This window comes from Panthera leo, chromosome C2, assembly GCF_018350215.1.
Source record: "Panthera leo isolate Ple1 chromosome C2, P.leo_Ple1_pat1.1, whole genome shotgun sequence".
NCBI lineage: Eukaryota > Metazoa > Chordata > Mammalia > Carnivora > Felidae > Panthera > Panthera leo.
Genome location: NC_056687.1, coordinates 45,950,402 through 46,065,000, shown reverse-complemented (window position 1 = coordinate 46,065,000; position 114,599 = coordinate 45,950,402). Strand labels below are relative to the sequence as shown.

The window sequence follows — 114,599 nt, the reverse complement described above, 5'->3', positions numbered from 1 at the left end:
CTAGGTATTTTATGCTTCTTGGTGCAATTGTGAATGTGATCAGTTTCTTGTCTTTTTGTTGCTTCACTATTAGTGTACAAGAATGCAACTGATTTCTGTACATTGATTTTGTATCCCACGACTTTGCTGAATTCATGTATCAGTTCTAGTAGAATTCTAGTAGAATTCATGTATCAGTTCTAGACTCTTTGGTGGGGTCTGTCAGGTTTTCCTTGTATAATATCATGTCATCTGTAAAAAGTGAGAGCTTAACTTCATCTTTGCCAATTTTGATGCCTTTGATTTCCTTTTGTTGTCTGATTGCTGATGCTAGAATTTCGAAGACTATGTTAAACAACAGCAGTGAGAGTGGACATCCCTGTCATGTTCCTGATCTCAGGGGGAAAGCTCTCAGTTTTTCCCCATTGAGGATGATATTAGCTGTGGGCTTTTCATAAATGGCTTTTATGATGTTTAAGTATGTTCCTTCTATCGCGACTTCCTTGAGGGTTTTTATTAAGGAAGGATGTTGAATTTTGTCAAATGCTTTTTCTTCATTGATTGACAGGATCATATGGTTCTTTTGTTTTATTTTATTAATGTGATGTATCACATTGATTTGTGAATGTAGAACCAACCCTGCATCCCAGGAATGAATCCCACTGGATTATGGTGAATAATTCTTTTTATACGCTGTTGAATTCACTTTGCTAGTCTCTTATTGAGAATTTTTGCATCCATATTCATCAGGGATATTGGCCTGTAGTTCTCTCTCTCTCTCTCTCTCTCTCTCTCTCTCTTTTTATTTTTTATTTATTTTTTTTTTGCTGGGTCTCTGTCTGGTTTAGGAATCAAAGTAATGCTGGCTTCATAGAATGAGTCTGGAAGTTTTCCTTCCCTTTCTATTTTTTTGGAACAGCTTGAGAAGGCTAGGTATTATCTCTGCTGTAAATGTCTGGTAGAATTCCCCAGGGAAGCCATCTGGTCCTGGACTCTTATTTGTTAGGAGATTTTTGATAACTGATTCAATTTCTTCACTGGTTATGGGTCTGTTCAAGTTTTCTATTTCTTTCTGTTTCAGTTTTGGAAGTGTGTGGGCGCTTAGGAATTTGTCCATTTCTTCAGGTTGCCCAATTTGTTGGCAATAATTTTTTATAGTATTTCCTGATAATTGTTTGTATGTCTGAGGTATTGGTTGTAATAATTTCATTTTCACTCATGATTTTATCTATTTGGGTCATCTCCCTTTTCTTTTTGAGAAGCATGGCTAGAGGTTTATCAATTTTGTTTATTTTTTCAAAAAACCAACTCTTGGTTTCATTGATCTGCTCTACAGTGTTTTTTTTTTTGATTCTATATTGTTTATTTCTGCTCTGATATTTATTATTTCTCTTCTTCTGCTGGGTTTGGGGTGTCTTTGCTGTTCTGCTTCTAGTTCCTTTAGGTGTGCTATTAGATTTTGTATTTGGAATCTTTCTTGTTTCTTGAGATAGGTCTGGATTGCAATGAATTTTCCTCTCAGGACTGCCTTCACTGCATCCCAAAGCATTTGGATTGTATTTTCATTTTCATTTGTTTCCATATATTTTTTAATTTCTTCTCTAATTGCCTGGTTGACCCATTCATTCTTTAGTAGGGTGTTCTTTAACCTCCATGCTTTTGGAGGTTTTCCAGACTTTTCTCTGTGGTTGATTTCAAGTTTCCTAGCAATGTGGCCTGAAAGTATGCCTGGTATGATCTCAATTCTTGTATACTTATGAAGGGCTGTTTTGTGACCCAGTATGTGATCTATCTTGGAGAATGTTCCATGTGCACTCGAGAAAAAAGTATATTCTGTGGCTTTGGGATGTGGAGTTCTAAATATATCTGTCAAATCCATCTGATCCAATGTATCATTCAGGGCCCTTGTTTCTTTATTGATAATGTGTCTAGATGATCTGTGCATTTCTGTAAGTGGAGTATTAAAGTCCCCTGCAATGACCACATTCTTCTCAATAAGGTTGCTTATGTTTGTGATTAATTGCTTTATGTATTTGGGGGCTTCCGTATTCAGTGCATAGACATTTATAATTGTTAGCTCTGCCTGATGGATTGACCCTGTAATTATTATATAATGCCCATCCTCATCTCTTGTTACAGCCTTTGATATAAAGTCTAGTTTGTCTGATATAAGTATGGCTACTCCAACTTTCTTTTGACTTCCAGTAGCATGATAGATAGTTCTCCATCCCCTGACTTTCAATCTGAACGTGTCCTCAGGTCTAAAATGAGTCCCTTATAGACAGCAAATAGATGGGTCTTGTGTTTTTGTCCATTCTGATACCCTATGTCTTCTGGTTGGAGCATTTAGTCTATTTACATTCAGTGTTATTATTGAAAGATATGAGTTGAGATTCATTGTGATGTCTGTAGGTTTCATGCTTGTAGTGATGTCTCTGAGACTGTGGTCCTTGTAACATTTCACTCACAGGATCCCCCTTAGGCTCTCTTGTAGGGCTGGTTTAGTGGTAATGAATTCCTTCAGTTTTTGTTTGTTTGGGAAAACCTTTATCTCTCCTGTTCTGAATAACAGACTTTCTGGATAAAGGATTCTTCACTGCATATTTTTTTCTGTTCATCACATTGAAGATTTCCTGCCATTCCTTTCTGGCCTGCCAAGTTTCAGTAGATAGGTCTGCCATTGGTCTTATGGGTCTCCCTTTGTAAGTTAGAGCCTGTTTATTCCTAGGTGCTTTCAGAATTTTCTCTTTATCCTTGTATTTTGCTCATTTCACTATGATATGTCATGCAGAAGATCGATTCAAGTTATGTCTGAAGGGAGTTCTCTGTGCCTCTTGGATTTCAATGCCTTTTTCCTTCCCCAGATCAGGGAAGTTCTCAGCTATGATTTGTTCAAGGACACCTTCAGCCACTTTCTCTCTCTCTTCCTCTTCTGGAATTCCTATGATATGGATATTGTTCTGTTTGATTGCATCACTTAGTTCTCTTATTCTCCCCTCATACCCCTGGATTTTTTTATCTCTCTTTTTTCAGCTTCCTCTTTTTCCATAACTTTATCTTCTACTTCACCTCTTCTCTCTTCTGCCTCTTCAATCTGTGCTATGGCCACCTCCATTTTATTTTGCACCTCATTTATAGCATTTTTTAGCTCCTTATGACTATTTCTTAGTCTCTTGATCTCTGTAGCAATAGATTCTCTGCTGTCCTCTATGCTTTTTTCAAGCCCAGCGATTAATATTATGACTATTATTCTAAATTCTTGTTCTGTTATATTGCTTAAATCGTTTTTGATCAATTCGTTAGCTGTTGCTACTTCCTGGAGTTTTTTTTTGAGGAGAGTTCTTCCATTTCGTCATTTTGGGTAGTCCCTTCAGTGGCTCCAAACTGCAGGGCACTTCCCCTGTGCTGTCCGGAGTAACTTGTGTTGGTGGGTGGGGCTGCAGTCAGACCCAATGTCTGTCCCCAGCCCACTGCTGGGGCCACAGTCAGACTGGTGTGTACCTTATCTTCCCCTCTTCCAGGGGCAGTACTCACTCTGGAGTGGGGTGGCCCCTGTCTGGGCTACTTGCACACTGCCAGGCTTGTGGTGCTGCTTCGATGGGCTCTTGCCAAGGGTGTATTAGCCGGGGTGGATCCACAAGTTGCACAGGGGCAGGAGGGGCAGGCTTAGCTCATTTTGCAGTTGGTGGTCCCCTGGGAGAGGGGCCCTGCAGCACCAGGAGGGAGGCAGGCCCATCAGAGGGATGGATCCACAGAAACACAACACTGGGCCTTTTTGTGGTGCAAGCAAGTTTGGTGATGGAGAACTGGTTCCCTTTAGAATTTCGGCTGGGGGAGAATAGTACTTTCCAGGGCCTTTGTTTCCCTGCTGAGCTGAGCTCTGTCTTCTGGGGCTCAGCAACTCTCCCTCCCGGTGTCCTCTCACCCTCCCCTCTGTCTGAGAGCAGAGCTGTTGACTTTTAATATTCCAGATATTAAGTCCTGCTGGCTGTCAGAACTCACACAGTCCGGCCCCTCTGCTTTTGCAAGCCAGACTTGGGGGCTCTGCCTTGCCAAGCGGGCTGCCCCTCCACCACTCTGGTTCCCTCCTGCCAGTCCGTATAGTGTGCACCTCCTCTCTGCCCTTCCTACCCTCTTCCATGGTGCTCTTGTCTACTCTTGGCTCTGGAGAGTCCGTTCTGCTAGTCTTCTGGCAGTTTTCTGGGTTATTTAGGCAGACGTGGGTAGAATCTAAGAGATCAGCAGAACAAGGTGGCCCAGCATCCTCTTACACTGCCATCTTTCCCTCTGTCCATCTGTGTATAGAAAGTTCTAGTCATGCTCGCCATATATACACATAATCTGGTAGCAATGGCAATCCATTAGAAGTTATTGAAGAAGGATATTATTTAATCAGACTTCTGTGTATAAAGAATACTCTGACAGCAATGTTTTGGAAGTAAGAGAATATCAACAGGATGTGAGAAAAGAAACAAGACTGTAGCAAATGACAGATATGAGTAGTTTTAGCGTGAGAACCTCAGTGGTATCAGTAGACTGTGTATAGAATCACTGGTGAGGGAGGAAGGGCATGGGTGTCCTGAAATGGGATGACTCATACGTTTTGGGCTTTGTTCACTCATACGCAACTGTGACTCTACTGTGGATTAAATGTGATATGAGTCTTCTGTCTGCATGACTGTAATGGCTGTCAAAGACATGATATTCAAATTCCTTTCAGAAGTGTTAAATTATTACAGGGCTTAATGAATTTATGAAGCCACATTGAAAATATAAAAACGTGTAAAATAATTTGTTTTTCTCTTTAGTTTAGTATGACATGAACACTTGGTTAGAATTCTTTCTATTTTTGAATAATAGACATACATATTTAAGAAAGTGAATTGTATGCCTACCTTAGTCATTAAAATGCTAATGCAATTATACCTACAAAAGACTTTGATAGCTAATCAACACTTAATAACATCTAATCTGTAATTTTGTGTCATTTTAATGAGAGGAGAGTAGATATTATTATGACTTCTAAGTATTTCTCTTTAACATTTTTCTCAGTGAATCTATGACTTTCTTATTTCTTAAGCTGTAGATAATTGGATTTAAGAAAGGAATTATGATAGTATAAAATACAGAGTCCATCATACCCTGATCATCTGATTGTGCAGATACAGGGTGCACATACATTAAGACAAGAGGGCCATGGTACAAAGAGACAGATAAGAGATGGGATCCACAGGTGGAGAACGCTTTTCTTATGCCTTGTAGTGACTTCTTTTTTAAGATTGTAAAGAGTACTAGTGTATAGGAGACAAGAACTATCAGAATGGTGAACATCTGTATTGACCTAGCAAAAATGAATACCATCAGAAAATTAATAGAAGGGTCAGTACAAGAAATCTTAAACAATGGCATAATGTCACAGTAAAAGTGATGTACTATGATAGAATCACAGAAGGTTAATCTGAATAACAAAGCATTATGAATTATGGCATGAAGAAGGCCACCTGAAAATGACCAAACTAACAGCCGGATGCATAGTGTATTGGACATAATCACTGGGTAAAGTAATGGTTTGCATATGGCCACATAGCGATCATAAGCCATTGTTGCCAGCAGAAAACATTCCGTGGTTATACTGATTGCCAAGGAAAAAAACTGTATCATGCATTCAGAAAGAGATATCATTTTGCTCTTGGCAAAGAAGTTGACCAGCATCTTGGGGGTCACTGTGGATAATATCTAAGCATCCACAAATGCCAAACTTCCAAGGAAAAAGTACATGGGGATGTGAAGCTGAGGGTCATTCCATATGAGAGCAATCAGACCAAGGTTCCCCACAATGGTGAGAAGATAGATAACCAAGAACACCAGGAATAGGGGGATTTGCCACTGTGGTTCATATGTGAGTCCGGAGAATTAACTCTGTCAGCAATGTTGCATTTTCCTTTCCCATGTCCTCACTGGGTGTTGCCTGAAATGAAATGGAGTAAGTTTTTTAAATGTCAATAAGAATTTATATGTGAAAATATGGGGAGGAGATTTGAGATACAGTTGTGCACATCAGAATCCCCTCTTAATTTTATTACATATTTAGTGGAATCTATTTTGGAGCTAAGGAAAATAGTACAATTATTTAAATATTAAAATGCAGCAATAAACAGATTTTGGAAAATGGAAGACATTATACATATGTGCTAAATTTATGGTACAGGATTCATTATGAAACAGAAATTCTGTGTCTTGAATGTCTTGAAAGGGAAAGAAGCTTGAAGGGCCAGGTTAGTAAAGTTAATTAAATAGCTTATGAAAGATCTTGAATATTATTTATCAGGGGATAAACATGCACTGAAAACAAGAGGAAGGAATAGCACTCTAAGACTCTCTTTTAAAGTGAATATATGGTAGTATAAAAAATAGGCTGAAGGGAGTAGAAACTGGGCTCAGGAATACCAGGCAACAAGAAGTTACTACTGTCTAGCTGTTCTCAAATCAGAGTACACATCAGAAATGTCTGGGGAAACTTTTGTGTAAAATATAGATTTGAAACTTTACTGTAGAAATTAATTTAGTGTGTCAAGAACTAAAGCTAATAATCTGTATTTTAAACTTGCTCCATGGTGATCTACATACATGTGACTTGGCTAGTCCACTAGCAAATTGACATTGAAATTAACAAGAAGATTAAGACATGGATGCCGAAGAATTCAGGATGTAGAGGCAGTTACTACCTCTGTGATATATTGGAGCTGAAGGGGTCTTCAGTGAGGAATAAAGAAGTACCTGGGTAACTGGGTAGATTTTCCTCAAAACTGATTAAGAACTAGAAGGCAGTGGCCAGTTTGTGGACGTCTAGGTGATATATACTTTGTAGTATGAGTTACAAGAGCTTAATGGAAATAATGACTTGGAAATCATTGGAGTAGGTGGAGGCACACTTACGTATGATCTATCTATTAGAGAATACACCAAGTGTCAAGAGAAGGGCAAGAGACTAAACTGACAAAAGTATGGTAAAGTGGCACTGAAGATGTGTGCCATTTTCAGAAGCCAGTCCAATCCTCTTTTCTCCCACATAATCTTGGTGACAGGCAAAGTCTACCACCCACTCTAGGAGCCAAAAGTTGTGCCACTAACAACTAGAGTGAGGGCACCTGATGTAAGTTTGGCAAATCTAACTTCCCCACACTGGTTTAAAATTTGGAGTGCGGGAGTAAAAGGGACAAGGACAAAAGAGAATTTGGGTTGCTAAGGCAGCCAAGCTATAAAATGAAGGTTCCAGAGGTTCCTGTGTGGTTCAGTTGGTTAAGTATCTGACTTCATCCCAGGTCATGATCTTGTGGTTCGTGACTTCGAATCCTGTGTCCACCTCTGTGCTGACAGCTCAGAGCCTGCAGCCTGCTTCAGATTCTATGTCTCCCTTTCTCTCTGCCCCTCCCCCTCTCGTGCTCTGTCTCTCTCTCAAGAGTAAATAAACATTAAAAAAATTTAACAAAAAAAAATAAAATGAAGATTCCAGCAAATACATCCTACACCCACACCAATGACCTACCCTGTCAGTGTGAACAGTGGCATTCCCATACAGCCGGTGTGACAACAACCCTCGTGGATACAGTGTTGGGACATGGTTTTGGCTGTTCACAGATTGCCTTCCTTCCTTCTTTGCTATCTATTTTTTTCAAGCTGGTTCCTTCAATCTCCCTCACATTTCTATGTTAGAGAAAATCCATTCAAAAACACCATTTCTTGTTGAAGCTAATAGTTCTGACTGACAGCAATGAAAGATGGGCAGAGACTGGGAAACGATACTGAGCAGAATGATCAAGAAGAGAAGGGAAACAGGGCAGATGAGTGTCATGAACATAAGGAAAGGAAGATATTCAAGAAGGACAAAGAAAGTTATGGTGCCAGTCAATAAAATAAATGCTCTAGTAGGACAAGGAGTGAACAGATGTGATGCAGCATGGAAGCTAAGAGATTTTCAGTGGCTTTAGTGAGAGCCATTTCTGTTATGTGATGCAGTGGAGGCCAGAGAATAATGAGAAGTGAATGGGAAACAAGTTACACAACAGTGAACTGGGAAACAAAGTTGAGCCCTCCAGGAATGTGGAGGACAGTTATTGTATGTCTGCTGTGGTAGACAAATACAAAATATGTTTCCTATATATCATTTAATAAAAGTGTTCAGAAGAGAGAAGCAGAGAGGATGTCATCACAAAGAGGAAGAAGACAGTAGAAGGAGAAATTTGGGTGGGTGGAGATCACAAGATGCACAAAGAGTAATACACAGAGAATAATAGACATGTTGATGAATAAGTGTGGGAAAGACAAAGAAGGATTCAGAATATATCAGAGAAAGTTAATGGACAACAAAAGGGAAAAGCTCAGAATTAGGGAATACATATTTATCTTAACCTTTGTTTTACTTTAAGTTGTCAACTTTCAGGCTCCTGCGTGGCTGTCCGTTAAACGTCTGACTCTTGATTTCAGCTCAGGTCATGATCTCATGGTTTGTGAGATCAAGCCCAACATTGGACTGTATGCTGACAGAGCAGAGCCTGCTTGAGATTCTCTCTCTACCTCACTCTCTCAAAATAAATAAATAAACTTAAAAAAAATAATAAAGTTGTCAATTTGGGGAAACTTGTTTTATTCAAATTTCCTTGTTTAATTTTCTATGGAATATGTGTAAGCAAGAGATTTTCATTTTAAATTTTACTTCGCAAATTTTGTGCTGTTCATAAATACACTAGCACTGCCTGAAAGTTCTTTTCATATTTAAAAGTGCCTTTACATTTGTTATTACAGTGATTAGAACTGACTTTTTCTAGAAATCCTTCTGGGTTTTACTTGAGAGTATTTTTTTTTTTGCCACCAGTTATTTAGCAGAATAAAACTGAGCCAAAGAGTGGAGTGGAATACAAGTGATGTAAGTAACCAAAGCCAATAATTGCAGTTTTTAAATGTACATTTATTTGAAAGAACTTCTTCCATGCAATCCCAAATCACTAACGAACTGAAGATACTCAAATTCAGTTTATGTGTGGGTACTTAATAAGCTATAAATACTAGAAAGAGCATGAAGGAGCACTTACTGCCTATTTCCTCCTACATAAATAGTCAATGAAATTCTTGTCAGAAGTTGGATAAAGGATAGAGGTAATATGCAAGTGACTTACTTTAAAAGTTTTATCAGAAAGTGTGATCAATTAAACATAAGGGAGGTTTTAATCAGAGTAACCAGAAGATTTCTTATGTAGGAATTGTTATGAAATTATTTTTTTAAGATTATTTATTTATTTGAGTAAGAGAGAGAGACTGAGGGAGGGACATACAGAGAAGGAAGGAGAGAATCTCAAGTGGGCTCTGCACTGTCAGTAAGGCGCCTGATGTCTGGCTGAAACACACGAATGGTGAGATCATGACCTGAGCCAAAACCAAGAGTCAGACACTTAACTGATTGAGCCACCCAGGTGTCCCTGAAATGATTTTTTTTAAGGGAGAGTGCGTGAGCAGAGGTGAGGGGCAGGGGGAGAAAGAGAGAATCCTAGGTAGGCTCCATGCTCAGCATGGAGCCCAATGTGGGACTTGATCACACAGCCCTGGAGTCATGACCTGAGCCAAAATCAAGAGTCAGACACTCAACCTGCTGAGCCATCCAGGTGCCCCTGTTATGAAGTGATACCTAAGTGCAGTTTAAATTGTTTAACATTTTAGTTCACCAATACCTATAAGTTATTATAGATATGTTGAGAGAAATAAAACATTGTTAAAGTGAATAATTAAGTCTCACAGCTATTTTGCTTATCTAGATTATAATCATTAAAATTAACTATATAAATTATTCACTAGCAGTTTTCTATTACTCACCTGGATTTTTTGGCATCTTGTAAACCCACAGGTTTCTACCACAGGTGACACTTCTAACAGGTTTATGCAAACTTCAGTTGCTCTATAAATTTTGATGTGCTGACTGCTTTAATTAGTGTGATCTTCTCTGAGCTAATCAACCATATATGATTTTATTGAGGCCAAAGTTTGGATTCCTTTTGGGAGCCAATCTCAAATACAGTTGTCAACCTTCATGCAAACTACAGTTGATGGAATTTATACCTTTCATCAACTCTTCTATTCTCATGCTTTAGAACTAGAGCATCATCTTTCCTGGGTCTCAAACCTTATAGATAGCAGATCATGGGACTTCTCAGCCTTCATATTCACACGAGCCAACATTTTATAAGAAATGTCTTCACATATACATATTTCACTTACAGATTGATATATCTTATTGGCTCTGTACTCTGAAAAACTATGGCTGTTAGAACCACTAGATGTACATTTAGTGACTTCTTCATATGAGAAAGAGGGAAATATAACTCAATTGTCAGCTATGGACCTCAAATAACTCTGTTTTAAAAGGTAACTAGTAAGAAGAGGTTTATTTACATATTACATCATGAGTATTATCTTGTATATACAATTAATTTGAGAAAGATTGTTCAAAGACGAGCCAGCATGACATTAAATTTGAAGTCTGGAATTGTGATGTCTCCAGCTTTGCTTTTCTTTTTCAAGATTTCCTTGGCTATTCAGGGTTGTTTGTGGTTCCATACAAATTTTAGGATTGTTTGTTCTACCTCTGTGAAAAATGCTAGTGGTATTTTGATAGGGAGTGCATTAAATATGTATATTACTTTGGGTGCCATAAACATTTTAACAATATTTGTTCTTCCTATCCAGGAGGATGGAATGTTTTTCCATTTCTTTGTGTCTTCTTCAGTTTCTTTCATAAGTGTTCCATAGTTTACTAAAGTACAGATCTTTTACCTCTTTAGTTAGGCTTTTTCCTAGGTATCTTATGGTTTTTGGTGCAATTGTAAATGGGATTGATTCCTTGATTTCTCTTTCTGCTCCTTCATTATTGGTGCATAGAAATTCAACAGATTTCTGTATATTGATTTTGTATCCTGTGATCTTGATTATTGATTTCTTGTATTATTGTATTTTTGTATCTTGTATTATTGTATGTTGATTTTGTATCCTGTGACCTTACTGAATTTGTGTGTCAGTTCTAGCAATTTTTGGTGGAATATTTTGGGTTTTCTACATAGAGGATCATGTCTTCTGAAAAGAGTGAAAGTTTGACTTATTCCTTGCTGATTTAGATGCCTTTTATTTCTTTTTCTTTTGTTTTCTTATTGTCTTTTTCTCTGTTTTTGATTGCTGAGGCTAGGACTTCTATGTTAAATTACAGTGGTGACAGTGGGTGTTCCTGACCTTAGAAGAAAAGCTCTCTGTTTTTTCTCCATTAAGGATGATATTAGCTTGGGTTTTTCATTTATGGACTTTGTGATGTTGATGTATGTTCCTTCTATTGTTACTTTGTTGAGCTTTTTTTTTTTTTTTTTATCAAGATTGTATGCTGTACTTTGCCAAATGCTTTTTCTGCAGCTATTGAAAGGATCATAGATTCTTATCCTTTCTTTTATTAATGTGGTATATCATATTGATTGATCATGATAATGAACCACCCCTTTAACCCAGGAATAAATCCCACTTGATGGTAGGGAGTGATTCTTCTAATGATCTGTTGGACTCAGTTTGCTAGCATTTTTGCTGAGAATTTTTGCATCTATGTTCATCAGGGATATTGGCCTGTAACTCTCTTTTTTAGTGAAGTCTTTGTCTCACTTTGGAATCAGGATAATGCTGGCATCATAGAATGAGTTTGGAAGTTTTCCTTCCATTTCTACTTTCTAGAATAGTTTGATAAGAATAGGTATTAATTCTTCTTTAAATGTTTGGTAGAATGCCCCCGTGAAGCTATCTGGCCCTGGACTTTTGTTTGTTGGGAGATTTTTTATTACTGATTTGGTTCCTTTGCTGATTATTGGTCTGTTCAAGTTTTCTATTTCTTCCTGTTTTAGTTTTGGTGCTTATATGTTTCCAAGAATTTATCCATTTCTTCCAGATTTCCCAATTTGTTGGCATATAATTTTTCATGATATTCTCTTATAATTGTTTGTATTTCTGTGGTATTGGTTGCGATTTCCCCTCTCTCATTAGCGATTTTACTTATTTGGGTCCTTTCTCTTTTTGATAAATCTGGCTAGGAGGTTATCAATTTTATTAGTTCTTTCAGAGAATTGACTCCTGGTTTCATTGATCTGGTCTACTGAGGTTTTTTGTTGTTTCTATATCATTTATTTCTGCTCTAATCTTTATTACTTCCTTTCTTCTGGAAAGAAGGCTGACTTTAGGCTTCCATTTGTTCTTTTTCTAGCTCTGTTAGGTATAAAGTTAGGTTGTTTATTTGAGATTTTCTTGCTTTTTGAGGTAGACCTGAATTGTTATATCTATATACTTCCCTCTTAGGGCCACTTTTGCTGCATCCCAAAGATTTTGGACCATAGTCTTTTCATTTTCATTTGTTTCCATGTACTTTTTAAATTTATTATTTAATTTCCTTGTTGACCCATTCACTCTTTAGTGGGATGTTCTTTAGCCTCCATGAATTTGTGTTCTTTCCAAATTTTCACTTCTGATTGACTTCAAGTTTTATAGTTTTGTGGTCTGAAAAGATGCATGGTAGGATTTCAATTTTTTTGTACTTGTTGAGGCCTGATTTAAAACCCAGTATGTGATCTATTCTGGAGTATGTTCCATGTACATTTGAAAAGAATGTGTTTTCTGCTGCTAAATTTAGAATGAAATGTTCTGAATATATCTGTTAAGTCCATCTGGTCTAGTGTGTCATTCAAAACCATTGTTTCCTTGTTGAATTTGTGCCTAGATGATCTGTCCATTGCTATAAGTGGGGGTATTAAAGTCCCTTACTATTATTGTATTATTATCAATGAGCTCCTTTATGTTTGTTATTAATTGTTTTATATATTTGGGTGCTCTCAAGTTGGGGACATAAATAATTACAATTGTTAGATTTTCTTGTTGGATAGATCCTTTTATTATGATGTAGTGCCCTTCTTCATCTCTTGTTACAGTTTTTGGTTTAAAATCTAGTTTGTCTGATATAAGTATGCTACTCTGGCTTTCTTTTGTATTTGTATGGTAAATATTTCTCCATTCCCTCACTTTTTTTTGTCTAAAATGAGTCTCTTATAGGCAGCATATACATAAGTCTTGTTTTTTTATTCATTCTTACATTCTATGTCTTTTGATTGGAGAATTTAGTCTGTTTACTTTCGGAGTGATTATTGATAGATATGAATTCAGTGCCATTTTATTACTTGTTTGTCATGGTTTTGGAAGATTTTCTTATTTCTTTTCTAGTCTTTGTCACTTTAAAAAAAATTTTTTTCTTAATGTTTATTATTTTTGAGAGAGAGAGAGAGAGAGAGATCCAGAGAGCAAGCAGGGAAGGGGCAGAGAGAGAGGGAGACACAGAATTGGAAGCAGGCTCCAGGCTCTGAGCTGTCAGCACAGAGCCCGACACAGGGCTTGAACTCACAGACAGCAAGATCATGATCTGAGCTGAAGTTGGCTGCTTAACCAACTGAGCCACCCAGGCACCCCTCTAGTCTTTGTCACTTTTGATATTTCTGTCCCACTCAAAGAGTATCTAATATTTATTGCAGGGTTGGTTTAGTGGTCATGAAACCCTTTAGTTTTTGTTTGGGAAATTCTTTATCTCTCATTCTATTTTGAGTGATAGCCTTGTTGGATAGAGTATTCTTGGCTGCATATTTTTCCCATTCAACATGTTGAATATATTATACCACTCCCTTCTGGCCTGCCAAATTTCTGTGGAGATCTGCTGCCAACCTTATTTGTCTTACTTTATAAGTTTGGGACTTCTTTTGTCTTGCTGCTTTTTGGATTTTTTCTTTATCTCTTTATTTTGCAAATTTAATATTTGCAAATTTGATATTTCTTGATGTTGGCCTGCTTTAGCTGATTTTGAATGGAGTTCTCTGTCCTCCTGGGTTTGAGTATCTGTTTTCTCCCCCAGATTAGGGTTGTTTTGGTATAATTTGCTCAAATAAACCTTCTGCCCCCTTTCCCTCTTTTTCTGGGATTCCTATGATATGAATGTTATTACTGAATTCCCTAAATCTGTTTTTGTGATCCAGGATTTTCTTTTCCCTCTTTTGTGCAGTTTCATCATTTTCCATGATTTTATCTTCTATATCACTTATTTGTTCTTCTGCTTCTTCCATGCTGTGGCCATAACTTCCAGTAGGTTTCAAGATTTCATTATTCCATTTTTCACTTTGGCCTGGTTAGTTTTTAGCTCTTCTGTCTTTGTGGTAAGAGACTCCCAGCTGTCTTCTATGCTTTTCTCAAGTACAGTTAGTATCCTTATGATTGTGGCTTTAAATTCTGGATCAGGCATATTACTTATATCTTTTTCCATTAGATACCTGGCCATGACCTTTTCTTATTCTTTCTTTTGGGATGAATTCTATCTTGGCATTTTGTCTAGGTCTTTGTCTGTGTGTTAGGAAAGACTGTTATATATTTCCTGCTCCTGAGAGTAATGGCTTTATGAAGAAGAAGTCATATACTATAGTGTTTCTGGTGTATGCTTTGTGTATTCTGCGGCTGTGTTTTGGATGCTCTTTCCCTCAGGTCACTCTTATGCAGAATTTTTCCTTGCCTATAGTGGGGAGTGTCCAGATTTTGGCCAGAGTGTGGTGAGTTTTAGCTAGGTGTGCTCTGGTTTCCTCTTTAAAATAGACCTGATTTTATTTCTACTGGTGCTGAAGTTTTGCAGAACTCTATGGTCAGTAGACATGGTGTGTTTGGGCATTTGTGCTGGTCCTCTGGGGGAGGGCACCACTGCTCTGTGTGCCAGGGACACTTGCCCGAGAAAAGCAATACTGGCAGAGCACAGGGGTTGAGCCTTTGTGTAAGTGGTTTAGGCTACCAATGTTAGCACTGTGCTGTTTACTGAATTAGTTTATACTGAGGGGTGGGGAAGAGAAATGGTGTCAGCCAACTCCCTCGTACCCAGAGAGGGAAGTTCATGCTTGCTGCTGTCCAGTGAGCCCTCCCAGAAGAGCAAACAATCTCCTCTCCTGTGTTCCGGATCACTGCTTTCACACTGTGTTAGGGTCTTCTGCTCACCTAGCAGCACAGTGCACCTTGGGCTCTATCGTAGGCAGGCTCACTGTATTAAACCCCCAAACTTTATGTGCCTGGCATGGTGTGGACCCACTCTGGTTCTCTGGGGGAGGGTCTTGCCATGCTGGGACTGATGCAGGTTTGACCCAGGAGGGCAGTCACACCAAAGCACAGGAGTCTAGGTTTTGGGGGAAAGCACAGCAAATAGTCTGTGTCCAGGTTAACCACCCTCAGTAAGTGTCTCTGTGCAGAGAGGTGGAAGAGGGAAACAGCACCCCCGCCAGGTCTTTTGTCTCTGGAGAGACAGTGCCACCTATCCCAGATGCACTATAACAAGGGGGAATACCTCTCCCAGCTTATCCTAGGGGATCCTCAGATTGCACCACCCACCCTCAAACTGTATGCCCACCTTCTCCATCGGACTGCTGTGGAGCCCTCAGGGCTCCACACTAGCCACACTGAGGACGTCTAAAACTTCAGTCTTTGAGCCCTGCTGGTTATAAAACCCATGCAAATCATCTCCTCTCATTTTCCCAGTCATTGGCTTTGGGGAAGTATTTTCCTTGTGTTTCCCTGTGAACTCCTCAATCTCTCTCCCTCTCTCTCTTTCCCTCTCTCTCCTCTGTCCATGACCAGGCTTCCCTCTCCTCTGCAGCACTCATGATCTCTCTCTCCCCTAACCCATGTCTCTGCACTTCCTACCTTTGATGATATGGCCTCTTCTCTCCCTCTAGTTGTGCAGTTTGTTCTGTCAGTCCTCAGATCAATTTCTTGTGTAGTCAGAGTGATTTGATTTTTATCTAGCTGTGTTTGAGGGTCAAGGCAATTTTAGGGTTCTCCTACTACTCCACTATCTTAGTCCCCACAGTTGGTGTTTGTTTTTAACTAACTCCTAAGTGTGTTGATTCCTTGAATACAGTCTAGGATAATGTCAGCAACTTCTCAATAGGTATTACAAAGTGATGAGGAAAAAACATATATACATGTACATTGAAGGAGGAACTATGAATTATTTTAAAGTAAGAAAATCAATATGTTTATAGTAAAGGGTATTTATATTATTATTATTAATATTAATTATTATTATTTTAAAGATAATCACATTTAGCCATGTTCCAGACAACTGGATGAACTTAGCATTGTGATCTCATCCTTTACATCTAAATATTCTACAAATAATACTATGTAACTTCATAGTTTACTTTTTAAAACTTTGCAGAACATTTTGTCTAAAATGTGGAATTTGCAGAGATGTATGTTTTAGGTCTTTCCCTACATGACACTGAAATGACGAAAATGATGTACAAAAATGAAAAATTTTGTAACAGAAGTGAGAATAGGGACACATCAGTGGACAGGAGACTTTTTAAATTTAAATTTTAATTTTAATTCCAGTGTAGCTAACATACAGTGTTATAATTCTCTCAGGTGTACAATATAATGATTCACCAATTCTATGTATTACTCAGTCTTCATCAAGATGAGTGTACTCTTAATACTCTTCACCTATTTCATGGATCCCCCTACCTACCTCCCTTCTGGTAACCCTCTGTTTGCTCACTAAAGTAAGAGTCTGTTTTTTGGTTTATCTCTTTTTCTCCCCTTTGTTTCTTAAATTCCACATATGAGTGAAATCATATGGTATTTATTTGTCTTTCCCTGATTGACTTATTTTGCTTAGCATTATACTTTCTAGACCCATTCATATTTTGTAAATGGCAAAATTTCATTCTTTTTATGGCTGAATAATATTCATATATGTATATATATAGCCACATCTTCTTTATCCATTCATTTATCTATGCACACTTGACTGCTTCCATAATTTGCCTGTTGTAAAATAATGCTGCAATAAACATAGATGTTCATGTATCTTTTCAAATTAATCATTTTGTATTCTTTGGATAAATACCCAGTAGTGCAATTACTACATTGTAGAGTATTTCTGTTTTTAATCATTTGAGGAACTTCCATACTGTTTTCCACAGCGACAGCAAGAATTTGCATCCCACCAACAACACACAGGGTTCCTTTTTGTTCACATCCTTGCCAACACTTGCTGTTTGTTATGTTTTTTTTAACTATTATTGTTATTTTAACCATTTTGACAGGTGTGAGGTGATATCTCATTGTGGTTTTGATTTACATTTCCCTGATGTTTAGTGATGTTGAGCATCTTTTTATGTGTCTGTTTTTCATCTATATGTCTTCTTTGGAGAAATGTTTTGTCAGGACATTTTGGTCATTTTCTGAAAGGCATAAATTAGTTGACATTTTAATGAAAGACACATCAGATCGATGGAATCTGTAGATGAGACATGTACAAGAGAATGTTGCTAGAAAGTCTGAGTTTCTGAGACCCCCAAAGCCTGTCCACACCTACCCAATCTAGAGGAGAACCAGACAGTGTATACACCACACTCATATACTCATGGATTGATGCCAACCTTTTCATTAAAAAAGAACCAATTTGTGAAATAAATCTTTATGATAGCAGAAGAAATACTCACCAATTGCTTTTATTGTAATACAGTCTTTGGGTCATAATATCATGTGAATGAACACAAGTGTAGATAATTTACAGAAAAAAATCAGAACAGTGGGAATGTTATACAGTAACAAACTACAGATTAATGCAATAACATGGATTCTCTAGTGGAAAGTAATAACAATATCTGGACTCTGATGTATTCACTTCCTTTCCTGGGCCTTAGAGTTACCCTCAGAGAAACAAAAAGAGGGCAGATGACCTGGTCTAATTTTGTGATCTGCACCTCCAGAAATACATAGTAATATTTGTTTCAAATGCTTACATGTTTTGTATTTTTAAACAAGCGTCTAATTAAAGGGCTCCTCCTGGTCCCCAGGAGCTAATCTTAATGATAAGAAGAATAAGAATAATTTACTTTAGGTGTATGATACTTGTGATTGTCTTGAAAGAAACAGGAAGTTGAGCTGGCTTGCAGCAGACACCCCAGGCCCAGTAATCTCTTGGGGCTCATTACAGGATTGGAAATGAGTGATGCACTCTCACTCCATTTGAAGTATTTTTGCTGCCAGATTCATTTCAAATGTATATATATATTTCCTAAGTACTTACATAGGACCTCATGTGTGTAAGCCACTGTACTGACACTGCAAACGATTGGAAAAGTACTAAGACTTCTAAATTATAATCTAAAAGAGCTTGTAAGCTAAAACCAAGTATTACACAAGGCCATTTGTGACCTAAAAGAATAAATAAAATATGTAATACATCAAACAAATGAACATTCCTGTCTTCTTTTGGTAATCTAGGAATGCATCAAGGAAGCTGTAACATTTAAGATAGATCTTAAAGAAGTGACACTATTTCAATTGTAAGTGAAGATGGGTGCACTTGGGGAAGCATCCTCTGTGGAGAGACCTGTATAAACAAAAGTATGTACCTAAGAAGGTGTCCAGAAGGCTTTCAGTAACTCATTGTGGTGATAACACTGAATCTATCAGAAGAATTTGGAGGACAAGACTTCAGAGTTAAATCAAGATTTTTTTAGAGATAAACCTCAAATAATGCAGGGAGAACAAATGCAGAACAAATGTATGTGTGTACACACATACATATTTAAGATGTTTATTTGTAAAAAAATTGTTTATTTGTACTCCCACCTAAAGTCATTAACACTAGGGCAATTATAACTGAAAAAAAATGTTTAAAACTAATCAACACATAGCAAATAAATAATCTGAAGAGCAAATATACAATCTATATGATATGTATATAGATATCCTTCTATATCATTCATTTCATACATATGCATATATGAATAGACTTATGCATATGTGTTATACAGCTCTAGAAATGTGTACCATTTATAATAATCTGGTAGATAGCAAAATCCATGAAAAGTTATTGAAGTGGGATATTACTTAGTCAGATCTGTTTCTTAAAAATAATCTAACAGCATTGTTTGAGAAGTAAGAGTATCAGCAGGATATAGGAACAATAACAATTTTATAGCAAATGATGGAAGTGAGTAGTTTTACTCTGAGGACCTTATTTATATAAGTAGAACTGTGTATATTATCAATGGTGAGAGATGAAAGGCAGAAGTGAACCTAAATCTGATCACTCATTATGCTTTTCTGTCTCTGTTCACTCAAACACAACCCTGACTCCACTGTGGAGTAACGGGATATGAGTCTTCAGGCTGCATAGCTGTATGGCTGTCAAATATATCATATTCAAATTCTTTTTAGAGCAGTTACCATATTTTGCAGCACTTAATGCATTTATGAAGCCGCATTGAAACATGCAAACGTAAAAATTTTTGTTTTCCTTTTCAATTATTCTTATGTCATGAACACTTGATTAAAATTCCTTCTATGTTTTTACATATACACATTTATTTTTACTCTCACCATAAGTCATTTAAACATTAGGGCAATTATAACTGCAAAAGGTAAACACTAATCAACACATAGCAATATGTAATCTGTATAAGTTTGTGTCATTTTAATGAGAAGAGAACAGATATTAATGTGTGTCCTAAGAATTTCTCTTTAATATTTTTCTCAATGAATCTATGACTTTCTTATTTCTCAAGCTATAGATAATTGGATTTAATAAAGGAATTATGATAGTATAAAATAGAGAGTCCATCATATCTTGACCATCTGATTGTGCAGATACAGGGCGCATATACATTAAGACAAGAGGGCCGTAGTACAAAGAGACAGATAAGAGATGGGCTCCACAGGTGGAGAAGGCTTTTCTTATCCCTTGTAGTGACTTCTTTTTTAAGATTGAAAAGAGAACTAGTGTATAGGAGACAAGAACTATCAGAATGGTGAACATCTGTATTGACCCAGCAAAAATAAATACTATCAGAAAATTAATAGAAGGGTCAGTACAAGAAATCTTAAACAATGGCATAATGTCACAGTAAAAGTGATGTACTATGATGGAATCACAGAAGGTTAATCTGAATAACAAAGCATTGTGAATTATGGCATGAAGAAGGCCACCTGAAAATGACAAAACTAACAGCCGGATGCATAGTGTATTGGACATAATCACTGGGTAAAGTAATGGTTTGCATATGGCCACATAGCGATCATAAGCCATTGTTGCCAGCAGAAAACATTCTGTGGTTATACTGATTGCCAAGGAAAAAAACTGTATCATGCATTCAGGAAGAGATATCATTTTGCTCTTGGCAAAGAAGTTGACCAGCATCTTGGGGGTCACTGTGGATGATATCCAAGCATCCACAAATGCCAAACTTCCAAGGAAAAAGTACATGGGGATGTGAAGCTGAGGGTCATTCCATATGAGAGCAATCAGACCAAGGTTCCCCACAATGGTGAGAAGATAGATAACCAAGAACACCAGGAATAGGGAGATTTGCCACTGTGGTTCATATGTGAGTCCTGTGAGAATTAACTCTGTCAGTAGTGTTGCATTATCTTTTTCCATGTCCTCACTGGGTGTTACCTGAAATGAAATGGAATAAGTTTTTTAAATGTCAATAAGAATTTATATGTGAAAATATAGGAAGGAGATTTGAGATACAGTTATGCACATCAGAATGTCCTCTCAATTTTATGTGTTACCTAGGTAATAGATAGGATCTATTTCAGGGGCATGGAAATAAATGGAATTATTTCATATTTTTAAATGTGCAGCAAAGAACAGATTTGAAAAATGAAAGAATTGTAACATGTCCTAAATTTATGGGATAGAAAGGGTATGATATGGAAATTCTATGTTTGGGATGTGGATATATGGTGAAGGGAAAAGAAGATTGAAGCGCCTTGGTAATGAAATGAATTGAATTGCATATGAAGGATCTTGAACGTTATCCATCACGGAATAAGAATACACTAAAACTTAAGAGGAGGGAGTGGCACTGAAATATTATTTTTTAATTGAATATATGGTAGTGTAGAAAATAGACTGCAGAGTGGGGTAATTGGGGTCAGGAGTACTAGTCAGTAGAGGTTACTACTATTTAGTGTTCTTAAACCAGATTACACATTGGAATTGTCAGAGGAATGTTTTGTTCAAAATATAGATCTGAGATATTACTGTAGACATTGATTTAGTGGGTCAATAATTAAAGCTAATAATCTGTATTCTGTTTACTCCATGAGTGATTCAAATACATGTGGCATGCCTAGTACATGTGTGCAGTGACATTGAGATTGATGGGAAGATGAAGAGACAGATAGAAAAGAGTTCAGAATGTAGATGCAGTACTTCTCTGATACATTGAAGGTGAATGGGTAGTCAATGAAGAATAGAGGAGTCACTTGATGACTGTGTAGATTCCCATCAAAAATTGATTGAGAACTCAGAGGCGGTGGCCCATCTGTGGACATCCCATTGATATATTCTTTGTAGTATGAATCTACTACAAATAATGACTTGGAAGTCCTTGGGGTAGTTGAAGGCATACTTATCTATGATCTATCCCTTGGAGAAAACGTCAAGTATGAAGAGATGGTGAGAAACTAAACTGACAGAGTATATTAAAGTGGCAGTGAAGATGTATGCCATTTTCAGATAGCCAATCTGATCCTCTTTTCTCCCACTAGGTATTGGTGGCCTGCAAAGTCTATCACCCACTCTAGGAGCCAAAAGAGCTGCAAACTGACTTTCCTATCCCTCTAACAACTAGAGTGAGGGCACCTGATGCAAGTGTGGCAAATCTAACTTCCCCACACTGGATTTGGAATTTGAAGTGAGGCATTAAAAGGGACAAGGACAAAAAAAAAAAAAAAGGACATGGACAAAAGAGAATTTGGGTTGCTAAGGCAACCAAGCTATAATATGAAGGTTCCAGCAAATGCATCCTGCACCCACACCAATGACCCACCCTGTCAGTGTGAACAGTGGCATTCCCATACAGCCGGTGTGACAACAACCCTCGTGGATACAGTGTTGGGACATGATTTTGGCTGTTCACAGATTGCCTTCCTTCCTTCTTTGCTATCTATTTTTTTCAAGCTGGTTCCTTCAATCTCCCTCACATTTCTATGTTAGAGAAAATCCATTCAAAAACACCATTTCTTGTTGAAGCTAATAGTTCTGACTGACAGCAATGAAAGATGGGCAGAGACTGGGAAACGATACTGAGCAGAATGATCAAGAAGAGAAGGGAAACAGGGCAGATGAGTGTCATGAACATAAGGAAAGGAAGATATTCAAGAAGGACAAAGAAAGTTATGGTGCCAGTCACTAAAATAAATGCTCTAGTAGGACAAGGAGTGAACAGATGTGATGCAGCATGGAAGCTAAGAGATTTTCAGTGGCTTTAGTGAGAGCCATTTCTGTTATGTGATGCAGTGGAGGCCAGAGAATAATGAGAAGTGAATGGGAAACAAGTTACACAACAGTGAACCGGAAAACAAAGTTGAGCCCTCCAGGAATGTGGAGGACAGTTATTGTTTGTCTGCTGTGGTAGACAAATACAAAATATGTTTCCTATATATCATTTAATAAAAGTGTTCAGAAGAGAGAAACAGAGAGGGAGGCATTAAGAAGAGAAAAAAGCAGAAGCAGAAGGAGAAATTTGGGTGGGTGGAGATCACAAGATGCACAAAGAGCAATTGGCTGAGAATAACAGACACAACAATGGAAAAGTGTGGGAAAGACAAGCAAAAAAGATTAAGAATATATCAGAGAAAGTTTATGGACAACACAAAGGGAAAGGCTTAGAGTTTGGAGGTAAATGTTTATGTTAAACCTGGTTTTCATGTAATGTCAGCATTGGGAATCTTTTCTTTCTTTTTTTGTTCAAATTTCCACAATTTACTTTTCTGTAGAATGTGTGTGGGCCAGAATTTTTCATTTAAAATTTTACTTCACACACTTTGTGCTGTTCATAAATATATTAGCACTGCATGAATTTTTTTAAATATTTAAAAGTTGCTTTAGATTTGTTATTAAAGTGATTTGAGATGACTCTTTAGAGATCCCGCTGGTTTTACTTGAGAGCAGCTTTTCTTTACCAGTTTTTTTAGCAGAATGAAATTGACCCAAAGAGTGGAGTGGAATGCAGGTGATAGAAATAACCAAAGGCAATAATTGCACCTGTTAAATGTGTTTTATTCAGAAAATACTTCCAGACAATTCCAAATACTAAATAATTGAAAATTCTCAAATTCTCTTTGTCTGTGGGTACTTACTAAGCTATATATAAATGCTTTAAAGAGCGGTGATGGAACACTTATTGCCTATTTCCTGCTACATGTATATAAATAGTCAATGAAATTCTTGTCAGAAGTGGGAGAAAGGATGGAGATAATATGCAAAAGATTTACCTAAAAGTTTTAATCAGAACATGTAGTCAGTTAAACATGATAGAGTTTTAAATCAGAATAACCAGAAAGATTGCTTATGTGGGTAGGAATCATTATGAAATCATTTTAAGCTGTTTAAAATTTTAGTTCACCAGTACTTACAAAGTCATCATAGGTGTGTTAAGAGGTAGTAAAGCGTTGTTAAAGGGAGCAATTCAGTCACATAGCTATTTTGCTTATCTAGATTATTACCACCAACATAAAATATATAACTTATTCACTATTTGTTTTCTCTTTCTTATTGGCTTTATGACCTCTTATAAACCCAATGTACAATTGTTATAAATCTAACAGTATTTCAATTTTATATACAAATAATAATGAATATGACATAAATTATTTCTTACCCATATCTTGTAAGAAATTGAGGAAATCTCTTCAAAGTGTTAGGCTTTCTAAAATAGAAAAAAAATACACTAGCACTGGAATGACAAAACATAAGTAGCAACATTGATTCACTTTGAAGACATCATTTAGCAAGCTTATATGAAGTTGTTTCAAATACAAGAGTCAACCAATGGTATGACTATGTGCTTTTGCCAGAAGAAGGAGTGAAGAACATGAATTCCCCTAATAACACCCAAGGATTCCCTTTAGGACAAAACTAAGCTGTTCTTCTGGGTATTGTAGTTTTGAACATGTGGTATGAAGTCCTGCTGCCCTGTAGGGGATTCACACTTTGACATCATACATCAAGTCATCACAGATATTGCAGTTTATGGCCCTATTTTCCACCATTAATGACACTCTGACATAATTATTGAAACTTCAGTTTTTCTACAAATTTTGATGTTCTGAGTGCTTTTATTCATCTGATCTTAGCTGATCATACATGATTTTAATGAGGCCAAAGTTCTGGAGTCCCTTCAGGAGCCAACCCCAAATACAGTTGTCTTTCCCATGCCAACCACAACTGACATTCTAGACCTGCACCTAACTTCCCACTGTAATTTGTAAGCAGATGAGAAACCCTACTTGGCAAAGGGCAAGGGAATAACAAAGGGAAAACAAAACAAAGGACTACATTGGGAGGTGGTATATATCAGTGTTTCTCAAACATTAATGTCTGTGAAGCTCCTGGAGATTTTATTAAATTGCAGATTCTCCTTCAATAGGTCAGGAAAGATGCCTGAGAGTCTTCATGTCTAACAAGCTGATGACCTGGACATTTGCATTTTTATGGTCTTCCTTCATTAGACGGTCTAGATGATCTCAGAGCTAGATCTTTGGATGAACAAAAAAACCAAAAGTGGCAAATGTAGCTGGATGGAGCCAGATGGGACAAAAAAGGCCAGCATGGTTTGGCTCACACAGGGTCTGGAGGTTAGTCAGGCAATTGTTCTTTAACTCACTTTTATTTTTTTTATTTTTTTAACATTTATTTATTTTTGAGACAGAGACAGAGCATGAATGGGGGGAGGGTCAGAGAGAGAGGGAGACACAGAGTCTGAAGCAGGCTCCAGGCTCCGATCTGTCAGCACAGAGCCCGACGCGGGGCTCGAACTCACGGACTGTGAGATCATGACCTGAGCCAGAGTCGGACGCTTAACCAACTGAGCCACCCAGGCGCCCCTGTTCTTTATCTCACTTTTAAGGACATCTAGTTAGATATTTTGAGCAAGGTGATAAGATGTTCATGTTTGCCTTTCAGCATTAGGAGGGAAATGAAAATGAATGTTCATTCAGAAAATAATGACATTATACATGTCAAAATATGACAATGAAGAAATAACAATATTTTGATTTGATGTGTGAAGAGTAGAAAAAAATGCTTAACCTCCACATGGGACTTGATTGGCAGCTAGGGGGAAAGCAAAGGGTCTATATTTTGGTAGAGTCATTAATCAGTTATCCTTTGTCCTTAGAATTTGTGAAAGCCAAAAAAGAGGAGAAATAAACTACATAGATGAAAAGAAGAGCCTCAGCAGGAGGGTGGGTAAGCAATAGGAACATGTTACACTTCACACAACCCAAACTTGAGTTAAATTTAATTCCCCCTTCAACTCTGTATACTTATCTCTCACCTCATTTTGTGCCAGATCTATGAGTACAAAAGTCTGCATGGCTGTTTTTCCATTATGAGTAGTCTCGATTTTAGTTATTTTCAATGGTGGGTCATGGTACCTCACTATGGTCATCATTTTCATTTCCCCAGTGATGAATTATATTAAATGTATTTTTGTGTCTCTATATGACATTTATTGAAGTGTCCAAGTATTTTCTCTTTTTTTAAATTGAGGTGTATATTTCTTATTCAGTTCTGAGATTCTTTGTATATTCTGGATACATAGCTCTTATCAGATGTATGATTTGCAAATATTCACTCAAGGATCTTGATCTTCTTTCCCTTCCATAAGATATCACACATGTTTCTTATACTGATTGGACCTAGTGAGCAAAGTCAGCAACTACTGTAGACTTATTGGTAGGCATTTGCATACCAGGAGTTCAGAAATAAATTCAACAAAATTCAGGGCTCATTTATCTGAGTGAAATTTCTAGAGGTCCAATTGGTGGGTCATGTGGAGATATATCTTCTAAGGTAAAAGATAAATTGTTGCATCTCTCCCTCCTGCAGCCAAAAATAAAGTACAAGAGCTAGTGGGACCCTGTGTATTTTGGAGGCAATGTCTTCTTCATTTGGGTATATTATTTCAACCCATTTACCAAGTGTCCAGAAAAGCTGTTAGTTGTTTTTTTTTTTTTAACTTTTATTTATTAATGAGAGACAGAGAGAGACAGCATGAGCATGGGAGGGGCAGAGAGAGGGGAAGACACAGAATCTTAAGCAGGCTCTAGGCTCTTAGCCGTTAGCACAGAGCCCGACACAGGGCTTAAACTCACAAACTGCGAGATCATGACCTGAGCCGAAGTCAGACACTTAACCGGCTGAGCCACCCAGGTGCCCCCAAAAAGCTGTTACTTTTAAGTGTGACTCTGAATAGAAGAATTTGCAAAGGTGTGAGAGGCTATGCAAGCTCCTCTGCCACTTGGGTCATATGATCCAGCAAAACCAATGGTGGTTGAAGTTCCAGTGGCAGATAAGGATGCTCTTTGGAGCCTTAGGCAGGTCTGTATATGTAAATTGCAGCACAGGCCTTTAGGTTTGGAGCTAAGCCATGCCATCACTACAGACAACTCTTCCCCATTTGAGAAACAGCTATTGGTCTGCTACTAGGCCTTAGTAGAGATTGAACGCTTAACCATGGGCCACCAAATTCCCATGAGACCAGAGCTGCCCTTCCTGAACTGGGTGTTGTCTGACACACCAAGCCATTAATATGAGAGTACATGGCCACACATGACATGGTATATACATGATGTAGCCTTCCCAGGCCTCCCAGTAAGTTACATGAAGAGGTGGTCCAAATGCCCATGTTTCCCACACCTTACAGGCTAGCTTCTCTATTCTAGCCATACTTTTGGCCTTACAGAGGGTTCTCACAGTAGACAGAGGGATGACCTGGATCTGGTTTACTGCTAGTTCTGCAGGATATACAGACACCATTTGAAAGTAGACAATTGTAGCACTACTGATAGTCTCTGGGACATCTCTGAAGGACAGTAATTAAGGAAAATCCTCTCAATGGGCAGAAGTTTGAGCATTTACCTGATTGTTCATTTACCTGCTAGGAATCTTAGCCATGTATTTGGCTATGTAATGATGCAAGGGCTTTGAGAAATGGTTTGGGTGAATGGTCAGGGACATTGAACGATTATGACTGGAAAATGACAAGGAAATTTGTGGAAAGGGTATTTGGATAGATCCCTCTAAATGAACAAAACACATGAATATATTTGTGTTCCGTATAAATGCTCAACAAAGAGAGAGCTCTACAGTGGAAGATTTTAATCAGGTGGGTAGGATGACCCATTCAATAGATACCAGTCAACATATTTCTCCTGCCAACTCTGTAATTACCAAATGAGCTCATGAAAAAGGGGGCTATGGTGGCACAAATTGAGGTTATATGTGGGCTCCACAATAGGTAATTTTATTTATCATGGCTGACCCAGCTATGGACATTGTTGAGTGCTCAGTCTGCCAGCAGCATAGATTAACACTGAGTCTCTTTATTGGGGTAATCAGGCACCTACCTCATGGCAGGTTGATTACATTGGCCTAATTACAATAATGGATTGGGAAGTGTTTGTTTTTAGTAGAATAGATACTTATTCTGGATGCAGATTTTCTGTCTTGCATGCGATGCTTCTACCAACACTCTGTGAATTTATAGAATTCCTAATCTACTGTCATGGTAATTCACCAACACTGCTTCTAATCGAGCACTTCATTTCACTGTAAATAAAATGTGGCCCCTTGATAATAGTATTCACTTTTCTTACCATTTCCCAGCCAACCTGATACAGGTAGTTTGCTAGAACAATGGAATTATCTTTTGAAACTCAGTTACTGCACCACCTAGACGGCATGACCAGCGGGGCTTGGCGTTGTTCTCCAGAAGGCTGTATATTTTCTGAATCAGTGTCCAATATTCAGTACTGTTTCTCCTCTAGCTAGAAGTCATGAATCTACAAATCAGGTAGTAGAAATGGAAGTGGCACCACTCACTATTACCTCTAATGATAAACTAGCATGCTTTTTACTTCTTGTACCCATGCTTTTTTTCTCGTCTGTTCTAATTGCCTTACAGCCAAAGGAAGGAATGCTTTCACCAGCACACAATGATTCTGCTGAGCAGGAAGTTAAGACTGGAATTAGGCTACTTTATGCTCTTCCTTCCGTTAAACCATCATGCAATGAAGGGAGTTACTCTGCTAGGTGATGAGACTACCAAGGAGAAATTGGACTACTTCTCCACAATGGAAATGAGAACAAGTATATCTGAAATTCACATTACTTAGGACATCTCTTAGTAGTGCTATTCCTTATAATTAAGGTCAATGGAAAACTGCCAACAAACCAATCCAAACAGGATTTCTGTTGGCCAGACACTTAAGGAAGGAAGGTAAAGAAGGATGACCAGGTAAAAAAAAAACTGACCAGCTGAGGTGCTTGCTATAGAAAAAGGGATTATAGAATAGGTAGTGGAGGAAGTAATAATAAATACCAGCTATTCCCACATGACTTTTTACAGAAATGAGGACTGTAATTGCCATAAGTATTTACTCCTCAGTTTGGTAAGAATATATTTGTGTGTGTTTATTTATACAGACCCATATATTTCTGTATGTATATATGTATGTGTATATAAATAGCAAATATCTTCATTTTCTTTCTGCTCATATTCTCTTATTATGTAATATAAAATGTATTCAATTTATTGAATAGTAATTAATTATAATTAATTGGACATCATAGTGTTTAAGTTACCAGATATCAAGGAGAAGAGTAAACATCACGCAGAGACTTCACCCTCTTTTCTGGGGAAAGGGTTAGTGCATTTTCAGTTTTATACAGCACAGTTGTATCATGCTAGGTGGAATTGTGACCTTGATATCATCTTTACTTGGAGTTAAGTATGGTTAAGGAATTGTGGATGAGTGTTAAGTTGACAGTGGGTGGATGTATGATGGTTCATTGTATGTGTCACCTTGACTCGTCCATAGGATGTCCAGATGTCTGGTTAAATATTATTTCTGGTTGTATCTGTGAGGGTGTGTCCAGTAGAGATTACATCAGTGAACTGAATAAAGTAGATGTCCCTCCCTGATGCTGGTGGGGCTGAATAAAAGAAAACAGCAGAATAAGGTTGAATTCACTGTGCCTGACTAGTTGATTTGTGAAATTGATGCACTTGGTGCTTTTGGTTCTGAGACCTTCAGACTTGATGGATTGAATTTATAACCTTCCATCAGCTCTCCTTGTCTCAGGTAGAGAATTCCATTAACTTAGAAATATACCATTGTCTTTCCTGGGTCTCTACCTTGCAGACTACAAATCGTGGGATGTGTTATCCTCCATAATTATGTGAGCCAATGTCTTATAATAAATATCTTCAGATATATGATATCAGTATAGATAAATACATCTTACTGTTTCTGATGCTGATTGGCTATCATTATTGGTAAGCGTGTTTTCAAAAAAAAGAAATAAAAACACCCACAATACTTCATCTTTTGGAGCAGATGCTCCATTGAAATCTGCATCCATCTGCCCAGACAGGAAGGAAAGTACAAAACTGACAGTGCTAAAAATATGAAGATTTTTAGAATACTTGCATAGTGCTGTTTAAGCAGGAAATGGGGGATGTAAAAAAACTGCATTTTGACATATCTTGATTTAAAATTTATATATATATATATATATATATATATATATATATATATATAATTTATTGTCAAATTGGTTTCCATACAACACCCAGTGCTGCCCTCCTCGATGGCCACCACCCACTTTTAAAATTTTTACTTCACTGATTATTTAAAAGAGTAGTTAGCTATCTAATGTGGTCCCAATCCAACAGCATAAACTTGCTGAAGTCGAAACTGGTGATGAAGCCCATCAGTCTTTGTTCCACAAACCCTCCAAGTGATCTGAGGCTCACTGAAGTCTGAGAACCATGATTTTAAAAGAAAAACAACAGCAACAAAAAGAAATCCTAGACTAGAGAGGTGTTCACACCTACCTAATATATTTACTAATATTCTACCCTATGTAGTCTATAACCCAGAGTAGGACATATTGTTCTATATTTGATTGGTGTTTGTTTTTACATAACTCCCAAATGTGTTGACTTTTTTTAACATTTCAAAAAATTGTTCCTTTTTGTTTAAACATAAAACACACTTATAGAATGCAGTTAACTTAAAACTTATTATTTAGCATCTTCCTAAACCAGTTATCTTTAAATATATCTTCAAGAAATAAAAGGAAACAAACATATTTCACAGGTATTCTCAGACTCTTTTCTGTCACCTCATGTGAAATTGATAGTTACAGACAGTAGTTTGCTTAAGTTAGGCAAATAATTTAATTGATCACCATGAATAAGTATTACTCTTTTACTTCATTAAATTTCTTTTCTGAACCATTAATCAATACCCTTCAGAGGAATGTTAATAGTCAGTCAAAAAGGAGAGAGAGAGAGAGAGAGACATCTCAAATTGATATAATTGTCAGTGTTTCAGATGATCAGAAATTTTCATTTATAAGAGTAAATACTGTTTTTAAGAACCTACCATAGTAAAAAGAGCAGTTCACTGAAAGCTAATTTGTGAAATTCTTTGTAAACTTTTTGGAAGTTTTAAATTATAAATATAAAATAGCAGTTTAGATATTTTAAAAAATGTGTATTCTGGACCACATGCTAGTTACAGTTGTTACACAGCATCAATACCTATGATATATCTTACAAGAATGAAACTACCATATTCAAATAAAAGAGAAAAAAATTCTGCTTCATTTAAGAATACTAAAGAAGCAAGAAAGAAGCAAGCTTTCTTTTAAAAACAAAATATAAATGTCTATGTGAATGCAGCCACACATTTCTTTTTTTTTTTTCAATTTTTAATTTTAGAGACAGAGATCCCACAACCTTGGAATCATGACCTGAGCTGAAATCAAGAGTCAGATGCTCAACCGACTGAGCCACCCAGGTGCCCCCCCTTTTTTAAACATATTTCTCCATTTAGAAAGCTATCATCATAAATAGGATATAGCACATTTTTAAGTTGTGTTTTACTTCAATTTTGCTGCACACCCAAGTTACATCTCAGTTTTCAGAGTGTTTCTTCTGATCAATCCTAAGAACAACACAATCATTTAAAGGTTGTAGACTACAACAACAAGGATCTTTGTTAAAAAAATAAATTTATCTTTTAAATCAAATTTGGAAATTATAATAGTTAAGGAAATAGGGGAAAAATGAATGAATAGCAGGCTGGAAGAAGCAGGGGAACAAATTAATGACCTAGAAGACAGAGTAATGGAAAATAATTAAGCTTAACAAGAGAGAAAAAAAAGAATTATGCACAATGAGAATAAACTTAAGGAACTCAGTGACTCCATCAAACATAATAACATTTGCATTATTAAAGTCCTAGAAGAAGAAGAAGAAGAAGAAGAAGAAGAAGAAGAAGAAGGAGGAGGAGGAGGGGGAGGGGGAGGAGCAGGGGGGGAGGAGGAGAGAGAAAAGGGGAAAGAGAACTTATTTGAAGAAATAGTAACTGAAACCTTCTCTGATCTGGGAAGGAAACATATCCAAATCAATGAGCATAGAGAACCCCCAACAAAATCAACAAAAGCAGATCCACATGAAGGCATATTGTAATTAAAATGGCAAAATGTAGTGATAAAGAAAAAAATATTAAAAGCAGAAATACAAAAGAAGAGAGTTACATACAAAGAAAACACCATAAGGCCATCATGTAATTTTTCAGCAGAAACTTTTGAAGCCAGGAAGAAGTGGCATGATATATTCAGTGTGCTGAGTGGGGAAAATCTGCAGCCAATAATACCCTATCAGTAAGGCTTTCATTCAGAATACAAGGAGACAAATAAAAACTAAAGAAGTTCATGACCAGGTAAGCCAGCCCAGCAAAAAATATTAAACAGAACTCTTTGAGTGAGAAGGAAAGACCAAAATGACAATATGAAGGTAGGAAATATAAAAGCAGTAAAAAAAAAAAAAAAAAAAGAATGTTTCTGTTAAAAGTCATTCAAGGAACCCACAAAATAAAAGAATGTAAAATCAGACACCTAAAATGTGGGGAGAAGTAAAGAATGGGTTCAAACTTAATATAGACTGCTATATGTAGGAGATGTTACATACCAACCCAATAGTAACCACAAGTCAAAAACCACTAATAAATATACAAAGAATAAAGAGAAATAAATCCAATATTATCGCTGAAGAAAACCAGCAAACTGTGAAAGAGAGAAAGATAAGAAAGAATCAGAGAAAATCTTCCAGAACAACCACAAAACAAATAATAAATGGTACTGAATTCATATCTATCAATAATTACCTTGAATGTAAATGGACCAACTGTTCCAATTGAAACATATGGTGACAGAATGCATAAAAAAACAAGACCTGGGCCACCCGGGTGGTTCAGTCAAACATCTGACTTTAGCTCAGGTCACAATCTCCTGGTTTGTGGGTTCAGGCCCTGCATCAGGTTCTGCGCTGGCAGTCTCTCCTTCTTTCTCTCTGCCCCTCTCCCATGCTCCTCTCTCTCTGTCTTCCCCTCTCTCCCTTACACACACTCACTCTCTCTCTAAATAAACTTAAAAAAATAAAAATTAAAAAATTAAAAAATTAAAAACAAGACCCATCTATATTCTGTATGCAAGAGACTCATTTTAGGCCTAAAGACACCTGAAGATTAAAAGTGAGGGGATGGAGAAATTTTTATCATGCAGATGGATGTCAAAAGAAAGCTGGAGTAGCAATACTTACATCAGAAAAAATTGACTTTAAAACAAAGATTGTAAGAAGATACAAAAAAGAACACCATACAATAATAGAAGGGACAATCCAACAAGAAGACATAACAATTGCAAATATTTATGCACCCAACATGGAGGTGCCCAATACAAAAAACAGTTAATAATAAACATTAAGGAACTAATCAATAATACTACAATAATAATAGGGGACTTTAACACCCCACTTACATCAATGGACAGATCATCTGAACAGAAAGTAAAAAAGGAAACAATGGCTTCAAACAACACACTGGACCACATGGACTTAACACATATATTCAGAACATTCCATCCTAAAGCAGCACAATACACATTCTTTTCTTTTATTTCAGTTTCTTGATTTATTTTGAGAGAGAGAGCAAGCAGGAGAAAGGCAGAGGGAGAGAGTGAATCCAAAGCAGGCTCCATGCTGTCAGCACAGAGCTCAACATAGAGCTTGATCCCACTAACCATGAGACCATGACTGAGCCAAAACCAAGTCAGATGCTCAACCAACTGAGCCATCCAGGTGCCCCAGAATACGCATTCTTTTAAGTGCACATGGAACATTTTACAGACTCACATATTAGGCCACAAAATAAGCCTCAATAATTAAAAAAATTGATATCATACTATGTGTCTTTTCTAACCACAATGCTATGAAAGTAGAAGTCAACCACAAGAAAAAATCTGGAAATACCACAAATACATGGAGGTTAAATAACATGCTACTAAACAATGACTGGGTTAACCAGGAAATAAATAAATTATAAAGTACATGGAAGCAAATGAAAATGAAAACACAACCATTCAAAACCTTTGGAATGCAGCAAATCCATTCTAAGAGAGTTTATAGCAATACAGACCTACTTCAAGAAGCAAGAAAAATCTCAAATAAACCACCTAATCTTACACCTACAGGTGCTAAAAAATACAACAAAAGATAAAATTAAAAACCAGCAGAAGGAAAGAAATAATAAAGATTAGAAGATAAAGAAATGATATAGAAACAAAATGAACAAACAAAAAACACCTAGCAGAACAGATTAATGAAACCAAGAGCTGGTTCTTTGAAAAAGCAATAAAATTGATAAATCTCTAGCCAGACTTATCAAGAAAAAAACAGAAAGGACCAAAATAAATAAATCACAAATGAGAGAGAAAAAATAAGAAACACCACAGAAATACAATTGTAAGAGAATATTATGAAAAATTATATGCCAACAAATTGGACAACCTAGAGGAAATGGATAGATTCCTGGAGGCATATAACCTACCAAAACTGAAGTAGGAAGAACTAGAAAAGTTGAACAGACTGATTATCATTAATGAAATTGAATCAGTAATCAAAACACTTCCAACAAACAAAAGTCCAGGACCAGAGAGCTTTACATGCGAATTCTACCAGACATAAAGAAGAGTTAATACCTATTCTTCTCAAACTGTACCAAAATATAGAAAATGAAGGAATACTTCTAAAGTCATTCTATGAATTGAATAAATTGATTTGAATTGATCACCATGAACAAATATTACTCCTTTATTCCATTTAATTTCTTTTCTGAACCATTTATCAATACCATTCAGAGGAATGTTAACATTCAGTCAAAAAAAGAGAGACCCCTCAAATTGAAATAAATGTCAGTGTTCTACATGATCTATGAGGCCAGCATTACCCTGATACCAAAACCAGATAAAGACACCACAAAAAAAAAAAAAAAAAAAAAAAAAAGAGAGAGAGAGAGAGAGAGAGAGAGAGAACTACAGGCCAATATCTCTAACTGATGAACATAGATGTTAAAATCCTCAATAAAATACTAGCAAACCAAGTAAAACAATACATTAACAAAGTCATTCACCATGATCAAGTGACATTTAATCCTGGTTTGAAAGGATTGTTCAATATTCCCGAATCAATCAATGTGATACATCGCATCTAATAAGGAAAAGGTTAAGAATTATATGTTCTTTCAATAGACATAGAAAAGAATTTGACAAACTGCAATATCCATTCATGATAAAAACCCTCAACAAAGTAAGTTTAGAGGGAACATGCCTCAACATAATAAAGGACATCTATGAAAATCCCACTGCTAACATCATCCTCAGTGGTAAAACCTGAGAGCTTTTCCTCTATGGTCAGGAATAAGAAAAGGATATCCACTCTCACCATTTTTATTAAACATAGTACTGAAAGTCCTAGCCATGCAATCAAACAATAACAACAAAATAAAAGGCATCCAAGTTGGTAAGAAGTAAAAAATTCACTATTTATAGATGACATTATTCTACATATAGGAAATCCAAAAGACTCCACCAAAAACCTGCTAGAACTGATAAATTTAGTAAAGTTGCAGGATACAAAATCAGTGTAAAGAAATATGTTTCATTTCTATATACCAATAATGAAGCATCAGAAAGAAATTGAGAAAATAATCCCATTTACAACTGCACCCAGAATAACCTACCTAGGAATAAATTTAGGCAAAGAGATGAAAAAAAAAATATATATATATATATAGTCTGAAAACTATAAAACACTGATGAAAGACATTGAAGAAGACACAAAGAAATGGAAAGATATTCCATTGTCTATGCTACCCAAAGTAATCTACACATTTAATGCAATCACCATCAAAATACCAACAACATTTCTCACAGAACTAGAAGAAACAATTCTAAAATTTGTATGGAACCACAAAAGACCCTGGATAGCCAGAGCAATTTTGAAAAAGAAAAGCAAAGCTGGAGGCATCACAGTTCTGGCCTTCAATTTATATTACAAAGCTGTAGTCATCAAAACAGTATGATACAAAAATGGAACAGAATAGAAAATCAATGGAACAGAATAGAAAATCTAGAAATAAAACCACAATTAGGGGTGCATGGTAGCTCAGTTGGTTAAGCATCTGACTCTTGATTTTGGCTCAGGCCATGATCTCACCATCATGAGATTGAGCTCCGCACCGTCGGGCTCTGCGCTGGCTGTGGAACCTGCTTTAGATTCTCTCTCTCCCTTTCCCTCTGCCTCTCCCCTGTTTGCAGGTGTAATATTTCTCTCTCTCTCTCTCTCTCTCTCTCTCTCTCTCTCTCAAAAAATAAATAAATAAAAACCACAATTACATGGTCAATTAATCTTCAACAAAGGAGGCAAGAATATGCAATGGGAAAAAGACAGTCTCTTCAACAGATGAAGTTGAGAAACTGGAAAGCAACATGCAAAAGAATGAAACTGGATCACTTTCTTATACCATACATAAAAATACATTCAAAATGGATGAAAGACCTAAATGTGAGACCTGAAACCATAAAATTCCTAGAAGAAAACACAGGCAGACACTGGCCATACCAACTTTTTTCTAGATATGTCCCCAGAGGCAAGGAAACAAAAGCAAGAATAAACTATAGAGACTACATCAAAATGAAAATCTTCTGCATAGCAGAGAAAACAGTCAACAAAACTAAAAGGCAGTCTGTGGAATGGGAGAAGATTATTTGCAAATGATATATGTGATAAAGGATTAGTACCCAAAATATATAATGAACTTGCACAACTCAACACCCCCAAAACAAATAATCTGATTAAAATATGAGAAGATGTGAACAACCATTTCTCCAGACATACAGATGCTCATCACCACTTATCATAAAGGAAATGTATATCAAAACCACAATGAGATACCACCTCACTCCTGTCAGAATGGCTAACATAAAAAACACAGGAAACAATAGGTGTTGCTGAGGATGTGGAGAAAAAGTAACTCTTACACTGTTGGGAACAATGCGAACTGGTGTAGCCACTGTGAAAAACAGTATGGAGGATTCTCAAAAAGTTAAAATAGAAATCCCCTATGATCCATCAATTGCACTACTGGGTATTTACCCAAAGAATACAAAAACACTAATTCAAAGGGACACATGCACCCCTATGTTTATAGCAACATTATTTATAATAACCAAGATATGGAAGCAGCGCAAGTGTCTATTGACTGATAAATGGATAAAGAAGTTGTAGTGTACACATAATATATATATATGTAATATGTAATATATAATATATATAATACATATATTACACACAATGGAATATGATTCAGCCATAAATAAGAATGAAATCTTGCTTTTCAGTGAGATGGATGGAGCTAGAGAGTATTATGCTAAGAGAAATAAATCAATCAGAGGAAGACAAATACCATATGATTTCACTCATATGTGGAATTTAAGAAACAAAACAAACAAGCAAAGGGGGAAAAAAAAGAGTGAGAGGTACAAACCAAGAAACAGACTCTTAACTATAAAGAACAATCGGATGGTTTCCAGAAGAGGGGGTGTTGGGGGATGGGGGACATAGGTGATGAAGATTAAGGAGTGCAGTTTAATGATGTGCACTGGCTGATTAAAATAAAACTGTAAAAAAATAAAAATAAATAAATAAAATAAAAGATCTTATAAAAAATAAGTAATTACATTGGTGGCCTAAAAGAATAAATAAAATATGCATTGTTTCAAACAAGTGAGCATTTCTGTCTTCTTGGATGTAATCTGGAAATGCACCAAGGAACTGTAATATTAAGAATGACCTTGAAGAAAGGACACCATTTCAACTGTATGTGAACATGGGCACACTTGAGGAAGGATTCTCTGTAGAGAGACCATATGAACAAAAACATATATTAGGAGGAAGTATACGGAAGGCTTTTAGTAACTTAGAAGTTCAATAGAATTGTCAGGAAAGAGACTTCAGAATCAAATCAAGATTTTATTGGGAAGTACCTCAAATACTGCCATGGTCACAAATGCAGAATAATATATAGAGAGAGGTATACATGTTTATATACCAACTGTATATCATGTCATCTGTATATACATGTGAACATAAAACATATACATATGCATATATAGAGTTCTATATATGTATGCTATATATACACATAAACTGGTAGATATGACCATCCTTGAAAAGTTATTCAAGAGGCATATTACTGAGTCAGACTTCTGCTTATGAAGAATAATCTGACAGCATTGTTTGGGAAATAAGAGGATATCAACAGGATGTATGAGAAGTAATAAGACTATGACAAAAGGCAGATGTGAGTAGTTTTAGTGTGTGAGCCTCAGTGGTTTCAATAGGGTTGTATATGGAATTAGTGGTGAGAGAGGAAGGGTAGACTGAAATTGGATCACTCATTATACTTTTTTGCCTGTGTTCACTCAAACACAACACTGACTCCACTATGGAGTGAAATGTGATATGAAAATTTGGGCTACACAGCTGTATGACTGTCAAAGATATTATATTTAAATTATTTTCAGAGAAATTACACTATTACAGTGCTTAATGCATTTCTGAAGCCACATTGAAAACATACAAACATACAAAATATTTTTTTTCTTAATTATTATAGTATGACAGGAATACCTGATTAAAATTCTTTCTATATTTTGAATAAAATACACACATATTTAGATGGTCATTAGTATTCTCACCTTAAGTCATTTGAATGCTAAGGCAATTATAACTGCAAAAAACTTTAAACACCAATCAACACATAGCAACATCTAGTCTGCACAATTTTGTGGAATTTTAATGGAAGAAGGACAGATACTAGTATGAGTACTAAGCATTTCTCTTTAACATTTTACTCAATGACTCTATGACTTTCTTATTTCTCAGGCTATAGATAATTGGATTTAACACAGGAATTATGACAGTATAAAATAGAGAGTCCATCATATCTTGATCATCTGCCTGTGCAGATCCAGGGCGCACGTACATGAAGAGAAGGGGGCCATAGTATAAAGATACGGATAAAAGATGGGCTCCACAAGTAGAGAAAGCTTTCCGTATGCCTTGTAGAGACTTCTTTTTTAAGATTGTAAAAAGAACTAGTGTGTAAGAGACAAGAACAGTCAAAATGGTGAATACTTGTATTGACCCAGAGAAAATAAATACCATCAGAAAATTAATAGAAGGGTCAGTACAAGAAATCTTAAACAATGGCATAATGTCACAGTAAAAGTGATGTACTATGATGGAATCACAGAAGGTTAATCTGAATAACAAAGCATTGTGAATTATGGCATGAAGAAGGCCACCTGAAAATGACAAAACTAACAGCCGGATGCATAGTGTATTGGACATAATCACTGGGTAAAGTAATGGTTTGCATATGGCCACATAGCGATCATAAGCCATTGTTGCCAGCAGAAAACATTCTGTGGTTACACTGATTGCAAAGGAAAAAAATTGTACCATGCATTCAGAGAGAGAGATCATCTTACTCTTGGCAAAGAAGTTGACCAGCATCTTGGGGGTCACTGTGGATGATATCCAAGCATCCACAAATGCCAAACTTCCAAGGAAAAAGTACATGGGGATGTGAAGCTGAGGTTCATTCCATATGAGGGCAATCAGACCAAGGTTCCCCACAATGGTGAGAAGATAGATAACCAAGAACACCAGGAATAGGGGGATTTGCCACTGTGGTTCATATGTGAGTCCTGTGAGAATTAACTCTGTCAGCAATGTTGCATTTTCCTTTCCCATGTCCTCACTGGGTGTTGCCTGAAATGAAATGGAATAAGTTTTTTAAATGTCAGTAAGAATTTATATGTGAAAATATAGGGAGGAGATTTGAGATACAATTATGCATATCATAATGTCCTCTCAATTTTATGTGTTACCTATGTAATAAATGGAATCTGTTTTGGGGACTAGGAAATAAATGCAGTTACTCACATTTTTTAAATGTGGCATGGTTAACAGAATTGGGAAAATGAAAGGCATTGCACATATGTGCTAAATTTATGGGATAGGATTGCATATGAAAAGCAAAGTCTATATCTGGGATGTGGATATTGGGTGAAGGGAAAGAAGCTTGAAGAGCCTGGGATATAAAATGAATTGAATAGCCCAGGAAGGACCTTGAACATTATTCATCATTGAATAACCATTCACTGAAAATGTAAGAGAAGGGAGTGGCGTTGTAAGATTCTTTTTTTAGTGAATATATGGTAGTGTGGAAAATAGACTGTAGGGAGAAGAAATTGAGGTCAGGAATACTAGTCAGGAAGATGTTACTGCTATCCACTGGTTCTCAACCCAGTTTACACATTGGAATTCTCTGAGCAACTTTTTGTGCAGAATATAGATCGTGAAGTTTTATTTTAGAATTAGATTTAGTGAGTCAAGAATGAAATCTAATAATCTGCATTTTAGACTTGCTCCTCAAGTGATTCAAATACATATGATATGGCTAGTTCATGGGTGAAATCACATTGATAATGATGGGGAAGATGAAGAGAGAGATGGAAAAGAGTTTAGAATGTAGAAACACTACTTCTGTGACATATTGGAGGTGAAGGGGTGGTCACTGAAGAATAGAGGAGTCACTCGGTGACTAAATAGATTCGTGTACCCAAAGAAAATGAAAACACTAATTTGAAAAGGTACATGCACCACTATATTTATTGCATCATTCATTATTTAGAATGGCCAAGATATGGAAGCAACCTAAGTGTCCATCTATAGACAAATGAATAAGCAAGATGTGGTGTGATACACACACACACACACACACACACACACACGCACACAATGGATATGCACAATGGATATATATGTATATATTAATATCATATCTGTATCTATATCTACCTATGTATGTATGTATCTATCTATCTATCTATACACACACACACACAATGGAATATTACCAGTCCTAAAAATAGGATAAGATCAGGCCATTTGATACAACAGGAATGGACCCAGAGACTATTACACTAAGTGAAATAAGTCATACTGAGAAAGACAAATATCATATTATTTCACTCATATTGGAGTTTAAAATAACGAATAAACAAAGAGAAGAATAAGACCTATAAATATAGAGAACAACTTGTTTGCCAGAGGAGTGGGGGAGTGGGCAAAATGGGTGAGTGGGCTTCCAGGTATGGAATGAGTAAGTCAGGAAATAAGTCACAGCATAAGGAATATAGTCAATGATTGTAATAGCAATGTATGGTGACAGATGGTAGCTATGCTTGTGGTGAACATAGCACAAGGTATAAACTTTTCCAATTACTGTTTTACACCTGAAACTAATGTAACATTGTGTGTTAACTATACTCAAATTTTAAAAAAATCATGAAATTAGGATGCATTGCCAGTGTGTAGAGAGAATGTCCTCTGAATAGCGAGGTAATAAATACTTTGTTCTATGAATCTACTACAAATAATGACTTGAAAGTCATTGGGGTAGCTGAAGGCATACCTATGTATGCATCTATCCGTTGGAGAATACACAAAGTGAAGAGAAGGGTGAGGAACTAAACTGACAAAGTACACTAAGGTGGTTATAGAGGATATATATCATTTTTAGATAGCAATCTGATCCTCTTTCTGCTGCATAATCTTAGTGGCAGGCAAAGTTTACGATCCACCCTAGGAGCCAAAGGAGCTACAACTGACTTTCCTGTCCCCCTAACAACTAGAGTGAGGGGACATGAGATGTGGATGTGACAACTGAAAACCACCAACACTGGATTTGGAATTTGGAATGAGGGAGAAAAGGGACAAGGAAAAGAGAATTTGAGTTGCTAAGGCAGCCAAGGCACAATATGAAGACTCCAGCAAACGCATCATGCACTCACACCAATGACGCTGGCAGTGGCATTTCCACATAGCAAGGGAACACAGCCCTCATGGAGCCAGTGGTGGCACACGATTTTTGTTGCTGACAGACTGCCTTGCTTCTTCTGTTGCTGCCCATTTTTTTCCTTCTGATTCCTTCTATCTCCCTAGCATTTCTATGTTAGAGAAAATCCATTCATAAACATCATTTCTTGTTGAAACTAATTGCTCTGACTGACAGATGAAAGTCAGGGAGAGACCAGGAAAGGATACTGAGCAGAATGATCAAGAAGAGAAGGGAAACAGGACAGATGTGTGTCATGAGCATAAAGAGAGGAAGATATTTAGGAAGGACAAAGAAAGTTATGGTACCAATTGCTAAAATACATGCTGTATTAGGACAAGGTGTGAACAGATATAATTGAGAATGGAAATTAAGAGATTTTTAGTGGCTTTAGCACAAAATTTCCATTATGTGATGCAGTGGAAGACAGAGACTAATGAAAAGTGAATGGGAAACAAATTGCACAGCAGTGAACAGGGAAATTAAATTGAACATCCCAACAATGTGGAGGACAGTTGTTGTATGTATGCTGTGGGTGAACAAATAGAACATTTTTTCCCTGATATTGTCTTAATAAAAGTTTTCAAAAGAGAGAAATGGAGAGGAAGGCATTAAGAAGAGAAAGGAGGTAAAAGTAGGAGAAGGAGCAATTTTGGCTGGTGAAAAGATCAGGAGATGGAAGAAAAGCATTAAGTAGAGAATACTAGATGGATGGGTCAGTGTGGGAAAGACCACAAAGAAGGAGGAGGAAGGACATATCAGAGATAAGCAATGGACAACAAAAAAGGAAAGGGTCAGAGTTTATCTTAAGCTTGGTTTTCATGTAAAGTTGTCGGCATGTCAATCTTTTCTTTTTCTCTTAAAATTTCCAAATTTATTTTCCTATGGAGTATGTGTATGCAAGAGATTTTAAGTTTAACTTTATAAACTTTGTGCTATTCATATATATACTAACACTGTCTAAAAGTTCTGTTCATATTAAAAGTGCTTTCTAATTTTTATTGCAGGAATTAGAACTTATTTTTTCTAGAAATCCTGCTGGTTTTACTTGAGAGCACTTTTTCTCCACCATTTATTTTCAGCACAATAAAACTGAGTCAAAAACCAGAGTGAAATACAAGTGACATAGATAACCAAAACCAATGGTTGCAATTGTTGAATGCATATGTATTTGAAAAGAGCTTATTTCCATGTAATCTCAAATCATTAAATTATTGAAAATTCTGAAGTTCAACTTGTGTGTGGTACTTATCAAGCCGTAAAAGCTGGAGCTGCAAAGGGACACTTACTGCCTATTTCCTGCTACATATATAAAAAATAATCAATGAAATTATTGCCAGAAGTGGGAGAAAGGATAGAGTTAATATGCAAGTGACTTTAAAAGTATTAATCAGAAAATGTGATCACTTAAACAAATGGAGCTTTTAATCAGAATAACCAGATCCATTTCTTATGTAGGAATCATTAAGACCTGATACTTAAATGCAGTTTAAATTGTTTCACATTTTAGTTCACCACACTTATCTTCTAAAGCCATTATAGCTATGTTAAGAGACAATAAAGCATTGTTAAAGGGAGTAATTCAGCCTCACAGTTATTTTGCTTATCTAGATTATGGCCATCAAAATAAAATATACAATTTACACACTATTTTTTTCCATTATTTACCTGGCTTTTTGGCACCTGTAAACCCAATGTGAAATTTTTATAAATGTAATAGTATATCAACTTTGTATAGAAAAGAATAATGAATATTATAGAAATCATTTCTCTCTTACCCATATCTTATAAGAATTTGAGGAAATTGCTTCAAATTGTTAGGCTTTCTAAAGTAGATAAAAATATAGTAGCAATGGAATGACCATAACATAGGTAGCAACTCTTTGTACACTGATTCACTTTGGAGGCTTCACAAGCTCAGGAAAATGTTGCTTATACCAGTTTGTTTTGAATATGAGTTGGCCAATTGTCATAAAACTATGTGCTTTTGCCAAAAAAAGGAAGGCGTGAAGAACTAAAATTCCCCTAACAGTGCCCAAGGATTCCCCTCAGGACAAAAGTAAGGTGCTCTTTTGAGCATTGTAGATTTGAATTTGTGTGAAAAGTACAGGTATCCCATAGGGCAACACGTTCTGTAGAATACAGGCTCTGAAATCGTAAACATCAGGTCATGGTATACATTTCTAGTTTTAACAGTTGAAATTGCACTTTATGACACTACTGTCTCCCACAAATGACACTTCTGACATGTTTACACAAACTTCAGTTTGTCTATGTATTTTGATGCTCTGAGTACTTTGATTAATATGGTCTTCTCTAAGCTAAGCATACATGATTTTATTGAGACCAAAGTTCTAGATTCCTTTCAAGAGCCAACCCCAAGGAAAGTTCCTCCTCAAACAATCTACAGCTCACAACCCAGACCTACACCTAACTCCACATTTTAAGATGAAGTATGATCAGAAATCTTAGGCAAAGTTCAGGGGAGGTCAAAGGCAGAACAAAGATGATGAACCACAGTGAGAGGTGCCATAGATCAGTGCTTCTCAAGCTTTAATGCTTGTGAATCTCCTGGAGACCTTTTAAAATATAGATTCTGTACCAGTAAGTCTGAGTGGGGTCTAAGGGTCTTCATTTCTAACATGGTTATTGTTGCCTGTGGACATATGTCATCCACAAGGCCTTCATCATTGGAAGGCCTAGATTATCAGAGCGCCTAGGTCATGGGAGAAGCACAACGTGGCACATTACAAATGGAGAAGCTAGGAGTAACCAAATGAGGCAAGGAAGGCCAGCGTGGGTGGGATCACACATGCCCATAGAGGCTAGTTCAGAGACTTTGTTTTTACCCCAATTTAAAAGACATGAAGTTACTTGAACATGGTGGTAACGTACTCAGGTTTGCTTTTGTGCATTAGCAATGTTGTCAGTGAACTTTCATTCAGAAAAATAAAATTTAATTTGCTTATTTGTGACATTTTTACTTGACCTTTGAAGAGGAGGAAAAAATGTTCAACCTACACATGAGACTTGATTGGTAAGATAAGGAAAAGCAGACAGCATCTTTTTTGGCAGACCAATTAATCAGTTATCTCACTTGCTTATAATTTGGCCTGTGAAGGCCAAAATAGAGAAAAATAAAACAGCTTTAACATAAAGCAAGCTTGACTTACATTTACTGACTCCTTCAATTCTGTATAATTATCTCTTAATTCACTCTGCTACCTATCTGTGAGTACAGAAGATCTGTAATGCTACTTCCAGTAAGAGTTGTTTTTTCAATTTTAGTCATTTATACAAGTGGGTTGTGGTATCCCTTTGTGGTTTTCACATGTATTTCCCTGATGACACATGATATAAAGTATCTTTTGTGTCCTTTTTTGGTATCTTTTTATCTTGTTTGTGTCTATTGTTTGTGTCTGATAAGCTGTCACACTGGCTCATTGCACAGATGACATTATGATGTTCAATCCCAGTGAACAAGAAGTAGCAACTATGCTATGCTTCTTGATAAGACAGGTGCATGACAGAGGGTGAGAAACTGACAAAAATTAAGAGGCCTATTTCAGTGAAATTCCTAGGGAGCCAGTGATACAGGGCATGTGGACATACCCCGTCCAAGGTGAAGGAGAAGTTGTTGCATAAGTCCCCTCTTACAACCAAAGGAGAGTCACAACACCTAGTGAGCCCCTGTGGGTTTGGGACAGAGTATAATCCTCATTTTGGTGTGCTACACTGGCCCATTTGCCAAGTGACCAGATAAAATGCTAGTTTTGAGCAGGCTCAGAACAGGAAAAATCTTTGTCATAAGTGTTGGTTGCTGTAGAAGCTGCTCTGTCGCTGTGCCGTGTGATTCAGCAGATCCAATGGTGCTTTAAGTGGCAGATCAGGCAGGGAGGCTGTTTGGAGCCTTTGGTAGACTTCTGTAGTGAGCCTCATGTGTAGCCCTTAGAATTTTGGGGCAAAGCCCTGCCATCCTTGGTGGATAACTACTCTTCTTTTAAGAAACAGCCGTTGGCCTGCTATAGGCTCTTAGTTTAGACTGGATGCTTAACTATGGGCCACTAATTTAATATGCATCCAAAGTCGCCCTTACAAGCTGGATGTTCTTTGATCCACCAGGACATTAAGTTAGGCATTCACAGGCTCATTCTATTGTGAGATGGAACTGGTATATACATATGTGTGTATATATACATATATATATATATATATGTATGTATATATATACGTATATATGTGTGTGTGTGTGTGTATATATATATATATATATATATGTATATGTATATACCAGTTCCATCTCACAATAGAATGAGCCTGTGAATGTATATATACACATACATATATGTAGGGGTCAGAGCAGGCCCTGAAGGCAACAGCAGTTACATGAAGAAGTGGCCTAGCAGTAGGCTGCTACACTAGCCTCTCTCCCAGGATGCACCTATGGGGAATTCTCTAGGATCAGTTGACAGAGGAAGAAACAAAATTGGGGCCTAGTTTATAGATTGTTCTGCACAAAATGCAGACATCATCCAAAAGTGGACAGCTACAACACTACAACCCTTCTCTGAGACATTCCTGAAGTACAGAGGTGAATGGAAAGTGGCAGAATATGATGCAGTGCACCTGGTTGTTCACTTTGGAGGACAAATGTCCAGATGTATGATTGTATTCCAATTCATGAGCTATGACTAAGGAAATTTGTAGAAGAGGTATGTGAACAGATCTCTCTGCAAGGGTGAAAAACATAAAGATATCTGTGTCTCATAAGAACAATCATTAAAGGGTGACTTCAGCAGATAAAGATTTAAATAATAAAGTGGATAGAATAACCTATTTTGGACAATAGTCAGCTTTTTTCTTCAAACATTTTTTTGTTATCATCCAATGGGCTCATGAATAAAGTGACCCAATGGCAAGGAAGGACGATATGCATGTGTACACATCATGGACTTCCATTTACTAAGGACATCTTGGCGATAGCCATTGCTGAGTGCTCAGTCTACCAGGAACTAAAACATGAGTCTCTTATATACCACTGTTTACTAGAGTGATCAGCCAGCTGCCTGGTGGCAGGTTGATTACATTGGACAGTTTCAATCATAGAAAGGAAGTGTTTTGCTCTTACTATAATAGACATTTACTAGATATAGATTCCGCCCACCCCCATGAATTTGGTTCTACCAAAACCGTTGTCTTGGACTTAACAGAATTCCTTACCCATGTCATAGTATTATACACAACATTTCTTCTGACCAAGGAATTTACTTCACAAAGAAGTGCAGCAATGGGCCTGTGATCATAGAAGTCACTGCTCTTGCACTGTTCCCTACCATTCTGAAGAAACTTGTTCAATAAAATAATGGAATGGCCTTTCTGAAGACTCATTTGTAGCAGAACTAGATGCCAGTACCTTGCAAGGTTAGAGTACTAAATACTGATTGGCATCAGTATTTAATATGTGGTGATGGTTCCCCTATAACCAGGTTCCACAGGTCCAGGAATCAAAGGGCAGAAATGGGAGTTGCACCACTCATTGTTACCCCCTAGTAACCCCCTGGCATAATTTTTGCTTCGGGTTCCCTTGATCTTATGTTCTGATAGCCTAGAGGTCTTGGAGCCAGAAGGAGGAATACTTTCATCAGGACACACAACAGTGATCCATTGAGCTGGAAATTAAGATAGGAAAAAGTTGCTATGGCCAAGGTCAAAGAGGTTGCTGCCTGTGTTCTCCTCTAGGAATTTGATGATTTACTGTTTGACATTTAGATCCTTCATCCATTCTGAATTTATTTTTATGTATGGTGTAAAAAAAGTGGTCCAGTTTCATTCTTCTGCATGTTGCTGTCCAGTTTTCCCAACACTATTTGTTGAAGAGACTCTCTTTTTTCCATTGGATATTCTTTCCTGTTTTGTCGATTAGTTCACCATATAATTGTGAGTCCATTTCTGGGTTTTCTATTCTGTTCCATTGATCTATGTGTCTTTTTTTTGTGCTAGTATCCTACTGTCTTGATTATTACAGCTTTGTAATAGAGCTTGAAGTCTGGAATTGTGTTGCCTCCAGCTATGCTTTTCTTTTTCAACACTACTTTGGCTATTGAGGGTCTTTTTTCCTTCCATACAATTTTTAGAATTGTTTATTCTAGCTCTATGGAAAATGCTGATGTTATTTTGATAGGGATTGCATTGAATGTGGAGATTGCTTTGGGTAGTACAGACATTTTAACAGTGTTCGTTCTTCCAATCTAATGAGCATGGAATGTTTTTTCATTTCTTTGTGTCCTCTTCAATTTCTTTCATTAAGTGTTCTATAGTTTGTCAGAGTACAGATCTTTTACCTCTTTGGTTAGGTTTATTCCTAGGTATTTTATGGTTTTTGTGCAATTGGAAATGTGATTGATTTCTTGATTTCTGTTTCTGCTGCTTCATTATTGGTGTATAGAAATGCCACCAATTTCTGTACACTGATTTTATATCCTGTGACTTTGCTGAATTCATGTATCAGTTCTAGCAGTGTTTTAGTGGAGTCTCTCAGGTTTTCCATGCAGAATATCCTGTCATCTGAGAAGAGTGAAAATTTGACCTCTTCCTTGCTGATTAGGATGCCTTTTATTTCTTTTTATTCTCTGATTGCTGAAGCTAGGACTTCTAGTACTATGTTGAGAATGAACACCCCTTTCTCATTCCTGACCCTAGGGGAAAGGCTCTCAGTTTTTCGCATATAATGTGTGGATTTTTTGCATATGGCCTTTACGATGTTGAGGTGTGTTCCTTGTTTTTTTTTTTTAATTTTTATTTATTTATTTTGATGGAGAGACAGAGACAGAGAGAAAGGGAGAGAGAATCGTAAGCAGACTCTGAGCTGTCAGCACAGAGCCCAATACAGGACCCAATCTCACAAACTACAAGATCATGACCTGAGCCAAAATCAAGAATCAGACAATTAACTGACTGAGCCACCCTGGTGTCCTGAGGTATGTTCCTTCTATCCCTACTTTCTTCAGAGTTTTTATCAAGAAAGGGTGCTATATTTTGTCAAATGCTTTTTCTGCATCTGTTGAGAGAATTATCAGGTTCTTATCCTTTCTTTTATTAATGTGGTGTATCACATTTATTGATTTTTGGATATTGAACCACCTCTACAGCCCAGGAATAAATCCCACTTGATTGTAGTGAATATTTCTTTTAATGTACTGTTGGATTTGATTTGTTAGTAACTTGTTGAGAATTTTTGCATCCATGTTCATCGGGGATATTGGACTATAATTCTCCTTTTTAGTGTGGTCTTTGTCTGGTTTTTAAATAAAGGTAGTGCTGGCTTCATAGAATGAGTTTGGAAGTTTTACTTCCATTTCTCTTTTTTTGGAACAGTTTCAGAAAACTAGGTATTAATTCTTCTTTAAATAGCTGGTAAAATTCCCCTGGGAAGCCATCTGGACCTGGACTCTTGTTCGTTAGAATATTTTTAATTACTGATTCCATTTCTTTGCTGGTTATGGGTCTGTTCACATTTTCTACTTCTTCCTGTCTCAGTTTTGGTACTTAATATGTTTCTAGAAATTTATCCATTTCTTCAAGATTGCCCAATTTGTTGGCATATAATTCTCATAATACTCTCTTTTTATAGTTTGTATTTTTTCAGTGCTGTTTGTGATCTCTCTTGTTTCATTCATGATTTTATTTATTTGAGCCCTTTTTCTTTTGTTTTTGATAAGTCTGGCTAGGGTTTTATCAATTTTGTTAATTTTTTTCAAGGAACCTGTTCTTAGTTTTGTTGATCTGTTCTGTGTTTTTAATTTCTATATCATTTATTTCTCCTCTAATCTTTATTTTTTCCCTTCTTCTGCTGGTTTTGGGTGAGGATGTGTTTTCTGCTGCTTTAGAGTGAAATGCTCTGAATATATATGTAAAGTTCACTTGATCCAGTGTGTCATTCAAAGTCATTGTTCCCCTGTTGATCATCTGCTTAGATGATGTGTTCATTGCTACAAGCGGGATATTAAAGTCCCCTACTATTATTGTATTATTATCAATGAGTTTCTCTAAGTTTGTTTATTAATTGATTTATATTCTTTACTTCTTTCAAGTCGAGGGCATAAATATTTATAATTGTTAGATCTTTTTGTTGGATAGACCCCTTTATTATGATATAGTGCTTTTCTTCATTTCTTATTGTAGTCTTTAGTTTAAAATATAGTTTTTCTGATATAAGTATGGCTATTCAAGCTTTCTTTTGATATCCATTAGCATGATAAATGGTTCTCTACCCCCTCACTTTCAATCTGGAAGTGTCTTTGGATCTAAAATGAGTCTCTTATAAGCAGTATATCAATGGGTATTGGTTTTTTTATCCATTCTGATATCTTGTGTGTTTTGATTGGAACATTTAGTCCATTTACATTAAGAATAGATATTAATAGACATGAATTTAGTGCCATCGTGTTAGCTGTAAAATTGCTGTTCCTGTGGATTGCCTGTGTTCCTTTCTAGTCTATATTGCTTTTGGTCTCTCTTTCCCACTCAAAGGGCCCCCTTTAATAATTCTTGCAGAAATTTTAGTATTGGATAAAGGGCAAGTTTCCAAAATATATTAAGAGCTTATCAAACTCAACTCCCCAACAATAAATAATTCAATTAAGAAATAGGCAGAACACATGGACAGACATTTCTCTAAAGAAGACGTAAAGATGGCTAATAGACACATGAAAAAAATGCTCAGCATCACTCATCATCAGGGAAATACAAATCAAAATTATAAGATACCACCTCATGCCTATCACAATGGTTAAAATGAACTCAAGAAACAGCAGATGTTGGTGAGGATGTGGAGAATGGGGAACCCTCTTACACTGTTGGGGGGATGTAAACTGGTTCAGCCACTCTGGAAAACAGTGTGGAATTTCCTCAAAAAGTTAAAGATAGAGCTACCCTACTACCCAGCCATTGCCCTAGCAGGAATTTATCTATAGGATACAAAAATAGGATACAAAAATATTGATTCAAAAGGGAATATGCACCCCAATGTTTATAGCAGCACTATCAACAACAGCCAAATTATGGAAAGAGCCTCAATGTCTATCAACTGATGAGTGGATAAGGCAGAGGGTATATATACACAATGGAATATTACTCAGCCATCAAAAAGAATGAATTTTTGCCTTTTCCATGTGGATGGAACTAGAGTATATTATGGTAAGCAAAATAACTCAGTCAGAGAAAGACAAATACCATATGATTTCATTCATACGTGGAATTTAAGAAGCAAAACTGATGAACATAAGGGAAGGGAAGGAAAAATAAAATAATATAAAAACAGAGAAGGAGGCAAACCATAAGAGACTCTTAACTGTAGAGAATAAACTGAGGGTTGCTGGATGGGAAGCGTGTGGGGGGATTGGCTAAATGGGTTATGGGCATTAAGGAGGCCACTTGTTGTGATAAGCACTGGGTGTTATATGTAATGATAAATCACTGAATTCTACTCTTGAAGCCAATATTACACTATATGTTAAATAACTTGAATTTAAATAAAATCATGAAAGAAAGAAAAAAAGATCAGCATGGTTTCTTTGAGTTCTACATTCCTTGAATGGTCAGAAAAAAATGAAGTTACTGTGTTGGCTCTGGTGGTTGATGCTGATTATCAAGGGAAAATGGGACTAGTCCACAGTGGAGGTAAGGATGAATGTGTCTGGAATACAGATCATTTAGGGTGTCTCTCAGTATATCATTCCTTGTGATTATGGTCAATAGAAAACTTCAAAAAATTAATGTAGGAAGGACTTCTATTGGCCCAGACTCTTTAGGAATAAAAGTTTGTGTTACCCCATCACGTAAAGGACCTGACCAGCTAGGTACTTACTGAAGGCAGAGGGAATATGCAATGGGTAATAGAGGACTGTAGTTATAAATTCTAGCTATATATACATAATCAGTTACAGAAATGAGGACAGCAATTGCCAGGAGTATTTGCCTCCTTAATTTTATGAGTACGTTTTTGCGTGCCTGTATGTGTACATGTAGCAAATGTCTTTGGTTTCTTTTCACTATTATTCCTTTATCCATGTAACATAAGATGTATTGCCTATATCTTATAGTAATTAAGCATTGTTAATTTGACATCATAATATTTAAGTTACCAGATATCAAAAAGATGAGAAAATATTACTCAAGGAATTCACCTCCTCCTCTGGGGAAGGGTTTAGTGCATTTTCGATGTACACAGCATACTTTTATCATGTGAGGCAGAATTATCACCATGCTGTTGTCCTAATTTGGGGATTAAATATAATTTAAGGAATTGTGTGTGTGTGTGTGTGTGTGTGTGTGTGTGTGCAAAGTGACATTGGGTGGACTTATGATGTTTCATTTTATGTGTCAATTTGACTAGACTGCAGGATGTCCAGATATCTTATTAAACATTTTTTCTCGTTGTGTTTGTAAGAGTATTTCCAAAAGTTATTAGTATTGAATTGGTGGACTAAGTAAAGCAGATAGAGCTCACCATTATGGTGAGCGTCTGAATTAAACAAAAAAGACAGAGGATGGCTGAATGTATCTCTGCCTGGCTGGTTTACATTGATCTTTCCCTGCCCTTGGTGATCCTGATTTGAGGACTCAGACTTGGCCTGGAATCTATACCATAGTTCTCCTGGGTCAGGCCTTTGAGCTACAACAAAGGCTCTCCCTGTCTCTAGCTTGCAAACGGCAGTTTCTCAGACTTAATAATTATATGAGCCAATATTGTATTAAAAAATCTTTATATTATAAAGATTTCTTCTTATAGATCTATATCTATATAATCATATTGATTCTGCTACACTGGAAAATCCTATACTAATAAAACAATTCATTGTGATTTATTCAATTTCTTGCTTTACATTGAAAATAGAAGAAAATGTCATGATGCTACTGTTAGCTGTTTCCCACAAATAAGTCTTTTAATTAGTTAGGTAGGTAGGTAGGTAGGTAGGTAGGTAATTAAGTGGGCTTCACACCCAGCATGGAGGCAAACATAGGGCTTGAACTCATGACCCTGAGTTCAAGAGCTGAGATGCAGAATCAGACACTTAACTGACTGAGCCACTCATGCACTCCAAATTAGTCTCATTTAGAAAGTACCTTCTCAGAAAAGGTAAACATCACTTTATTATAACATCTGGAACATCTTGGTTGTGAATTTTCATTGATAATGATGAACCTAAAGTTGATCCAGCTTGAAATGTCTTTTTTTTTCATTTTCTTAAATTAAATTTTAGTTAACATACAGTGCAATATTGGTTTCCGAAACAGAATTCAGTGATTCATCACTTACATACAACACCCAGTGCTCATCACAAGTGCCCTCCTTAATACCCATCACCCATCTAGCCCAACTCCAACTCTCTTCCATCAACCCTCAGTTTGTTCTCTATTGTTAAGAGTCTCTTGTGGTTTATTTCCCTCTTTTCTCTTTCCTCCCCCTTTCCCATATGTTCATCTGCTTTGTTTCTTAAATAAGCTTGAAAATTATTTTTTTTTAATTAACTGAGGTCCTATCCATTAACCTTACTCAAATGAGGCAATGGAGTTTTGATTTGCTATCATCACTTTCAATCATGGCACCCAAGAGAAAGTTATAAAATGGTCCAGAATTCTTCATCCTTTGAAACAGAAGCCCAAATGAAATCTGGACCCCCCTCCCATAGCAGGGAGGAAAGTACAAACCAGAAGATAGAAACCTTTAGAATATTTGCATATTGTGTTTAAGTAGGAGATAGAGAATGTGTAGAAACTCTATTTTGACTGGTCTCTAAATATTACAAAAATTTTGCTTCACTGATTATTTTAAGTATGGTTTCAAACCAACAGAATTAACATTGCTGACTCAGAAACACTAATGGTGGAGCCTGTCAATATGTTTTCACAAACTCTCCACATGATCTTAATGTTTAAAGACCACCATTTTAAAAGAACAACAACATGAAAGCCTATACCAGAGAGATTGTGACATACACCTAATACACATACTCAGTAAGATTTTACCATAGCTACTCTACAACCTAGATGTTGAGAAATACTGTTCTAGTGTTGATTGGTGTTTATTTTTTTTTCTTAACCTGGTTCTTTGAATACAATCTAAGATACTTTTTTTAACAATCTTCTGAACAAAAGAAAGTATTGGAAAGTGATGAAAAAAAATGTATATAGTATATGTGTTTAAAGAGGTAGGAACTGTAAGTTATTTTATTTTTAAATTTTTATTCAAGTATAATTAGCATACAGTGTTATATTTCAGATGTACAATATAGTGATTCAACAATTCTATACATTTCTCACAGCTCATCATGGTAAGTGTACTCTTAATCTCTTTTATCTGTTTTACCGATCCTCCCCTCTGATAACCACCAGTTTGTTCTCTGTATTTGTCTGCTTTTTATATTTGTCTCTTTTTTTCTTTGTTTTGTTCATTTGTTTTTTTTTCTTAAATTCCACATCTGAGTAAAATCATATGGCCTTTGTTTTTCTCCAACTTACATTTCACTTAGCATAGTACTCTCTAGGTCCTTCCATGTTTTTGCAAATGGCAAGATTTCATTCTTTTTTATGGATGAGTAATATTCCACTATTACAATTTCTTCTTTATGCATTCATTTATGGATAGGCACTTGGGTCACTCCCACATCTTGGCTATTGTAAACAGTGCTGTAATAAACATAGGGTTGCATATATCTTTCTGAATTAGTTTTTTCATTTTCTTCAGGTAAATACTCAGAAGAAGAATTACTGTATCATATGATAATTCTGTTTATTTTTTTGAGGAAACTCCATACTGTTTTTTACAGTGGTTACACCAGTTTGCATTCTCACCAAATGCATGAGAGTTCCTTTTTGTCCTTTATTATTTTTTCTTTTTTTATTTAATTTTTTTAATGTGTGTTTGTTTTTGAGAGGACAGAGTGTGAACAAGGGAGGGACAGAGAGAGAGGGAGACACAGAATCTGAAGGAAGCTCTAGGCTCTCAGCTGTCAGCCCAGAGCCCGGTGCAGGGGTAAAACTCATGGACCACAGGATCATGACCTGAGCCAAAGTTGGATGCTGAACCTACTGAGCTACCCAGGCACCCCTGTCTTCTGTTATTTCTTGTGGCTTGATTTTAGACATTTTTACAGGTATAAGGTGGTATCTAATTGTCGTTTTTATTTGCATTTCCCTGATAATTAGTAACGTTGAGCATCTTTTCACTGTCTGTTGGCCATCTGTATGTCTTCTTTGGAGAAATGTCTATTTAGATCCACTGCCCATTTTTTTTTTAATTTTTTTTTTAACATTTATTTATTTTTGAGACAGAGACAGAGCATGAACGGGGGAGGGTCAGAGAGAGGGAGACACAGAATCTAAAACAGGCTCCAAGCTCTGAGCTGTCAGCACAGAGCCCGACGCGGGGCTCAAACTCACAGACCGCGAGATCATGACCTGAGCCGAAGTCGGCTGCTTAACTGACTGAGCCACCCAGGCGCCCCATCCACTGCCCATTTTTAATCAGATTGTTTGGGTTTCCTGGTGTTCAGTTGTATAAATTCTTTATGTATTTTGGATATTAACCACTTATTGGATATATCATTTGCAAGTATCTTCTCCCTTTCAGTAGGTTGCCTTTTTGTTTTGTTGGTGGTTTTCTTCACTGTGAATAAGCTTTTTGTAGGAACTGTGAGTTCTTTTAAATCTCCAGATTAAGAAAGCGAATGCACCTTGATAATAAAGAGCATTTCAAGTATGTTATCTATATTTCTAAGGGATGGTTTAATCCCACATCAGCAGTGGTAGTTCCAGACAACTAGGTGAATTTAGCATTGTAATATCATCCTTTACATCTAAATATCTATTAAATAATACATATGTAATTTCATAGTTTCTTTTTAAAGGAATCACCAGAATTAAAATATGGGCTTTACACAGATGTATATTTTACCTCTTTCCGAACATGCTACTTAGATGACAAAAATAATGTATAAAATGAATAGATCTATAACAGAAATGATAATAGGATTACACCAATGGGCAAAGCTTTTTGGTGAATTTCTAGAAGGAATAAAGTAGTTGGTATTTTACTGAAGTTCAAACTGGAACAAAGGAATCTATAGACCTGACATATACAACAGGGGGCTGCAGAGGAAATCTGAGCTCCTGAGAGGCCCCCAACTGTCTGTCCCATACTCATCCAGCCTGAAGTAAGACTTGACAGGTAACACATCATGCTCACAGAGTCACAGCTGGATGTCAAACTTCTCATTCAAAGAAAAAAACAGGAAAACATACCTTTCTAATGGCTAAAGAAATACACAGTAGTAGTTCATATTATTATTTTCGCTTTGGTGTCATAACAACAAATGAATGAAAAAAATCTAGACAATTGACAAGAAAAAGCAGAACAAAGGGAATATTATATAGCAACAAAAATCAATGTAGCTATAGATATATGAAATAACATGAATTCTTCAGGTTTAAAGAGTAAAAGCAGTTGGACTGTGATCCATTCATTTCCTTTACTGGGGCTTGAGGGCCTCTCCTCAGAGAAACAAAAAGGGCAGATTACCTGTTTTAATCTTGTGACTTGTACTTCCAGAAATACATAATAATGACTTTAGTTTTAAATATTTATATGTTTTATATCTTTAAACAAGCATCTAATTAAAGGGCTTCTCCTTGATATTTTGTTATGCTTTCCCAGGTGCTAAATCTAATGTTAAGAAGAAGAATTCACTATTGGGGGCACATGGGTGGCTCAGTTGGTTGAGCGTCCGGCTTCAGCTCAGGTCATGATCTCACGGTTCGTGAGTTTGAGCCGCTGCTGTGCTGACAGCTCGGAGCCTGGAGCCTGCTTCAAATTCTGTGCCTCCCTGTCTCTGCTCCTTCCCCACTCATGCTCTGTCTCTCTCTGTCTCCCAAAAATGAATAAACGTTAAAAATTTTTTTTAAAAAAAGAAGAAGAATTCACTATTGGTTTATGATAGTTGAGATTATCATGAAAGAAATAGGAAGGAGAGCTGGCCTGCAGCAGCCATACCAAACCTAGTAATCTCTCTGAGCTCATGACCATACTGAAAAAGAGTGACAGTCTACTATATTCCACGTATTTAGGCTGTAAGATTTTTAAATTTCATAAGTATTTCACAAATACTTACTTAGGACCTTGTGTGTAAGTCATGTCCTATGCACTGCACAAGATAGAAAGAGTTCTAGGACTTCTAAATTGTCATCTAAGTGTGTAGACCAAAAATAAGTACTTTTGAAGACCAAGTGTGATCTAAGGATAAATAAACTAACAATGCTTCACATGAATATGCATTCCTATCCTCTTTAAGGTAATCTGCAAATGCATCAAGGAAGTTGTAACATTTAAGACAGAACTTGAAGAAAAGATATCATTTCAATTACAAATAAAAATTGGTAGTTGTGGTGTGGAGTGGAGGATTTTATTCTCCCTGGAGGGATGCATATGAGAAAAATGCTGAACCTGAGAGAGTGAGGTATGTCTAAAAAGCTTTCAGTAACTCTATATGGATTTAACACAGGACCTATTAGGGCACTTAGGAGGGAAGGGACTTCAGAATTAAGCCAAGGTTTAAAAAAATGGGGCACCAGGTGGCTCAGTCAGTTAAGCACCCAACTTTGGCTCAGGTCATGATCTCACAGCCCTGCATAGGGCTCTGCACTGACAGCTCAGGGCCTGGAGCCTGCTTCAGATTCTGTGTCTCCCTCTCTCTCTCTCTGTCCCTTCCCTGCTCACACTATGTCTCTCTCTCCTTAAAAAATAAATAAATACTAACAAAATTAAAAATAAAAGCCTCAATGCCAGGGTGAATAAATGCAGGGTAGAAAAGATGCTGGTAGATATATAACATATAATCTGGACTTACGCATGAACAAATACATGTATATATATATATGTACATAAGTCCAGATATATATATGCCATATATCCACATAAGCTAGTAGCAAAGACATTCTATTAAATGTTATTGAAAAGGGATATCATTAATCTGAATTATGCTTATAAAGAACAACCTAACACCTTTTTTTTGGAATTAAAAGAGAATCAGCAAGAGGAAGGGGTTAAGTAACTATAGAGTGTCACAAATCACAGAGGTAGGTAATTATGGGGGTGAGAGCCTTAGTGGTATCAGTAGGACGGTGTACAGAATTAGTGGTGAGAGAGGAAAGGTGGGGTGGACTTGAAGATGAATCACTCATTAAATTTAGCAAATGGAGTGTAATAATAAGTAACATTAATGGACTTTGAGGCACAAAACATCTAAACTCTTGTTGATTTTCATGTCTCTCTGAGCCACTCACTGCACGCTATGACATTCTATCAACTTAACATTATTTAGACTTTGGTAATGTACATTTGAAGCCCTATTTGAAGTTTATTAGTTTTGGTTATTAGTGAAGTTTTCCAGATTGCCCAACCACATACAAACATAGTTAGAAAGGACCCATAGAAGGCATCATAGACAATGAGAGGCAACTTGCCTTTGCTCCCTCTAAGCACACTAAGCTAAGCATCTCTTATAGTTTGGCCCTGTCTTCATTGTCTTAACACCTTTGTCATTTTTACCCTGTTTCTCCTATTTCTTTTTATTTCTTTCTGTGACATGAAAGTTGAATCTCCACAAGAAGCAAAATTCACCAGGCTTCAAATAAGTGGAAAGAAAAACCTTTTGAGGGCTGCAGAATTCCTAGAATTTGCCTCTGTTCACTCAAACACAAATCTGCCTATACTATCAAGCTAAATTCAATATGGGTCTCCAGGCTATCAAGCTGTATAAGGATCAAAAACATAGTAATCAAGTTCTATTCAGAGGCACTATGTATTTTAGTACTTAATGCATTTATAAAGTCACACTGAAGAATGTACAAGCCTGTGAAATGTTTTCATTTTTGTTTTCTCCTTTAATTATTTAAGTATGATAGGAATGCCTGATTAAAATTCCTTGTGTGTTTTTGACTAGCAAAGACAAATATTTTAAGTAGATTATCAGGTTCTCCCACCTTAAGTCATTAAAACAGTAGGGCAAATGGGGTGCTGGGGTGGTTCAGTCAGTTAAGCGTCTGACTCTTGATTTTGGCTCAGGTCATGATCTCATGGTTTGTGAGATCGAGCGAGCCCCATGTTGGGCTCTGCACTGACAACATGATCCTGCTTAAGATTCTCTCTCTTCCTCCCTCTCTGTCCCTCCTCTGCTCTTATGCATGCATGCACACTCTCTCTCAAAATAAGCAAAGATTTAAAAATAAATAAATGAAAGATTAGGGCAATTATAACTGCAAAAAAATTTTAATACTAATCAACACATAGCAATATCTAATCTGCACAATCTTGTCATTTTAATGAAAGGAGAATAGATATTAGTATGAGATCTAAGCTTTTCTCTTTAACATTTTTCTCAGTGAATCTATGACTTTTTTATTTCTCAAGCTATAGATAATTGGATTTAACACAGGAATTATGACAGTGTAAAATAGAGAGTCCATCATATCTTGATCATCTGCTTGTGCAGATACAGGGCGCACATACATGAAGAGAAGAGGACCATAGTACAAAGAGACAGATAAGAGATGGGTTCCACAGGTGGAGAAGGCTTTCCTTATGTCTTGTAGAGACTTCTTTTTTAAGATTGTAAAGAGAACTGATGTGTAAGAGACAAGAACAGTCAGAATGGTGAACATCTGAATTGATCCAGAAAAAATAAATACTATCAGAACATTAATAGAAGGATCAGTACAAGAAATTTTAAATAATGGCATGATGTCACAGTAAAAGTGATGTATTATGTTAGAATTACAGAACGTTAATCTGAATAAAAAGCCTGTATGAATTATGGCATGAAGAAGTCCACCTACAAATGATGAAACTAATAGCTGCATGGATAGTCTACTGGTCATAATTACTGGATAAAGTAAAGGCTTGCATATGGCCACATATCGATCATATGCCATTGTTGCCAGCAGAAAACATTCTGTGGTGGCACTCATTACAAAGGAAAAAAATTGTATCATGCATTCAGAGAGAGAGATCATCTTGCCCTTGGCAAAGAAGTTGACCAACATCTTAGGGGTCACTGTGGATGATAGCCAAACATCCACAAATGCCAGATTCCCAAGGAAAAAGTACATGGGGATGTGAAGCTGAGGCTCATTGCATATGAGAGAAATCAGACCAAGGTTTCCCATAATGGTGATGAGATATATAACTAGGAATACCAGGAACAAAGGAATTTGCCACTCTGGTTGATATGTAAGTCCCATGAGAACAAACTCTTTTAGCTCTGTTGCATTTTTAGTTCCCATATTCTTAATAGATGGCATCTGAAATTAAAAGCATTAAATGTAAAAAGAACATTCATTAAGGTTTATAAAAGAAAATTCAGTGAGGGTAACTGAAATAAAACCGTACACTAGCCTGAAGACCCTTTAATTTTATTTACTCTTACATGGAAGCTATTTGGGGGAATTGTTATGTTGGAAAAAACACAATTATTTCAATTCAAAATATGTAAAGAATAAGCAGATTTAGAAGACAGGAAAAACATTCTGAACATGAGCAAACTTATGGAGTAACAATTGAATGAAGTAGGGAAATTCTGTGTGTAGAACGTTGATGCAGCATCAAAAGTGCAGATGTTAGAAGGGCTTGGATTATACAGAGTTGAATGCCCTGTGAAATATCTTCAATTTTATTTTCCAAACAATAGGCATGGGCTGAAAAGTTTTAAGACGTGGAATGACATCATCAGATATTTGTTAAATTAAATGTTTGGTAGTAGTAAATAGGCTGAAGGGAGGGGACAGTAGAGTTAAGGATACTAATCAGGAAGCTGTTACTAATGTCCAGTGATTCCCAAACCAAATTATACATCAGAATTGTCTAAGGGAGTTTTTGTACAAAATACAGATTGTGAGATATTAATGTAGAGATTAATTTGGTAGCTCATAATTTCGTTGTAATAATATGCATTATATAAATGCTCCCCAGTTGATCAAATAGCATGTGAAGTTCTTAGTCCATGTGTGATATGACGTTGGGGGTGATGAGTGGGACAAAGTGATAGATCAAAATAAGTCAGAGTGTATAGTTACTAGGACTCGGTAACCTATTACATGTGAGGGGAGGTGGTCAGTGAAGGAAGAAGACGCTTGGTGCCTGGATAGATGGTCATCAAAAACTGAGACTGAGGACTCAGGCGTACTGGCCAATTTTTGCAAGGAGCATTCTGGGACCATCCAGGTGAGACGTACTCAGCAATATTGTTCTATAAGATCTTAATAGAAATGACTTGGGAGGCGTTGGGGTGACTAAAAGCATAGTTATATATGACTCACCCATTAGAGACTGTGCATAAAGTAAAAACAAGGAGGGCATAGAAAGTAACTTCAGAAAGTTGTAGTAAAGAGATTATGAAATGGATGTAAGTCGTTTATTAGATGGATAATATTTAACCCTCTATTCTACCACATGAGTCTTAGTGGCAGACAAAAGCTGTCATACAGCCTAGAAACCAGCAGTTCTAGAAACTTTCCCATCCCCTTGCACATAGAATGAGGGGACTTGATGTAGGTTTGGCCAAACACCTACTCTAGATTTGGAATATGGAGAGAAGTAAACAAAAGTTCAGGGGGGAAAAAAAGAATTTTCATTGCTAAATCAATCAAGGGAGCAATATTAAGACCTCAGAAAATGGATCCTGCACCCACATCAGTGGCATTATCGGTGTGAGCTATTGCATTCCACATTCAGCAGCAAGGCAACAGCTCTTTTTGAGTTAGATAGAAGAGGGACATAATTTTGGCTGCTGACAATCTGTCTTTATGTTCCTGTCCATTTCTCCAGTGGGTTTCTCCAACTCCTCTAGAAATTCTATGTTAAATCCACTTTCCGTTCAATTAACTCTTTCCGTCTTGCAACCAACAGCTGTAGCTTATACAATAGGAGAAAAGGAAAGACCAGAAAACGATACTGGGCAGAGTGATCATAGAAGCATAAAGGAATTGTAAAGCTGAGTGTTGTGGAATTAAAGAGAGTGAAGTACAGTGCCAAAAGTGAAGTAAGTGCTCTGGTAGGGTGAGTGATCAGTGATCATTAAATGTGGGAATTAAGAGATTAGCAGTGGCTTTAGTGAGAGCAGTTTCTATTTTGTGATAGAGTTGAAGTCAGAGAGTAATGAGTAGTGAATGGGAAACAAATGGCACAACAGCGAGGAGAATGAAATAGAGACGCCAAGGAATGTGGAGAGCAGATGGCATTTGTCTGCTGCCCACTATGAGTATCCATAGTGTATTCATAGATGGATAGGTGTAGGAAAGACCAGACAGTGAAGAGGGAGAGAGGAAGTATTAGAGGAAGGCTGAAGATGAAACGAGGAAAAAGCTCAGAGATTGGGGGTAAATATTTGTCTTAATTCTGGTTTTTATTAAAAGTTGTTAATACTGAGAATACTTTCTTTTTCTTTTATTCAAAATTCCAACTTTAGTATCCCATGGAAAATGTATATGAAATAGAGACTGTCATTTTAATTTATGCTAGAAACTTTATATAGTTCACAAATATACTAGCACTGCTCAAAGTTCTTTCCATATTTAAAAGTTGCTTTGTCTTTGTTTTTACCGTGATTAGAACTGACTTTCTCTAGCTATTCCCATCAAGGGCTTGAGAGCCCTTTCTTCTCCACCAATTTTTTTTTTTTTTTTTTTTTTGCAGAATAAAATTGAGGAAAAATGGGAACCTAGTGCATGCAATATAAATAACTAATGCCAATAATTGTAATTGTTAAATGTATATTTATTTGGAATGGATTTCCTTCCATGCAATCCCAAATCAGTAAATAATTGAAAAATCTTAAATCCAATCTGTGGGCCCTTATTAAGTTAGAAAGTGGAAATAACACTGGAGGGACATTTTCTGCATTTTCATACTCAAGTTATTATCAGAGGTGGGTGAAAGTATACATAGGGTAATATTTAATTGATTTAACTTAAAAGATTAATTATAGAATGTGGTTAATTAAATGGAATAAGTATTTTGAACAGAATCATCCGAAAGATTTCTTACATAGGAAATATTATAACCTAAATCCTTAAACTCTCTTTTAAATTGTTTAAAATTCTAGTTCATCAGAAGTATCCTACAGAGCCATTATAATTTTGTTAATCAGATAATTAAATTATTAAAAAGTGCAATTCAGTTTTAGAGCTATTTTGCTTACCCAGATTTTATTCACAATTGTAAAATATATAGATTATTCATTATTTGTTTTCCATTTCCAGCTGCTTATTTGGGTATTATATAAACCAAATCAAAATTTTTATAAACTTAACAGTATTTTTAACTTTCTATAAATAATGAGTATTACAAAAATCATTCTCTCTTACCAATATCTGTTAAAAAATTGTGGTGATCCTTGCAGTGTTAGGCTGGAAAAAAAAACACAGTTGCACAGGAATAACAATAGCATAGGCAGTAATTCTTTGCATACTGATTCATTTTGGAGGTTTCATTTACCAAGCTCAGGAAAATGTTGTTTATATCAATTTGCTTTGAACACAAGAGTCAACCAGTTGTAGAACTGTGTGTTTTGGCCAGAAGAGGAAAGAGTGAAGAACTAAAATTCCCCTAATAGTACCCAAGGGTTCCCTTTAGGAAAAAACTAAGCTATTCTTCTGGGCATTATAGATTTGAATTTGTATGAGAAGTCCAGATGTCCCATAGGGCATTACAGCCTGTTAAATCATAAACATCAAGTCATGGTATATAGTTCTAGTTTTAACAGTTGAAGTTGCACTTTAAGCCACTACTTTCCTACCACAGATGACACTTTGGACATGTTTATGCAAATTAGTTTATAAAATGTGTTGCTCTGAATGCTTTGATTAATATGTTCTTGTCTGAGGTAATCATACATGATTTTATTGACGCCAAAGTTCTAGAATCCCTTCAGGAGCCAATCCCAAGGAAAGTTGTCCTTTTCATGCAATCTGCAGCTTACATCCCAGACCTACACCTACCTTCACACTTTAAGATGAAATATGATGAGAAATCTCATTAGGCAAAGGTCAGGGGTGTCGTAGACTCTAAGTCTGAAGTTCTCTTTTGCCTAGCAAAAGAGCAGACACGGGATTAAAACGAGAGATGGCTAATGTCCGGGAAAAAGACAAGAGCCCCGAATGAGGGTCCTTGCCCTGTATTTATTCAGATCAAAGGCTTGCAAACGTGATGGGCGTGTACAAAGAGACAAAGAAGTAGGAATATTAATTTGTGGATGTGAGGGGGAAAAGGGGATTTTGAAGATATACAGTGTTTGAGGTTTGGGTCAATATAAAACAAAATCCAGGCATCGGGCAGATGTGTTAACAAGCAGACAGGAGGCACCATGCCTGTTTATCTTTGCCAGCCTAGGAGATGAGACAGACAGGGAGAATAATCTCAGGGTTAACAAGACACCTTTTCTTTTGTTAACCATCTCCACTCAGGCTGCTTTGCCTGCAGCGCAGCGGTCCAAAGTCCAGTTCACCAATTTACCTAACCTGGCCCTATTCTCCTATGAAAGCAGCTTTCTGCTATAGTACTAAACTTTGGGTGCTTTCACCCTGTAATCTTGTTATTCCTACGTATTGGACACCTTTGCACTGATTCTATTTCAGGCCTTTGCCTCTCTCTATTTTGGGGGGTTCAACACCCCCTCTCTATTTTGGGGTGACTTTGCACCTCCCTATTCTTGGAGTGCCAATCTGGTTACCCAAACTCAGGTGTGAGCATTTTATGACTTTGTGTTTCTTTATGCCTTGTTAACCCATTGGTGTAGGCCCAGGGGATTCCTAAGTTATCCCCCACACAGGGAAGGTGCAAAGAAAAATCAAAGATAAGGAACCACAGTGAAAGGTGCCATAGATCAGTGCTTCTCAAGCTTCGGCCTTAAGCCTGTAAATCTCCTGAAGATCTTGTTAAAATGCAGATTCTGTGCTAGTAGGTCTGGGTGAGGCCTAAGGATCTTCATTTCTAACATGGTGATTGCTGCCCGGGGACATGTGTCATCCGCAGGGCCTTCATCATTGGAAGGCCTAGATTATCAGAGACCCTAGATCATGGGAGAAGTACTAAATTGTAAAAGTAACTGGAATATTAAGAGAGAAGCAGGCAGGAGCAAGTTGGGGTTAGGGAGGCCACATATGTGGATCACAAGAGACCTTGGAGGCTAGGTCAGGGACTTTATTCTTTACCCCAGCTTAATGGAAAACTATTGAGGGCTTTAAAACTTGGTTTAGATCTGTTTCTTGTGCATTACCAGAGTTAATGTTGCCATTGAACACTCATTCAGAAAAATAAAACTTAATTTACTTATTTGTGACAATTTGATTTGATATCTTACAAAAAACTTCCAGTTGCATCATGGTAGCAGCATAGGCAGGGAAAAGGGACTTATTTTTTGAAAGATTCATTAATCCATTTTCCTGGATTTCCAACATTCTTTATAAAGATAGTGAAAGACAAAGTGAAGAAAAAACAACAAAGATACAAGAGGGTTCACTATGAAAATCTGCAGAAGGGTTGAGTGAGCAGGATGATGTGCAGAGGTAGCTTTTAAATAACCAAACTTGACTGAAATTTCCTGCCCCCTTAAATTTTGTGCCATTATCTCCTAACTCATTTTGTTGCCTTTCTATGAGTGCAAAAGGTCTGTATTGCTGCTTCTGGTATGAATTGTCTTTTCAATTTTAGTTACTTTAATAAATAGGTTGTAGTGTTTCATTGTCGTTATAATTTGCATTTTGATGATGCTTAGCACCATTTTGTGCCCTTACTTGACATCAGTATGCCATCTTCAGTGAAGAGCCTATTCAGATTTTTCCCAATTTTAATTAGATTATTTGTTTTCCATTTTTTGAGTTTTGACAGTTCTCCATATTATCTGAATATGAGGTTTTTATTTGCTATATGATTTATACATATTTTCTGAAACTCTCTGGTTTGTCATTTTATTTTAGAAATGTTTTTGAACAAAAAGTCTTTTAATGAAGTTAATTATCTTTTTTTTTTTCTTTTAGGGACTGTGCTTTTTGGTATTCTATTTTTCTTTGAATTTTTACTTAATTTCTAATTAGTTCAAATACAATGCATGTTAGTTAGCATCCAGTCATTTCAGGAGTAGAATTCAGTGATTCATCACTTGCATACAATACCCAGTGCTCATCACAAGTGCCCTTGTTAGTACCCATCATCCATGTAGCCCATCCTCCACACACCCCCTTCATCAACCCTCAATTTGTTCACTGTTAAGAGTCTCTTATAGTTTGTTTCCCTCTTGCTCTCTTTTTTAAAAATGTTTATTTATTTATTTATTTTGAGAGAAAGAATGGGGGAGGGAGAGAGAGAGGGGGAGAGAGAGAATCCCAAGCAGACAATTCACTATCAGTGCAGAGCCCAGTACAGGGCTTGAGCTCACAAACTGTGAGTTCATGACCTGAGCTGAAATCAAGAGTTACATACTTATCCGACAGAGCCACCCAGGAACCCCCTCTCTCTTTTTTACCCCTTCCCATATGTTCATCTGTTTTGTTTGTTAAAATCTACATATGAGTGAAATCATGTGGTATTTGTCTTTCTCTGACTGACTTACTTTGCTTAGCATAATACAGTCTAGCTCCATCCACATCATTAAAAATGGCAAGATTTCATTCTTTATGATGGCTGAGTAATATTCTTTGTATATATCTACCACATCTTTATTCATTTATCAGGCAAAGGGTACTTGTGCTGTTTCCGTAGTTTAGCTATTGTTGAAAATTCTGCTATAAACATCAGGATGGGTGTACCTTCAAATCTGTACTTTTGTATCCTTTGGATAAATACCTAGTAGTGCCATTGCTGAATTGTAGGGTAGTTCTATTTTTTACTTTTTGAGCAACCTCCATACTGTTTACATTCCCACCAACAGTGCAAGAATTCCTCTTTTTCTGCATACTCACCAACACCTGTTGGTTTTTGTGTTCCTAATTTTAGCCATTCTGACAAATGTGAGGTGGTAATCTTATTGTGGTTTTGATTCGTATTTAAAATGTGTTCATGTATTCTGCCCATTTCTTAACTGGATTATTTGTTTTTTGGGTAGTGAGTTTGATAAGTCCTTTATGGATTTTGGATACTAACCCTTTATCAGATATGTCTTTTGCAAATATCTTTTCTCATTCTGTTGGCTGACTTTTAGTTTGGTTAATTGTTTCCTTTGCTATGCAGAAGCTTTTTTTCTTGATGAGGTCCCAATAGTTCATTTTTGCTTTTATTTCCCTTGCCTTCAGAGACATGTCAAATAAGAAGTTGCTGAAGCCAAGGTCAAAGACGTAGTTGCCTGTTTTCTCCTCTAGGATTTTGATGGGTTCCTGTCTCACGTTTAGGTCTTTCATCCATTCTGAATTTATTTTGTGTATGGTGTCCAAAAGTGGTCCAGGTTCATTCTTATGCATGTTGCTGTCCAGTTTTCCCAATACAATTTGTTGAAGAGACTGTCTTTTTTTCTATTGGATATTCATTCCTGTTTTGTCAAATATTAGTTGATCATACAGTTGTTGGTCTACTTCTGAGTTTTCTGTTCTGTTCCATTGATCTCTGTGTCTGTTTTTGTGCCAGTACCATACTATCTTGATGACTACAGGTTTGTAATGTAGCTTGAAGTCTGGAATAGTGATGCCTCCAGCTTTACGTTCTTTTTCAGGATTTCTGTGGCTATTTGGGGTCTTTTGTGGTTCCATGCAAATTTTAGGGTTCTTTGTTCTAGCTCTGTGAAAAATGCTGCTGATATTTTGATAGGCATTGCGGTAAATGTGTAGATTGATTTGGGAAGTATAGACATTTTAATAATGTTCTTCCAATCCATGAACATGGAATGTTTTTACATTTCTTTATGTCCTCTTCAATTTCTTTCATAAGTGTTCTATAAATTTGTTATCTCTTTGGTAGGTTTATTCCTAAGTATTTTATGGTTTTTGGTGTAACTGCAAATGGGGTTGATTCCTTGATTTCTTTTTCCACTGCTTCATTACTGGTATATAGAAATGCAATGGATTTCTATATACTGGTGATATAACTAGCAACTTTCCTGAATTCATGTATTGGTTCTAGAAATGTTTTGGTGGAGTTATTTGGGTTTTCTGCATAGCATATCATGTCATCTGCAAATAATCAAAATTTGACATCTTCCTTGCCAATATGGATGCCTTTTATTTCACTTTGTTGTCTGATTGCTGAGGCTCAGACTTCCAGTAGTATGTTAAATAGTAATGGTGAGAGTTGACCCTGTCTTGTTCCTAACCATAGAGGAAAAGCTCTCAGTTTTTCCGTATTGAGGTTTTTAGCTGTAGGTCTTTTGTATGTAGCCTTTATGATGGTGAGGTTTGTTCCATCTCTCCCTACTCTGCTGACAGTTTTTACCAAGAATGGATGCTATATTTTCTTAAATGCTTTTTCTGCATCTATTAAGAGGATCATATGGTTTTTATCCTTCTTTTTATTTTTTTTAAGTTTATTTATTTATTTTTGAGAGAAAGCAAGTGCAAGCCAGGGATGAGCAGAGAGAGAGGGAGAGAGAAAATCCCAAGCAGGCTCCACGCTGTCAGCAGAGAGCCCAATGTGGGGCTTGATCCCACAACCCCTGAGATCATGACCTGAGCCAAAATTAAAGGTGGGACACACAACCAACTGAGCCACCAAGGCGCCCCATATCCTTTCTTTTATTAATATGGTGTATCACGTTAATTTGTTTGCAAATATTGAATCAGGCCTGCAGCACAAGAATAAATCCCACTTGATCATGGTGAATAATTCTTTTAATGTACTGTTGAATTCAGTTTGCTAGTATCTTGTTGAGAATCTTTGCATCCGTGTTCACCAGGGTTATTGGCCTATAATTCTCCTTTTAGTGTGGTCTTTGTCCGGTTTTAGAATCAAGGTAATGTTGGTCTCATAGAATGAGTTTGGAAGTTTTACTTCCATTTTTATTTTGGGGGACCAGTTTGAGAATAGGTATTAACTATTCTTTAAATGTTTGGTGGAATTCCCCTGGAAGCCATCTGGCCCTGGACTTTTGTGTGTTGGGAGATTTTTTATTATGATTCCAATTTCTTTGCTGGTTATGGGTCTATTCACATTTTCTGTTTCTTCTTGTCTCAGTTTTGGTAGTTTGTATGTTTGTAGAAAGTCTGCCATTTCTTCCAGATTGCTCAGTTTGTTGGCATATAATTTTTCCTCATATTCTCTTATCATTGTTTGTATTTCTGTGGTATTGTTTATGATCTATCCTCTTTCATTCATGATTTTATTGATTTGGGTCCTTTGTCTTTTCTTTTTGATAAGTCTGGCTAGGGGTTTATCAATTTTATTAATTCTTTCAAAGAATCAGGTCTTAGTTTCATTGATCTGTTCTACTGTATTTTTGTTTCTAGATCATTGATTTCTGCTCCAATCTTTATTATTTCCCCTCTTCTGCTGGCTTTAGGCTTTATTTTGCTGTTCCTTTTCTAGCTCCTTTAGGTGTAAGCTAGAGTGTATATTTGCTACTTTTCCTTCTTCTTGAAGTAGTCCTGTATTGTAATATACTTCCTTCTTAAGACTGCCTTTGCTGCATCCCAAAGATTTGGATTATCATGTTTTCATTTTCATTTGCTTCCATGTACTTTTTTTAATTTCTTCTTTAATTTCCTGGTTAACCCATTCATTCTTAGAAAGATGTTCTTTAATCTCCAAGTACTCATAATCTCTCTAAATTTTTTCTTGTGGTTGACTTCAAGTTTCATAGTGTTGCGGTATCAAAATATGCATGGTATGATCTCAATTTTTTGTACTTGGGATGATTTGTGACCCAGTAAGTGATATATTCAGGAGGATATTCCATATGCAGTCAAAAAGAATGTGTATTCTGCTGCTTTAGGAGGAAGTGTTCTGAATATATCTGTTAAGTACATCTGGTTCGGTGTGTCATTCAGAGCTATTGTTTCCTTGGTTTTCTGCTTAGATAATCTGTCCATTGATGTAAGCAGGGTATTAAAGTCCCCTCCTATTATTGTGTTTTTATCAATAAGTTTCTTTATGTTTGTCATTAATTGATTTATATATTTGGGTTCTTTTGAGTTGGGGACATAAAATATTTACAATTTTTAGATCTTCTTGATGAATAGATTCCTTAATTATGATGCAATGCCATTCTTCATCTATTGATAAAGTCTTTGGTTTAAAATCTACTTAGTCTGATGTAATTATGGCTTCCTCTGGCTTTCTTTTGACATCCTTTAGCATGATAGGTGGTTCTCCATCCCCTCACTTTCAATTTGCAGGTGTCTTTAGGTCTAAAATGAGTCTCTTTTAGACAAGCATGGAGATGGGTCTTGTTATTTTTATCTATTCTGATACCTGTGTCTTTTGATTGGAGCATACAGTCCATTTACATTCAGAGTGATTACTGATAGATATGAATTTCGTGCCATTGTGTTACCTGTAAAATTGCTGTTTCTGGTGATGTTCTCTTTTCCTTTCCAGTCTTTGTTGCTTTTGGTCTTTTTTCCCCACTCAAAGAGTCCCCTGTAATATTTCTTTCATGGGTGGTTTAGTGGTCACAAATTCCTTTATTTTTTGCTTGTATGGGTAAGTCTTTATCTCTCCATCTATTCTGAAATACAGCCTTGCTGCATAAAGTATTGTTGGTTGCATACTTTTTCCTGTTCAGCATGTTGAATATATATCCTGTCAGTCCCTCTGGCCTGCCAGTTCTCTCTGTACAAATCTGCTGCAAACCTTATCTGTCTTCCCTTGTAAGGTAATGACTTTTTTTCCCTTCTGTTTTCAGGATTCTGTCCTAGTCTGTGTATTTTGCAAATTTGACTATGATATGCCTGGCTTTTGTTGAATTTAATGGGAGTTCTCTGTGCTTCTTAGTTTTTGATGTTTGTTTCCTTCCCCAAATTAGGAAGTTTTCAGCTATAGTTTGCTCACGTAAACCATCTTCCCCCTTTTCTCTCTCTTCATCTTCTGAGACTCCTATGATATGAATGTTATTATGCTTTAAGGAATCACTGAATTCCTAAGTCTACATTTGTGATCCAATACTTTTTTCCCTCTTCTTTTCAACTTCATTGTTCTCCATAATTCTATCTTCAGTATCACTGATTTGTTCCTCCATTTTATCCATCCTCACTCTCATGGCATTCATTTGGGTTTTCATTTCAGTTATAGCATTTTTAATTTTGGCCTGACTAGTTTGTAGTTCTCTTCTCTCTGCTATAAGGGATTCTCTAGTGTCTTCCATGCTTTTTTCAAGCCCATCTAGTATCCTTAAAATTATTGTTTTAAATTCTAGTTCAGACATCTTACTTAGAGCTGCATTAAGTCTCTAATGGTGACTTCTTCCTGTTCTTTCTTTTGGGGTGAATTCCTTCCTCTTGTTTTGGTCAAAAATAAAAAAGAAATAAAAATTTTTAAATTAAAAAAATTTCTTTTTCTGATTAAAAACAAATAACCAAAAACAAAGGAAGCTAGATCCTCTTTCACATATTGCTGAAGATTTGAAGCACTGTATCACTAGTAGACTTGATGTGTGTGAGGAGTCTGTGTTGGTCTCCTGGGCGTGGGGCCCATGGTGCTGCTTCCCAGGCACACTTGCCCTAGTAAAGATGTACCTCTAGAGCGCAGTGGGGAGTGGCTCAGTGCAATCAACTTCAACCTCCACTGGAAGGCACTGTGTTTCTCACTGAAGTTGGTGAATGCTAATGGGTGGGGAGAAATAGGATCCCCTGCTCTCTCATCTCCAGAGCAGGGAGCTCATGTGTACCACTCCTTAGAAAGCCCTCATAAAAGAGCAAACAATCACCCCTCCTGTGTCCAGGCCTTCCATAAGATCACCCTGTCTGTTGACCAAGCTGTCCACCTGCCATGCTACACAGCACTCCCGTGTTTTATCTCAGGCACAGCTGGGTTTCAAAACTCCAAACTTCAGAGACACCCACAGTGCAAACCCTCACTGATCCTCTGGGGGAGGGCCTCGCCCTGCTGTGGCCAGTGCTGGCTTGTCCTAGGAAACAGTCCTGCAATCGTGTAGCAACTCAAGAGTTGATGTACAGCAGAGAAGAAAGCCAGCACCAAGGTTCGCTGCCCTCACCCAGCATCTTTGTTCCTATGCTGGTGAATGGGGCATCTCTGTGGTGCCCTCAGGGCCATTTGTCTATGGAAAGCAGTGCCCCCCTCCCAAATGTACTGCATAAAAGGGAACTCCATAAAAGTGATCCCAGAGGATCCTCAGAGCACACTCTCCACTCCCATCTCCACCTCCTTCCCCACTGGAGCACTGCTAAGCTTGCCAGGTGCAGGACCCTGTCAATGGCACAAACCTCTAAAACTTCAGACTTTGTACTTTACTGCTTATTTTTTTAAAAAATTGCGATTTTGATCTGCCTTGTTTTCCCAGTCAATGGTTGTGGGGAAGAGTTTTCTTGTGCAATCCCCCGCACATGTTTTTTTTTTTCGCTCTTTCTCTCTCTCTTTCTCTCTTGCTCCTCTCTCTGTGATCAAGGCTCCCTCCTGTCCACAGCATCCATGACTATTTTCTCCCCCAAGTCAACTCTCTGCAGCTCCCACCTTCCATGAGGTGGTTGTTTTTCTACTTGGAGATACGCAGTTTTGTTCTCTCAGTCCTCAGATCGATTTATAGGGTGTGCAGAATGATTTGATGTTGATCTAGCTGTGTTCCAGTGACGAGGCAAACTTATAGTTGCCCTACTCCTCTGCCATCTTAACCTGTCTCCTCTGGTGTTGTAGTTCTTGATTGTGCATTTATGTCTACAATTCTTTTAGCATATTATCTGTATCAAAGTTCCTTTTCTGCATATAGATATCCAATTGTTTCTGCATAATTTATTGAAAAAACTATTTTCTCTACTAAATTACCTTTGTACCTTTGCAAAATCAGCTGTCCATATGTGTATGGGTTTATTTCTGGACTTCATTCTGTCCCACTCATTTATTTGTCTATCTTTATAACAATACAACACCGTCTTGATACTGAAGTTCTATATGAAGTCATGGAATCAGATATTGTTAGAACACTAACTTTGTTCTTCTTTTTCAAGTATTTCTACATCCTTTACATTTCCATGTGAATAATATAATTAGCTTTATCAGTTTCTTAAGAAATCCTACTATGATTTTGATTGGACTTTTATTAAATCTATAGATGCATTTAGGGAGAATTGACATTTTCTTAAATATTGAATGATCCAACCTGTCTTTCCATTGATTTAGTTATTCTTTAATTTCTTTCAATACGGCATTTTTTTTTCTTTTTCTGGGTATAGGTCTTGCACATTATTTGTCTGATTTGCTACTGCTTTCATATATTTTTAACTATCATACATAGTGTCATGTATACGTACATCCACATGTTTGCAGATAGGGAAATTATGCAGTAGAGATAGTTTTGTAAACTGCTATTCATGCTTAATATGCAGAGTGAAAGTTCTAGAGAAAGGGTTCAAGTCCCTACTCTGATCCCTCCTGCACTTTCATTTTTACCTCTTTTAGGAAATTTATTAAAATAAAAGGAGATTTTAATATGATATATGAAATGACTAGATTCTGGCAGGACCACATGTGTTTATGGAGCATCCAAAGGTTGGCCTGTGGCTTTTACTTACCATTATTATTCTCCCCTTTTAGAAGACATACCAAGCAGTCCCCCAATGCATGCTGCCCTAAAACAGGCCCAGTCATCTCTCTCTCCTTCCTTAACAGAGAAGTAAACTTACTTATGGGCTTTTCCTTCTAAATATGTCCAGCTTTATTTCATTTCTTCTTCAAACTAGCCACCAAGCTTTAGTCTGGCCAACACACGCCAGTCTTGTGCACCATGGGTAACATGTTCTTTTTGGCTCCATTTCTTTCACACTAGAAATCAAGATTCAAATTGTACTTATAAGGAAAAAGCCCCTTGGAGCTCTAGTCTAGGCCATAATTTCCTATGGGTTTTTTTTTTTTTTTTTTTTTTTTGGTTTTGGTTTTCTGGGCTTTTTTGATTCAAAGAGATTCTTTTATTATAGCACAAGGATAGGACTCATGGACAGAAAGAGCTTCATTGTGATTATGAGGAGCATTTGATTATATACTTTTTAGTTGCGAGAGGTGGAGATAAAGGAAGTCTCTAAAGGGATTTCTGTATGTTGAAGAACACTTACAGAATATGTTATTTTGACTAAAGCTCAGAAAACAGTATAGTTTTGCTTTCTTTTCCATGCACTTACATATTTTTCTAGAACATCTGAAAGACTTACGTACTTCTCCTCAAAACTCCTGGAAGATGATTCAGTTTCTTCTGATTATCTGTTTTATATAAAGTATATAGACTGGGCTTTTCTTTGAAGATTTTAACTAAAAATTCAAACAAAAAATGCAAGTAGTCAGGTTATCTATTTCTTCTTAAATAAGCCTTGGTAGTTTGCATATTTTCAAGGAATTTGTCCATTTTATCTAGATGACATAATTTTTGTACATAAAGCTATTCAAGATATATCTTTGTTTGTTCTTTAAACATTATAGCATCTGAATGCGTAGCATACATAATTTTTTATGTTCTGATATTTGCATTTTTGGTCATTTAGTAACTTAAGTCTTTTTTTCTTCTTGGCCCGTTTGGCTAAAAGTTTATCAGTTTTATTGATCAGGAACACGACAGGGATGTCCACTCTCACCGCTGTTGTTTAACATAGTGTTGGAAGTGCTAACATCAGCAATCAGACAACTAAAGGAAATCAAAGGCATCAAAATTGGCAAAGATGAAGTTAAGCTTTCACTTTTTGCAGATGACATGATATTATACATGGAAAATCCGATAGACTCCACCAAAAGTCTGCTAGAACTGATACATGAATTCAGCAAAGTTGCAGGATACAAAATCAATGTACAGAAATCAGTTGCATTCTTATACACTAATAATGAAGCAACAGAAAGACAAATAAAGAAACGGATCCCAGTCACAATTGCACCAAGAATCATAAAATACCTAGGAATAAATCTAACCAAAGATGTACAAGATCTGTATGCTGAAAACTGTAGAAAGCTTATGAAGGAAATTGAAGAAGATATAAAGAAATGGAAAAACATTCCATGCTCATGTGTTGGAAGAATAAATATTGTTAAAATGTCAATACTACCCAAAGCTATCTACACATTCAATGCAATCCCAATCAAAATTGCACCAGCATTCTTCTCAAAACTAGAACAAGCAATCCTAAAATTCATATGGAGCCACAAAAGGCCCCGAATAGCCAAAGTAATTTTGAAGAAGAAGACCAAAGCAGGAGGCATCACAATCCCAGACTTTAGCCTCTACTACAAAGCTGTCATCATCAAGACAGCATGGTATTGGCACAAAAACAGACACATAGACCAATGGAATAGAATAGAAACCCCAGAACTAGACCCACAAAAGTATGGCCAACTAATCTTTGACAAAGCAGGAAAGAATATCCAATGGAAAAAGACAGTCTCTTTAACAAATGGTGCTGGGAGAACTGGACAGCAACATGCAGAAGAACGAAACTAGACTACTTTCTTACACCATTCACAAAAATAAACTCAAAATGGATAAAGGACTTGAATGTAAGACAGGAAACCATCGAAACCCTAGAGGAGAAAGCAGGAAAAGACCTCTCTGACCTCAGCCGCAGCAATTTCTTACCTGACACATCTCCAAAGGCAAGGGAATTAAAAGCAAAAATGAATTACTGGGACCTCATGAAGATAAAAAGCTTCTGCACAGCAAAGGAAACAATCAACAAAACTAAAAGGCAACCAACGGAATGGGAAAAGATATTTGCAAATGACATATCGGACAAAGGGCTAGTATTCAAAATCTATAAAGAGCTCACCAAACTCCACACCCAAAAGACAAATAATCCAGTGAAGAAATGGGCAGAGGACATGAATAGACACTTCTCTAAAGAAGACATCCAGATGGCCAACAGGCACATGAAAAGATGCTCAACATCGCTCCTCATCAGGGAAATACAAATCAAAACCACACTCAGATATCACCTCACGCCAGTCAGAGTGGCCAAAATGAACAAATCAGGAGACTATAGATGCTGGAGAGGATGTGGAGAAACGGGAACCCTCTTGCACTGTTGGTGGGAATCCAAACTGGTGCAGCCACTCTGGAAAACAGTGTGGAAGTTCCTCAAAAAATTGAAAATAGACCTACCCTATGACCCAGCAGTAGCACTGCTAGGAATTTACCCAAGGGATACAGGCGTACTGATGCATAGGGGCACTTGTACCCCAATGTTTATAGCAGCACTCTCAACAATAGCCAAATTATGGAAAGAGCCTAAATGTCCATCAACTGATGAATGGATAAAGAAATTGTGGTTTATATACACAATGGAGTACTACGTGGCAATGATAAAGAATGATATATGGCCCTTTGTAGCAACGTGGATGGAACTGGAGAGTGTTATGCTAAGTGAAATAAGCCATACAGAGCAAGACAGATACCATATGTTTTCACTCTTATGTTTCACTCCTGAGAAACTTAACAGAAACCCATGGGGGAGGGGGAGGAAAAAAAAAGAAAAAAAACTAGGTTGGAGTGGGAGAGTGAGCCAAAGCATAAGAGACTCTTAAAAACTGAGAACAAACTGAGGGTTGATGGGGGGTGGGAGGGAGGAGAGAGGAGGTGATGGGCATTGAAGAGGGCATCTTTTGGGATGAGCACTGGGTGTTGTATGGAAACTAATTTGACAATAAATTTCATATAATAAAAAAAAGAAGTAGAGAAACTGGATATAAAAAAAATAAATAAAAACCAGGCTTTTCATTTTATTGATTTTTCTGTATAATATTTGTTTCAATTTAATTGACTTGTGTTCTTAATTTATAAATTTCTTTTTGCTTTCTTTGGATTCAATTTGTTCTTTTTATAATGTCTTAATGTAGAAGTTTTAACCTTAATTTAATTATTTTTATTTTCTAATATAAGCATTTAATGATATAAATTTCTCTTTAAGCACTATTTTACCTATATCCCACATACTTAAACATTTGTATTTTTATTTTCACTTTATTTAAAATATATTCTTTCCCTTATTACTATCTCTTTGACATATGGGTATTTAGAAGGATGACATTTTTTTTTAATTTTGTTTTAAAGTAATCTCTACATTCAACATGGGGCTCAAACTTACAACCCCGAGATCAGGAGTCACGTGCTCCATTGACTGAGCCAGCCAGGTGTCCCTGGAAGGATGGTTTTTAATTGCCAAATAAATTATTGAAAAAGGAGTACTATAAACTTAATCTATAATTGTGAATTTGTCTGGTTCTCATTTCTACTTTATCAGTTTTTCTTCAAGTATTTTGAAGCTCCATTGTTCAGTATTTACATATTTAGTATTATTTTGTCTTAATTAATTGAACCCTATAGAACCCTATATAACCCTATATAATTTTGCAATGTCCCTCTTTATCCTTGGTAATATTCCTTGATCTAAGGTCTGTTTTGCTCCATAGCCGCTATAGCTTTTTTTTTTTTTTTGATTCGTGTTTGCATGATGGATCTGTTTTCTATCCTTTTACTTCTAATTTATCTAAGACTTTATATTTGATGTGTTTCTTTCGAACAGTGTATGATTAGATCTTGCTTTTGAATCCAATCAGATAATGTCTTATATTTGGTATATAATACCATTTATATTCAATGAGATTATTGATGTGGTTGGGTTAAAAGTTACCATTTTAGCTAACATGATAGATGTTCTATGTCCATTGCATCTGTTCCTCATTCTCCTTCTTTTCTTTTCCTGACTGCTTTTGGATTAATAGAGGCTTTTTGTGATTTCACTTTATATCCACCTTTGGCTTACTATTTATACATTGTCTATTTTTTGGTGGTTCCTTTACAGTATACAGTATATCACTTTAATTAATCACAATATATCTTCAAATAATGTTATACCAAGTAATAATTGTGTCATATTGAAATAAGATGGTACAGGCATGCCTGATTCCTGTATAAAATATAAAATATGACCTTAAGAGAATAAGGGCATCTTCATGTTCTTCCAGACCCTGAGACATGATTTGAGTGCAAGTAATTTATTTAGGAACAGTTGATGAGTGAGAAAGTGAGACAGGAAAGGGAATGTAGCCAATAAAAAGTAATTTAAAAAAATTACAACTTTGGGCTCAAGCTTAATCTTTTTTTGGAAACATCATTAGGCATGAATTTCAAAAGCATTATATCAACCAAAGGACAAAGAATTGAGGGTATTTACTCACCATCTCCCATCAGTCATTGGTTGATAGATGATCTGGAAGAGATTCTAAAAAGAACATTTACTTCTCAGTTTTCTAGTCTGCCTTAAGTGAGGGTAGAATCGCTCTAGCCATGAGAGAAAGCCCTCAGATGCAGATGTACAGCTAAAAAAGATATGGGCAACCATCAACAGTATCTACGACAGGGAATCTATAGGAATCAGTGGGCAGTGTGACTTGTGATTGACAGTGAATGAGCCATTCAGCACTAGCTATCATAGCAGGTCAGAATATCTCTCAAGCAACCCATTCTCAAAAAACTAAAGTTGTGACTTGTCCACAAATAACCAAAGGAATGATGAAATTTGCTTTTATAGGCTTAGAAAAGCAGAAAACACTGTCTCAAAGTGAGTTATAGCATACAGTTTATACTACATAACACTTATCATAGGGCCTCTTAATTAAAAGAGAGTATCCTCTGATTTTTGCCAAAATTCTGTTAAGATTGATGGGATATTATTTAATTTATTTTTGAGTCTTTAAACTCTAACATATACTTACAATACAGCTACCAGTCACATTATCATCATCTATTGGTCCATTGCTTATAGCATCTTATGCACAAGGCAGTCAGCCACACAATATTGTGTCATGAATACTGCCCCTGAATTGAGCAGTGCCCTCAGCCTGCCCAGCCATTCACAGTTTCTCTGCATACAGTTTGTCTCAATACTATTTATGGAACCCATTATTCTTCCCTCAATAGTTTATAAATGTGGTTTCATTGTCTTTGTAGTCTCAGTGCAACAGACAAAATGCTACCATACGTATCTTTCTTTTAGTAGTAATCCAGTCTCTGTCTTTAAGGTCGTAGATAGTCTCTTTACCCCTAGAGTCTGAGACTGTTCACCACGAACATATCCTTGTGAATATGGATAAATGCTATCCATTGAGGATGTTTAGCTTAGGAATCCAAGATTTCCTTTGTTTCTAGGAAGTGGCTTGATGATGTGTATTTCAGACTGATCCTGACTTGCCACTTTTAGAGTCACCAGCTGAAAGGTTGTAAATGCACCATAGAACCTCCTCAGTAGGAGGTTCTTCCCTAAAATACTCTTAAACAATAAATACCCCAATATGTTAAATTTTCTTATTAGTTTAAATATTATATGGTTTCACAGCACTTGTATTTTGAAATAATAGTGTCCTTATTCACAAATCTAAACCTTTCCCTCTGCCTAGTTGAAGAGAGGACATAGGACCTTGCAGAAACATAGAATAGTCATTTAGATCTCCATCAGCACCAACATGCCTCTATTAAGTACCTCCATTTATATGATAAGGATCATTTTCTCCTAATACTGTATTTGACTTGTAGAAATTGTGATTTCAGTTCACTTCAATGTGTACCCTCTTCTTGTCTCTCCCTGTTTAGATTGCCAAGCACATTGATGTAATCATTTTACATTCATGTACTCTTTGTGCCCTGTCAAAAAGTCAAAGATTATCTAAAATATGCTGGAGGACCTGTACAGTGCTGGCTTCAGTCCTCAGCCTTACATCTTCCTAGCTTGCATTCCTGTTAAGTCTGTACATCAGATTTTCTGAATATGCTATTCTTCCTCTTAATTCTTCCTTACTGCTCACCAATATCAAGCCATCACCTGGATATTTTGCAGTGGCAATAGGTAGTCAAAGATATTACAGATTGAAACAAATTATACATTTGCCACTTTAGAGTTCCTTTAAATTCATATGTCCAATGGAGAAAGTCACTACATATTTCTTAGAGTAGCCAATGAAAGAAAAATAAATATTACACTGAAAGTTTTTATAATCATTTCAGAAATAAAAAAAACATTCCATAGTGGCACTTACCCAAATTAAGATATGTTTCATTGTCTAACTAAAGAAGTAAATTATTTTTACTTGAGTAATAGACATGTAAGAGATTATAAGAGCAATAACTATGGAAACTTATGTTTCTGCATGATTAAACATGAAAAGATAAATGCAGCATATTCCTAATGTCTGAGGAGATATATCCTGAAATCTTCCAATATCTACAAATTCTTGAATACCAATATTGCCTATAATTTCCCTGATAAAATATACTGTGTATTTTCATACAGTTGAGCCATACTTTTAATTAATTGTCTACTTTTTATTTTATCCCAGTTAAGATTCTTCTCAATAATATCCACCATTCTCTTATATTCTGTACTTTTCAAAATATTTTCTTCACTACAAAGAAAGTTTTCTCTTCAGGACAGTTTCCTCTAAAAAGTCACTTCATCTGAGTCTCTGAACAATCAAAAGGCAGCAAGACTTTTTTTTCATTCAAGTTTTTGTTTAAATTCCAGTTTCATTAATACACCGTGTAATATTAGTTTCAGGTGTAGAATTTAGTGATTCATCACTTACATAAAACACCCAGTGCTCATCACAACAGGTGGCCTCCTAAAACCCTTCACCTATTTAACCCATCCCCCTGCCCACCTCCCCTCCAACAACCCTCTGTTTGTTCTCTGTAGTTAAGGGTCTATTTCCTGTTTAGCCTCTCTTTTATTTCCCCACTATATCCATCTGTTTTGTTTCTTAAATTCTACATATGAGTGAAATCATGTTATTTGTCTTTCTCTGACTTATTTTGCTTAGTATAATACTCTCTAGCTATGTCCATGTCATTGCAAATGGCAAAATTTCATTCTTTTTGATGGCTGAGTAACATTCTATTATATATATACCACATCTTCTTTATCCATTCATCAGTCAGTGGACCTTTGGGCTCTTTCCGTAATTTGGCTATTGTTGATAATGCAGCTATAAACATTGAGGTGCATGTATCCCTTTGAATCTGCATTTTTATATCATTTGGGGAAATACCTAGGAGAGCATTGCTGGATCATTTCTTACACCATGCACAAAAATAAATTGCAAATGGATGAAAGACCTAAATGTGAGACAGGAAGCCATCAAAATCCTAGAGGAGAACACAGGCAGCCACCTCTTTGACCTCAGCCATAGCAACTTGTTACTAGACATGTTGCCAGAGGCAAGGAAAACAAAATCAAAAATAAACTATTGGGACTTCATTAAGATAGAAAGCTTCTGGGGTGCCTGGGTGGCTCAGTCAGTTGAGGTCCAACTTCAGCTCAGGTCACGATCTCACGGTTTGTGAGTTGTGAGTTCAAGCCCCACGTTGGCTTTGTGCGGACAGCGCAGAGCCTGCTTCAGATTCTGTCTCCCTCACTCCCCCCACCCCATTCATGCTTTCTCTCCTCAAAAATAAAAAAAAAACATTAAAAAAGAAGATAAAAACTTCTACACAGTTGAGAAAACAATCAACAAACCTAAAAGGCAGTCTTTGGAATGGGAGAAGATATTTACAAATGACATATCTGATAAAGGGGTTAATATCCAAAGTATGTAAAGAACTTGTACAACACAACATGGGAGAAACAAATAATCTACTTAAAAAATGGGCAGAAGACATGAATAGACATTTTTCTAAAGAAGACATCTAGATGGCCAACAGAAACGTGAAAAGATGCTCAACATCACTCATCATCAGGGATATACAGATCAAAACTACAGTGAGATACCACCTCATACCTGTCAGAATGGCTAAAATTAACAACACAAGAAACAACAGGTGTTGCTGAGGATAAAGAGAAGGGGAAACCCTCTTACACTGTTGGTCAGAATGCAAACTGGAGAAGCAGCAAAACTTTTGATATACAGGCTTTGGACAATTATCTTGGCTCAGTCATTCCAGCCTCAAGCAAAGAAACATAAATATCTGCTACAATCATGTTACAAACTATTATTATATCTAATTTAGAGGCAATGTACAAAGAGTCAAAAATCACAAATTTTAAATGCTTAGTTTTCTTAAAGGTGGTCTATTTTTAATCAGTGATTCAATTCTGTGTGATATTAAGATCTCCTTACATTGAAACAAATACCCAATGAAGCTTTCATCATACAGCACTCAGAAACTGCCCTAGAAACTGCCTTCTGTTAAACTTATAAAGCCAAAGCTACTTTTCATAACTTCAGACCCCTTGCATTTTGCACAGTTTGAAATGAGCAAGTTTAAATTTTGCCTTAAGAACTATTTATATTTTATTATTCTCCTCAAGGCATTTATAACCTCTTTGTTTCTCAAACTGTAAATAAAAGGATTTAGCAGGGGAATTATGATTGTGTAAAATACAGAATACATTTTATCTTGATTTTCAGCTGGGCCAGACCCAGGACGCACATACATGAAGAAGAGAGTGCCATAGAACAAAGAGACAGAGAGCAAGTGGGCGCTGCATGTGGAGAAGGCCTTGCTCCTGCCCTTTTCAGACTTCTTTTTCAGGATGGCAAAGAGGACATGGGAATAAGAGATGATAATAGTCATAAAGGTGAAAGATTGTATAAAGACTGAAAATATAAAAATTAAGAGCATATTAACTCTAGGGTCAGTACAGGAAATCTTAAACAGTTGTAAAATTTCACAGTAGAAATAATGTATTACATTGGACTTGCAGAAAGTTAATCTAAATAACAAACTGGTGTGCATCATAGGATGAAGAAACCCTATAATATATGAAACACCTAATAACCGAATGCAAAAGATATTGGACATCACCACTGGATAAAGCAAAGGATTACATATAGCTACATAGCGATCATAGGCCATCACTACCAGAAGGAAACATTCAGTGTTTGCACTGGAAGCAAAAATATAAAATTGGGTGATGCATTCAACCAGGGATATCAAGTGATTGTTGGATAAAAAATTCATCAGCATCTTGGGAGTCACAGAGGTGGAGGAACAAGCATCTGCAAAGGCTAAACTGCCAAGGAGTAAGTACATGGGGGTATGAAGATGGGGGTCCTTCCAGATGAGAAAAATCAGTCCGAGGTTGCCCACCATGGTAGTGAGGTAGATGACCAAGAACACCAGGAACAGGGGGACCTGCAGCCCTGGAAGATCTGTAAGTCCCATGAGAACAAACTCCATCACCTGTGTTTTGTTTCCATCAGATTCACTCAAGTTGATCACTGAAATGGAAGAATAAGTGAAAAACAGAGTCATAAAAGACTGTGAAAATAATCACATTTTATTTGCAAATAAATGTATCTTGCTTAATTACATATCCCTTTTAACCAGAACATTTATCTTTACACTTCAGTATTCTTTACAAACAATATGTATTTGGGCAACTGTTCCTCAAAATTAAGGGGAATATATATATATATATACACACACACCATTTACACACCATATATATGGAATTTATTATGTATATTTATTTTATGTATTTATATTTATACATATTTATTATATATAATTTATTATATAGAGAGAGTTTATTAGTTGTATAAGAGAAGTGGTTTTGTTTTTTAATTTGGAAAAAATTAATTTCAATTTAATAATCATCTTCTAGTTATAAAAGCTTTAAAAATAGAATTAAGCTTTTGAAATATGCTAGAGATGAGTAATCAAAGCCAATAGCACACATTCTAAACAATATAGCATCTTCCTCAAATTAGGACAGATTGAAATGCTTACTCTGACCATTACTGTACAGTATTTTTCAGAAACTTCAATACATCTAAGATATGAAAACAAAATATAACAAAGATATAATGAAATGTCATAAAAATTGTGGGAGATAAATTCATATTTTTACTAATGTTATAGTGTTATAATTAAACAAATAACATTATGACTTTAATAAGTACCAGATGCAGGATGAATACGTAAATAATCACGAGATTTTTTTCAGTGCAAGCAAGAAAGAAAAAGGATATATATCAGTTATAATAGCCATACACCTTAAAATACATTGAAATATTTTTAACATATATAAGACCTTGTGAATAAAATTGTAAAACTTACCGAAAAGTATTACACAATTTCTAAAGAAATAGCCAAAATATGTTCTCAGATAAGAAGACCGAGTATTATAAATATGTCGTTAGAATTCAATTTCAGCTAGAAATTAAATTCAGTTAGTTGTTTTTAAGATTATTTATTTTTATTTATCTATTTTGAGAGAGAGAGACAGAGCCTGAGCAGGAGAGGGGCAGAGAGAGGAGTATCCCAAGCAGGCTTCACAGAGCTCAGTGTGTGGCTCGATCCCACAAACTGCAAGATCATGACCTGAGCCAAAATCAGGAGTTGGTCACTTAACTGACTGAGCCACCCAGGTGCCCCTGAATCCTAACTGCTTTTTAACATAATAGCATAAGCATAAAGTTCTTATAAAATAAAATTATTTTGAAGAGACAAGGAAAATATGAACAGTAACAAAGTTAAGTGTGCAGTGGTGTTACAACATAAAGCCTTTAATAGAATATAATATGACATGAAAATAGGAAAATATAATAGTAAAACCAAATAAAGACTCCAAAGACTGATTCAACTATATGTATTGGCATTTAATATAGTACATGGGTGATTTTTCAATTGAGAAAATATTATGGTTACATTTGCCTATTTCAGAAAAAAAAAGTAAGAATGGCTTTGTTTTCCATGTTTGTTTTAAAATTGTTACTGGATCAAGGGCTTAAAAGTAAAAAATTAAAAAAAAACAATTTAAATATTCTAAGAAAATTCATAAAATAAATATAATTTAAATATATTACAAAAATCTCTAAGAAACCCACGAATTATAAATAAGGATATAAGTGTATTTAATATAATGTTTAAATACATGAAAATGAAGTATGTATCAAATATTTCACAAGGTAAAAGATGAATAAAATGTTGGAAAAATATGTATAGTTAATATAATAGGCTAAATATTAGTTCCTATCACATGCTAGGAAATATTACTAATTGGTAAGAAAAGTCAAGTAATTCGACAGAAAAAAAAATGGAATTGAATGGGCAAGTCACAGAATATGTCAACACATTGAGTTAATGTGAGGAAGGTGAGCACCTTCCCTAGTATTCAAGATGTGTAAATAAAATAAGACGTTATTTTTCATTCCTCAGATTAGCAAAATCTGATTGTTAGAATTTAGAAAATGCCACTGTCACCCTTACTAATAAAAATGTAAATTATTAAGACTGAAAAACAATTTGGTAATATTTAAAAAAAATACACAGGGGCACCTTGGTGGCTCAGTCAGTTAAGCACCCAAATTTGGCCCACGTCATGATCTCACTTACAGTTTGTGAGTTCGAATCCCATGTCAGGCTCTGTGCTGACAGCTCAGAGCCTGGAGCCTGCTTCAGATTCTGTGTCTTCCTCTCTCTCTCTGCACCTCCTCAGCTTTCTCTGTCTCTCCCTCTCAAAAATAAATAAGCATTAAATTTTTTTAATAATGAAAAATAAATAAAAATACACATACTTTTCAACTCAGCAACCCATGCCTTCTATCTATTCTATAGCAATAACATATTTCATAGGTAGAAAAGTCTACAACATTGTTCACAGTGGCAAAAGACTGGAAATAATATGTAAACCAACAGGATGAAACAATGGTTGAACAAATTTTGGCATAACCAGACTAACCAATATTATGGCTAAAATCAATAAAATGAGCTGTTGATCTACGAGTTGTCTGAAAGAAATTTCCACAATTGCTAAGAATGTGAGAAAAATAAGATGCAGAGAAATGTATTTAACATTATCTCATTAAACAAATAGATAATAGAGTCTTAAAATTCCCATTCTGTAGATCTGTGAATACACACACACACACACACACACACATATATTTGCAAAAACCATAAGAACATAAAGATTGTATAAAATGATAGACCCTAGCTTGTTAATATTTATTGTCTGGTGGAGGTGAGAGGGGAGAATAAAGGAGGAGAAAAATATACAGTACCTCCAAAACTGCTTTTGTGATAAAAACACAATATATAATCATCCTATTTTATAGAATTATAGATATTTATATATGGTCAATGACATATATTTAAGGATAGTCTTAAATTTTAATAGTAAAGAAGAGAAAAAGAGAGCAACAGGAATAATAATACTATTGCATTTAGTAGGTGGCAATAAATATTTTAATGAAAAATTAGGAATTAATCATAAGTAAATTTTATTTTATAGGTTTTCTGTATTTTAAAATACAGAAAAGGCTTTGGATTATGTGGCATATGCTTTTGAATATTTTCAGTTGTATCTGAATTCATCCATAGAGAGTAATTTCCCTCTCTCAGACAAAAGTTTTTTTGTAAACAAAGTTAGATATAGAAACACAATGTTTTTTTTAAATAGTTTTCTTCATTTTCAGGTTCCTTTCTTTATATTTGATGTATCCCCGAAATAATTTGCTTGATTTTGTTCTATGACCTATAAATGTTGTCTAAAAGCAAATCCAAAGAAGAGATCCCAAGGTATTTAGAGGTGAATGCACAGACTCTTAGATCACCTAGAAGGAGAAAAATCTACCTATAATTTGATGTGTAAATTCATTGTTTCCCAAAATAAAATGAATAACACAATTTTATACACACACTTCTTGCTGATTAAAATACATTTAAAAATCTACCTATATACCCAAATTGTATTGTTTAACTTTAAAATGGCTCCATAGACAATATTTTCATAATGGTTCAACATTAGGGAGAATGAGGAGTTATTTCCCATATTCCTTGAGAATAGAAAAAAAATAGCTTTAAAAATTTATCTTTTGGGTGCAAGGGTGGCTCCATCAGTTAAGCATCTAACTTCAGCTTAGGTCATGATCTCACAGTTTGTGGGTTCCAGCCTCACATCAGGCTCTCTGCTGTCGGCACAGAGCCCACTTCGGATCCTCTGTCCCCCTCTCTCTCTCTGCCCCTCCCTTGCTCTCTCTCCCCCTCTCTCTCAAAAACAAATAACATTAAAAAAGTTATCTTTTAAAGCATATACCCATGAGAAGGCCTAGAAACACAGCACATGCAGCAAGAATGACTGAAATGTCTCTTCTAAAAATTAGCCTTAATAGACACTGAGGGCAAGTCATTTAATTTCTAAGGTGGGGTTTTGTCCTGAGTGAGCCTGCCTAGGTTTCTTGCCAACTTTAAATCCATAATTGATACATCCTATTTTTATAATTAAGTCAAGAGCTATTAAGTTCTTAGATCTTTTCAATATCCATATGTATCTCTATATCATATAGATATACACATATATATGTGTGTGTGTATATATATATATATATGCACACATATGCACACACATATATCCATTGGAAACAAGGGGCTTAATAATGTTATCATTGGTGACTTTAGCTCATCTTTTCATGATTCCGTGAACAAATTAAGGAAGTTTAAGCAGCATAATTTAGTTGTCCTTAGCCTGACAATGAAAAGTTTCTATGATATGAAATAACCTCTGAAATTCTTGAGTCATTATCATCATTTTATCATTTGCCTCCTTTTTCTATTATCTCAAGTTTACTATTAAAAAGAAATATTATTTGTGTCTCCTCATCAGTCAAACATTTAGTATTTATGACAAGCATCCAGAATGGTCTACCCTGAAGTTAAATGAAAAACCTCATAGGGTTACCAGGATTTTCATTTCTCACCTGGATGTCTCATTATCAAATAAAAAAATTGAAAAACTACAAATAATGAAAATTAGACGGATCCTAGTGTCCTCACTCAGTTTCTTAAAGTCTTTTCGAGATTGAGAAATGATGGGTTTCTTGAAGGAAAGATGGTGGGTTTCTAAAGGGAAGAAATATAAATTTCCCTCTACCATACTTTACATTGGGCCAGAGACATCTTTATGAATCGCCAAACTGATGAAGTTTCTAGCTGCTTTCACACCCACATCCGCTGTACTTCCTCCTAAAATCTTTAAATGAAGAAAAGTGGAAGCTGCAGAATGAAGCAGTGATTACTTGCGCAAAGATTTTCCTTGGAAACCTCGACTGGAGGGAGAAGGTATTTATTTGTACTCTTTTCCAAATCTATTCATGAAAAAGAAAAAAAAAAATATATTTTAAATTCCCTCAGTAAAAGTTACCAATGGATTGATTCCCTGTAGGTTGGGGGCAAAGCTGTTCTACTGGGCATTGTGAGCTAATTGGGGAATAACCCAGGCATAGCAGGTGTAACAATTAGAAATACACTTTGTGTCGTTAGAGTTCACTGTGAGGGCATCTTGACAAACTACCCCTGAGCAATTTTTAGGTCATAATAATTTCCTTTCTCTTATTGCTCTTGATGTTGCCACATTCCAACCACCGGATAGTTTCTTCAAATGTCTCAAAAACTCATGAAATTCAGAATGTCCAGATCCAAATTCAGAGTCTTTGTAAACAGTATCACCAAGTGTGGCCCTCATCCTGCCTTCCCATTCTCAGTTAATGGCATCATCATTACCCCGTTTTTAAAGAAAGAAACCTGAGAGTCATCCTTGACACTGAATTCCCGCCTTGAACCCATCAGAACTATTATCAAACTCATGGCTTTTATCTCTTTAATATCTGTTGAAACCACCCACTTTTCTCAAAATTCAAGAAAACTCCATCTCCTGCCTAGAATACTCACATATCCTTTTAATAAGCTCTGCGTATTTTCTAATATATTTTCCCACCAAAATCTGAATTTGGGCCAAAATCATCTTTATAAATTGCCAAACCACTGAGATCAGCACACCCATGGATGAGATTCCATTTAAACCCTTAAGTATAACTTAGGATCACTCTTAGAAGATCAAAATTCTTAAGCCTATATATCCCTTTCCTCATCCTAAAACCTATCCATTCATTCTCTGTACCAACCTTTGGTCCATTGTAGCTAATAGATTCTTTAGGGAGAATGAGTCTATTTATTTGACAACAGAATCTAGGAGCTGAAGTTAAAAATCAAAATGTATAGTAAATTAAAAGGTGAAAAATCATGGCTTTCATATGCAATGTTGATGAGGAAAAAAAACAAAAACAAAAAACCAGAATTTATCCCTTTGTTTTTCTAATGTTAGTGTAGCAATGTAAGGAGTTCTCCTTAAACAGCTGCAAAGCTGCCAGCATCTCTCCAGGCCCATCAGAATCTGTGTGACATGCTTGCCTCTGTGTGAGCAGCACACACACACTTTTGTGATGGGGCTGACAAGGGCTCAGGAACCAGGGTAGAAGCCTGAGAGTGCCCACTGGTTAGCACTACATTTTCTGTAGTAATGGGAACAGGTCATAGGAAAATGACAAACAAGAATTGCAAAATTATCCTTTCACTGACTTACACATAGTAAAGCATACAACAGAAATCTGATGTAGGTTGTGGATAGTAAAACCCCAAATTTCTGACAGAAAATAGGATTTGTGGCTCAGTTCTCTTGAGCTCCAAGGCTTTCTCTGGGAAATACTGGTTGTGTAGTAACTGTGAATTCACTCAGGGAAAGGGAAAATTATGCTGTGTGTGGGTAACTTTGTGGATTGTGCAAATTTAATACCAAAGGCCCTGTGGTTCCTCGTCAGAGCAGTAACTTTTAAACATTGCATTATGTTTTACTCTTGGCCACAGAGGCTTTCTTTTCCAGTTCAGCTGGAAGCTTTATTCCCCTCATTCTCCTTCAGAACGCCTTAATACTAACTCAACCAGCGTCAGAGCCTTTGTTCCAACTTTTAATTTTTGCTGCTGTTTATTTGTTTTGCCATTTCACACAACACAACTCCTGGCCTGATGACTGCAACTGACTCTTGAACTCAGTTAATTGCTGATGTCTGTTCCTCTCAGGTAGTAGCTTATTGAATGTACAAGAGGAAGCCTCGCGTGTTCAAGTGAGAATAAAAGTTATAAGGAACTGCCTCTGTTAATTCTGTGTGGTATAGCATTAACACTCCTCACTTGTAAAAATTGAGGATGTTTGATTAGAGGATCCTAACTGCTTTACAAGTATATTCTCCATTGTGCCTGGAATTCTAAGGATTTTTTGGTTATTGGGCTCTAGGAGCATTTAAGTAGATTATGGAAGTAGAAAAGTAGGAAGGAGAAGAAAATATACTTTCTTTCTTGATTTGGTTGTAACTCAGCACCCCCCAATTTTTTTTTTTTTTTAGCTTATCACTGAGATTGGAGAGGTGGAAATTTATGGGATAGATTTTCCTATGTAAGAAGCAGCCATATTCCCAAGTACTAAAAGAAAGAAAATATCCTTCTGAGTGACCCATTTATGTTCCATGTTCAGAGATTGTAATGCTTTTTCTTCAGACCTTTGATCAGTGAGAAAGTGACACAGCCTCAACTTAAAGAGCTTTATTCTCCTCCCTATAGCCTAGGACACGAATTAATTAATATTTAATGTATTGGTATAAATTTACCACACAATATTTCCATGGAACTGCTGTGATTTTGTCTCAGTACAATGAACTGTTCCAGTGAAATCAGATGGCCAGTCTGCTATTGATACAGTATTTTTTCTTAATGGTGCCATTCATAGAAACAACGTTCCATTGGTTTGAGTGATGGAGTGTGGTGGTAGATTGACATTTAATTTATCACCTAATTTGCCTTTTTCTCAGATTTTATAGGATGGCTAAGGCCTCGTATTTCTTCAGTTCATTGATAATGTTGTCTAGCATTCAATGTGCATGCCCATATATTAGATCATGCATTCAAATATAGTTTAGCCCTTATCAAATTACTCCACTCAAAAACCTTCTCTGAGTCCTTGCAATTTGAATAAAGCCCCAATTCCAATGCTCAGTAACCTATTACGTACATGCCAAATGCCCATTACCTATTCTCCTACCAGTTTAATTACAAATGGATAATATTTCCCCTGGTATGTGTTCCACTGATTTATATCATAAGATGACTACTCATCTGGCCCAAACAGAAATTTTAGTACAGTTTTGAGTAGCTGGCCTTATTAATATTATAGTCTCAGATATTCTTAACTGAACATGGCATTCATGGTGACAGAAACCATATTCATATGGCCTGACCCCATACATCATTAGGCATAGAATGGATGTACATGAAGATGGCAAAAACAGAAACAGTAGAAAAACTATGAAAGGCCTGTAGACTGAAAAGTGTAATGTGACTTCTCTAATCCACTGTTGTCAAGGTGGTACCCACACGTAGTACCACCTGTACACGTAGGCCCACAGACCTACTTTAGGCTCAGTAGAAGCAGTGGTATAGGAGGCACTTAGAGTTTAATAGACTATTTTTCAGTACAATGCTAGCTTATATACAGAATTTTCTGTAAAAATGTATGTTAAGCAACACAGAATAGAGTAGGAATTATTGTCTAAGAATCATACATCAGGAAAGAAATGTAGCAGAAACAGAAAATCATTGATCATTTATTTAGACAAATATTTTTGTTTTATTCTTCACCAAAATACAAGAATATAAATAAAGAGGTCAAAAAGCTTACAGTGGATACCATGCTGGAAGGAAAAAAATTACAAGGAGATAGGAGGATATAATAAAGTTTTAATTTAATCAGTCCCTCTAAAATGAAACACCATTATTACAAGACTGATTCGAAACACTGAAGATTTTCAAGTGGTTTGTAATTACTAAAAAATTAATTTTGTATAAACAGTACTTCTAATAATGATTTTTTTCATTGATACTGTCAGAATGAAAAGGGTAATTCATACTTACCAGAAATTTTTAACTCTACTTATTGTGGAAAGTATTGCTATGTATTTGTCTATATGTTTAGACAAATATTTTAATGTCAGCAAGGAGGATACTTATTTAGAAGTACTTTTTTTTTAGGTGACTGTAATTACCTTGAAATACTTTAAGATGATGTGTATAGTCACTTTTGTTTTTAAAACTCATGAATTTTATACTATTTAATTCCAAACAATTTCTTGGGTATAAAAGTCTTACAAAGCAAGAATAATGCAGCTGGAAATTGTTTGGTTTTATGGAAGGCTTTTAGAAGACTTTGCATGTGCTTCAAACTGTTTCCAGAATGGGTTATCATTGGAAGTAGAGCTCTCATGCATTTACTCATTCAATAATCATCTACTAAGATGATGATATAAGAGTGAAAGCAACTGAAACATTGCTTCACTCTTGCCTATAGCTGAAGAACAAATCTTAAATTCTGACAAATTGACTGGGTGTTTAAAAGACTTAATAATTGCTTAAAGTCATCAGCCATATTTTTATAACATAGTAATATAAAGTTTACACATTTTCTATTTTTTTAACTAAAAAATGCATTGAGTATTATCAATGTGCAAGATGTCCATTTAGGTTTTGTGCTTATTTAAATAAAAATTGAAAAAATGGTAAGGACATTTTATTTGAGAAATGTGTATTCCTTTATCATTTTATTAGTCTACCTTAAATTTGTTTCTTTTGCTGTATGTGTAAGAAGAGATTTAGTAGAGAATTGCAATAATATACAACAAAGGATGCATTTTGCCCTGTTCTTCATCTGGGGCAGATTCAAGACTCACAAATCTGAAAAAAAAGAGTGTTGTAAGAGAACAGGAGAACAGTGACCAAATGGCCACCGCTGTGGAGAAGGCATTACTTCAGCCTTTTTCATAATTCTTTTTCAGTATGCCAAAGATGACATGGGTGTAAGAAACTTAATTTAATTGTTCATAGGAGTGAAGTTTGAATAAAGACTGAGAAACCAAAAAGAATCAATGCATTAATAGATTCATCTGTTTGGAAATTTTATATGGCAACAAGAATTCAAAATAGAACTGGTGTTTTTATGTTGGATCTGTAGAAAGTTAACATAAATGGAAATTCCATATGAACAATAAGAGGTAGAAAACCAGAAACATGCAAAACACTCAGCAACTAAATTCCATTTGGAAGAAAATCCATAATATAATACAGACAACTTCAGGGTGGCTCAGTGTCTCAGTCAGTCAAGCAACCGACTTTGGCTCAGGTCATGATCTCACGGTTTGTCGGTTAGAGCCCCACATTGGGCTTTGTACTGACAGCTCAGAGCCTGGAGCCTGCTTCGGATTCTGTGTCTCCCTCTCTCTCTGCTCCTCTCCTGCTCATGTTCTGTCTCTTTGTCTCTCAAGAATAATAAATATTTTTAAAAAAAGAATTAAAAAAAAAAGAATACAGACCATATCAAAAATAAAGCTAAAATGAAATCAATAAATTCAACTATGGATATAAAATCTAGAAGAAACCAAAATATTACAAGAAAGGAGAGCCAATGGAAAAAAATTTAAAACTAGGAGAAAGTAAAGAATTAGATAAAAGCAAACAAATTTAGATGTAATTTTTAAAATTATAAGCTAATTCTTTTAAAATACCTACAAAATAGAAAAATTATTAGCTAACCTACATTTTCCTAAGTGAGAAAAAAAATGATAAAAGGGAAGTAACCTTCCAAACCCATAAATGTAAAAACCATTATGTGAGTCTTTGCCTAGTTCTAGATAAGTAAATTTTAAAATATGGATGAAGTGAATAGTTTTATTAAAAATAAAATCATAAATTTTATTCTTAATAACACACAATAGGCCATCCACAGCTAATAAAATTAATATGTTCTGGATTTAAGTAAGCTTGTAGATCTAATTCTATCATCAGTTCTCTAAGTATACATTACCTTTATCACAAAGATACTATCAGCCAGATCCAAAATGTGAAAAATTCTATAGAAAATAAACCAGTTTATTCAACAGATAAATGACATGAAAAAAGGAGGAAGAGAAAACTATTATAGATGAAAAGAAATTTAAGAACCATCATCAAAATGCAATAGATATACTTTGTTTAAATCCTGATTCAAACAAAGAAACAACAAATTTTTGATACAAATTGGGAATACGGAACACAGATTGATATTAAATAATGTTAAGCAATTAATTCTGTCATGTATAATAATTTCACTGTGGTTACAAAACAAAGTCTTCATTTGTTAGCATTACATATACTAAAAGATTAACAAGGTTTTAATAATTGGTTCTACCTTTAATAATTCTGTCATGAAATATCATTGCAGAAATTAGAAACATTATGTAAGTGCCATGCCCTCAAAGTAAAAAACAAAAAAGCAAAAAAATAAAACAAACAAACAAAACAACTGTCGAGACATATATGCATGGAAACATTTATTTTTGTCAAAATGATAACAAAAATTTAAAAAATTGTAACAGAACATAATGGTAAATTATTGGAACAGGACCCTAATCAAAAGTAAGGAAAATGTAATGCAAAAATCAATCCTAACCTATAAATTAAAAATATCCACATTAGATATTAAAAAAAAAAAAAAAAAAAAAAGGTGGCAGGGCAGGGTGGTTGCCTGTGTGGCTTAGTTGGTTGAGCATCTGACTTCAGCTCAGGTCATTATCTCACGGGTTGTGAGTTCAAGCCCCATGTCGGGCTCTGTGTTGACAGCTCAGAGCCTGGAGCCTCCTTTGGATTCTGTGTCTCCCTCTCTCTGCCCCTGCCCCACTCACTCTCTCTCTGTCTCTCTCAAAAAGTAAATAAACATTAAAATTTTTTTTAAAAAATCCTGTGTCATTGTTAGCCACCAAAACAGTAAAATTAACCACAGTTTTCTGCAGTCAATAGAACTTTTCAAAAGAATGCATTCAGTTGTCTAACATTTTAAAAAGCCATTTCTAATGGGAACCTATGGCAATAAAATTGTAAGCCTATTAAAATGAATTGAATATTTTCATTTATATTCATAAGTCAAATGATTGATAAATTTATGATGCATACTGTCTTCATTTTAGATAAGTATTTTGATGTTTGTTGGAATTAAAGAAAAAAAAAACCCTAAATATAACTTTTAAAATACTTCAACAAGAGGACCATTTTCACTCCTGCTTCAACAACTTGAATTTAATTTTCATTTCCTATGAATTCTTTTTTTTAAAACACAGTGCTTGAACAAACAGATTGCTCAAGGAACATAATTAAGTCCTCGCCAAAAAAAAAGAAAGAAAAGAAAAAAAAGAAAGGAAAGAAAAAGAAAAGAAAAAAAGGAATCTATGTCAATTGTAGTATACTAAAATAAATTAGTCTAGGGGTGCCTGGTTGGCTCAGTCAGGTAAGCATATGACTCTTGATTTTGGCTCAGGTCATGATCACACAGTTTGTGAGTTCCAGCCCAGTGTTGGACTCTGCTCTGACAGCGGGGAGCCTACTTGGGATTATCTCTGCTTCTCTCTGCCCCTCCCCATATGTGTGCCCTCTCTTTCTCTGTCTCTCTGTCTCTGTATCTCTCTCTCTCTCTCTCTCTCTCTCTCTCTCTCTCTCAAAAATAAATAAATAAATACACTTAAAGAAAAAGGACCACTAGCTCAATTTTTTGCCTGCATCCATATATGCTTAACCAGTTTCTCATCCTTGCCCTCCGCTTTGCCATCTACCTAGTGTAGGAGAGCAAAGCAATCTCTATGCAAATGTTTACCAACTTACTATTGCTAACAAAATAGTCATGTAAATAGAGTACAGGAGATCTGTAATATCTAAGAAAGCTATGTCTTGAGATATTTCCAAATCTGCCAATTCCAAAATACCATTATATTATATTGCCCTTCCTGTATGAAAGTTAGTATGTGGGCTTCTAGATATGGGAAATTAAAATCTTGATGTTCCATTATTTAATTCAAGCCAACTTTTTTTTTTTAACTGTTGTTATTAAAATGCACCAATTTTTTCAAACTCTTCATTTTTATTAATTTTCCTCCCCTTTATTTCAGAAACATTTTTCTTCCAAGAATCTAAGTTTTTATCATTTTATCATGATGTGGTAAAACATCACAGAGCCTTATTAACATGCAGGTCGAGCTCAGAGAGCTAGGATCAGTCATGAACTAAATGACTCCCACTTACACACCAGCCTCAGTTACTGTCAATTATTAAGTGGAATTTAGGGGAGGAGTCCCTTGCAGATATCAAATTTTCAAAGACTAAATGTTCAGATTAAAAGGAATTACAATATTTTTAAATAAATCAACAATTAGTAGTAGGAGTCATTTCAACTGACGTAATAACTTTAATTGGACGTATATCCAAGTAAACATTGTGTGAAGCTGGGTTCCTTCACCCATTGCTTAGCGACCACCCTGACCACTAGCTCTTTAGTAAAAGGGCAGAACCATAGCTAATCTGTAAGATTTAAGAACTCGTTTATGCAAAGGGTGAGAACAGAAACAATTTGAAATTTCCCTTGACAACTATTTACTTCTTTGTAGCTCATCTCAAGGCACCTATAGCCTCTTTATTTTCTCAAGCTGTAAATAAATGGGTTTAGCAGGGGAATTATAATAGTGTAAAATAGGGAATACAATTTGTCCTGATCTTCGGCTAGACTGGATGCAGGACGCACATACGTGAAGATGAGAGTGCCACAGTACAATGAGACAGAGAGCAAGTGGGCACTGCATGTAGAGAAGGCTTTGCTTCTGCCCTTTTCAGACTTCTTTTTCAGAATGTCGAAGAGCACATGAGGATAAGAGATTATGATGGTCATTAAAGTGGATATTTGTATTAAAGCTGCAAAAATAAATATCATTAGTGCATTAATAGATGGGTCAAATAGATGAAATTTGGAATAGTTGTAAAATTTCACAGTAGAAATAATGTATTATTCTAATACGTTATAATAATGTATATTCTATACATTCTATATATAGAATAATATTCTAACATTATAATAATGTTAGACCTGCAGAAAGTTAATCTTAATAACAAACTCATGTGAATCAGGGGATGCAGAAAACTGATTGCATATGAAATAATTATCAACTGAGTACAGAGTCTGTTGGACATTATCACTGGATAAAGCAAGGGGTTACATATGGCTACATAGCGGTCATAGGCCATCACTACCAGAAGGAAACATTCTGTAGTTGCACTGGAAGCAAAAAAGTAAAATTGGGTGATGCACTCTGTTAGGGATATCATTGCAGTCTTGTCTAAGAAATTGACTAGCATCTTGGGAGTTACAGAGGTTGAAGTACAAGCATTGGCAAAGGCTAAACCACCAAGGAACAAGTACATAGGCATGTAAAGATGGGCATCCTTCCAAATAAGAGCCATCAGTCCAACGTTGCCCACCATGGTGACGGTGTAGATGACCAAGAACATGAGGACAAAGAGGAACTGCAGCCATGATCTCTCTGTAAGTCCTGTGAGAACAAATTCAGTGACCAGAGTCTTGTTTCCTTCTGACATGTCCACACTTGACCACGGTAATGAGAAAATTTGTATCAAAGACAATCACTAAAGGTAACATAAAGTAGTGGCATTTTATTTGCACATTAAATTGTACCTTACTGTTGTTTTCCATTTAATTAATAGTTTTTAAAGTTTAACTTTTAGCCTGTAGTAAATCTGTTTACAAATTCTTTAAGTATCTGATCCTAAAATTGGAAAAACCTGAAATAAAAGCAAAGTTTGAGGCAATATTAAAACCACGTGAAGGGATATTGCAAGTGGAAGAAATACCATTGCCAAAACCATTGCATGAGGGAGAGAAATAGACTATCAATTTAACATAGGTATAACCATGTAATTTTATTGCAAAGAAAAATCCATAAACAAAGGGAAAGGACAAAAATATGTTGGGAAAATATTTGGAACATATTCTGCATACATGGGTTTAATACATATAAAACACACACGTACACACACACAACCTCTTACGGCTAGGTTCATGCAAGTTAAATAACCCAGTGGAACTAATGGGAAGAAAATATGAACAGACCTGTTTACGGAAGAGTAAGTCAACGTGACTGATAAATATATGAAGCAATGCTCATCCTCCATAAAATTAGAAATATTATTTAAATTGATACATCATTTTCACTAGTTAGAAAGGAGATAAGCTACGAAGCAAAATGAGAGATAATATCTGATGACAGGAAAGTGAGAAAGGAAGCATTTCCTACTATAACTGGTGAAAATGTAAATTGTAACAGCCTTTTATATGTGACATTATCTGTCAAAATTAGAAACTTATATAAACTTTGATCACCAGTCTTTGTCATGGGTATATATTCTAGAAATAATATCATTCGCGTACAAGAATAAAGTACAAACATTGTACTTAATGTTTTAGTACATGAAGACAAGGACTGGAAACAAAGACAACTCCCAACTAAAAAAAAACAAATTGAATAGTTGAATAAATTATAGTGCAGTCTTACTGTGGAGCACTATTCAAACATAAAAGAAATGTGTTTGAGCTGTACCAGTTAACAATGGAAGCTTTTATTAATGTATTAAGCGAGGGAATCAAAATATAAAGAAATTTAAATTTTATGGACCCATTTATATAATTTAAAAAATTATGTATATAAAATTTTTAAAAATTTATGCATATAAATAAATATGATATGCATGTGGATAAATATACCAACTTTCTTAAAAAAATTTTTTTAATGTTCATTCATTTTCAAGAGAGAAAGTGAGACAGAGCATGAGTAGGGGAGGGCCAGAGAGAGAGGGAGACACAGAATTGGAAGCAGGCTCCAGGCTCTGAGCTGTCAACACAGAGCCTGACATGGGGCTCCAACCACAAACCTTGAAATCATGACCTGAGCCGAAGTCAGACACCTAACTGACTGAGACACCCAGGAGCCCGAAATATACCAACTTTCTAACATAGATTTTTCTGTGCAGGAGTAGATGTAGCATTAGGAATAGAGAAAACAGAAGAGAGAGATACTTCATCACAACCCCCACACACACACCAAAGTTCATGACAAAAACATGATATGTATCATAAGCCCTTTTCTATGTAATTTTGTTGTGTGTGTGTGTGTGTGTTTGCATTTGTGTGTCTGTGTGCATGTGTGTGCCTAGAAATATATATAAAAGGATGGTCACAAGTATGTTAATAAAAAAGAAAAAGAAAATGCTATTGTAACCTTGAAAGAAGAGTATTTGGCACTGAAAACTCAATGTAAAATTAGGAATAAATAATCTGTAAATATTTCTTTGAAATATTTATGAGTTATCTTTAATTCTTAAGGATGCTTTCCATGTTAATATTTGGTAATAGACTTTTGACTATTAAGAGCAAGAATGATTTTTTGAAATAGTCAAAGGTATTGAAATTGTTAAAGATGGTGTCTAAGTATAGGAGTCATTTTTATTGTTTATACAGTTTCAGTACTTTTCTTATCTAATTTATTCCTAAGGGTTTTATAGGTTTTTCTGCTACTCTGAATATAATATCTGATATTTTCATGAAGTAACAAGATTGATTTTCTTCTATGACTTTAAAATGACATCTGAAGTAAATCAAGAATAGAATTTTCCAAATATTTTAGAGTGAATGGGTAACCTTGCTTGAAAGAGAAACAAAAATATATTTACCATAATAATAACAGTTGGAATAATAGTAGCTTACTCATTTAAAAATCAATTTTACAATTTTATATCCATACCTCTTGACATTTATAATACATAAAGATGTTAAATGAGAATGCATTTAAAAAAATGGGCTTGTTTAACCAATGGGGAGAATGACAAGTTGTTATTCTCCATCTTTGCTAAGCTAAAAAATTAATAAGTTTAAATTACTAAACACATACCACAAGGATCCCTTTTATAACATATATACCTAAAAGGATTCACTGGAGTTCATTTGCTAAAAATCAACTATGTGAATTTTAAGGAAATGTCATTTTATTTCCAAAGTGAAAACTTTGTCCTAAAGTGGCCTTGCTTTATTTACAACCCAAATCACCAAATAATAGATATTTCTAATGTCACTTCATTGATTCAGCATAATTAAGGCAAGACATGACAAGCTTTGGGAATTTTTTTTTCCTTAAGAGGAATGTGAAAAAAACATCACATTAGAATAAAGGAGATAGTGCTAGCTATATATATATATATATATTGTATATTATGTAATATAAGGGCTATATTACAGCCCTTGTTTTCTCATGATTCCATGAAATTTTAAGAGCTATGTATTAAAGACCAGCCATTAAACTCAAGTTTAGAATTATCTTGATTCTGCAAAATTATAAATGTAGATACAAACTACATGTCTGTCTCAAATCTAAACTCTCTGCATTATAAAATGTAACTTAAAACTGTTGAATCATTCTTCTCAAGAGTATTTTAATTTTTCCCATATACTTCATTTTTCTATTAATTAATTATGAATTTTTGTGATAAATATGTCTCCTGTACAGTTAGTCATCCTCTCCCATTCATCAAATTTTGATCACTGAGTGAGAAAAATCTCAATGCCTCACTAGAATTTTAAGTTCTTACATAGATATCTTACATAGATATTTGGTTATCCAAAGACAATTTGAAATATAGAAAATGTATAAATCACTGTACTCTCACCCAGTTCCCATATATTGGAAATTTAGTCAGTGATAGTTTTCTAGAAGCAATGTAGAAAATGCAGAAATGAGGCTGTGATTGCTGGCACACTGATTCTCATCAGTAACTCCAAAATGAATGAAGATAATATATATTACTTCTATTTTCAAACTTGTTATTTAAAAAACAAAGGAAGAGGAAGGAAAAATAGTTCCCCTATGCTTCCAAAGGATTCTCTGTAGGATGAAATGATATTCATTCTACTGGGTTTGGTGAGTTAATCATCATTTCACCCCTACAACTAGCTGTAACAATTAAAACCTGCCTTTGTAATCCACAGGGACCACTGTGGGACATCTATACAGAATATCAATTAACAGGCTTTAGGTAATATTTGTTTTCCTTTCTCTTGTTTCTCTTAATGATACCATCATCCAAATACTTACTTTACATGTTCCTTTGGAAGTCTCAAAGATACCTTAGAGTACCTTACCATGTCCGAGTTTGAAATCAAGATCTTGTGTTATTTCACCCCCAGTCATAGTTGAATTATACCAGTTATACCTCAACCTATTAATAGTCAAGCCCCAATTCTCCCTCCTTCAGTCATAGGCAACCACTGCTCTACCTTCTGTCTATAGATTTACCTGTTCTTGACATTTAGTAAAAATAGTATCATATAATATGTGATTTTACTGACTTCTTTCACTTAACATAGTGTCTTATAAGGTTTTTATATTGTAGCATGTAACAGCACTTTATTCCTCTACATTACGAACAATACTCCATTGTATGGCTATGCAACATTTTGTTTATTTATTCATCAGTTGATGGACATGGGTTTCCACTTTCTGGCCTTTTTTTTTTTTTTTTTTTTTTGATGGACATGGGTTTCCACTTTCTGGCCTTTTTTTTTTTTTTTTTTTTTTTTTCATTTTATTTAATACTTGTTTATTTTTGAGAGAGAGACAGAACGCAGGTAGGGAAAGGGCAGAGAGAGTGGGAGACACAGAATCTGAAGCAGGCTCCAGACTCCAACCTGTCGGGACAGAGACCCACGCAGGGCTCAAACTCACGAACTGTGAGATCATGACCTGAGCTGAAGTCAGACACTTAACCGACTGAGCCACCCAGGTACCCCAACCACTTTCTGGCTCTTATGAATAATGCTACTATAAACATTCATGTACAAGAGTTTTTGTTTGGACATATGTTTCAATTTCTTTTGATGCTATTATAAACAGAATGATTTTCTTAATTTTATTTTTTGATTGCTAATTGCTAGTGCATAGAGATACAATGGATTTGTATATTGTATCCTGCAACAATGCTGAATTCATTTATAAGTTCTATTTGTTCTATTTGTTGTAGATGCCTTAGGATTTTCTAAATAAAAGATCATGTCATCTAGAAATACAGTTTTCCTTCTTTCTTTCTTTCCAGTCTGGGTGACTTTTATTTCTTTGATTTGCCTAATTATAAGATCATAGGTATTTTTAGTTTTCTTGTGATGTCTTTGCTTTTGTTATCAGGATAGTACTGGTTGTCATCGTCAGTTTTAGTTACTATAAGCAAGCCATAGACTGGGTGGTATACAAACAACAGAAATTTATTTCTCACATTTCTGAGAAGCCCAAGATCACAGGTGAGTCCAGCATAGTTGAGTCCTGGTAGCAGCCCTTTCTGGTTGCAGACCTCTGACTTCTAGTTGTAGCCTCACAAAGTGAAAAGCAGAGAGAGGAAGCAAGCTCTCTTGTGACTCTTTGAATGGTACTAATCCCATTCACAAGGGCTCCACCCTTATAGCCTCATCAAATCCTAATTGCCTCCAGAAAGCCCCACCTCCAAATTCCATCACCTTGAGAATTTGATTTTAACGTATGAAAACACACATTGGGGTACACAAACATTCAGTCTATAGTACTGGCCCTATAGAATGAGTTGGAAAATGTTTCCTCTTCTTCTATATTTGGAAGAATTTGTGGGAAATCAGTATTAATTTTTCTTTAACTACATGGTAGAATTCACCAGTGAAGTCATCTGATCTTTTCTTTGTGGAAAGTTTTAAAGTTACCAACTCATTCTCTTGCTAAGGTTTATTCAGGTTTTCTATTTTTTCTGGAGTTAGTTTTGGTAGTTTGTTACTTCCTAGGAATTTATCCATTTCCTCTAAATTATCTAATTTATTGGTATGTGTGGCAAATCAAATACCTATGTCCTAGTTAAGGAGATTATAGGGAACACATTACACTGCTTTCTGGCCATGCTGAAAACAGCTGACCATTATCTAGTTAATGCATATTTATGCCTGTGCTCATGAATTCCTTAGACCACGTTATCTGTGGAATATCTTATCTTGTTCTCCACCCTGCTTTCTGCAGTTGCTCTTTTGTAGTCTTGGGAATGCCTTGTTTTTTTGCACTCTTTCTATATCTTCGTACTGACAGGTGGCCACTGATGTTATGCAATGTTTTCACTATACTGTATGCCTAATAAATACAGGAGCTTGAGAGCAGCTTGGGGAGACTTCCCTTAGCCTCTCTCTCAACTCTCTTGACTTGTGGAGTCTTGAGTAATCCTTTCTGCCCCACCTTGGCTTTGCTGGACAAAGCTGAAAGCCAAACCCGCAGGTATGGAGTTGTTATAGTATTCCTCTATAATTGTTTTTATTTCTGGATGGTCTATAGTGATATTGTTATACCCAGAATTCGTGATCCCCAGAGACCACCAGGGAGCTGAGTCCAATGCAAAAGCAAAGAGCCTTTATTTGAGCTAGCTCGAGCTCAATCCCCTACCTGCACTGATGCAGTGGTGAGATACTGGAGAGAGAGAGCATGGGTTTCAAAGGTTTATAGGGATCATGGCCTTAGCCGATTGGCTGGGGAAGGGTCATGGACTCAGCTGATTGGCTTGCTAGCCGATTGGCTGGGGAAAGGTCAGAGTCCTGTCAAGCAGGTTGCTGGGCGTGGTTTGATTGGTTTGATCGGGTACTCAAGGGGAGGAGGTGTGGTCTAAGGTTTGAGTGGGAACTTCTTTCTTCGGCCATGTCGGGGACATAGTCACTCAAGATGGAGGATACAGAACCAGATGGAGTCTGCCGGCCTAGGTCTGCTCTTTCAATATCCCCTTCTTGATAACTGATCTTAGTTTTGTTGTTGTTGCTGCTGTTGTAGTTATTTTGCTAGAAGAAAGATTTTATTATCTTTCTATTCTTTCTATAAAAAATGACATTACAAAATCATTGTTATATGAGGAGAATGACTCGTTTTCTGTTGTTCCTGTAGTATTATCACAAACTTGGTGGCTTATACAATACAAAATGTATTGTCTTATGGTTCTGGATGTCAGAAGTACAAAGTCAGTATCACTGGGATAAAATCAAGGTGTCATCTCTGGTGCCTTCTGGAAGTGCTAGGGGAGAATCTGTTTCCTTGCCTTTTCCAGCTTCTGAAGTCTACCTGCATTCCTTGGCTCATGGTCCCTTCCCTCCATCTTCAAAGCCAGCAGTATAGCAAATGACCAACTACTTTTCAATTTTCACATCTCTTTCACTGACCAGATCCAAGAAAGTCTCTCTGATTTTAGGAATTTATGTAAGTAGATTGGGCTCCCTGGGTAATTCTGGATAATCTCTCCATTTCAGAGTCTGTCTCCTTAATCACATCTGCAAAGACCATTAGCCTTATAAGGAAACATATTCATATATTACTGAGATTGGGTTGTGAATATCTTTGGTGGCCATTATTCTGTCTCCCACAAAGATATAATATCAATATTTGTAATTTATCTTGATTTCTTATTCTTTCTCTCAAATACATATTCTTTTTTGTATATAACTATGTATTTGCAATGTGTATTTTCTTTTTTTTAACGAGTATAGTTGACACACAATATTAAATTAGTTTCAAGTGTACAACTTAGTGATTTGTCAAGTTTATACATTATGCTACTTGTTGAAGGGTTTTTTACCACAATACCTGGGATTTGTTGTCTCACTTCAAAGAATGAAGAGGTGGACACAAAATGAGCATCGGGCAAAAGTTTATTAGAGTGTAAGATCAGAAAGGAAGAGTAGCAAACCTCTCTTTACAGAGAGGGGACATTTGAAAGTGAATGCCCGAGGACTATAGGCAAGGGTCCTTGTTTTATAAGGTTCTGGTCACCTCTCCCCACCTTGTTCTATCTCAGGTTTTACCCTTATGGGCTTGATAGCTCTAGGTGCTGGTTTGTCCATTCCTGATTGGCTCATTTCCATTATATGAGGGGTAGTCTATGCCCATACTTAGGTCTTTCCTCAAATTCCTGAGGGGAAACCTGAGGGGGAGTAGTTGGGGTCTCTTACATTCTTAAGAGGAACCCTGTGCCTGAGGGGCTTGCTGTGGTCAGACACTCCCAGCATTGTTCCAAAATAGGTGTTTTTCCCCACCCAGGGACCTCAGGCCCTAATCTTTCCCTCTCTGCCTACTGAATCCTGTCTTCTCATGTCATACAATGTTTACCACAAATGTAGCTACCATCTGTCTTGTTACATCTATCTTACAATATCATTGACTATATTCTGATCTTAGTTTTTTAAAACTTCTCTTTTATTCTTGGTCAGTCCAACTAATGAAATGTCCTTTTTCTTTTTTATCTTTTCAAAGAATCACTCCTGGTTTTGCTAGTTTTCTCTATTGCTTTTCTGTTCTCTCTTTCATTAATGCCTAGTCTTCTTTCTGTTATTTCTCTTCTTATACTTGTTTTGGATTTATCTTGTTTTCCTTTTCTAGTTTCTTGAGGTGGAAGTTTAGGCTGCTTATTTTAAAACTTTTTTCCACTTTTATGGGTATAAATTCCACTTTACTACTTATGGCTACATCCTGTAGTTTGATGTGTTCTTGTTTCCATTCATCTCAAAATATATTCTAATTTACCTTTTGTGTTGAAGTCTCTTTTATCTGATAATGGTATAGCCACTCAGGCTTTCTTATTGTTGCTATTTGCATGGTATTACTTTCTCTATTTAGAAGAATGGAAGCCATTTTTATCTTTGAATCTAAAGTACATCTCTTGTAGACAGCATGTGGTTGTATCTTGTTTTTATGATGATGATAATGATGATGATGTTCAACAATTTTTGCCTTTTGTAGATTGTTTAATCTATTCACATTTAATGTTATATTGATATAGTTGGATTTACTTCTGCCATTTGCTTTTGTTTTTGATGTGTGTGTTTTTTCTCTCTCTATTCTTTCTTTGTTGGTATTAATTGGATATTTTCTAATGTATCATTTTAATACCTTTAATGATTTTTCAGTATATTTTGAGTTATTTTCTTAGTGGTTGATTTAGGGCTTATAATATTCATCTTCTTTTATCATAATCTACTTCAGACTTATACTAATTTAAGGCCAGTAAGATAAGTAAGACTTATACTGTTATATCTATATGTTACATACCATTGTTACAATGATTGCTTAATATAATGTTTTCACTCTTAAATTAGCTGGGATGTAAATAGGAAATAAAATATATATTTATAGAATTTGTCATATTAACCTTCTTAACTACCATTTTTGGTTATATTAATTTACTGTATGGTGTAATTTCCTTATTCTGGTACTCCTTTGTTCCCACGATTCCTTCGTGTTCTGATTGTCAAATATAATACATTTACATGTTATGTCCCAGTAATTCAATTTTACTCATATCATTTTATGAAGTTGCTTTTTAAATCAGCTCACAGAAGAAAGGAAAAGAAAAATGTAATTATAATGTTTTTTTTTTTTAATTGCCTACATAGTTACCTGAAGTGTCACTCTTTGTTATTTTGTGTGGATTTAAGTTACTGTCTGGTGTTACTTATTTTCATCCTAGAGAATTTCCTTAATTAAGGCAGGTCTACTAGGCAAGAGTTCTCCCATTTTTATAAGATAGTTTCACTGGGTAGAAGATACTTGGTTGAGAGTTATTTATGTTTTTTGTCTTGGCACTTTAAATATGTCATCCTACCGCATTCTAGTCTTTATTGTTTCTGATGACAGTCAGCTGCTAATCTTTGTGGTTCTCTTATACATGATGAGGTATCTCTCTCTTTCTACTTTCTAATGAGTTTCTCTTAAATTATGGCTTTCAACATTTTAACTATGATGGATAAATCTCCTCTCCTTCTGTAGGCTGACTTTAGTTTTGTTTATTGCTTCCTTCACTGTGAAGAGGCTTTTTGTCTTGATGAGGTCCCAATAGTTCATTTTTACTTTTGTGTCCCTTGCCTCTGGGGACATGTCTAGTAAGAAGTTAGGTCAAACCAAGTTTGACCTAGTTACAACCAAGGTCAAAGAGGTTGGTACCTGTTTTTTCCCTTTACGATTCAGATTGTTTCCTATTTTACATTTAGGTTTGTCATCCATTTTGAATTTATATTTGTGTATGGTGTAAAGAAGTAGACCAATTTAATTTTTCTGCATGTCGCTGTCCAGTTTTCCCAACACCATTTGCTGAAGAGACTGTCTTTTTTTCATAGGATATTCTTTCTTGCTTTGTTCAAGATTAGTTGGCCATGTTTTATGGGTCCATTTCTGGGTTTTCTATTCTTTTCCATTGATCTAGGTGCCTGTTTTTGACCCAGTACCATACTGTCTTGATGATTATAGCTCTGTAATAGAGCTTGAAATCTGGAATTGTGATTCCCCCAGCTTTGGTTTTCTTTTTCAAGATTACTTTGGCTACTCAACATCTCTTCTGGTTCAATACAAATTTTAGAATTGTTCTATCTCCGTGAAGAATGCTGGCATTATTTTGATATGGATTGCTTTGAATCTGCATGTTGCTTTGGGTAGTACAGGCATTTTAACATTATTTGTTCTTCCTATCCATGAGCATGAATGTTTTTCCATTTCCTTGGGTCTTCTTCTATTTCTTTCATAAGCATTCTAAAGTTTTCAGCGTACAGATCTTTTATGTCTTTGATTAGGTTTATTCCTAGGTATCTTATCGTTTTTTGTGCACTTGTAAATGGAATTAATTCCTTGACTTCTCTTTCCACTGCCTCATTATTGGTGTATAGAAATGAAACAGATTTGGGGCGCCTGGGTGGCTCAGTCGGTTAAGCATCTGACTTCAGCTCAGGTCATGATCTCACAGTTCATGAATTCGAGCCCCACATCAGGCTCTGTGCTGACGGCTCAGAGCCTGGAGCCTGCTTCAGATTCTGTGTCTCCCACTCCCTCTCTGCTCCTCCTCTGCTATCCTTCTGTCTCTGTGTTTCTCAAAAAATAAAATGTTAAAAAAATTTAAAAAAATAAATGAAACAGTATATTATGTATATTGATTGTATATCCAGTGACTTTGGGGAATTCAGGTATCAGCTCTAGCAGTTTTTTGGTGGAGTCTTTCAGGTTTCCCACAGAGAGTATCATGTTGTCTGCAAAGACTGAAAGTTTGACTTCTTCCTTGCCAATTTGTATGCATTTTATTTCTTTTTGTTGTCTGATTGCTGAAAATAGGATTTCAAGTACTATGTTAAACAACAGTGGTGAGAGTGGAAATCCCTGTTGTGTTCCTGATCTTAGGATGAAAGCCCTCAGTTTTTCCTCATTGAGGATGATATTAGCTGTGGGTCTTTCATATATGGCCTTTATGATGTTGAGGTATGCTCCTTCTAGCCCTACTTTCTTGAAGGCTTTTATCAAGAAAGGATGCTTTATTTTGGCAAATGCTTTTTCTGCATCTATTCAGAGGATCATGTGGTTTTTGTCCTTTAATTTATTGATGTGGTGTATCATGTTGATTGATTTGTAGATATTGAACCACTCCTGCAGCCCAGGAATAAATCCCACTTGATCGTGGTGAATAATCCTTTTAATGTACTGTTGAATTTGATTTGCTAGTATCTTGTTGAGAATTTTTGCATCCATGTTCATCAGGGATATTGGCCTGTAATTCTCCTTTTTAGTGTGGCCTTTGTCTGGCTTTGGAATCAAGGTAATGCTAGCTTCAAAAAATGAGTTTGGAAGTTCTTCCATATCTATTTTTTGGAGCAGTTTCAAAAGAATAGGTATTAATCTTCTCTAAATGTTTGGTAGAATTCCCCTGGGAAGCCATATGGCCCTGGACTCTTTGTTGAGAATTTTTTATTACTGATTCAATTTCCTTACTTGTTATGGGTCTATTCAAATTATCTATTTCTTCATTTCAGTTTTGGTACTTTATATGTTTCTAAGAGTTTATCCATTTCTTCGAGATTGCCAATTTGTTGGCATATAATTGCTCATAGTATTATCTTACTATTGCTTGTATTTCTACAGTGTTGGTTGTGATCTCTCCTCTTTCATTCGTTATTTTATATACATTTGAGTGCTTTCCCTTTTCTTTTTGTTAAGTCTGGTGAGGGGTTTATCAATATTTTTAAGTGTTTCAAAGAACCAGCTCCTAATTTTCTTGATCTTTTCTACTGTGTGTGTGTGTGTGTGTGTGTTTGTGTGTGTGTGTATTATTTTTTTTTAGTATCATTGTTTTCTGCTCTAATCTTTATTATTTCCTTTCTTTTGCTGGTTTTGAGCTTAATTTGCTGTTCTTTTTCCACCTCCTTTACGTGTAAGGTTAGGTTGTATATTTGAGACATTTCATATTTCTTTAGGAAGGCCTGGATTGGTACATATTTCCTTCTTATACTGCTTTTGCTGCAGTCCAAAGGTTTTGGACTGTTGTGCTTTCATTTTTATTGGCTTCTGTATATATTTTTTGATTCCTTGGTTAACTCATTCATTCTTTAGTAGGATGTTCTTTAATTTCCAAATATTTGTGGTCTTTCCAAAATTTTCTTGTGGTTGATTTCAAGTTTCATAGCGTTGTGGTCTAAAAATATGCATGGTATGATCTTGATCTTTTTGTACTTGTTGAGGTCTGATTTGTGACCCAGTATATGATCTATTCTCAAAAATGTTCCATGTGCACTCAAAAAGAATGTGCATTCTGCTGCTATAGGATGAAATGTTCTGAATATATCTGTTAAGTCAATCTGGTCCAATGTGTCTTTCAAAGTCATTGTTTTCTTGTTGATTTTCTGCTTAGAAGATCTGTCCATTGTTGTAAATGGGGTATTAAAGTCCCTATTATTATTGTATTATTATTAATGAGTTTCTTTGTATTTGTTATTAATTGATTTATATATTTGGGTGCTTTCACATTTAGGTATAAATATTTACAATTGTTTGATCTTGATGGATAGACCCCTTAGTTATCATAAAATGTCCTTCTTCATCTCTAGTTATGGTCTTTGTCTTAAAATCTAGTTTGTCTGGTGTAAGTATGGCTACCCCAGTTTTCTTTTGACGTCCATTAGCATGATAGATGGTTCTCCATTACCTCACTTTGTTTGCAGGTGTCTCTAGGTCTAAAATGAGTCTCTTGGAAGCATAAAGAAGGATCTTGTTGTTGTTGTTGTTGTTGTTGCCGTGGTCGTCTTATCCATTCTGATACCCTATGTCTTTAGATTGGAGCATTTAGTCCAATTACATTCAGAGTGATTACTGAAAGATATGAAGCTAGTGCCATTGTGTTACCTATAGAGTTGATGTTTCTGATGTTGTTCTCTTGTCTTTTCTACTCTTTGTTTCTTTTGGTATGTATTTTGTTGTTGTTTTTCTCCACTCAGAGTCACCTTAAAATTTCTTGCTGGGCTGGTTTAGTGGTCACGAATTCGTTTAGTTTTTGTTTGTCTGGGAAACTATCTCTCCTATTCTGAATGACAACCTTGCTGGATAAACAATTCTTGACTGCCTATTTTTCCCATTCAGCATGTTGAACACATCCCATAATTCCTTTCTGGCCTGCCAGGTTTCTGTGGACAGATCTGCTATGAACCTGATATGTCTTCTCTTGTAGGTTAATGACTTTTTCTCCCTTGCTGCCTTCAGGGATTATTCCTTGTCTGTGTATATTATGAATTTGACTATGATATACCTTTGTAATGGCTTTTGTTGAATTTAATGGGAGTTCTCTGTGCTTGTTGGATTTTGATATTTGTGTCCTTCCCCAGATTAGAGAAATGTTCAGTTCTAATTTGCTCATATAAACTTACTGCCCCTTTTTCTCTCTCTTCATCTTCTGGGACTGCTATGAAAGAAAGGTTTATTCCTCTTCAATAACTCACTGAGTTCTTTAAGTCTCATATCATGGTCTTTTGCCCTTGTTTCCCTATTTTTTTTCATCTTTATTATTTTCCATAATTTTATCTCCTGTATAACGATTTGCTGTTCTGCTTCATCCATCCTCACTGTCATGCATCCATTGAAGATTGCATCTCAATTATAGCATTTTTAATTTCAGCCTCACCAGATTTTACTTCTATTTTATTTCTGCAGAAAGGGATTCTCTGATGTCTCCTATGCTTTTTTCAACCCCAGCTAGTATTCTTATAATTGTGGTGTTAAATTATAGTTCAGACATCTTACCTATATCAGTGTTGATTAAGTCCCAGGCCATCATTTCTTCTTGTTCTTTCCTTTGGGGTGAATTGCTCACTCTGGTCATTTTGGAGGAAGAAAAAAAGGTTAATAAGATAAAATAAAAAATAAAAAAAACTAAAAGCAAAACAAAATCAAATAAAGGAAGCTAGATCCTAGATGTGTTTCAGTCTGCTTAAGAAAAGCTTTATAGAAAAGAGAAAAGAACAAAATATAAAAAATAAAAGAAATTAAAAGTAAAAAATTTTTAATAATAAAATAAAGAAAAAAATAGAATTAAAAAATTCCTTCCTTCTGTATCCAAGAAAAAAATGAAAAAAAAAAAAACACATAAACAAATACAGAAGCAAAGAAAACAAAAAAAAAGCAACAAAAAGAAACCTGGATAAAGCTAAATCCATTTTCCCCTAGAACTGAAACTGTGCAGCACACTGTGATCCATAGACTAAGTGGGTGGAAGGGATTTGTGCTGGTCTTCTGGGGGATGTGCCTGGAGGGCGCAGGTGGGTGGGGTTTGGTGTAATGGCTCTGTTCTCCACTTGGCAGTGCTGCTTAGCTCACTGGAGTTGATCAGTGCAGGTGGGCTAAGGTGAAAATTACTCCCCCCACCCCTGCTCTCTAGTCTTAGGAGTAAGACTTTCACACCTTCAGAAATATGTGATCAATCACCCCTCCATTTTCATAGGTTTTTGTCGCTCCCTGCCTTTACCCTGTCTGTATCCAAGCTGTCTGCCACCAGCCAGCTCCTCCTTCCAGAGTTTTATCCCAGATGGGGTTGTGTTTCAAAACCCCACACTTAAAAGAACCTGTGGCTCCAACCCACCCTGATCCTCCAGATGAGGGTCCTGCTGATCAATGGCTGGGTAGCAACTTGTCTCAGAAAACATTTGCACAATGTGCAGCAGCAGAGCCTCAGAGTTTATGGTAAATGACAACACACAGCCAGTGCCAGGTTTTGCTGCCCTCAGCTGGCATCTTTGTTCATATATCAATAAATGTGGCAGCTCTCTATGGCTTGCTGGAGTTTTGCCTGCTGAGAAGCCATATTGTCTCTACCAAATGCACTCCAAACAGGGGACCACTTCTCTCCGTGCTGCACATAGTCCCTTCAGACCATGCTGCCCTTTCCCAGGGATTCACTCTGCTTCCTCACTGAAGCACTGCCAGGCACTGAGCTCCAAAACTTCAGACTCTGCACTCCATTGTTTATACAAAACTGGCAGTGTTGAAACTCTCCTATTTCAGTGTTTGGGGCACAGATTTCTTATCCAGTCCCCTGTGAGTGTTTTCACTCATTCTTTCCAGCTACTTTCAGGGGGAGTGCTTTCCTTGCATGATTCCAACAAGCTGCACTATTTCCTCCTTTCTCTCTCTTTCTGTCCTGTCTCCACGAAAACAGCTCCGTACCCTCCATAGCACCATGACTTTTCTCTCCCCCAATTCACTTCTCTGCACCATGTACTTGTCAAGCTCTGTCATTCAACTTATGAAGATTGTTGTGTTAATCCTCAGGTCAATTTCCTAGGTGTTCAAAATGGTTTGATGTTGATCTGTCTGCACTTCAGGGATGAGAGAAGCTCAAGGTGACCATACTACTCTGCCATGTTAACTCATCCAATTTCAACTATACTGGAATTTTTTTAAAGTACAGAGACATATATTATGAGAGAAGTAGACCATGTGAAGAATCTGTATTTGTGCATATATCATATGATGAAGATACATTTTGAGATCAGAGAGAAAAGTGGAATGTGTAAAAAAAAAATCTCATTGGCCAATTGGCTATTAATTTAAAGAAAAAACATACATCCCAAACTCAGAACATTCTTAAAATCATAATTTTTTTGAAAAAAAAAAAACGTATTTTAATGTGGGAAAATGAGTTTGAAAATATGGATTGTCAGAGGATAGACAAAATTCTAAGCACTTAATGGAAACTGAGGTGCTGGTATGAGATCTCAGTTTTTAAACACCATTTTTCACATGAAGGAATCTGGCTCCATGGAAAAATTACCACTTTTACATTTGAGGAAGCAAAAATACCAAGTGATTATGGAAAATTTTTTAATAAAGAAAATAAAGATAGTTCCCCACAAATCATTAGACTTTTCAAAAAAACACAGAAACCGGCATGAAAGGAAAACAACTGTGCAAATTTAAACACTTTGAGCAGCCAAAAATTTTATCGTGTTGTATTATAACACATAGAATGAAAAATACTCTTGAATCCTTCATGATAATTTAAAAAAGTGCAGGGAGGAGGTTAACTTCTACCTTATAGAGGGATATTAATTACTACAAACAAAATATAATGAATTATAAAATACTGTTTGGCAGCTGCAGTGTGAGAAACGATTCAATATTTTTTTTAACTTTGAAGCTGACAATGCCAGTATTTATAGTTTACTTGTTTCTATAAAAGTTGAAATTTTTGCCTTATAATATTTGACACCTTCAACTTGTAGCAATAAAGTCTGAAAGTAAATAAATAAATAAATAAAGTAAAAATGGAATAAACACAAGCTGCCCTCCCTTATTCTGAAGACTGATTAATTGATCAATTTAGAGGTCATTTAATATTATTTAAATGTGATTTAAGGAAGAAAATTTTATAATTAAAGTTATCCTCAGGGTTACTTAAATAATTTACAGTAGAATATGTCTCAAAGCATAGTCCAAAGCCCATGAGAATCATAATCACTTAGATGTTTATTACAATGCAGAACCTCTGACCCCATCAAAGATCTGGTGAATCAAATGAGTCTGACATGTACATACTAAAATATGATAACATTCTCAGGTGAATAAACTAACATTTGTAATTTTTCCCTTAAGTTGATGGTTGCCAGTATTATATAATATAATTTCAGGGTGCCTCAGTGGCTCAGTCAGTTGAGTGTGGGACTTTGGCTCAGGTCATGATCTTGCATTTTGTGAGTTCGAGCCCCACGTTGGACTCTGTGCTGATAGCTCAAAGCCTGGAGCCAGCTTCAGATTCTGTGTCTCCCTCCCTCTGTCCCTCCTACACAGACTGTCTCTCTCAAAATAAAATAAACATTAAAAAATAATTGCAAATGTTTCTTAGGTGTAAATAACCAGAGCACAGAATAGACACATTTTAAGAGCTTAATTGATACTCAATGAATTAATTTACTGCACTGTAATATAAACAAAAATGGAGAAGTATCTAACATAAATGAAACACCTGCTACAATGTGAAACTCTGAGAAGGCCTAAGAAACAATCAATCCATAAAGAAGTATATATGCTTTATATATTCTGTGACTATCTGATGGTTGTTGAACAGAAATTAGTGCCAGCCATTTTTATAGATGTATTTCTTTCCAGAACACCAAATTTTGTGTAGATTTTCACTATTAACAGCCACTTGGAGATTTTCTTCTCCCCTCAGATGAAACAATATTCTCTGTTTTTAAGAGAAAAAAATATTCTATGTCTCATTAGTCATCAAAATCCAGAACAATGAAGAAAGGTACCATGGGACCTTAGATAAATCTTCCATGAAATTTCCGTTTTGGAGTAAGTGTCATAATAGTCATCAAACAGGAAAAATTCTGACTTAATTATAATCACCTAATCTTCAGCATCAGATTCTGTGTCTCCCCCTCTCTCTGCCCCTCCCCTGCTCATGCTCCGTCTCTCTCTGTCTCAAAAATAAATAAAAACATTAAAAAAAAAAAAAAGAAGTAATTGTTGTCAGGAGCTGAGGTTAGTCGGCTACATTGTTATGGATGCTGCCAGAAGATAGGAGGCAACAGGTCAGAGACAAAGGGCTTTGTTACTCACAGCAGTAGTAGTATCAAGATTGTCAGTCTTGGTGCCAGTTCCTCAAAACACAGTTCTCATGGCCTATGTTAAGTGGAACAGTTACACCATTACCTGTGCATTTAGGAAACCTGAATCTTTTATGATAGGCAGTAAATCAGCCTGCACTTTGCCCTGGATGAAGACACAGTCTCCACATACAATCACAGTCTTCCAAAATTGTTTGCTCTGCAAACATCCTGAAACATCTCTGCAAACATCTCTGAAAAGGTAGTCCAGAACGGAGATGGTCAGTGCCTCTGCTTGTAAGGCACTCAGAAAAATGAAAGGCCCATGGAGAATTATGTTT

General features: G+C 35.9%; 5 protein-coding genes and 1 pseudogene across 5 annotated transcripts; all 6 read right to left on the bottom strand.

Annotated features, from left to right (window-relative positions):
• Nucleotides 1-5,001: 5,001 nt before the first annotated feature.
• LOC122230247 lies at nt 5,002-5,947 on the bottom strand (annotated as a pseudogene).
• Nucleotides 5,948-19,585: 13,638 nt separating this feature from the next.
• Nucleotides 19,586-20,518, bottom strand: LOC122230251 (olfactory receptor 5H2-like). Its single transcript, XM_042956004.1, has one exon. It carries the CDS (start codon nt 20,513-20,515, stop codon nt 19,586-19,588), a length of 930 nt encoding a protein of 309 aa, XP_042811938.1. The 5' UTR covers nt 20,516-20,518.
• Nucleotides 20,519-38,393: 17,875 nt separating this feature from the next.
• Nucleotides 38,394-39,341, bottom strand: LOC122230147 (olfactory receptor 5H2). The gene has a single exon (XM_042955850.1). It carries the CDS (start codon nt 39,321-39,323, stop codon nt 38,394-38,396), a length of 930 nt encoding a protein of 309 aa, XP_042811784.1. The 5' UTR covers nt 39,324-39,341.
• A 19,537-nt stretch (nt 39,342-58,878) lies between these two features.
• On the bottom strand, nt 58,879-59,808 carry LOC122230138 (olfactory receptor 5H2-like). The gene has a single exon (XM_042955839.1). It carries the CDS (start codon nt 59,806-59,808, stop codon nt 58,879-58,881), a length of 930 nt encoding a protein of 309 aa, XP_042811773.1.
• Nucleotides 59,809-81,911: 22,103 nt separating this feature from the next.
• On the bottom strand, nt 81,912-88,098 carry LOC122229255 (olfactory receptor 5AC1-like). Its single transcript, XM_042954340.1, has 2 exons — nt 87,996-88,098; nt 81,912-82,852 (listed from the first exon to the last, which is right to left on the bottom strand). The coding sequence occupies exons 1-2, from the start codon at nt 88,096-88,098 to the stop codon at nt 81,912-81,914; spliced, it is 1,044 nt and encodes a 347-aa protein (XP_042810274.1).
• Nucleotides 88,099-95,921: 7,823 nt separating this feature from the next.
• Nucleotides 95,922-96,908, bottom strand: LOC122230083 (olfactory receptor 5AC2-like). Its single transcript, XM_042955753.1, is given in 4 exon segments — nt 95,922-95,951; nt 95,953-96,261; nt 96,263-96,317; nt 96,376-96,908. Coding segments are annotated over 4 exon segments (921 nt in total). The 5' UTR covers nt 96,903-96,908.
• Between the last annotated feature and the right edge of the window lie 17,691 nt (nt 96,909-114,599).

What these genes read in the sequence shown, in the direction of transcription:
- LOC122230138 (XM_042955839.1), bottom strand. Translation starts at nt 59,808, where the DNA reads ATGGGAACTAAAAATGCAACAGAGCTAAAAGAGTTTGTTCTCATGGGA.
- LOC122230251 (XM_042956004.1), bottom strand. Translation starts at nt 20,515, where the DNA reads ATGGAAAAAGATAATGCAACACTACTGACAGAGTTAATTCTCACAGGA.
- LOC122230147 (XM_042955850.1), bottom strand. Translation starts at nt 39,323, where the DNA reads ATGGGAAAGGAAAATGCAACATTGCTGACAGAGTTAATTCTCACAGGA.
- LOC122229255 (XM_042954340.1), bottom strand. Translation starts at nt 88,098, where the DNA reads ATGAGGGCCACACTTGGTGATACTGTTTACAAAGACTCTGAATTTGGA. An exon ending in TTTGAAGAAACTATCCGGTG is followed by an intron (nt 82,853 to 87,995) that starts GTTGGAATGTGG and finishes CTTCCATTTCAG; the next exon opens with TGATCAACTTGAGTGAATCT.